Source organism: Delphinus delphis, chromosome 12, assembly GCF_949987515.2.
Source record: "Delphinus delphis chromosome 12, mDelDel1.2, whole genome shotgun sequence".
Taxonomy (NCBI): Eukaryota; Metazoa; Chordata; class Mammalia; order Artiodactyla; family Delphinidae; genus Delphinus; species Delphinus delphis.
The window spans coordinates 86,231,823-86,376,001 of NC_082694.2; the positions used below are offsets into that span (position 1 = coordinate 86,231,823).

The following is a 144,179-nucleotide window of genomic DNA, read 5'->3' on the forward strand; positions in this document are numbered from 1 at the left end:
GTTGTTACAAAAGGCAGAATTCCCCTCTTTTTTTAGGACTAGGACTTCCCTGGCGGTGCAGTGGTTAAGACTCTAGGCTTCCGCTGCAGGGGGCGAGGGTTCTATCCCTGGTAGGGGAACTAGGATACCACATGCCGTGCGGCACAAAAAAAAAATAAAGAGGCAGGATTTCTCTCTTTTTAAGTTTGAATAATGTTCCATTGCATGTGTGTGTATACACACACACACACACACACACACACACACACACATAAACTATGCATATATATTCATTCTTTATCTATCCGTCAGTGGACACATAGGCTGTTTCTATGTCTTGGCTCTAGTGACTAATGTAGCAATAAATATGGGACTGCAGATATTTCTTTGAGAGCATGACTTCATTTTCTTTGGATGTATATTCAGACATGGCACTGCTGGATCACACAGTAGTTCTATTCTTTTAATTTTTTGAGGAAGCCCCATACTGTTCTCATTAGTGGCTACTCCAAGTTACACACTCACCAAATGTGAACAAGGCTTTCCTTTTCTCCATATCCTCACAAACATTTGTTATCTTTTGTCTTTTTTTTTTCATAATTGACACTCTAACAGATATGCATTGACATCTCACTGCAGTTTTGATTTTCATTTCCCTGATAATTAATGATGTTGAACATCTTTCCATATACCTGTTGGCCATCTGTATGTCTTCTTTAGAGAAATGTCTGTTCAGATCCTTTGCTCATTTTTTAATGAGGTTATATATTAATTATAGATATATATGTGTAGAAAAGATTTTTAAAGGATGGACTATGTATATTACTAATCTAAGAGAGACAATCTTAGAAGATAGGAAGGAAGGATGGAAGGGAATGAGACTAAGAAGAGAAAGGACTGCATCAACTTTAATCTGCAGGTTTGAGTAATTAGTAAGTGAGAGATAGGTTTGTTTAAGTGGTGCAGGTGGAGCACAGGCACTGTCCTCACTCATCCCTGCGGGCTTATTAAGATGAAAGCAAAGGTAGTAAAAGGATGGAAGCTGTATGATCTATCAAGGACAAGGAGAATTGGAGAAAAGGCAATGGCAACACATACTGGGGAGAAAGGGATGTTGGAAAACTGATGGGCAAGAGATGATGGATATAGAAGACTCAAGATGGCAGAATCAAGTCAAGAAGTAGGATAGACCACAGAGCAGGTCGCCAGGAAAATCTCAGGACTTTGGAGGTGCAAGGAACCTGGAAGTACGAGGGAGCTTTGGGCAGGTTGAAAGGACAGGACAAATAGACTGAGAGAGGACTTGAAGTGGCTCCATGTGCTGGTGTCCTCCAGCAGGCCTGCCCCTCTCCAACCTCAGAAGAAAGAAAGGTTAATGCATATTCTCGACACAGAGATGTAGGGGACAGGTAAGGGCAGGGTCAGTACCAAAATGAGGATGATCAAGTGAAAATCAAAATACCAACCTGTGAGATCTAATCCTTGTCTCCTTCCTGGAGCTGCAAAACTACTGGCATCCAGCATTATATACTCAGAGTATAATCTTCCTCAGGGAGAAGTGGACCTTTTGTCCAACAGAGACCTTACTGTTGATAGCTGCTTGGAGAAATGGACCCCCCAGGGCAGAGCAGAGTCTGACATTCATCACCCAACAATCTCAACCATATTACAGAGCTTCCAGTCACCATCTTAGTGCCTTGTTCTTATAAATTTGCAGCTAACATTTCTCTTAACATTTGAAGATAACAAGTCCTTTGCACAGAATCATAAGTTGCAAAAATGTTGGACTTTCTTAAAAACAACACAGAAGCTGGAAGACAATCAATAGATGCCTTTAAAATTGGGGAGAAATAATTTCCAGCATAGAAGTCTTTACTAACCAACTCTCAAATCAATTGTGAATCATAATGCAAATTAAGAAAGTGAACCAATGAGGAGGACAACACAGGCTCCAGTAGCGGATCTGGGAGAGCAGAGGTTAGGGACACTGGTCCAGCTTGATGCTTGCCAAGGTCAGCTGAGCAGCCATCCGAGTGTGCGATCATGTCTACATAGTATCAGGAAGGGAAAGCCCCCAGTAAGAAGAGAACAATGATAGAATCCTGATGGGGTTAAATTATTACAGAGATGTACATTCTGGGAAAAGTTAGAAGCTGAATTAGTAACTGGTACATAAACAACCAAGCAAAAGAAAGAAGAAAGGGAAATTATTCATTCTGGGAAGTGGGGGAACATCATAAAAATGTGATCACTACAACACATAAATCAGCTATAAATAATATAGACATCGTAATGTAAACACTGAATACTGATATAAGTAAAAATTGACATTTGCCATTTTAAGTGCATTGAGGAAAGGAAATTAGGTGGGAATGTGAGAAAGGAAGATGCCAGAGCTTTCACTTTGAGTTCCGTAGTCCAGACACTCAGTGATACTTAAAATAGAACAGAAGGCTGATGTAAGCATGAAATTCTAGAAATATTGAGTGGAAATAATGACATACAAAACTTAAAATGTGGGACTCTTTGGGAAGCTGAAACAAGAAGCTGGCTGGACCTGAAAATGGTGTTTGGTTTCTCTACCTGCGTAATTTTGAGAAACTAAAAATTAACCACCCACCTAAAAAAATTAATTAATCACAAATAAATAAAATCAGGGGTTAGAGTAAGAAAAAGAAAAGAAAAAGGTGAGATATCATTGGGTTTTAATTACGACATTAAACATGTAATAACGGAGGCTGGCTGAGTGGGCAGGCAGATACACAGGAGGAAACGTTCATGTACACCTACCTCTGCTTCAAGCTTCCTGTCTGGTGCTTTCCTGAAACAAGCTTTATAGTATTAGATGCCATTGGTGCAGGCTGGTCTGACTGCTCCATCATCTACCCTCAGACCCAGAGCTCTACACCACCCCACAGAAGCGCAGGAAGCTGGCTGTGCAATGTGAAGGTGAACAGGAGTTTCTAGAAGGCCCACAAAAGGAGCTACTCAAAGAAACATCTGTTGGAATATTGTTTAAAGAAGCAAGATGCTAGGTAATCAAGTGATGGAGATAACCTACCAGGCATGTTAAGAGCCCTCATAAAAGACTATTTATAGAATTGTAACTCTGAAGGGGGCTCCCTCCTCCTGTGGGTGAGAAAACCAGCCCCAGCAGGCTTAGGGCACTTCCCAAGGGCACAGCACGACTCAGCAGCACAGGCTAAAGGAGAGAGAAACCAGACTTTCGGAGCCCTGGGCTGACTGCTATAAAGTGTCTTAAACTTCTCCTCAGCAGAAACTAAGTACATAAGGAAAAACTCTAAGGAGTGACATTTAGGTATTTATAGGGCCATGGAAAATGAGAAAAACGGTCAGATGTGAGGCAGAGGGAAGTAGGGACTCATGGCAGGCTTATTTAAAGGCACTCTAATTAAACAAAGAATTATTATCTTAGAAATCCTGCTGACTGCTCTGGAAACCTCATGGTTACTCATCTCTGGGACCATGTGATTCCCCCTCACTTAGAGCCACTACAGGAAAGGAAACAGATTAAATACAACCTGTTGCAAAATGTTCTACATTGAATGAATAATATATGAATACAGCTTGACATTTTTAGAGAATTATTTTGTGAATTAGGCTATATCCTTTATGTAATGAAATGCAACATATTTTTTTTTAATTTAGGATATAAATATTTTAATATCACTAATAAATGTCATTCAAACTTATCTAAAAACAAAACTTTGGGCAGGAAATTTACCAGATTTTCTTCTTCCATGGAACCAAGAGTCAAAGATCTCTCTAAGCAATGCAGTTGCTTGCCTCTTCAACCTACGTGTTCACTCCAGACCTGTTTGTCAAAGAAAGGGTTTCATGGCCTCAATAGTGTATCTGGCCATAAATTCTAACTGTTGTGTCTTGTGGTCAGCTGCAGTGGTCACAGTGGGCATACTGAGCTGGACCATAGTCCTGCATTGGTCTGTGGTTTCACCTCCCTCCTGGAATCCTTTTCCCTGCCCAGTTTCTGAACCTGGTTGTCCCAGCTTCCTTGGCCTTTCCATGAGCTCCCAGAATACATTCACTACATATTCTGTCTAATTAAGTCAAACATTATCAGTTTCTCTTGGATGCCATCAAGTGTTTTGCTAGATACAGAAATTTGTACCAAGAGAGCTTATAAATAATAGACTCAAGGAAATCATAGAAACTAGGAATTGGTACTTGGGACTGTTGTGGTTACCTAACAAATATTCAACTGGTGTTAAGAAAGGACTCTGTTGGGACATTATAAAGCCCTTGATGAAATGGTTAACTGTAGGCACCAAGAATGAGATGCACATTCCCGCCAAGGCTTTGGGAGGAACAGCAGTCATTGTCACAGACGTATTAGAGAGCATGAGGGGTTCAAGTCCTCTCAGGCTGCCTGGCCACTTAAAATGGTGCCGGTTATTCTCACTTGAGAAAAGAAAGTGAAAATTCCAAAGGAGTGAATACTTTGGTCAAGATGTGGGCTGAGCACCGGGGAATTCAATAACCATGTGAAAGAACAATTGTCCAGTGCAGCTGCAGGGATGTGTCAGGTAAAAACCAACAGACTTTAATCTTCAGGTGACTGGTTTATTTTACACTGAATTTATATGGTTGTGAAGTCTCTTACCTGAAAGTTAGGGCATTAACTAGGAAACTATGAGACTCCAAGAGCTGGTTGAGGGCATACAAGAGAATATGGAAAACTCTGAATATCTTTACCCTTTGACCTCTCCTAAGCCTCTCTTGCCAACAAAGGCAAGTCCTCCTGCTCATTGTGGGGGACTATTACCCCCTAAATTGAGGACCCTGAGAGAGATTTCTTTGCAAAGACATGCTCTGTCTCATGTTGCAACCTTGCCTGTACTATTTGTCTACAAATCTACAGCAAGAGTCAGACTCCGACATTCTCCAGGGCAGGGTTGCTATAAACACAAGTTCTAGAGGAGAATCTTTAAAACTAACATGATTGCAAGTCCCTGCTAATTTACTCTGATGACAATTGAAGCAAAGCTTGCCGGAATATCATCTGAGGAGCTTAGACTACAAGACATCAAATAATGATCATTGGCCAACACTGACCAAGTACCTGGTAATGTAAATAAAGTTTTATTGGAACACAGCTGTGATCATGTCATTCACAAGTTTTCTATGGCCACTACTTCATACTAAAATAGCAGAGTTCAGTGGTTGTGATAGAGCTCACATGGCCTGCAGAACCTAAAATATGTCCTATCTAGCCCTTTAGCAAGAGTTTGCCAGCCCCTTGCTTATACTAGGCTGTGGTTATCACATGGGTGTAATAATAATAATAACAACAGCAACAATAAATTTCTACTTTCAATGTGCTATCTGGAGCAACTGGAAGTAGCTCTAATTGGTTGACCAGTTGTTTTATAAGTCTGGGGTATAATTCTAGCCCATCTAAAATAAAACTGAGAAGCCAGAAATTTCTTAGAAAACTGTAGAAGAGGAAATCAAAGATTTAGGGTGGCAGGATTGTTGACAAGTATATGTCATAGACAACCTGCCCATCTGCCACCAAACTATGCCTTTTTGGAAGGCCTAAAACTCTTTCCTACACAAAGGCTTTGCAGAAGTCATCAGTTACCATAGCCCCAGCATCTTTGAAAATCGCTTAATGACTGCTCTCCGTAGTGTGCATTACCCCTGGACAAGGGACCAGATTGGGTCTCATCTAAGTGGTCACCAAAATCTCCCATTGTAGATGAGGCTTTTAATAACTGTGGGGGCAATTTGATCTCCTCTGTAAATATCAGGCAATTTACTTTTCCAGCCAACCAGTGCTGGCCCAATAGGCTGAAGGTAAAGGTGACTACTTGGGCACTGATTGACAGGAACATGGACTCGGCAACATGAACATCCTTCACTAAAGCTGACCCAAATACGGCTACTTCTCAGTGCGTAGTTGGCCAACAGCAAAGATGAGTTATGAACTCTCAGAGGTTAGCTAACCACATTCAACGCTTCCTTACAGAAAGGTTGTGACTTGTCGTGAGTGGAAGAATACCTCATCTGGAGAAGCATGTGCTTGCTTTCTCATCATTATCCATGACTTCCTGAACCTTCAGTATATCATCCAGATCCACTGAAGTTTCGTTCTTCAGCACTTCTAACAATGTGTAAGGATAACTCTCTCATGGCTTCTATTTTTTTTCTTAAGATCTCCCAAAGAACAAAGAGAAATTTTACACATTTTTGAAAGATAGAATAAAACATTCTACCTTGCAATTATCATCTGGGTCCATTGGATCCATTTATAAATCTAAAATACAATATGTGATCTTAGTTATCTTATTTTTCTTAGTTTGTGAAACATTTTAATGTTTTATTGTCCTAGGAATTATTTCATCACTTATCAATTATTTGCAGCTCGGCCAAAAAACACTATAGTGATAAGAAATCATTAGAAAGACAGAATCGCTTAGAAAGATGATACAATGCTGAAATAAATTGTCACCCTTCAGGAACTGCACCATCTTTCAAGAAGTAATAAAATAAAGCTGGAGATACCATCTATGTAGTCTGCTTATAGCTTTCATTGAACATAGGCAATAATTCAAAATTGTTCATTTTGCCACTAATGACTATCAAAAATCATAAAGGGTCTAAGATTCTACCACAGTTGTGAGCTACCAAGTTGGCCGACCACAGTTTCATGGTCGCTTGCAGAAGACATGGGACCCTAGATCCCAGACAAAAGACTATTCCTCAATGGAGAGAACACAGCATAGGTCATGATTGTACAGACTCCCCTTGCCCCCTCACCCCACAGGCATTGTGGAAGACCTCAGTAGGAGTATCAGAGCTTGGGAACCCCAAGCTCTGGGAAAACAAAGTCTTTATAATAATATAAGCAAACCCAGCTTTGGCCACAAAGAGAAACCTTACCTTTATCATCTTGAACAGTAAAGAAACTTGGCATTTTCTTTGGCGAAAGAACTCTTTCTGTCTTTCAGGGTTGTTCACTAAAAATTATCCCTGAGGGATATATGTATATATATAGCTGATTCACTTTGCTGTACAGCAGAAACTAACACAACATTATAAAGCAACTATACTCCAGCAAAGATTAATTTTAAAAAAAAATCCTTGAAAAGTTAGACTTGGGGAACACAACCGATGCCTTGGTTCACAAGCCTTGAAGAGGTCCAATAGATCCATGGAAATTTTCTTCCATCAATGGCAAAGAAAAAAAAAAACAAATTCACAATTTTTAAACGAAGCAGAAAATACGTGCAAAACACAGGTAGCAGCATTCCTCAGCACTGATGTCCAATAGGGCTTTTGCTGTGAGAAAAAACGTTCCATACCTGCACTGGCCATAAAGAATCCACGGGCCATTTAGAGCTATCGGCACTTAAAATTTGACTAGTGTGACCAAGGAACTGAATTTTTATTTGTATTTAAATAGTTTCAAATAATGTAAATTTCAATAGCCATATGTAATTAGTAGCACAGCTTTAGAATCTAATGTTGATTGTGAAATGGATTGTATAAGTGAAAGCTCATACTACGGACCCTTGAGTGGAAATACAATATCATAATTGAGTTATTCATAAACAGGGAAGACTTCATCACCTAGATTTTGTGCAAAAGCCTGGACCATCTCACTTTGTTAAAAGACGGATGACAGTATTCTTTCATCTTGTATGATATTCTTGGGCCCAATTCACTTAAACAAAAAGGCGGGCTATGTTTAAATTCTTACAAAGATGTCTAGTAAAATTGTTTTCCCTTGTCCCTTTACTCTTACTTCTAACAATTCTTTCTTCTGACTTAAATCTATATATATATCTTATATGTAACACATACATACATATGTATGTGTATATATACACACACAATATATGTATGTGTGCGTGTATATATATATATATATACACACGCACACATATATAAACTGTCATTACTGTTTGCTACCTGAGCACAGTGGAACTTCAAAAAAATATATGTAAATATTTATATACATATATACATATAAACATACATGTATATGACTGCTTTTCTTGGTGTACACAGGGTTTAACACCATCCTGTTAGGACTCCTAACGTTTCTTCAGCCCAACAATATACTCCATGGTGAGATAGAAACAACCAAGTTAATGCTCATGAGATTGACTAGTGTTATCAAATACCCCATTCCCAGTAGCAGTTGCTTTTCGAAGCTGGAATGAACTGTTGCAGTTGCAAACCTTGTGAGGGCAGCAGGTGTCTCCTACATAACCAGTACAGCTGTTTCCCCACGGCCAGGACACCTGATTCTAGGAATCAAGGTGGAAACAGGAATGAAGACTTCATTAGCACATTCAGTGATGCACCGAAAAAAACGTGATTCGTCACTCTGGGACTCTGGGTTCTGCTTAGTTCAAGGTTTTAGTACCCAAAGAAGGAAGGTTCCCATAAGGAGAAGCAATGATATTTGAAATGAACTTTTAGCTAGGTCATTTAGTGGTCCTTGTAACCCTGGATGAGTCAGCCAAAGCTCGAGGGTACTGTGTTGGCTGACTGTTCAATTCAGACAATCCTTCTAGAGACCTCTCCATAGATTCCTTCTCTGCTCACACCAGATAGAGTCGCTCTCTGCTGCTTTTGACTAAGCAGCATGACTGATGTAATCTTCCAAAATTAAACTCTGAGTCTTTTCCACTGCCCAGCACTGCCTGGTAGTAAACCACAAGCAACTAGAAACGACAATGAAAATGTATGCTTTTACAACATATTATACCCTAAATGTCGATGGAAAGCATGTTTTTAAAAACTGAACTCGACTCTTAGTTTTGCATTTTCCATATTTATTTTATGCCAAACATCCCAAGCCACATTTACCTCTTTCTTCACTAAAGGATGTGAACTGTTTTTCTCCTCCTTCTTTACTTCTAAGTCCTTTCCTCCTGCTTGTATCTTTCAAATCAATTCCCCTAATCAATTGATTATATAAACAGAGTTTTAAATTCTCCCCATGTATATTGATTTCTTTCTTTCAGTCTTCAGCCTATTGATCAAACCATTTGATCAATTGAATAAAGGAACAGTGTCATGTGGCATATTCCACACTTGGGCACTTTTACTTGAAAGAGAAGAATGCAGATGTTTGTTTTTATTTTCTAAATGATTACAACCTTAAATGCCACATTGGATATGCACATCGATAAACCTTACAAAGGTCTCTTTTCCAGGCTGTCTTCAGAGCCCCGAGGACCAACCAGCCTGAAAACTAAATGGAAATAATTTGCTATTTATACAGAGAATTTCATTTTGTAAGTAGCAAGCTCAATCCTTAACCTTTTCTCTGCCCCCTTTACAGCATTCACCACATGGTACTGTGTACCTGTCTTTCTATCCCATTATTCTGTGAGCCCTTTAAGATGCTCAACATATGTTATAGAGTGAATGATGCATAAAAAAGAATGAAGGAAGTAATGGAGAGAGGGAGCAATGGAAAGAGGACGGAAGAATTTATTGTAAGAAACATATGGCATCTGGAACTTCCCTGGAGGTCCAGTGGTTAGGACTCTGCCCTTCTACTGTAGGGGGCACAGGTTCGATGCCTGGTGGGTGAACTAAGATCTCGTGTGTTGTGACACAGTCTGAACAAACAAACAAACAAACAAACAAATAAATAAATAATACAACTCTCCTTTAAAAAAAAAAGAAATATATGGCATCTATCCTGATCAGTGACATTTGAGCGTGTGAGAACTCTAAAACACTCTTTAATTATGATTTCTTAAATATTTTTATTCTAATGTTTTTATTAATACTATTGTGCCTTTCTTTCAAATAACACTCCTCTAAACAAAGCTTGGACAAATATTAAGAGAATATTGGTTGAAGGGGATTCATATTACTGGCATGTGTCTCATTCTAGTTCTGGCCCTGGTTTCTCTAAAGAATGCGGTGAGGACTGTGCCAGAAACGGCCACCACTCATGCCTAAGGAATTACATTTCCCCTCGGAAGGCAGAGCTGTTTGGGACCCACAAAGGTCTCCTCACTGTGTGCTCCAGGGTGGATTATTCCAGGAGGACTGGCCCTGGATCCCGAGCCACTTCTATATTACCCAGAGATTCCTGTGTTGCATTTCAAATGCCCAACAGTCAGCAAAAGCCTAGGAGTCAACAACCTCTGTTACAGAAAAATATTGATTCTTTCTTTTGCTCACTCACCCAGCAAATGTTACCTGAGCCCCTAGTATACTCAGGTACTGTTGAGCGGTGAGTAAAAGACTAAAAACTCCTGACTTCTCAAAGCTTATATTCTATGGAGGAAGACAATAAACAAAATAGTAAGTAATATATACATATTGTTAGACGTCAATCATTTCTAAAGTGGAAAACAAAGCAGGGAAGGGAGTAGGGAAGAGTGTGGGTTAGCGTGGATGCAGCAAGGGCGGTGCTTTAAATGGAGTGTGGGACAGGCTCCCCTCCCGTGTGGCTTTCTTTGTGAAAGACCCCCCCAACTCCCACGCACAACAGGCAGTCCCCAGGGGAGGCCCCATGCTCATTCGTTCAGCACAGGTGTATTGAGTTCCTAGTATGTTCCACACCCGGGCCAGGTATAGGATGCAGTCACATGAATAAAGTCCAGGCTCTGTTCTCAAGGAAGTGACGGTCCAATGGGAGGAGGGACATGCAGACAGATAAAAACGTTGTAACGCGCATCCTGCAGAGAGGGGCACAGGGTGGGGGAGGGCTAGGAGGAGGACCCCTAAGTCGGCCCCCCCTGCTCTCCTTCAGGTGCACAGGGATGGATCTAGGCTGCAGGTAGGGGCCAGGGATCCCGAGTTCTTCTAGAGCAGTATTCTCCAAACTTCAGGCCTTGATCCAGTGGGCCATGAAGTCAGTTTACTGAGTCACGACTAGGATTCCCTAAAAATTAAATAAAGTAGTGTATGAGAGAAGAGAGTAGAATAAAAGAAAATATTAGAGTGCATCACAAGATGGTGCGGTTGTGAAACATTTGTTTGCGTTTGTGTACAATGGGTTCAAAGGTAGAATTTTTCTTGCCCTGGATCCCCATCAAAATGAGTGTATAGTCCAACGTTCTAGAGAACTTAGTGGTTGACCAGGAACCTAGAACATGGCAAAGAGGCCGTCTGAACCTCAGAGATCAGCTCATTCTGCTATGAGGGCTGCTCTGGAGCCTCAGAACCGGTGGGAAAGCAGCAGATGCGGCTGGAGCTGCCTGGGAGGCTCCTCTTCCCCCCTCTCTTCCCACTGCTCTAGGTGTCTCCAGGCTCCCATTCCAGCAGTGATGCAGACCAACGCACAGCATACAGCTTCACCCCTGCAGAAGCCCGTCGAGGCCTGCCAGGTCAGTGTGCCCCACCCCAGGGGGCAGCTCCTGGCCACTAAGGACAACACATTTGGGACAAAGCTTATCTGTCAGAATAACCTTAGGGTTTTTCAGCTGTAAATGACTTAAAAAGCAAGAAAGCGATCAGTTCTGGCATCCAGGAGGATAGCATCATTTAATTTGTTAAATCTAATTTGTTAAATCTATCAATGCTCCCTGAAGTTGGGAGGCCCTATGTACAATAGAGAAAACACTGGGTATTAACTAGTTAACTAGGGATTGAACCTCCGTGGCCCCCTTTACGAGTTTATGGCTCTGAGAAAAGTATTCCAGTACTCCAGGCCACACGGTTTGATCTTGTAATGTGGTTGTTAATAACCAGCTCATAGGATCTTTATGAAAATTAGAAAAAAAAGTCTACAAATCTCCAGGTATAGTGTCTGGCAAGCAGCAGTCATAGTAATTTAAGTTCTACTGAGTCATTCAGGGTGCACTATCTTACCGAACCTATAATAGTTAGAGTCTTGCAAAAACTCAGATTCAAGATTAAAAGGGGGCCAGGAACACCAACTGTTCAGGACAAAGACCCGTGATATTATTTAACACAACGCTGACATTGGAAAGAGAACTTCTCAGCTGGACTTAATTGATTTGAACAATTCAAGTCCACCAGACAAATCAGCCCAGGATGGCTGACCACACTGGCAGAGTTCATTTTTCAACATGGTTTTCACACGGCTGTGATGTTAGGAGGAGAGCAGAGGCTCTGGGGTGAGCAGAGCCCACGCAATCTCACTGCGAACGTTCTGTGCTGAGGTAATTGCCTTTCCTGGTACCAGGGTCTAAGCAGCATGATGCATTTAGGTCACATCTGGGCAACGGCATCGCCCCCCCTGTGGTCATTGTCGCTAGAAGTCGGCATGTGCACATCTCGGCAAAGACTGGACCAGCATCCCCTCACGCCGCTGTGACACTCGTCCCTGTCCTTTGCTCTGTGTCTGTTCTCCCGCTGCCACCCCAGTTCTTACCTTCCTTGGAGCCAGACCCTGTGTGGATGCTGAGAGGATGACCAGGAGAGGGAATTCTGTGACGTTCAAGGACTTGCTCAAGGACACGCAGTGGGCAGCTGACAGGGCAGAATGGGGATAGTCTCCTGAGTGTTAGCCACAGGTTCCTGAGGTGACTCCCAGATACCCAGACACAGAATAAAAGTCAGAAGTCCTTCTGGGCTCTCCCTCGTAGTTATTATTTGGCAAACATACCTACTTGGAAGTTTGCTCCACAGCACTTTGCTTTTAAGAAAGACTTACACTAGTAACTGCTTTAACTAACCGAAAGAAATCCGAAGAGCATTTCCATTTTTACGAAAAAAGGAGAAAAGGGAAAATAGCATCGTGTGTGTTTTGCAGGGAGTGCTGCAGAGGCATGCCGCCCAGCAGGGAGCGAGGCGACGCTAAGCGCCAAGCTCCTTCCCGTGCGCCACACTCAGCACCCAGCCACCAGAGCTGCGAACTGTGTCCGTGAGCATCTGTGCTTCATCTCAATTTGTTCTGTGCCTCCCTTAGCAAGACGCGTCTTGAGGTAACTGCTTCTTGGCTTTATGCCATTTCGGCACAAAAGGTCTCATAGGAAAGCTCTACTTTCAGAGAGCAGAGGAAACCTGTAATACGTCTCCATCCAAATCCGAATCCTGGAGACTCCTTGCCCTGTTATGCTCTGGCCTCATTTCCCTTTGTGATCTCACCCTTTTCCTCGCACCCACCTTCTCCTGGAGGGTTTCTCCTCCTTTTTCCCTCCTTCAAGACCTGGCTCATGGGAAAAGAAGAAGAAATATTTTAATGCTAATTTAGAAGTTTGGAAATTAGATATGTGTTCTTTAATTATGAGTTTTTTTGTCATTTTTTGCTGGGGGACTATTTGTTTATTATAATGATAGAAAGGTCCTTATAAAATAAAGACTTTTGAGACTTACTGTAAAAAAAAAAATAAATAAAGACCTGGCTCATAACTTCTCTTCTCTGGAAAGTATTCCTTTATCTTCCCACGTTTGACCCTGTGCTCCCAGAGACACTTGTATCATTTCATTCACCAAACGGGGCTGTCAGATTCCCACAGCATGGCCTACCTTCCCCACAGCATAGTGACCTCCTTGAAGACTGGGACCGAATCTCATTTCTCTCCCTGATTGCCTAAGTGCCATGCTGAGCACATAGTAGGGACTGAGTCATGACTGCTGTTTAAGAGAATGAAGTTCACATGTGTTCATTCATCTTTGAACGTATTTAATATAGAAATAAAATAAGATCAAATCACAAGAGTTGCATTAAAAGTAAAAAGAAATAGAGCTATTGCTCCAGTATGTCATGTCAGCTTGGCCTAGATGAACTCAGATTTGTTCTGAATCTGCGGTTCTATGCTTCTCAGCACAGGGCGAGGTTTTCCTTATTCTTTAATGTGATGGAATTGGTTTTCTCATTATTTTCAACAGCACCAAAGACTCGGCCTACTTTAACAGCTTACTGAGTTGGTAGAACATTTCAAATTATGGAAAACAACGCCTGACAATTTATTCTCCTGTGGCATAAAAATGGCAATATTATCTGTAGTATACACTTCTGAAATTACAAAATATGTTTGTAGTTAATGTTTAACTTTTAAAATATCACATGGACAAAAAAGTACATAGAACTTATCTCATTTAAGAATACTAGTAAAAAATGAACACCTGAGCTCGAGAAACAGCCCAGAGTTGGAAAGAAGTCTGGCCAATGGTTTGAAGCATCCTGTTGCCCCTTTCCAGTCACAAATACCATCTTCCCCTCAGAGAAGGGATGATATATCATCAATTATATTTGAAAGTCCTTGCTTTCTTGCCTAATTTTATTATGTGTCTGCTATCTGTCTCCATGATTGATACATTATTTTGTCATCTGCTTAAGTGGGAACTATACTATTATACCTTTTTTCACTCGGCAGTATAGTTTTGAGTGCCACCCACGCTGACATGCATAGCTGAGGTCCACACAGCTTTACTGATGGACACAGCACTCCCAGTGTGTCACGTGCTTCTGTGAACATCTTTGTTCCTGTTTCCTTGGACATGTGCACCAGTCTCTGGGCAGGTACCCAGAAAGGAGTTGCTCGTCAGCTTTCTAGACAATTCCAGAAAGCCCCCCAGTGATCGTGCCAACGTGCACCCAGACAGCTGGTAAGATAGACATCACTGCTCCACGAGGTCTGAGGTACTGGATTTTGTTAGAAGTGTTTTCTTTCCACTCTGGTGCTTTCACTGTGGTTTTAATTTGCACGTGGTCACTGACGGATGAGGCTGAGCACACGGCCCTGTGATGGGACAGGATTGGGGCCCTGTTAAGTCAGTGTCCTGGGCCTGAGGCCCTGTGTCCTTCCACCACTCACCTTTACAGGTGGGAGGATCTAAATTAAATGCAGTGGATGTGAGTGAACACCGGCTCTGCCTCTCACTGGAAACATAATCTTGGCAAAGTCCCGCATTCTTCTTAAGCCTGAGGAACTATAAAATGAGAGTAATAATCCCTCATCTTTCATGAGGAGGAAATGAGATGACATACATAAAGCCCATGGTGGTTACTATTTCCGGTTGTCACAACACTTTGTACGTCCCTCACTTTTTATCCCACACTCCTAACTCAGGACCAGTCTTATTTGATGGACAATGGTTGGATGTCCAAGATACATGTCTAAAATATTTTAATATCTACTCAATGATGTTGGAAATTTCACCGTTTGCAGCATCAGCAGCTCTGCCTCAAGCCGGGAACTTTTTCTAAGTTAACTTTCTTGGCCAAGGGAATCTTAAGCTGCTGTCCATCTCTCTACCTCTCAGGTTACAGATCAGAGAGAAATGGCAAGAAGGAAACGCTACTAACCCAGGAGGAGGAGTGGTACCCAAGGCCTTACCTAGCTCAGACACACGTGAGGTCCCCACACGTAGGAGCAAAGCAAAGATGAAGACAGGGCTGGGAAGCCCAAGCATCGTGGAGAGTGTGGACAGGTGGTTAAACCCAGGAAGTTAAACTAAGGTGAAGGCAGAGGTCCAGAGGGGTCAGATGCTGAGTCAACACAACAAAGAAGAAGATCCTCCCAGGGGCTGGCTGGAGAATCTGTCACAGAGTCAGCAGGGGCTGACAAGGGGTAAGGCAGAAAACCAGTCAGGAAGTATTCCTTGAATCCCAACTTTGTGTCAAGTGTCTTTCTAGGTCCTAGGAATCTAAAAACATTCTTGATCCCCACCTCCTGGGACTTAGAGGATGGCAGTGAAATTGAATGCTAAGCAAACAATGACAAATAGTATAGAATCAGTTTACAACTGTGTAAAGTGACAAAAGAAACTAGAGGGTTCTAGAAGAATGTGGGAGAGAGATACTTGACCTAGTGAAGGCCTTTCTAAGAGTGAGCAGGAGGAAGTCAAGTATGGAGGAACATTCCAGGAAGCAGCTGACAGCAGGCTTCATAGGGGAACTGAAAACAGTCCAGGTGGCTTAGAGAGAAGGGAGCATAATATTTGGTGAGGCCGAGAGGTAGCCAAGGCCAGATTATACAGAGCCTCTTAGGCAGGTACAAAGATTTGGGGCTTTATTCTAAGAGAGATGGAAAACCACTGGTGATTCTGACATAGAGACATCTCTTGCTGTGGCCTGTATGTTTAAGAGAATCCCTCTGCTGAAGTACAGGGACACCCTTTTAAAGGTGACTCTCTCTATATCTCTATATATCTATATATAGATGTATCTATCTATCTATATCTCCGATGTAGATAGATATAGATATAGGTAGAGGTAGAGGTATAGTTATAGATAGTGATGTAGATATATAGATAGGGCTTTACATGCTATAAAACATGATAGACCTGTAAAGTACTGTGCTTGAATTCCCCTTAAAAAAAGAGCATATTTCCTCCTCCTGAATTGAATTAAGTCATTACCAAAAGCATCATGCACATTCATATTTGCAGTTGAAACTGCATGTGTCTTTGAATCCAATCACACCTGGACAAAGTGTAAAGGCTCTGTTAGCAATAAAGACAACTGCCTGGGGAAGAACTCATTTCAACTGAAGATGAGTTTATAATCCTAATACGAGAAAGACACCCCAGAATGGAAGAGAGGAGCGATTCTGAGTCAAACTCACTAGCTACCCTTCATTCTTCTCAGGTCCATATGCCATGAACTCACATCTGGATCCTTGGAAAAGGAGCTGTGTGCTAAAAACTGAAAGAACGGAGTAAAATCTCTGTGGTTAAAGATTGAGACATTAAGGACACTAGGCAGGCCTGCTTGTAGACTGTGTGGTGGGACAAAAATAGGTGATGCCCACCCCACCCCAGGGCCACTGGGGAATCTTGATGGGGCACAGAAGGACCACAGCTGCTTGAGTGTTGGGCCAGCAGAAATCTGAAAGGCAGAGGAAATGTAATAGGGAAGAACAAATCTGACTCCATATTAGATCTGTTTCTTTTATTTTAACCTTTGTATTCTACTTCTTTGAGTTAAGAAAGTTGCCTATAGCCTGAAATATAAAGGACAGCCCATTCAAAAGCCTCTGACCTTTAAGGGTATAACACTTTTCCATTCATTTAGAGATTAAAAAGTTGCAGAACAGAGAATAACATTTGTCTTGCTGGAGTTTACAAGAACATTGTGATTTGACCCGCATGGACAGCTTCAAGAACAAAGGATTCTGACACCATGACATTGGCAACCAGCAACCACACCACCTCCCCTTTTCGTATAAAAGAAGGCTGAATCCTGATGGGTGAGATGGCTCCTTGGGACAGTGGTCCACCACCTTCTCCGTCTCTGGCTTTCTGAATAAAGTCATTAGTCCTTGCGCCAACACTTCGTCTCCTGATTTATTTTCCTACCGTGAGCAGAATGAATTTGGACTCGGTAACAGAAAGGGCAACTGAGAGGTCAGCCAGCAGGCACCAGCAATGGAAGCAGCATCAGCTGTCTCATCCCTGACCTGTTGGTACCTTTGGCCAGCATGGACAGTGGTCCCATAGAACAGGAGGCAGACCTGGGAGGAGGAAAGGATGGATGTCCTGTGAGGACAAGGCTTCCTGTGTCTGTGTGAGCAGGATAGCATGCTGGGTTTCTCAGCCTTTTTTGAGGGCAGTTCTGAGGGTGAACTGGACTTCCAGCCCATCCCAGAGGGTGCCAGGGAAGTTGGCTTTCTGACTCTTGTTTTGACTGCCCAGGCTGAAACGGGTATTAAATACTTATGCGTATTTGGCACCAAGTTCTGTCTTGATTTTATAAGCCTGAGGCCTGTCCTTCTTTCTACCCATTCATATTTATCCATTCACACTAATCACATTAGCTCAGTTACAACTCCCCTGCTTGCTTCAGTGCCGGTCTTGGCCCCATTCTCAGCTCAGTCTAATCTCTGTTTTGATCTAACACCCAGGAGCTCAGAGCTCAGATGTGTGTCATCCATACACAGAGGAGGTTACTGCTGCCCGTTTCCTTTCTGACTCATCCTTGCTATTGTCAGACCTTCTCATGGAGGATTAATTTTCATTTCTTCTGGGTCCTCCTTGGAGCAGGCTCGTAGACACCTTCCCTTTCTCACACCCTCCTCCCTGACCAAGCGGGGGTGTTCAGGATCCCCCATGTCTCCTTTGTTCTTGTCTCCTCTTCTCTTTGTTGGTGTGCTCCAGGCACCGGCTGATCTGTTAGCCTCACCTCTGGGGAGGCATCCTGCTGGCCTTCCCCTCTCCTCTCAGCTGGGTCGCTTCCCTACGTGGCCCAACGTTGTCTTTACCAAAGCATTCCATTCTTTCACTTAATCGTTCCCTCATTCATCCACTTAAGCACATATTTACTGAGCACCTAACTGTGCTGGGCTGTGGATACAGTGAAAGAAGTAAGCTCAGCCCTACCTCTCGTGGATGTTACAGTCCATGCACTCATGGCATAAATATTTATTGAGTGCTTAATTTGTGTTAGCCTCTGTCCTCACCTCTAGGAATATAACGGTGAATAAAACATTCTGCCTCCATTGACTGGTGAGAGAGGTTAATCAAATACTGATAGTAGGAAATAGGTGATTATCTTTCATATAGATAAATGCTCTGAAGAAAAATAAATTTTCTAGGACATCTTATGACAAGCATAGGAAGTCTAGGAAGTATTTTTCTGAGAAAATGACACTTGAGCTGCTGTCTGAAGATGAAATAGAGTTAATTAGACAAAGTAGCAGGTCAAGATCTTTCCAAAAAGTCGAAATGGTGTGTTCAGAGACCCTGTGGTGAGAAGGACCCAGCACATTAGCATAACTAAAAGGAGCCCAGAGCAGCAAAGAGGGAAGAAAGTGGAAAATAAGACTCAGAAGGATGGGCAGCAACAGAGTCAGCAGGGCCATACCGGCTGTTAAGAAATTTGGTTTCTTTCTTAAAAGCAGTGGAAAAACACAGAAGTGTTTTTATGCTGCAACACAGAAAATGAATTAGAGGGTACCATGGTAAGATGCTGGTACACTCGTTCTAATAGAAATACAGGTGAGATGGGAAGATTTTATCAGGGCATTGGCAATAGACAAAAACAATTAATGAATAGATTTTGAGTATGATTTGGAATTAAATTTGGACTCTTTTTATAATTAGATATGAGTAAATAATAAATCAAAATATTTCAAGGTTAATTCCTAGATTCCTAGCTTTTACAACTGGGAGGTAGTGCCTGTATCATGAAGACAGGAAAGGTATAAGGGGACCAGGTCTAGAAGAGATTATAAATGTGCTATCTGGTATGTTGTGTTTGAGATGTCCTTGAGAGATCCAGCCGTGAGTAGGGAGTTGGCTATGTAGAGGGGGAGCTTTCCTTTTAGAGGAAAGATCTAGGCTGAATATATAAATGTGAAAGAAGTTAGTGGCCTATAGATAGCACCGTAAGTTGTTAGTAGAGATAAGCTTCCCAGAAACTATTACAATGAGCTATTTCTACTCCATCTCGTCCACAAGCTTCTCCACCTGCTTGAAATTAGTATAATTTTTCTTCGAATACTCAGCTTCTATCACCTTACCCATCATACATCGAATAATAAATTACTAGAAGAATAAATACAAATAATATTATTATAAAGCAGGGTATTATACCAAGCACTTTGCAAAACACTTAATCCTCAAAACAAGCCCATGTATAAAATAATGCTAACTTGACCATTTTTTTCTGATGAGGAAATAAATAAAGAGAAGAAGGCCAATAATTTGCTCAAGGTTAATTCCTTGGAAACAGTCAAATAGGAACTCGAAATAAGCCCTATCCAATGGCAGACTCCGTACTACAACTCTTACACTCCAGGGTTTTTGTCCTGAATGGCAGCGAGTCAGGAAACCAAAGGAAAAACAAGAGTACGTTTTCCATGGACTGAGGTAACTTTGTTAACACTCAGTAAAGAAAGCCTAAGTTGAATTCTGTTCTTCACTGAATCAGACCAAGTGGTGCTCACGTCGGCCACAGTCTGTTAAATATAAAGTTCATTTGCTCCCAGTGAAGTAATCAGCAGGTACTGATTTCATCCTCAGGAGCTTCGGGGAAAGTCAACCTGTTTTATGGATGTTTAAAAACAACTGGTTTTAAGAGCTTTCTCTTCAAAGTTCATCTGTCACTGAAGAACTTTAATTCCGTGCTGGCTCTAGGTTAGGTTTAATATAACAGAACTAGAAAGGTACTCTCTTTCTGGGCACAGATGGAAGACATCATCACCCTTTTTCTTCATTCTGGTCATGGCTTTGTTCCAGTTACATCCTCAATCAGTTACTTATTTGATGTCATCTTTCTCTTATCGCTCCTCTTAATACACTGTTTTATTATTATTTATTTATTTATTTATTTTTGGCTGCATTGGGTCTTCGTTGCTGTGCGCGGGCTTTCTCTAGTTGCGGTGAGCGGGGGCTACTCTCTGTTGCGGTGTGCGGGCTTCTCATTGCGGTGGCTTCTCTTGTTGTAGGGCACAGGCTCTAGGCACTCGGGCTTCAGTAGTTGTGGTGTGCAGGCTCAGTAGTTGTGGCCCGCGGGCTCTAGAGTTCAGGCTCAGTAGTTGTGGTGCACAGGCTTAGTTGCTCCATGGCATTTGGGATCTTCCCAGACCAGGGCTCGAACCCATGTCCTCTGCATTGGCAGGAGGATTCTTAACCACTGCACCACCAGAGAAACCCAAATGCACTGTTTTATTTAGTTACCTATATGATACATCCATTAACACATGGAAAAGTCAGATGGAATCCAAGGAGAAGTCTTTGAATCGAGTTCTGGATATCAACCCAACTCACTTCTCACCAACTGAGTGTCCTGGGTGAATTTTGTTAAATGCTCTTCCTTCCTGATCCTTCATCTGCAATGGAAAAACCAAAACAAATTTAAAAACCTGAACATCCAGGGGACTGCATACAATATGTGTAAGTCAGCTAAGATAGCATTGGACTTATCACGGTAATTCAATAACTGATAGCTGTTTCTATTCTGCTGTCCTAGGATTGGCCTTCTTGGAAATTGCTACAGTGGAGTACATTATTTTTCTCCCCCAAAACCTTCACAGCTGAAGATGTTTTAAGCAGATGTTATCATTGCTCTTAGAATAAGAAATTAGATAAAAGACACTCATAAAAATGATTATTTCTTGTAAGTAAAAATTGTGAGTTGAACATATGCATATCTATTTCTGCCTTTTCCCATTCCTCATCTAAAACTACATTTAGTTTTATATATATTAAGAGACATAAACCTGCAAAATTGGGGAGAATAGGAGAGAAGTCCACGTTTTGATAGCGGGAAAGCCAACAGATGAGAAACAACTGACTTAGCAGATCCAAGAAAGCCAAATCTTGAGATTGCAGCCAGGAAAGATAAAACCTAAATTAATCTACACCAAGAATCCTCCGAAGGTTCAATAATTCACTGGACCCTGTACCCGCCTCCGCATGCCCCTGAGCAACTGCTCTATTTCCCCCGTGGAAGGTTGGAGGATTTTACTCTCTGAAGATGGTGAAAGAGAGGATCCTGGGATGGCAGAGGCACCTTTACAAAACAAGAAATCTGTGTGGAGAGAAGCCTACTGAGCATGACCCTCCGAGACCCCAGCTCTCCCTCAAGATTGTGTGTCTGTGAGAGCTGGACCTCCCTTTCCAGCCAGGAGATTCTAAGTCTTCTCAAAAACATCCAGCCAGCCTAAGAAGAAACACCTAGAAGTACTGACACCAAGGGTTCTCCAAGAAATGCCCAGCCACACTAGTTGACAAACCCTGCCCAAGCACCCAGTGTTTGCACCCAGGTGCAAAGCAGAATGGCTTCAGATTTCCCAAAAGGAAAAGGGAACCCCAAACAACAATGAATAATGCCTTCGAATTTCTGAAGGAAAACTATTTCCAACCTAGACTTTATATAATCAAAGTCATTTCCAGGCATGCTAGGTCTCAAAAAATGTACCCACCATAGCTGCTTCCTCTGGAAACTGTTGAAGAAAGTGAAACAAGGGAATGAAGTAAGAAAAAGGAAAACATGCGATACAGAAAAGAGGAAATCCAACCTGAGAGAAGAAAAATGGTTCTCCAGAATGGTGGTGAAGGGAGATCCCAAGCTAACACCTGTTCACAGACATAGAGGGCAGCCATACTTTTAACCTGATGAAGCAGCTGGAAAATATACCCAAAAAAGTAAAGGAGACAGAAAAAAAGACATGAGATTCAGAACTCAAGAATCCTCCTCAAGAGAAGGGGGTTCTGAGGATGACTACGACGGGAAGTCCAGGACAAGAGTCGTGCAGCTTTTCTAGAGAGCCATCTGACAAAAAGAGAATGCAGTTCTTCCGGAGGGACCCCTAGAGAGAAAATATGAACTGATAACTTCCTTGATATGACTGACCTTGCAGGAATGGTATAAAGAGGAAGATATGGAAACAGTGAGCAAAGCATATAACAATCTAAAGAAATGATAAACAGTTGTTAACTTCAGGAAAAACATAAAGGAAATGTAACCATGATACACTACGGTGCTCAGGTATGAGTAATATTTGCATAGCCCAATAAGAACACTGCATATTGATTTAAACAAAATTTTCAAAATTGCAATTTGAGATGATTGGGGAGAGAACGGGAGGGAATGATATAAGAAAATAAAATGGTATAAGAGAATTAAATTTTCATCTGCCATAACAGGAATTAGATAGATAACATCAAAGACTGATTAATCAAAAGATAGTAGGCGTATAAAAATTTGCTGAAGTTTCAGAAAAAGCAAAAAAATGGAAAACAATTTTCTCTAAATATGAGATGAGATGACATAAGGAGTAAGCTATATTTTATCATAAAACTTTTAGTTATATTCAGTAAAATGTAAGTTAATTATAAACTTTTTTTTTAAGTTGCAAACATTCCAGTTCTGTAATTCAAAGTGACATATGACATAGTGTAATGAATCAATATTCAGTCCAGAAATGTTACTTAGGTTGTGGCTGCTGAGTTAGTCGTGGAGTTTGTGAGTTTTGTGTTTTAATTTGGCAATCATCTCACAGCTAAGGAAGCAGTGGAATCAGTACTAGAATCTTCTCATTCTCCACAGCACAGGCCGGGTCCCGCCATGCTGTTGTAGCACAGGCTTGATTGAAATGAATGGCCCTGATTCCGGCCTCAGAGTGGGCACGCTCTCTGTTGTTTTTGGAATGGTTAGCAAGGACACGCAGTCGTGTTTTTCACCTGTGGATTGAGCCCTGCAGCTTCATGGGGCCCCAGAAATTCCCACTAATCCCAAACAGCTGCTTTGCAAATGTATCATGAGCTCTTTATGAATTCTCTCATGCAGCAAGCAGTGATTTAGCACCTGCTACTCTTCAGGCCCTTTACTATGAATTGGGAATTTCAAAAAAAAATAATTTGGTTGCAGAGAAAAGAGAACGGTTCTCTGTGAGAGTAAGGGAAAATATCTTGAAATTGATATCCTATGTTCAATTAACAAAATGCTTTTAAATTTACTATTTCATCTGATTCTCACCAAAATAAAAAGACTGTATAATACATACAGTATGTATTTGCTACCCTCCTTTGACAGATGAGATAACTAAATCTCGGGAAGGTAAAGTAACAGTTAAGTTCGCAGAGCTCACATAGGGTAGATCTGAGGCTTTGAATTCATCTTTTCTGAGGCCAAGTCCAGTAGTCTTTATGATACCAAACTGCCTTTAAAAATGATTTACTCACCCTTCTCATTCAGCAGATCAGGAAACAGAACTGATGTAGCCTGGCCACACGATAGCCTCAGAAATCTGAGTCCAGCTGTTGAGTGACTACAACGACAACTCCCTTGATTCCTATTAGCTGTGCCCCTTGATAACTTCAGTGACCCCCCCCCAAGATTAAGCATGAGTGGCGTACAGGCTCTAGAATGCCATCACAGTACACTGTGGTCAGCTCCCTGGCCATCGTTTCTTACGCTGGGATAATGATGGCAGTATTGGCTTTCACTGGACACAGCCCTGTGCTTTTCCAAGGAACTTAACATGACTAAATGGGCAAATCTGTGACCCAAGATGGTAAATTAATGTTGTGATTAGATGCATGCTTGCTCTATGGACGGTTGGGCATACTTATTTCAATACTCCCCTAAACTTTTAAGTTTCAGTCCATTGAATTGGGCAGCTCTGCCTGCCGGCCCTATAAGACTCGCTGAATTCAAGATGAGTACAACCCATTCCTTATCTTGGCTCTAGGAGTTCATGATCTAGAAGGAAGGACAGGCAGGTGACCTGAATACAAGGTGATGGGGTCTGTGCTGGAGACGTGAAAAGGGTTTCATGCATACATGGAACTGACAACACGGAGATGACAGAGCAAAAGGGAAGGAACATCCTTTTGCCCAGTTCTTTCCTACTTACCTGAAATCTGCTCCTGGATACTTTCACATTCGTTTTTAGTGTCTACCATTCTGAGTACATATACTTTCCCTTCATAGCATTTTTATCACAAATTTTATTTATATAGTCATTTGTGTTTTATTTAATGTCTTTCTTTTATACTAAATAGCTACACAAGGGCAAGAATTATGCCTGTTTTATTATCCACTGTACCTAATTCAAAGACTTGCACAGTGCCTGGCACGATGCTTGATACATGTTTGTTGAATGAGCGAGTGAATGATTAAGAGTGACTGTGTGTTTATTCTTTCTTGTGAAAAAGTACCTTTTCAAGCCACAGGATTATGAGTTAAATATAAGTTACTTTGTCAGAAGACAATCATGACAAAGTGATTCATGAGGCTATAAACATTGCAAGCCTCAAAACTTCATCTTCAATTAAGCAAAAGTCTAATTCCTTCTCTAAATGTTGTAAATCATTATGTGCAGAGTTAGGTATGTGCCAGTTGACACTGGATCTGTCTGCACTGCTGACATGCCTCTGATGTTGAATTGTAAAAGTTGGTGAAAACAATAAAATGGCATCTCCAAAATTAGTTTTTACCTCCCTTGTATATAGGTTGGTTTTTATTTAATGATCATGACTATTTCAAGGGAATACATTGCTTTCCCAAATTCAAGGGGGACACTAACTTAATAACCCCAAAGTTCCCTTGCTCACCGACTCAACAGTCCTCACAAATCAATAAGAAAATTACAAACTGGTCTCAGCTCCATCCCCATTTTCACAAAATAACAAAGGAGTGACACAATGCCTCAGGAAGCTCTGGTGAACCTGATCAGAGTCTACTTGGATATCTCAGAGTAAAATCTAGGTTGCTGTGAGATGGACAATTCCCCTTTAGAAGGAAGGCATGCTGGGAACTCCACTGAGGCCTGTTCCCCACCAGCCACGCCTCTGCACCAAGACTGAAGTGACAAGAAGGGAGTGAGGGCCATTGGTGATGAGATGTGCTGGACCACCATTGCCCTAAGTCTCTGCCCCAGGGAAATGCCCATCCTTCCCAGGGTAGCCTGTTAACCCTTTTGAGGCCTCGGTCTGACGCTGTGGAGAGAGGGGAAGGTGGGGCTGTGGCTGCATTAGGAAAGTGGTTGAGGCTAAGCCTCCATTCCAGGACACGGAAAAACCAGAAGGAAAAGATACTAAAAAGGAAAGGGTTTTCAAGGGACTGGGGAGACTAATTTGGACTCTGAGAGATCATCTATTGAACCTAACCCTTTGGACTTTTGGTTCACCAAAACTCAATAGCAAATACTTGAGATGCCGACTATGAAGAAGGAAACTTCTGGAGGAAGGGGACACAGACTCTAATAAGAGCAGCTCTGGCTCCCCAGGAGCTCCAATCCAGCAGAGGGTGTCAGACAACAGATAACCACAAAACCCAGTGATCCCCGAGAGGTAGAGAAACAGGCCACGCTGATGACACAGAGGGACAAATGGTGACGAGTGTGTGGGTCGGGGAGGGGTGGTCAGAGGAAGCAGCACCAAGAAAGCTCTAGTCTTTTCTTATTCAAACCGAAACAGCTGCTAAGCACTCTCCTGTGCCCTGACTGAGACGGTGCAGAGGAGAAGTGGAGAAAAGGGACCACAGGGCTTCCCTGGTAGCACAGTGGTTGAGAGTCCACCTGCCGACGCAGGGGACATGGGTTCGTGCCCCAGTCCGGGAGGATCCCACATGCCGCGGAGCGGCTGGGCCCGTAAGCCATGGCCGCTGAGCCTGCGCGTCCGGAGTCTGTGCTCCGCAACGGGAGAGGCCACAGCAGTGAGAGGCCCATGTACCGCAAATAAAAAAAAGGGACCACAGTTCCTGCTCATAGTGGGGTCATTCGTCATCAAATGTTGAATGAGGTAGAAAGGAAAACTTTCCAAGCAATGAAAGAGCAGGTGTCAGCAGAAGGACACAGATACTAGCTCCCAGAAGAGTCATAAGGAATCTACTGCTGCCTCAGACACACCAAATTCCCAGGGCTCCCACCTCAAGGGATCCCTTACCATTTCTACAGGAATTAAAGAAGGGTACTCAACTTGTCAAAAGCCTGAAAGAGTCTGTGGCCATTCCCCATGTTCAAGGCCCATGGAGAGAGGTTGCCCAGGGGCTGCCCTGTCCATCTCTCGGCCACCTGGCCCTTCGCATCCCCCAGTGTTGGTTCCTGCAGCACCAGAGACCAATTTGCTCCATCACATCTAACCCCTTGTAACATATTCACAAAACTTTCTTCCCACAGACAAAATTGAGACTCAGGGTCATTAAGGAAAAGTTCCAAAATCACACACATATTTAGTGGCAGAATCAGAATTCAAATCCAGGAGTGCATAATTCCAAATCTTATGTTTTTTAACTCATTTTGTCCCACTAAGACCATCCAGCTAACACCTACTAGCACATCAGTCTTTGAAATTTTACTGACCCTAAGAATTGTTAAAAAGCATTCCCTGGGCTTCCCTGGTGGGGCAGTGGTTGAGAGTCCGCCTGCCGATGCAGGGGATGCGGGTTCATGCCCTGGTCCGGGAGGATCCCACATGCTGTGGAGCGGCTGGGCCCGTGATCCATGGCCGCTGAGCCTGCGTGTCCGGAGCCTGTGCTCCGCAACGGGAGAGGCCACAACAGTGAGAGGCCCACGTACTGCAAAAAAAAAAAAAAAAGCATTCCCCTTTTCTGTCATTGAAATTTTGTTCTTTTATGTTATCAATGTTTTAACTCTGGAATAAACAATGATGAAAATGAGGATCAAAATATATTCCCTCTCAGCTGTTCTGCTATTACTACAGACAGTAATTATTTATAAACCCAAATCTAGAAACCAAGTTACAGGTTATTTGAACACTGTGAAACTGAGTACTTGAAGTCAACGAACGTGAGTGCTTCCAATCAATGAAACAGACATGGGATAAAGGAAAAAATGATAATAGGAAAATCAGGTTTCACCACTTTTAGAATCTGAAGATTAGGCAGACTCGCTGCGGTTGTGAGAATGTTTGGCTAGTATGTCTCTGCATGGAGTCTTGACTTTCTTTTCAATTTTTGCATGCAGAAAAAAGGGACACTACTCCCCAGTAACCCCTGGTCAACCAAAAGAGCAAATATTGATTATGCTGGTTCACTTTAATGGTTTAATGCAGAAATTACTGGCATCATTAACTTTATTTTTTTTTAAATTCGCACAAGGCTTAAAAATCTACAATTCCCTCCTCGATGTAATGGTATACAATATATTAGGTGCAATTAAGCATTCCAGTCTAGGACAATGAAGTGGCATTTGGCAAATTACTCCTACATGTGGATAAAAATACCTTAGCATATCAAAAAGGTAAATTTATCTCAGCAGTGCAAAAACAACTTCCTGCTTTCCTCAACAGGCAATGCTTCCAGGGAAGCAGCAGTTCTTGCCACGGTTGCTTTTTATGAATTGGTTGCCAATCTTTGAAATTGGGATCCTCTTAAAAGGTAAAATGATCTGGCAACCTTTGTCTGACATCCCCCCTTGGCAGCAATCGGCTGCCCCTGTAGAAGGAACTTAGGCTCTTTGGTTGTCCTCAACCTCAGCTCTTCTCCTTTGCCTTATACTTGGCCCACTTATCCGTTTATCTTACCTACCCGGCCCTGGGAAGCATTCGTGTTTGTCCTCCATGGTGCAGGGTCTACTGAAGAAGAAAAAGACTACGCTGTCGGGGTGTCTGGGGCAGCAGCAGTCAGGAGGCAGAAGGAGCCCAGGAGAGAAGACAGGTTCCCAAGTATATGACGCAAATCCCAGAAGACTTCCCATTGAAAGAGTGATCATGGGATCAACAGTGTGGGCAAAGGGCGCAGAGGAGCAGGTAGGATGAAAAAGCCCACGACACGTACATCACACAAATATTCCCTGAGTGCCGACCACATGACCAGCTCTGCACTGGGTGTGCCCCGGGAAGGAATGATCTATCGTCTACTTGAATACTTCCAGCAACAAGGGGCCCATTCCCCATCAAACTCCCTCTTCCACTTATAGACATTTAACCTTGTGAAAAAAGAAAAATGCACCCCATTCCTTAGCACTTATAAGACAATGCTAAGAGTTTTGCATACTACCTGATTTAAATATTCAGGGTTGTCATATAAGGTAAATGTTTTTTTTCTTCATCTTATAAGGAAAGCTGGGGAGGCTTAGAGAGGTTAAGTGATGCGGCAAAAAAACACAGCAAATAAGTATCAGAATGAGCACTTCCTAACTGACTGCAAAGCCTGTAAGTTATGGGTCTGAAACCCATGGCCCCATAATTTCCTCAGAGATGGACTAGGTAACGGGTGTGTTAATTCCTAACAGGCCAATTCACATTAGATCAGTAACGATTGGAAATGGTTTATTGGGTTACTCACTGAGGTATGGACCCTGAAAGAGGAGGGCTCCTGGATTCACGGGACTTTACACACAAAGGGCTGTGTCTCTGTGGCAGGGTTTTGGGCAATGGGACTCTGCTTAGCCTGCATCAGTAGGTCAGATCTCACCCTCTAGAATTCCACTCTCTCTGACCACTAACTGTACCCACGTCCTTGTACAAATGACACCCCCAACGCAGGTTCAGGTTTCCGTTTGTTTTAAATGAGGAAACTGCATAAGATTTTCCCCAGGAAGACTTGCAGGTCAGAATCTATACAACTGCAAGTGTGGGAGGAGAAGAAGCCTAAGGCATAAAGAATATGGCAGCATGCGTGCTCGTACCGTGGCATTAGTGAGCGTGTGGGGAAGGGCATGTAAAGATTTAGTATGGGATGGGAGAAGAAGCCAAAAATGGAGATTTGGGCTAGAAATGCAAAGGTCTAGTCCAAATGGAGTTTTACATCTCAACACCTGTTTTGTATGGCTCCCCAGGGAGAAATCCATCCCCATTCCCATCCCCAAAGCACAAAGAAAATATGCACACACACCCTCCTGTCCTTTCTATCATTTAGACATCAGGTGGTGGCATCTGAGTAGGAGCAGATGTGCTATGCTTGATGGAGGTACATACGCACAGAGAAACACAAACATGCACACGCTACACAAACCCCAGCCTGCAGCTCAGTATCCGCAGGGCCATTTATGGGACTTTTACAGAGTGAGCAGTAGATGAAATGGCAGAGTCTATACCGGTGATCTGCACAGAAATAACAGGGACCAGATCTGGCCTTTGGGAAGCCAAGTTTATGATTTCACTAGGCTCTGCCCACCTCAAACTCCTGGTGGACCCCATTTCTATCCAGTACCCAGGCTGCCCTGCGAATATCGGCAGAGAGCCAGCTCTGCTCAGAGCGGGAGCCCAAGGAAATGTTAGAGCCTGATGGTCCCTGATGTTCTGCTGGTGCTGGCAGTCAGAGCTGGCTGTCAGACAACAGGGTTATTGCAAATATTTAAGGAGCCCACTTACACTTCCTGAGGAGGGTCTGCAGGGCGGCCTTGAATTCCAACAGCCTGGCTAGTTAAGTACTTGTGTACTGGTCCCTCACAGACAGGATTGTAAAGATGTTTCCACTTTAATTTTTCTTTCAATATATGAGTTCTCTTATTTAAAATCAATTTTTGGAGAAAGATGCTAGGTTACTTGCTCTCCTTCCTTTTCCCAAAGTCTCTTTCCTGACTTTTGTTTTTGTGTGTGTGTGTGTGTGTGTTTGTTTTTTGCTTTTTTTAAGTCTAAAACTTTAATGAGATTGTTTTTTTGTTTGTTTGTTTATTAATTTTTACTGGAGTAGAGTTGCTTTACAATGTTGTGTTAGTTCCTACTGTACAGCAAGCTGAATCAGCTATATGTATACATATATCCCCTCCTTTTTGGATTTCCTTCCCATTTAGGTCACCGACTTTTGTTTGAAAGATCACTAGTCATTTATTAAGAACTATTTCAAATATGGTACAAGTAGAAAATGTACTATTATGGACACCTCTGTGTCCTACTCTCAGACTGAGACTTAAAACACTGCAGATGAAGCTGAGGGCTGTTGAAGGATTCTGTTTCTCTCTCTGACTTCCAGCCACAAGTCACCCCTGTAGTGCATTTGATGTTTGCCTTTGCAGTGTATCCTACTCTATTTTAACTATGCATATGCATGCAAATATGCACACACATTTTATGGGCTGAATCGGGCCCTCCTCAAAATTCCTTACTGAATCCCTACCCCACAGTCCGCTAGAATGTGACTATTTGGAGATGCGGGCCTTTAAATTAAGGTGATTAAATTCAGATGAGGCCGTTAGGGTGGCCCTAAATCCAGTATGACTGGTGTCCTTGTACAAAGGGGAAGAGACACCAGGAGTGTGCGCACACAGAAGACGCAGGAGAAGATGACTGTCTGCAAGCTGAAGAGGGAGACCTCGGAAGGAACAGACTTCACTGACACCTTGATCTAGACTTCTATCCTCCAGAACCATGAGAAAATGCATGTCTGTTTTTTAAGCCACCCATTCCATGGTATTTCTGTTATGGGAGCCTGAGCATACCAACACAGCCCACAAATTAGAAACAGTATTATTTTCATGGTTTCTGTAGGTGAAAGTTTAAACAAAAGCACGCTATTTACATAGATTCCCTCAAAATAAACATTTATTATTTAAAAGGGAAAAATGTAACCTTACCATGGAGCAACCTGGGAGACAGCCCCTTAACGCTATGACGAAGGTTAAGAACCCTAGTGGTCAGTCACATGGACACCGTGTACCCAGAGGCAGTGCGCGATCTCAGTCTGATCCCGAGAAAACATCGGGCAAACCTAAACTGACAGATGTTCTACAAAATACCTGACCAGAACTCTCCTAAAGTGTTAGTGAAGCTCACGAAAGACAGGGAGAGAGAGGGGCTGCCACAGGGTGGAGGAGACTGAAGGTGACCTGGGATCCTGCATCGGATCTTGGAACAGAAAAACATTAGTGAAAACACTGGTGAAATGCAAATCAAGCCTGTGGTTTAGTGAATGCTCTTGTACCAGTATGCATTTCTTAGTACGAGCATTGTGCTGTGACAATGCAAGATGCTAACGTTAGGGAAAGCTGGGTGAAGGGTGTATTGGATCTCTCTGTACTGTTTTTGCAACACTTCTCTATGTGTGTAGTTATCTCAATATAAAGAGTCAGAAAACCCCAAACAAACCTAATTCATGGGCACTTGCCACCTCACCTTTGAGTTTTCCGAGAGCTATGGACAGAGCAGCCCACAGGCTTTGCAGTCAGAGAGAAGTGGCCTCTCTTCCTGGCTTCTCCCCCACCAGTTCCTGGGTGACCTAGGGGCCAGCTCCAGTGTGAAATAGATACCTCTGATACTGGCCTCTCAGGTTAATACGTGGATTAAATAAGTGAGCGTGTTCTGTGCGAGTACAATATGTGAGAGGCTCCAAAAAATGTCCATTTCATTCCCCACCCATATCCTTTTGTGTTTACATTCAAGTGAGTAAATAATTGATCAAACTTCATCGTTAAAACAAGAGGGGATGATTACATAAGACGAGACTTCAGTAGAACCATGGTAAATGGTGTCAATACAACAAAAGCAATAGAGATGAAAGAACTACCAAATGTAGCACACTGGACAGCCCTCAGTGCCCTTCCCAGCCTGCTCAGGGCCTCCAGAGCTGTTCTCAGTAACCTGTCCCACCAGGGCTCCCCTCGGGCTTCAGGGCTCAGCCAATGCGAGGCACTGGCAGAAACTCAAAAGAGAGAGAATGAGGGTATTTTCACTGTCCTCTCCCTCTGGGTCCCACACTTGTTGGGCAGCCCTCTCTCCAGGGCATTCGAGAGGCTGACAGCTGGGTTCTGAGAAACACTCTTTCTCCTTTCCCTTTAGGTGGTGAAGGGTTCCTCTTGTCACAGGCAGGGCTGCTTCTCTGAGCCTTGCTGCTCTCTTTAATCCCAACAAACACAATCAAGACCTAAGAGAGGTCTTGCCAAAAGGGTCGATTTACCCTGGATTAGTGCAATGTTTTCAGCATTTTCCAACAACTTCTGATTACCTTTTCTCCTCCTGGTGAACTTGACAATGGATGGAATTCAGGTGAAAAATAAATATTAATCTAGCAGATATGTCTGGCATCAACCTCAAACCTCTGCAGTCTTATTATTCCAATGTTGGCAACAGTGAAGAAAGGAGAGGCGGGATGGTGGCTGTAGAAAGCATGTGCTCAGGAGAAGGTAGAAATCTCTAGATGTCACATCTGTGTCCAATTAGTCATTGGTTGAAAGCAGCAACCATTAAAAAACACTTCAGCATGTCCATCTGTTGGGGGGCCCGATGTCTGTGTTCTTAGGTGACATCCTGAAAATAATTGTTCATCTTGTCTGAAGATGCTTTTTCTAGTGGAAGAAGAGGCATTTATATCCCTCTTAGCTGTTGAACAATTGTGCTCAGGTTTATGTAGTTTAACTACCATTTATTTAACAGAGATTTTGTATGGGGAAACCTAGATGCTTTGAATATATTATGCCTCTCACCACCACCCAGGAAAGTAGAGATGAATGTATTTTTTTTGATTCCAAGACACGCTTTTATTTAACATTTCTGAATTTGGGCTATGTTTTATAACTAAATTATTATAAATTTATAATAAATATAAAAATATTCTATCTGGTCACCAACAAAGTGATAAAATATATTCTAATAAGAGTTGTCATTGCCTTCACACATGAATTTTGCCAACTTTAAAAGGGAACTATTCAACCAATTATTATTTCAGTTCTGATATTTCCATTTATAGAAATAAGACTCAATTTTGCCTTAAACTTTAACCCTTAGAAGTTATTAAAATATCATTGAAATATAACACCTTATTCTAGTACTGGCATTAAAAAGGCTTGTACATATGGAAGATTGCATGTCATGTACTAAGCAATGTAATTAAAGATGGAAAAAGTGGCCAAATATCTCAGAATAAGTCATAGAATTTTCAATGCTGGAAGAACTTGATGAGACACTCAGGGACCAGATATCCAGGTTTGAAAAGTTTCCCCATAACTATTTATTTTCTGCATTAGAAGGAGTGTGGACATAATTGTCTTGAAAATTTCTACTGTTTTTCATTGAAGTTCTCAATCAATATTTTTTTTTAATTTCCTGAGACATCATTAGTTGACTAATTTTGGTAAAGTTTTATACATGCCTGATTAATGTTCAGAAAGAATAAATATACCCTGTTTATGGAATATTTATTTCTCCATCTTTTATCTGTGTCCTTATCCATTTCATATCAGATTGACATCCATATAAACTCAACTTCAACATATATATCCACATATATATAATTCATATATATGCATCTACATATATATGCATATACATGATTCAAATATTAATATACATTAAAAAGTCAAGTTGTTAAATGTATTAATCAAATCTCCTGTAGCTGTAGTGAATTATTACCTACTTTGTTGGTCTTTGTGCTAAATTGTACCTCTAGTAACTTGCTTTATATATTTTGATGCTATATTGCTAGTAATATAAAGTTCATACCTATTTTAACTTTCCAAATAAATATTCTTCTTTGTTCCAGTTAATGACTTTTACATTGAATTCTCTTTTGGCTACACCACCTATGCTGGTTGCATTTTTATTAGCATTTGTCTAGTATGTCTTTTTCCCTATTCTTCAATTTTAAACCTTTCAGAAATTTTGTTTTAGATATTTCTTTCTGACTTTCACATGACTTTAATCCTTTCAAATTTATCATGGTTCTTAAATCAGGACTTATTTCTGAAAATTTTGTGTTTTCTATTTACCATGCTTATTAATTTTTTTTTTCTCCTTTGGTTAGATTGTTTTCTTTTCTTCCCATCTTTTTCTTCCTTTACAGGTTTGAATTAATAACCTTTATTTCTATGTTTTTCTAGTTGTTACTCAAACATTTGCAATAAGCACTTAACTGAGACCTTAAAATCTATTTGCAGTCTGCCTCACCACTGCTGCCAGGTGCTGCCAGCGTAGCAGCATCAATTTGTTTTAAGTCCAGTATGATTTACTCTCCTCTAATAGTAACTATTCCCCTCTAATACTTCTCAAGTGGGATTTTTTCTTGTGGTGCCTATTCTTGTTTTATAAGCTCCAGTTTTTCTTTCATGGATATCTCTCTATTTCTCCAGTGATATCAAATTCACTTGTTTTCAACCACATTCAATATTTCCCTTTTGTTTGAGGTTTCTTGTTTCTTTGTTTGCTGAGTGTGCTTCCTTTCTCTCATGGTGTTGGCTTTCCTCATATATTCCTGTGGATTTGGGTCGGAGGAGGGCAATTTCAGCTCCTGCTCATTCTACAACTTGAGGCTGAAAATCCCCTCTAGCTGACACTTCAGAGCAGTTGTTTGACTGTCAGTCATACATAATCTCATTAAGAGAAACATTAGAACTGTAAATGTAAAAAAAATGTAGGCAAAATGCTGGTATTATTCATTTTGCCTCAAATTAAGTTAGCAACACAAAAGTGTTGAAAAAAAGATTATTAGTATGGGTTATAAACATGTATCATGATATGATGTACAACTTCCTATAAGAAAAATAATTCTGAAGCAACTTATCACCTAATAAGAGGAACGTTTAGATTCATCATATTTTGATTATGATGTTGTAGAAGAAAGTGGCATGGAACGTTATAAATGTGTTATCATTGGTTGAATGTGTGTGTGTATTATGACATATTCTATTATTTGACAAGATACAATATTAAATCTACAATATCCCTTACAATTAGTGGCTTTTTCTAATCAAGGAAATGTGATATCATCCCAATTTTAAAGATGCAACACTCAAGTACAAAGAGGTTAATACATTGGGTCAAGGTCACACAGAAAGATCCAGAATTTGAAATTAAGATGTCCAACCACAAAGTCCTTTTCTTTTCTCCATGTGGGAGGTCATTTGACCTTTGCAAGGAAGGTTAACATGCTTAATTTCTTTGCAGAGAAGGAGAAAATATCTTGGGATGTGAGTGCTAATTTTCACTTCACTTTACTGACCGCCCCAAGACTGAGCTAACCATCTCTTCTAAAGCTTTCAAAACACCCCATTGTCCACTCTAGTAGGTCTTCCTAAAAAAAAAAAAAAACTATATAATTCTTGCCATTTATTTGTTTTCCTTTGATGTTGCTCAAACTCTGGAGAATGAGTTCATTATTGCATTTTTAGTATCAAGCAGTGTCTAATATATAACAGGATATCAACAAATATCTTAATGAATTAATACCACAATTAACACAATGCAAAATACACATATTAACAAAACATTAGGAAATAAAATAACAGAATTATGGGTGCCGTTTTTTTCCCTAGTTTCTAAAAAAATTAGGATGAGATTTCAATATGTTGTGGGATGGGAGTTAGGGAAGCAAAAATACGGAGATGGCTAGAGTCGGGTAATCTGGGTCCGTGTACTAGATCTTCTACAAACTTAGCATCTGGGGACTTAAGTAAAAATTAAATTTAGGAGATTGTATTAAATGCTGTCTAAGACCCCTTTCAGCTATCATAGTTAGTAATATTAAAAATCAGATCCTTTTTCATCGGTAAAATTAAAAATCTCTCTTCTCCCTAAGTATGTCTTATAATATTCTGATTGATAGGGAGAAAACAGCGGCCAGAAAGACATGAAATTACAAATTTCATCATCATCTACTTTGTTCTCTTCATGAACATTAATCAAGCCTATAGATGAGATTGAAACCACTATTGCACTTACGCATGTCAATAGAATACCACAAGAATAACTGTCAAAGGATATCTAAGGGCACGACTGGCACACGCTTGGCAGGTAATTTGGTCCTCAAGGACCCATTTAGGGTGGAACTGAGTGTATTCACAACATGATGGTTCTCACACTGACGGGACAAGATCTAAAACGCTTACCTTCCTCATCCTTTCTTGACACATCCAGTGAAGGGAACTTCTGAAATCATTCAATACACTTGCTGGCTTCCCGGCACTATTTCCAAGGATGATTAATCTTCTCCTTAAGTATTTACAGGACTCTTTCTTCTGCTCTGCCTAATACACATAATTGTTACCTTACAGAACATAATATGCCTCTTAGGGACTAACATACTATAGGAAAAATGCTTAAGTACTCATATTTCAGACTTTTTTAATGACTGGAAAGATTAAAAAGGGAAAATGAAGTCATGTAAGAGAATAAAGAACACTCAAAGAAAGATCAGACTCTGTTCTTACAGAGAAAAATGATCCAAACGATTGAAACAGGATCCCCCGTAACTGTAGTAGTTTTGTACTCGGGTTGGAATCTCATGTGTGTGAATGCTACTTTGCCTGGAAGGTAAAAGTTATAAAACAGGAAAATCTTGCTTAACCAGAAATGTAGCTAATTGGAAACCCCAAATAAGCTATTAGGGGCAGCTCTCTGTTCTAGAAGGAAGTAAGTCATAAGAAAAAGTCCACTTATATAGTACGGGTGGGCTCAGTAGAGTACAAGTCCATTTGCACCCCGTTCCACATACACAGGTCTATGTTCTTATACTGTTCTTTATAAAGATGTCCTGAGACCTTTTAAATTCTGTCTCTGTCCAAAGATTTGCTGTGTTCCTTAGAGTCAAAGTATTTCTGGAGGAACGTAGACTTGGCAGAAAACTTTTCTTTCAGGTTTAAGCACTTAATGATTTCTTGTGAATCCTTAATTAATTCAAAAAACAGTGTCCCAGAATCCTTTCCTGCCCCCCACCCCCTCCAGGGACCTTTGTTTTAACCCCAGATGTACTGAAAATAAGGAGAAATGAGGATAAAAGTAATGACAACAGTGACAGGGGAAGGATGCTTTAATTATGGATCATATAAAAAATTGGTATTTGGAACTAGTACAACTCAGTAGCAAAAAACCAAAACAATAACCAGATTAAAAAATGAACTAAGGGCTTAAATAAACATTTCTCAAAAGAAGACATACAGATGGCCAACATGTATATGAAAAAATGTTCAACATCACTAATCATCAGGAAATGCAAATTAGAACCACAATGAGATACCATCTCACACCTGTCGGGATGGCTGTTATGAAAAAAACAAAAGACAGCAAGTGTCGGGGAGGAGGGAGAGAACCCGGAGCCCTTGTGCTCTGTCACTGGGAAGAGGCAATGGCGCAGTCGCTATGGAAACCAGTATAGAGGGCCCTACGAAAATGAAAATAGAGCCAACATGTGACCCAGCAATCCCACTGCTGGATATTTACCCAAGAAGAATTGAAATCAGGACCTCCAAGAAATATTAGCAGCCCCATGTTCATTACAACACTGTTTATAAATCCCCCTAAGATGTGGAAACAGCCTAAGTGTGTTTAGCTGCATACAAATAAATGGATAAAGAAAATGTGATATGTGTATATGTGAGAGATATATATTTCTTTTCTTTATCCATTTATCTATAGATAGACACACGTATAAAGAAAATGTGATATGTATATATAATATATATATATATATATAAATATACATTTTTCTTTATCCATTTATCTGTAGATGGATACACACACACACACACACACACACACACACACACACACAATGGAATAGCATTCAACCTTCACAAAGAAGGAAGTTCTGCAATATACAGCATAGATGAACCTGGAGCACATTGAGAATATTAGGCCAAGTGAAATAAGCAAGTCACAGAAAGATAAATACTTATCTGAGATATCTGAAATTGTCCAATTCGTAGAATCAAAGAGTAGCATGGTGGTGGCTGGGAGCAGGCTTGGGGGTGGAGGGGGAAGTGGAGTGTTACCACTCAACCGGCGTAAAGTTTCAGCTAAGCAAGAGGAAGAAACACTAGAGCTCTACTGCACAGCACTGAACCTACAGGTCACAGAACTGCATTGCCCACTTACATTTTCATGAACAAAGTAGATCTTAGAGTCGATGGTCACTCAGAAACTACAACAGAAGTCAAGAAACGAAGCAGCTGTGGTAGGATATTGCGTCTTAGAAGATGTAGTACCAACACGCAAAGACAGACTTCACGTTTGTATTCAGTTAGAGAAAAAGAAAGGAAGAAGAAGAAAAAAAACAAAACAAAACAAACAAAAAAAAAACAGGACACTAAAAGATTAACGTTGGTTCTCTATGAATAGGGAGATTATTTTTCTTCATTCATTGTGTATTTTTAACAATTTTCCTTAATGAGCTTTGTAGTACTTTCTAACCTGAGAAAACACATTGTAAATTTTTTCTGAGTAAACAGAAAGCTTCTGAGAAGACCAAAAAAAAAAAAAATGAGGTGCTAATACTCAAATCTGAAACTTGAAAACCAAAATCTTTGAAATATGATTCTGACTCAGAGACTCATGAAATCTTCCGTTCTGAAGTCTTCCTCCTACTTCCTACAGAGACATGTCCCCTCCCCATAGCTGCCTGTCTTCCCGAGTAGGTAAGATGTACTGTCAGGTTGGGGGAAGGAAGGAAAAACGTTAGGAGATATTGATTGCAATTCACTTTGCCACTGATTAGTGGGTGACTCCAGGTGAGCCCCGCTATTTAGTAAATGGAGCTTGTCAATAAGGCAGTGGGCTCAGGTCCAGAGGGTCACATAACTCCATTTTTCCCACTTTGAAAGTGAAATTGTCAGGGAAACAGGGAGAGACGTTGTGGGAGCAAGGAGAATGATCAATGCCACTGATCATATTCCCATTCTTAATCACTGCGGCTGAGCTCAGAGAAACAAGGCTCGTTTTGTTGACATTCTGAAGTGCAGGGCCTGGATGCCTTTTGCAATTAAATATAAATTGCAAGACTCAGTTTGCTTCCTGCCCGATGCTCTCATTTCTGGCTCCTGTCGATGGAGGCATGGGCCACACTCTGTCACTGTCATCTATTCACTAAATGCTTTTGTGTGAATGTCATGGAGCTGACGAAATAACTGCCCCAATCAGAGGGACAGGGTACCTGAGGAGTATGCTCCCGCATCCCCTTACGTCACATCCTGAGTGTCCCCGCAAGGAAGGGAGCTTAGTCCCACTGGAATCGATCAGATGGAAGTCATCTCTCCTGAGACTCAGAATAGAATCAGGAGATAACTTATGTGCTTCTGCTCAACATTTCTCCAGCACTTGGTAACACACGTCTCCTGATTGATTAACTCATGTGAAAGGCCACTGAGATAAAGGCCTTAATTCTCTGAGCTGATTCAAGAATAAGGGAAATCAGAATAGCGATCGTGGTGATGAAATTAAAACGCATAGATTCCAAAGATGGAACTCGTGCAAAGTAACAGAGCAGCAGAAAAATCTCAGGAAATAAGAGTTTGGGGCAGGTTGATGAATTCAAATTAATTTTAGTCTCATCATCCAGGCCTCCCATAACAGGCCTTTGTAACAGAGATGCCAGTTTCCCTAAATCAATATGTTTTCTCAGGGACTATGGTGCCCTCATAAATCATCATTTGCACGATGTATTTGTGCTGATAAATCTACCTCAAAGGGAGAGAGAGAAAGGAAGGTGGTTAGCAATGCACCACCCTTCTAAGCCATAGGGAGAATGACACAAAACCTGGGTTTCTATGGACACACAGATTCGTGTGGTTACAGGCCAGTTAAATGTGCTGGATGGCTGTGGACCCAGGCCAGCACAGAATGAGCTGGTGCAACGTCTCTTCCCTTTGGGGCCAGGGGACTGAGGGATATTCATGTGAGGGAAGAAGACCAAAGAGCAGAGCCATGAGAAAGCCAGTTGTAAGTTCGTTTGCCTTGGATGTGTCTCAATTGCTTTTCCTAAAAGGACAAAAATGGAGCAAGTTTATTTAGTGGTTTGGATAGAAAAGGAAGAGATGGATTACTCAACAAACTAAAAATTTCCTCTTGAACCTCCAGTGAAGGTTCAATGACCAGGAACAGTCCTACCAAGTCTGCACTCAGTTAACAAGAAACCAAAATGGACGAATGACTTAATGATGATTAAAACATCTTCATAGTTTGCCCATCTTATTTGTTGTTTTGTGAAATGATAGTTTTATCCTTTCCTGAAAACTGTTTCTTGTCGAATGCAGAGAATTACTGAAAATGATGGTGAAAAAAATGTGGGCTATGGAGCCCGACAGACTTGAATTGGAATTCTTATTCCATCCTTTATTAAATGTGTGTGTTAGTTTCCTAACCTCTATCGTAGGGATAGTAATGATCGCTTTGCATGAGTTATTATGAGGATGAATTGAGATAATATACGTTAATTAAAAAAATACAAGAAACAATGACAATACATAGCTCAGAACCAGACACATACTATATGTTCAAAAATGTTTATTTTCCTTTCCATTTTTTAATGAAATAATTTCATTTTCTTTATCAGGAATCATAGACCTAAAGGAGACTTGAGAATTCCCTATTCCTTCACACGTTATTTTGTGAATGGCTACAAAGCTTTCTCAAGACTTAAGAGAATTGCTTAAGGATAGAGCAGCATAAAGAACTCTGAATTTCTAATTCAAGTTCTGCCCACAGCAACTCTTTTTTTTTTTTTTTTGGCCGGGCCACACGGCATGTGGGATCTTAGTTCTCTGGATCAGGGATCAAACCCATGCCCCCTGTGGTGGAAGCATGGAGTCTTAACCACTGGACCAACAGGAAAGTCCACCAAGTCTTTCTTTTAAAGAAGAGTTGATATTTTTTCTGTCTACCCAAATAAAACTTGTTCATAGTTAAACATTTGAAAAATTGAAAAATAGAAGTACATAAAAATAACAAAAATCACCATAACACCTGCTTCCAAAGATAAATGCTGTTTCTGCTTTAGTATGGGAAATTTAGGATCACCCAGCACAAGTTCTAACAGTATCCACGGGAAAGAAATGGTCTTCTTCACATGCAAAAAATGAACCAAACCAAAGTCTTTTTTTCCTTTTTGGAAGACGGGCATTCTGCCTTATATCTCATCCCTTTTTGACAACGTGTCTCTTAAAAATCGTTACCTGTTTTCATATGTGAAAGCAAAAGCAGCTGTTTCTACCATCTTCTTTTCCCTCCATCCAGACAGAGGGCAAAGGCCACTGTTGGCCCAAATGCACCACCAGCCAGACTCTGCTCAATTTGGAATTAATAATGTTTTCAACCAAACTGTTATTTTATTACATGGTGGAAAATATGCATTGATTCAATTGCCCAAATGTTTAAATTGTTTGGCCCCGTGAAAAGCCAAGTTTAAAATGGGAATTTTTGGCAAGAAGGACTCTCCTGATAAAAAGCATGTGTTGAAAAGAAAACAAAAATATAGCAGGAGTACATGCTTTCACTCTGGGTTGGTAGACCAATAATTCATCCTGATCTATGTTATAAATCAAGCCCCTCAATTGCAATGCTTACATAAAGAATAATTTGGCCCGTTTTTTAGAAAATTATAGGATTAGATCATACAATTGCACATAATCCTATGTGTATGTGTATATTTTCAAGGAGGCGTGTGCAAACACTTAACTTGCATACATGAGTGTGTATGTATAGGTATAGGTATAAATGTGTATTGAGAGTGAGACAAGGTCATTGACGTTCGTTTCTAAACCCAAAGATGACATTGAAAACTAAGGCACTGTCGGTAGCTAAAAGTGACCAAGGCAGATCCAATGACATGACACCCACGTCATTGATCATGTGCTAGATAGATACAGCCCTATGAAATATCCCTAACCTTCACAAAAACTCAGACAGGGTGGTCTCATTCCTTTAGTTGCACAAATGGGGAAACAAGTTTAAAGAGAAATTTTAACAGTGTCAGGCGGGCAACTAGAATTTAAGCCCAGGTCCATGTAAATTCAAATATACTCATTCTCCTTCATTTTTCCCCTTCACTGCTCTACTTCTTGCAGTTGTGGGAAGACTTTGAGTAGGAGGGAAAGGGAGCTGCCTCACACAGGTGAAGAATAAGCAAAATAATTTTGTCCAGATGGGACTTGGGCATGGAGAGAAGTCCTGAATCTGCAGGAGGTGCAGTGAGAATCCTGTATTTATAGGTGCTTCTCAGAATAATCAACAGTTTCAGAAGAGAGTTGGATGGATCATGACTTGGAACTTTCCCTCTACCCAGCAGTGATAAACTTGGTGTCTTCGACTCCCAGGGCAGATCACTTTTAACTCCTCTCTCCTCAACAGGACAGAATTATCTTCAGTGTGAATCATGTAACAATCAGTAATAATCATTATTTCCTTGCCTCATTCTTTGTTTCTAAAACAAACAATTTAAAAAGAAAAATAATTTTAATTTTAAATAGACACAAATTCAGTAAATGATTATATGTATGGACTACAATCTGCATTTGCCAAATAAAAATACTCCACCTCAGGGTTTGCACCGTCTCACCGTTTTAAATGGTTTATACAAATAGGGACCCTAATGCTCGCATGGAAGGAAAGAATTGGAGAAATTCAAGTTCCATTTCTTCCTCTTTCCAGTCACTGTGATGGATCTAGATTTAAATCTAAATATACTGTTGCGATAGGAATGTACAGGACCCCATCTTGGGAAGGAGCAGCCACGCCTAGGGTGAGCCTGCTCTATTCTAAAGCACCCTGAGCCTGCTCAGACGGCAGCACGCAGCTGAATCCACGTGCGGGGACAGAGCCAAGGGCAGGTCCTGAGGCTCCAGCCCAGGCTGACAGCCCATAGCTGTCATAATCCCTCACTCCCAACTCAGCTTTATTATTATTATTATTACTATCATCTTATTTTTCTTGCCATCTATAGGCACACAAGGAGGGAAAAGTAAGTCTTTGCACATCTCAGCACCTGGCCAGTTTCCACATCTGGGGAGATGACAGGTCTCCTTTTTTTTTTTTTTTTTTTCTTGAAGTATAGTTGATTTACAATGTTGTGTTAGTTTCAGGTGTACAGCAAAGTGATTCAGTTATACATACATATATATACTGTTCTTCAGATCCTTTTCCATTATAGGCTATTACAATGTATTGAATATAGTTTCCTGTGATATACAGTAGACCCTGGTTCATCCATTTTCTATATAGTAATGTGTATCTGCTAATCCCAAACTCCTAATTTATCCTCCTCTGCCTGCTCTCCCCTTTGGTAACCATAAGTTTGTTTTCTATGTCTGCGAGTTTATTTCTGTTTTGCAAATAAGTTCGTTTGTATCATTTTTTTAGATTCTACATATAAATGATATCACATGATATTTGTCTTTCTCTGTCTGACTTACTTCACTTAGTATGATAATCTCTAGTTACATCCATGTTGCTGCAAATGTCCTTATTTCATTCTTTTTTATGGCTGAGTAATATTCCATTGGATATATGTACCACATCTTCTTTATCCATTCCTCTGTCGATGGACATTTAGGTTGCTTCCATGTCTTGGCTATTGTAAATAGTGCTGCTATGAACACTGAGGTACATGTATCTTTTTGAATTAGAGTTTTCATCTTTTCCAGATATATGCCCAGGAGTAGGATTGCTGGGTCCTATGGTAGCTCTATTTTTAGTTTTTTTTTTTTTTTTTTTTTAAAGGCACCTTCAGTTTATTAATTTATTTATTTATTTTTGCTGTGTTGGGTCTTCGTTTCTGTGTGAGGGCTTTCTCTAGTTGTAGCAAGCGGGGGCCACTCTTCATCGCAGTGCACAGGCCTCTCACTATTGCGGCCTTTCTTGTTGCAGAGCACAGGCTCCAGACGCGCAGGCTCGGTAGTTGTGGCTCACGGGCCCAGCCGCTCTGCGGCATGGGGGATCCTCCCAGATCAGGGCTCGAACCCGTGTCCCCTGCATCAGCAGGCAGATTCTCAACCACTGCGCCACCAGGGAAGCCCGTCTATTTTTAGTTTTTAAGGAATCTCTATACTGTTCTCCATAGTGGCAGCACCAATTTGCATTCCCACCAATGACGCAGGACGGTTCGATTTTCTCCACACCCTCTCCAGCATTTCTTATTTGTAGACCTTTTGTTCGTGGACATTCTGACCTTGTGAGGTGATACCTCATTGTAGTTTGATTTGCATTTCTCTAATAATTAGTGATGTTGAGCATCCTTTTATTAGCTTGTTGTCGGGTCTCCTGATATCCAACTTAGCACTCCTAGTGAAGGTGGTCACCTGACATGCCCAAGGAGCTCTGGCCAGTGTATACGGGAGACAAAATGGTAACCGGGACTGCCTGACTCAAGATCCATGCACTTGCCCTGTAGACCCCCTGCAGGTGCATATGAGACACAGAGTAGAACATACAGAACATGACCAAGCTGTAAGGGGTTGACTGTCCTCTTCTGCGGGACTTTATCCCAAGCAGGTAATGGGGTGGCAGGGTGGGAAGCAGGAGACAGCTGTAGGTTTCTGAATAAGGACAAGGCTTAAAAAGATGCGACTGATGGATGGCCTTGGCGGCTGCACAGCACTTCAAGTGTACTTAATTCTGCTGAACTGTACACTTGAAAACAGTTAAAATAGTAAATTTTATGTTAGGTATATTTTACCACAGTTTTTTAAACAAAACAAGATTAGGCCAACTGTGGGACAAGTATGAACTGAAGGGAAAAAACACTATGGGAGAGACCAGATATTTAACAAGAATTTCTAGAAAAAATGTAGTTCTACTCTAGAAAAAAGGTGAATATGACTTCAATAGTCAGGCATTACTTTGGCCAACCAAACCCATTATTAGCTGCCTTCCACTCTAGGCTGGGTTTTTACTCATGCCTGACTTTCTGTGATTCACTGGGCCTTCCAGGGAAAGCAGTAAAGTCAATTAGATGCTTGTTTACTGAAAAATAAATGCCTATCAGTTGCACGGAATGTTTTTGTCTTAATTGACATTCCTAGAGCCCTCTTGCTGGCTGGACGGGCATCCTCCCAGCTTTGCCAGAAAGATGAACCCATGCGTGCATCACAGGTCCTTTGGGGGCAGCTCTATCCCATGTAGCCAAGTGTACCCCACATTTGGAGTGGTGTTTCCTACACTGTTTTTTGCTGATTATTTTTCATCTCTACATACTCTGTATCTGCCAAAAGGCTTCTTCGCTTAATTAGGAAAACAGGTTTGGGAAACAGAATTGCACGAACCAACAGAAAATAATTGCATCTTGGATGCAGGATTTGTGGAAAATTTTCTACTCATCCCTCTCTCTGGCTCTGTACCTCCAGCATCTCCCAGCCAATATGTGTCCACTGGAAAGAATATTTTAAAAGACAGCAGGTAATTAAGACATTTTTGGCATTGAGTAAGAGTTCCAAATCATTTTTCATAGTACAATGGGCTTGAATGCATCCCCATGTGCCATAAGGACCATCCATAACTGTCAAGTAAACATGAAGATCCAGTTAAAATTGATCTTAAAGAATAACATTTTAAACTAGGAAACCACCTTAACAATTTACCTTACTTAATCTCCTCATTTTACAGATGAGCAAACTGAGGCGTGCAGGGGTTAACTGACCTTCCACAGAACTAGCCAGTGCCAGAGAGGAGAATAAAACCCAGATGCCTGGCATTCTGAGGTCAGCTATTTTTCTATTTGTGGAAGAGGAATAAAATCTGCTTGTCTTGTATTTCACATTGTAAAAAGGTACGTATGCAAAATGAACTTTAACTTGTTTAAGAAAAAACATTTAAATAATGAGCATAATTATACTTATAAAATCACTACACAACGTCAACATAATAGATTTATACAATAGTAAACTACTTCAACAATAAATAAAAAACAACAAAAAATTGAGGAACTCAAAGGGAGAGGAGAAGCTATGAAGAATGTGGAAGCATGTCTTTCATTCATTCTTTCTTTCTTCTTTTTAAAATTTTATTGAGGTATAGTTGATTTACAATGTTATGTTCTTTTCTACTGTACAGCAAAGTGATTCAGCTATACATATATATATACTTTTATATATTATTTTCCATCATGGTTGATCACAGGATATTGAATGGAGCTCCCTATGTTCTACAGTAGGACCTTGTTGTTCATCCAGCCTATATACACTAGTTTACGTCTGCTAATCCAAACACTTAATCCATCACTCCTCCACCCCACTTCCCCTTTGGTAACCATAAGCTTGTTCTCTATGTCTGTGAGTATGATTCTGTTTTGTCAATAAGTTCATTTGTATCATTTTTTTAGATTCCACATATAAGTGACATCATATGTTATTTGTCTTTGTCTGACTTCACTTAGGATGATAATCTCTAGATCTATCCATGTTGCTGCAAATGACATTATTTCATTCTTTTCTACAGCTGAGTAGTATTCCATTGTGTATATGTACCACGTCTTCTTTATCCATTCATCTGTCCATGGACATTTAAGTTGTTTCCATGTCTTGGCTATTGTAAACAGTGCTACTATGAACATAAGGGTCATTCATTATTTATTTATTCAGCTACAGGAACCTTCGGTTTGTTGACAATGATGTGAGGATGGACGGCCCTGTTTTCAACAGGGAAACATAACCCAAAGCAGAAATGTAATGTGGACCCTCACGACAAAGTTCTACAGAAACCAAGAAGACTCCATCCTGGAAAGCCTCTCTGGAAAAGAGTGATCTGGGCTGGGCTTCAGAGGTTTAATCCATGGCTCCAGGGTCCCATGGGGCACCTATACTTGGGAGGTGAAAAAAATCTCATCTCTGCTCTCAAGGAGTCTGCAGTCTAGAGGGGGAGGTAGTGATTTGAAGATAAAATGTATATCACGCCTCTCCCCTGAAGAGGCCACATGCAAGGCAGCCTGAGGAGAGTTCCAGAACTACTTCCTGGAAAAGGAGCAGCTCCCAGGGGTTCTTGAAGAGCAGGGTGTGAATTAGGGCACATGTGCTTCTTCTGGAGAGAGGCTGAAAGGGCAAAGGGAGCCGCAAGTCTTTCTGGAACTCTGGGAACTGACATGAGAGGCTAGAACCCAGGGCGGGGACTGGGTAACAGAGGGTTTCCTGAGAACGAGGTGCAACTGAGGTTTGGGGAAGACAAATAAGATTTATACCCCAATACAGCCCCTTAGGTGAGTGAGAGGTCTGCTGGGGATGACAAGGCAGCTCCTGAGAAGGGAGGCTTGGGGACCAGTGGACAAGGAAAACGTTCAAGCATGATATGGTGAAACCATGAGAGAGAGTAGTGGCAATGAAGATGGAAAGGAAAGAAGAGATTTTAATTAAAAAAATAATAATAAGGGTGGTATTTGATAGGATATCAAGGAAGTAGGATTGAAGAGCCTCTGTATATTTCCCACCTGAGTGATTAGCTGAATATGGGGTCATCAACTGAGATGATTAAAAAAAGATATATTTTGAAATAAGATAAAGGCTTTTAGTGATTAAATCAAGTACAGGGCAATATTTGTGATTTAATATGACATTTAACAAGGTTTGCAATGTAAAAGGTAATGTTCGTGTACTATAAGGAATTGCTATTACCAATAAGAATAAGGTTAATAATTAATTTCAATAAGTATTACATGAAATAAAACAGTTTACTGAGCATCTCCTTTAGGTTCTCAGACACACAGGACAGCGGTCTGATCCTAGCTCAAGAAGTATCTTCAAATAGATGGCCAATGTTTGAATGAGAAGACTCAAAATCCTGAATCCCAAGTTCTTTCCACACGTTCTAACATTGTGTGTTTTAGTGTCATATGTGTCTTTGGAATCTGTCACACCTGTGTGATGTGACTCATGGAAGCCCCTTTAAAGACCTAGTCCCATACCCCATTTTTCATGGGGTTCCACTATCAGGAAGGGTAAAGCTGGCCCCGGCTGCCCCACCAGCCCTCGGATCTCCAGATTCCAAATTCGGCATCATCCCCATGGGCTCTGGATGTCACCAGGGTTTGTGTCCCATGGGCTCACAGTCTGCTCTATCTGTTTGGTGAGGTCCAGAGAATCCCAGCCTGGTGCTGCTGTTCTCCAGAGAAACCTCTTCCCCAACCTCAGCCAGGTTCACTAGAACAGGTCATGATCACACCTGCCTCCCCCTTCACTTAGAAGGCACTCTGTCCCACATGCATCCTGGGTCTGGGTCTGCAAGCAGCACCTGCAAGCTGGCTCCTGCTTCTCTCACCTCCTACCCGGATTCTAAATCGGTGCAGCTCCGCGGGACTCCCACAGGTCTATGCTTACTGACCGCCCTTGACAATCACCAGCTCCACCCCCCAGCCTTGTCCCTGTTCCTCTGCAGCTTTCCCAGTGCTTTGTTTCCCATATCCCTTTGCTCCCTCTAGCATTTCTCTCTACATTGTATTTGTTGTGTGTCTTTTCCTCTTAGAGTGTAAGCTCCATGCAGGCAGGGCTTTATGTTTTCTCCAATACGGAATCCCCAGTGCCTACTGAGTGCATCAGACAATAGATGCTCAATAAATATGTGTAGATGCTCAATAGATATTCCATCACACTGACGATGATGGAATTGAGCCCTACAGGTGATCAATATGTGAAATTGATATAAAGAGTCACAGAGCTCCCAGTTGGTTGACCTTCAAGTACAGTCAACCCTTGAACAACTCAGGGGTTACGGAAGCTCAACCCCCATGCTGTCCAAAACCCAAGTATATATACATATATTTTAATAAACTTATTTATGTTATTTTTGGCTGCGTTGGGTCTTTGTTGTTGCATGCAGGCTTTCTCTAGTTGCGGTGAGCATGGGCTACTTCTTCGTTGCTGTGCGTGGGCTTTTCATTGTGGTGGCTTCTCTTGTTGCGGAGCACGGGCTCTAGGCGCACAGGCTTCAGTAGTTGTGGCTCATGGGCTTAGTTGCTCCATGGCATGTGGCATCTTCCCGGACCAGGGCTGGAACCTGTGTCCCCTGCATTGGCAGGCGGATTCTTAACCACTGCACCACCAGGGAAGCCCCCAAGTATAACTTTTGACTCCCCCAAAACTTAACTACTAATAGCCTGCTGTTGACAAGAAGCCTTGCAAATAACATAAAAAGTCGATTAACACATAGTTTGTATGTTACATGTATATCTACATATATTTTATGCATTTATGACATACCTAACTTTTTCTCTTTTGATGATATTTCTAGGCTATGCAGCTTATTTGCAAGTGTTTTTCAAATTGTAGCAAATCTCAAAAATATTTTCCAATGTATTTATTGAAAGAACCACATATATATGTGGAGCCACACACTTCAAACCTGTGCTGTTCAAGGGTCAAGTCTACGCCGTTCTGTGAGACCCTTAAGAGCCCTGTTAGGGAGGTGGTTATCTTGGACGCCCCAGCAGTCACGAGGATTAGACATTTGCACTAACTTACCCCAGCTTCCCAGCCCTCAATGGGCCCCTGGCACATCCACTACTGAATTCAGGTCTTCTGGAGCCAGGGTTCTGGATTCAGGAATTATTTTGTTGCAACCATCCTGCCCTAAATGATGTTGCACAGGTCACACAGCTAATTAATCAGTGGCAGAGCTCCAATGCTGTCCTTCTCATGGTGGCCTTCGTTCCACTACCCCAGACTGCTTCCCAAGAGGATTCAGCCCAAAACCACTGGGAATAAGTAAAATTTTCCAGAAAATACCCAACCAAACACTCAGGCAACAGGAGAGAAAAGGACATGTTATTTGAAATAATGAATTGCTTGTGATGCCCGCCCGCAGTTGTATGCATATCACCATCTTAAACATCATTTATTACTAACAGGCAATAACAAAATCTGAGGCTGAGGAGGGTGGTGCCCCACACAGAGGCTGAGATGTGTTTCTGCTTGTGTATATTTGCCGTCTCCTAAATAAAGCCTCAGCTGTAGGATCTGACTTTCCTGAGTGATTCTGCCTGGCCTGGGGCAGCTCCCTTGAGCTGCTCTTCGAAATGTCTTCCAAAACCAGGTCTCCATCTCAGGGAGGGTAGGTGGCGAGTTACTAGAAAAAGTCTTCACTGTGTCGGTTTTTCCCTTTGCTGACTTCACATAAATTGCCTCTCTCCTCTGCCTCTAATCTTTTGAACAAGCAAGATAAGAGGACTTAATATAGATTATTTTGCATTTGAATTTATAGGGTGATTGATGAGGATGCAAGGATGTGCATTTCCTTGTCTGGGCTTCTCTCCTCTTTGGACACCTTCAGATACAAGACGTTACATCTCAATGGGATTCTTTTCCTAAAACCCGTTAATAAATTTTTGTAAAAAGTCACGTTATATAGGCTTGCACGGTCTTTTTATAGTTCGCTGTAAAAGATTTTAGCTGTCTCTTCAATCTTTTCCCTGGTCTTTCCATTTCTAATTTCAAGGTTTAAAAGTTACTTTTGAGAGCCAAAAGAAAACACAGTTAAGTCGAGGATGAAAGAGATGGAGAGATATGGTCCCGTAAATGTAAGTGACGGCCAGATTAGGTCTGACAGAGCTGTTTTCTCTTGTAGCGGCGTTTTACAGCCTTGCTGAAGAAAAAGACACGGCAGCGTCCCCAGCGCATGCTGCTTGCGCTTGTGTTTTTATGGGGCGCTTGCATCGAGAGCACGTAAACCTCACATGCTTTCTCGGGAAGCCTTGCCTGGGCCTCTCCTAAGCTGCACTGAGCAGTCAAGGGGAGTCTGCCCAGAGGAAAGGGCGGGGGTGACTTGGATAAAGCCGCCCCAGGCTGGTGTCCCTCTGCAACCCAGCCCAGAAGGGGGAGCAGACAAGGCCTCAGGAAGATGGCTTCCAAAGCAGTGCCAGCAGACCCCTCAGGTCCACCAGCCTCAGCCTCTGCAGAGGGAGAGCCCCAAAGAAGCAATTCAGGGGCGTGGAGACAGGAGAGCCCGCCATCCTCGTGGAATGTGTAGGTGACCTGTCTGTAGGCTTCCCCAGGCTGGCCCCTTCTTCTCTCTGGGAGCCTGTGCAGAGCCCCTGCCTCATTTATCTTCCATGACCGGGGCTCACCCAGGTGGATGCCCTCTGGGGGCATTTCATGCTGATGCTTACCACACGCTTCACCTGCCCACTTCACAGATGTGAAAGCAGAGGTGCAGAGTCACTACACACCTTCCAAACAGACAGGCAGAAAAAACGCAAAGGTGACATCTGAGCCGGGCTGGCCATGGCCAAAACTGGATCCTGTGAATTCCAGTTGTGGTGTGTATGGAGAATGGAAGGTCGCTGACAAGCTCTTAGTGAACTTGGAGGCAATCTTCTCTTTCCCGGATAAAGAACTTGACTCTGGAGCTTCCCTGGTGGCGCAGTGTCTGAGAGTCCGCCTGCCGATGCAGGGGACACGGGTTCGTGCCCCGGTCCGGGAAGATCCCACATGCCGCGGAGTGGCTGGGCCCGTGAGCCATGGCCGCTGAGCCTGCGCGTCCGGAGCCTGTGCGCCGCAACGGGAGAGGCCACAGCAGTGAGAGGCCCGCGTACCGCAAAAAAAAAAAAAAAAGAACTTGACTCTGAAGTTGACTGAGTTGGCAGTTAATGGGGAAAGCTGGGCAGAGCCCAGACCCCCGACTCCCAGCTCACCACCCTTCCTGCCTCACCGCTGCTGCTAGAAGGTGGCAGCCTGCCTCGCACCTCGGGAACTACCTTAGACATCCCCATGTGCACCACACACCAGATCCTGTATACAGCAGGTGCTCAGTAAACGCTTAGCACGTAAATGAATACGTCAATAGGTGGATGGGCGGATGAACGCACGATGACTATAAATGCAAATGAAGGGATCCTAAGACGTACAGAAGCTTATCCTTCACCAAAATCACTTCTCAGATAAAATAGAACTTAGCCAAAATATGTCCCTCTCCTCCCTCACAATCCACCTGGAGCAAGCAGGTAGCCAGAACACAGATTGCCTCCCCCTCATCACCCTGGTCCTTCCCACACCTGCACGTTAAACACACAGAGAAGCAGCAGCAGTGGGTGAAGAGCCGTAAAACGAGCGGAGCGTGCGATTCCACGCGCCTCTGCGGGACGCACGCTCACGGCAGCAGCAGGCTCCGCGGGCTCTGTTCATTACAGGAACGTAAATGGGAAGCAGAATGTGTGCGCTCTGGGGCGCCGCCAGCTCCACCTTTCCCAGCCAGACTGCAAGTGCGTTCAAACTCTGATACAAGCGAGTGGAATCCCTGGACATCGGCGCATCTTCCCCAACGGTGCACCCTTGGGTTTCCCACCTCGGAGAGTTTCCTTGAATCTTGGTCTCCTTTGTTCCCCTCGGCCAATGCCTTCTTGAAGCTGGTGTCTTCCTTATAGAGAACATGGCAACATCTGTAACCTGTCCTCGGAAAGCTTCCTGTCTCTGCCGCATCCGTCTTCAGCACTGCTTCCAGAAGATCCTTCTAGAACACCATTTCATCCCGCCACTCTCTTATTCAAAATTCTTCTACAGGTGCCCACAAGAGCACTGCAGAACATGTGCAGAGAGTAAGAATTAGCAGAAATGCTCCGGTTGTGTTCGTTCCTATTCAAGAGGTAACAAATCCAAGACCAGTATCTAGATGGTGAGGCCAGCCCACCTGATTTCTAGTCTCAGTTCTGCTGCTTGCAGCTGTGTGGCCTCGGGAACATCTGTCTGCACCTGGAGGATGGGGAAGTAGCAGAACCTACCTGCTGGGTCATGGGCAGGAGGAACTGCGTCCATGCCCCGCAGGGACCCAGCACCGTATTAGCATTAGCGTGAGAGCCTCTGTAGTCGTCCTAGTAAAGAAAATTTCATTTCTCTGAGTCCCATCCATCAGCCAGGCTAACAGAATTTTCCATCCCAGCAATTGCCGGGGCTCCCTGCCACAGTCTAGGGCTCTGTGAACATGCTGGGATTGTGCATCTAACAGAATGATAGGCTCCCTGGCTCAGGGCTACAGATGCCCTTGTGCTCAGAGATCCATCCTGCCCGGCCACCTGAGGCCTGGCCACCAGCTCCACTGCCCCTTGGCCTGGCTGTGAGCCTCCCCTGCCTGACACCGGCATCGTCTTTCCCTCGATCTCTAGTGCACACTGTCACTCCAGTCAAGTTCAGCCTCCTCCCTGGGAGGCTGGGAGGGGACAAGACTGACCTCTCTATTTGTACAAGATACACAGGACCTAGGGCCTGGAGTTGATACTCGATTTTGCCTAAAGCCTATTTGACCCAAAGACCTATGGGTCCTTGTGAGAAACTCTGTTGCAAATTGAGAGAAGAAGAAAGAGTTCTTTCATTATTTCAGATTATTCTACGGCAACAAAAAGAAAATACAAGTTGGTATCTCTGGTCCTATAAAAATATCTGGGTTAGATCCCAGCCCCATCCTCCAGTGCACACCCACCACACCACTTACCTGCCCTTCCTGAACACCAGGGACTTGTACCATCACACTTGTGATGCTCCCTGCCTCCCCTTCTCTAACCAGTGAACTCCTGACCATCCTTCAAAACTCTTAGCAAATGGCCCATCTTCTGAAATTTCTTCCCAAAGAATGATTTCCTTTCTTTCCCTAGACTTTCCTCCAAGATTACTGGTAGCCAAAGCCAAGGACAAGTTCCACAGCTTACACAACTGTCTTGTCCAAACAAAACCAGTGAGCCCCTGAGAGCAACACCCTCCTAACTGCAGGGAGCCAAGCTTCCCAGACAACTCTGCACCCAGCACTGACTAGGGCAAGAGGCAGTATCTCTATTCCCTTTGTTCTCAGTTTCTACCTGACTAATTATATTCCTGACCTCACAATGCAACTAAAATTGCTGAGGAATCCGCTCTTTTTATTACTGGAGATAGCCAGTTCCAAACATTCAATTTTCACAGGGGTGATATGTGTATTCTAAGAAATGTGGCTTCTTCCCCTGGTGTCGTTGGTGGGTCCTGAGGCCTGGAGTGACTCCCTTTGCCCCTCCCAGCCTTTGCCCCACCCCCATCGGATGCTCTGAGCCAGGCTACCTGAGACAGTTTAGGGAAGGCAGGTAGGAAGCCCTCTGTAAATGTTAATGTCCCTTCCCTCCCTCTAGCCAAACAGCATGGCTACCCCTCACCTCCCACCATCCCCAGATTGTGCCATTATTTCTGTGTTCAGGGCCAGGGCGGCTTTGTCTGTTAACAACCGTAATAAAGAAGACCAGGTCCAGGCAGGATAGATGGGGGGATATTGGCCCTGCGAAGAGGCCCTGATGCTCCTTTCCCAAGCCGGCTGGTTCTGGCTGCACTCACGCTGCCTTGAATTGACAGGTACTTGATGACTTGACGGCTTTTTCTCACCCGGAGGCTCTGGAGCAGCCAGTCTTCAGGAAAACAATAACAGGGCAAACCAAAAGGATCTTCCTTTTTGAATATTTGTTTCCGACAGTCTAATAAATAAATGATGTTCCTGCTAATAGACTAAGAACAATCGCCCCCTATTTTCATGCCGCTCATAACAGTTTACACCAGGCTCTGGCCCCCAGGTTCTCAGTTAATTCCCACCACAACCCTGAGAGTCAGGCAAGGGAACTGTGTCTGTCCTCATTTCAGAGAGAAGGAAACTGAGGCACCTAGCGGTCAGGTGACTTGTTCAGGGTGACAGCATTCATGGAAAAGCCGGCAGGGAAAAGTAGGTCCTCTAGTAGTTCCTGACTTTTTTTCTAAGTATGCCATGCTGAAATGAAAATAGCTGTCTTCTAATCTATACAAAACTATTTTTCTGAAAAATGTGTTATAATGGTAATAGTGACCTATACTATAAGGGCCTGCTACACACCAGGTACGTCTTTTACATGATGTCTCTTCCTCAGGAACGTTCTAGAAAGTGGATATTAAAATCTTGTAATAACCTATAATGGAAGAGAATGTAAAAAACAAAACAAAAAATATATATATATGTATAACTGAATCACTTTGCTGTACAGTTGAAACTAACCCAACATGATAAATCAACTGTATTTCAATAATAAAATAAAATAAAATAAATTCTGCAGGACTCTGAATCTCAGAGAAGTAAGGTGACCTGTTGAAAGTCACAGGCCAGCAGAGGGAGAGGAGCTGAGCTTCTAGATGAGCGCCTGCAGCCCCCCCGCTGCTCCCCTCGCAGTCCCACCCGGCCCCATACGTCCTCAGCCCCAGGCAGGCCTGCTCACCTGGGAGTAGAGGCGGTGAGACCCAGGATACACATCTGGTGACAGCTCGGGCCCTGGCACTGGCCACGTGAGCCCAGCAGGTTTAGGGCTCCGGGACCCCAGGGGTGGACAAAGCCATCAGCAGCCCCTGCCCTCCCAGAGTTTCTGTTCTAGTAGATCAGACCTTGGTGAGGGCCGTATTCTTTACAATAGCCGTAGGTGGATGGATAAACAAAATGTGGTCAATAGACGCGATGGAATGTTATTTGACCTTGGAAACGAGAGAAGTGCTGGTACACACCGCAGCATGGATATACCTGGAGGACATTATGCTGCATGGACTAAGCCAGACACAAAAGACAAACACTGCCTGATTCCACTCATGTGAGGTCCCTAGAGCCATCAGATTCATAGGGACAGAAAGCAGGATGGTGATGGCCAGGGTCTGGGAGGGCGGAAATGGGGACTTTTTGTCTAATGAGTACAGAGTTTCCATTCTGCAAGAAGACAGAAGTTCAGGACATGGACGGAGTGGTGGTTGCAGAACCATGTGAATGCACTTCATGCCACGGAACGCTTCAAAATGGTTGAAATGGTAAATTTTATATTATAGATATTTGAACACGATAAAAAGTATTGACCTTTTAAAGCATTTAAGACCAACTCTTCTACCCCCTGAGCCTTTTCACATTGTCTTTGCTGCTGGAAAACCCCTTTCTCTGTCACTGACCTCTTCTTTGACACCCAGCTGAAACTCTGCCTCTTTTCTAAACCTTTCCTGATGCCTCAGGAAAAGCAGCCTCTTCCGAACCTGAACTTGTGTTACTCGATGCAATATTCCTGCACCTGTTCCATCCTATGTCCCTCATTTTCTAAGGCCACTTTCTTGAGGGTAAAACCAATCTGTTACAGTTTCTAACCTGCAGCACCCAGCAGGAGACCTGGCGTACGGAAGGTTCTGGATGTCCCAATGGGCAAGGGACCCACGAGCAATTGTTAGCTCGTCTTCATGTCCTTTTCCACCATGAGCCCTCGGAGCATCCCAGCTGGAGAGCCCAGGTCCGAAAGACCTTTCCACCTGACCTCCCCACCAGAGACAGAGGCGGCCAGACCAGGAAGAGCCATCCTCTGAGCAGCTACTTGCAGAACGTCATGAGGCCTGATTTCCCTCATTGCGGCATTGCACCTGCTTCCTGAAGCTGTAAGCTCATTCCTGGCCTGCAGCTGTGCAAAGGCCAACGGTATCCCATGTCTCATCCAAAGTCCAAGCCCAAGCAAGCAGCAGAGCCAGGATTCGAATCAAGTGGACGGGACCCCCTGTGTCTGTAGCTCCTCTCCCGCATCACCTGCCCCGCGTGTGGACTTGGCCAATCAAACGAAGTTGGCCGCATGACCTCACCTGGGTGGCCTCCTCTGGGATGTGGGATCAGCCTTGGGGCTGAGACACACGTGGCTTGAGTTCGAGAACGTTTGCCTTCAGGGTGACAGCAGCCCCCGGCTAAGTCAGGCTGGCATCTCTTCCTGGGGGTGGGGAGTACATGGGGGAAATTACTTCTCCAGTCAACTGGTGTTGGGCCCTCATACTGTGAAAACGGCAGCTACTTTTTATCACGTTCCTTGCAATTTGTATACAATGATTTGTAAATGCCAAGAAGTCTCAAAATGACCTTTCCTTGTGGCAAAAGTGTCTAAAGTTAAAGCGTAAGAAATGTTTGGTTTGACGCCTGGCAGCCAACCTTGAGAGTCAAAGCGAAGAGAATTGATGATATCTGCAGAGCAACTTCGAACCCTGTGTGCGAGGGAGGGGCTGCCCCAAGCAAAGAGCGTTGATGGTGCCAGCGTGTGAAGGGACGAAAGGAAGTGCCCCAGAGCCAGTGGAAGCAGCAGCGTCCGACAGGCCGACTGGGGAAGAGCCAGCCTCCCCTCCCGGCAAGAGCCAAGGCCCTGCTTTGCTGCGTACCTGAAGGATGAGGTCTGATGAGGGCCCAATGCAGCAGGAGAGCTTTCCTGACTCTGAGCAGCCACTGGTACAAGACCTGGTCTCTGCAAACGTCCAGGGCCTGGGGCCTGCCCCTGGATGGGTTGTCGTCAAGGAGCCTGCAGTTACGCTTGGCAAGGAAGGTGGCTTCAGCCCGTTGCAGGTACTGAGGTCACTCCTGGAGCAGAGGAAAAGGGCCCACCTTCACCTGGTGGGAGGTGGGCTCTGGTCACCTTCCTCTCCTGAGACTAGACCAAATGCTGTGATTCTGTTGGAAAACCTTCAGGGTATTCAGCATCTGAGCTTTGCTACTGGTCCAGGCCCATGATGGGAGCTGCTCACCACTGGGCCCCTTTAGATTCCACAGAAACGCCTTCATGAATCTATCCCACAAATATTAAACACCCAATAGGCATCAGGCCCTAATCTGGGCTCTGTGAACAAAACACATAGAAATCCACACAAACAAGTAGGAGAGAGAATAAAAAAGCAAATCAGAGAGGAAACTGGAGTGGGAAATGCTGGTGAAAATAAGGCAAAGAGAGCAGAGTCCAAGTAGGGAGGGTGCAGCTTTAAATAGAGTGGTCGGGGCCTCCCTCCGGGTGGAATGTGGTCAGACCTGAAGAAGGGGCTGGGGGGCATTTGAGATGCCTGGAGAATGTGTCCCAGGGGAAGCGGTGGAGAGGACGGCCGCCCCGGAGGTGTCCCTGTGGCCAGCGCATTCAGTGAGCGCACAGCAAGGAGGTCCGTGAGGCCTTTGCCACCAAAGCAAAGGCAGCATCACAAGACCTGAGGTTGAGATTAACAGGCACAGAGGGTGGGGGGCTGAGGGCCCTGTGTGGGCTCTGAGGGCCTTTCGGGAAGGGAAGGCGTTTCAAACAGAAGGGTGGCTTGAGGCAACTTTGGTTTTTACAGATCACTTTAGCTGCCTGCCTTGTAGGGCCTAGTCAGGAGGCGTCAGGGATAATCCAGGCAGGAGAGAACTGTGACTTGGACTAAATAATGGTGGTGGAAATTTCAAAATACATACTGAATACACAGCCAATGGGACTTGCCCACAGACGGCTTGAGAAAATGAGAACGCAAGCATTCAGTTTTAACTTGACCAGCTCCATAGAGGGAGCTGCTGTTCCATGAGCTGGAAAAGCTGCCACCGACGCAGGCCTGAACAGTGGAAGGGGAGGAATTCAAGTTTGGATGTGTTAAGTATGAGATGTTTGCCAGAAGTTCACGGGGGGTGGGGGGGGCGCGGAGATCAAGTCTGCGGATGAACATATAGAGCTGGATTCCAGGGGAGGGTGGAGCTGGAGATGGAAATCTGGGTGTTGTCAATAGATGGATGGGATTTAAACAGGTGGAGAGAGATGAGATGGCTAAGGGCAGGGCCATGAAACAGGAGAGAGAGGTCTGAGGCTGAGCCCAGGGTCACTCCAAGACTAGGGGGTTGAGACGATGAGAGAAGACAGCCAGGACCCTGAGAAAAAGTGAACATGGGGTCCTGGAAACCAGGGGACCAACGTGTTCCTGGGACAGAGAGTGACCGGCTGTGTCATTTTCCCACGGGAACATCAAGGTACAACTGGTGAGCCAACTGCTGGATCTGCCACGAAGAGGCCGTTGTGGCCGGGAGTGGTTCCAGCGGGCGACAGCGATGATGAAGCCGAGGGGCTAGAAGGAGGGGCTGGCACTGGAGCAGAGGAAGGACAGGAGATGGTTGTCTGGAAGAGCAGGGCAACTGGCCAAGGCTCACCCTGGGCAGCTGGGGGGTGCCCACTGGAGGTTAAAGGTCATAAACGTAACTGGAGCCAATCCAAGCCAGCTGCCCAGGCAATGAGAGTATCCAAGGAAAACCTAGAAGCCTGTAAGTTTCATAAAGTCAAGAATGGATAGAAAAGGATGAAGATGGGTAGAGCTTTTAAAACAAGGAATCTTGATTCCGGGCTTAGCTGTTCGTGCACATTGAATGTGAGTTCATTTTACATGCAGCTGACATTGATATGTGTGGCCATCTCATAATTCTTGCCTCATAATTGACACCCAAAATAGTCTGTCAAATGTACAATTGCTAGGATGGAAACTCATGGACAAAATATCAAGCCGACTGCATGAAGACTGTGGCTTCCGTTGCAGGACTGTTCCTCCAGAGCAGTGTTTGCCCAAACAATCCATCCGGCATCTCTGAGTTCCACCGCCTTATCTGAAAATGAGAATCGTAATGTAAGGTGACCAGACCAGCCATTTCCGTCTACCGGGGACCATCCTGGGTTTATCAAGGGAGATCCCTGGGAGACTGGCCAGCCAGGCCAGCCTGGGATGGCGGGTCACCCTTCTCCAAGAGTTCTGACTGAGAGCAAAACTAGGGCTAGTGAGCAGGTAGGGGTCCACAAACCCCAAAAAGGTGTTCCTCCAGTTATACCATGGTTACTGTGTGCCAAACCTACATGCCCTTCAATGTTTCCTCCCGAACACCTTGAAGGAAGTTACCAAAGAGCATCATCTCCTTGCTGTGGTTCTCAAACATTCAATGAACTATAGAAAGAATAGTGAGTTGTTCTCAAAGTGAAATGCATTCCATTTGACATGACAATGCTCTGCTCTAAGATTATAACCTTCCTCTTACCAGTGTAAAGGCTCCCTTCTCTTATGAAAAGGTGATGGGCCGTTTCTTTACTGTCCCTTACGTGACAAAAGAAGGAGCGGCTACGTCTGAGCCCTGACTTCTTTTGGACATTTTACTGTCCCATGAGAACCAGAGGCTGAAGCCCTGCCCTGAGGACAGTCAGGCAGCTTGGAATTTGTACTGCCTACCTGCCAGCTCCTGGGGCAGCCCCGCCAGCCCTTCAAAGCCCTAAATCGGTTCAGGTTTTCTCCCTTAAGGAGCTCCCTGTGGCTCCGGCCTGGGCTTTTGAAACTTCAGGAGGGTGAGGTCAGGTCACTTTCCATAAAAATACTTATTTCTTTGAAATTCTCTTTCCTTACGGGCCTAACAAGGGCGCCTTCACTGGCATTCATCAGAAGCTTTCAGACCTGACCCTTTGTCCTTTGCCTTTATGTTTGTTTTATTGTTGTTGTTGTTTTTCAGGTGTGTTAGAAAAGTTTGTTAAGTTAGTCAAAAAAATATGTTAATTTTCTGCCTATAAATAACTTTAAGGTTAACCTAAGGTAAGGAGAGCTCAGAATTCCTCGAGGATAGTCTTGGGAAGCCAAAATCCTCCCTCTACAGCAAAACCTTCAAGGAAAGGAGAAAAGAAAAAGAACCCCCCCAAGCCTTGGAGCGCTGACCAGATGCCAGGATGAGCCGCACCTCTTACACTGAATCTTCCCCTTGATCTTCAGGTTCAAAGTGCAAGCCAGGCATCTTCACTCTTATTGTCCAGACGGAGGTCAGGAAGTTTCAGTAAGGTACTCAAGGTCACACAGCTAGTAAATGGCTGAGATGCGAAACCAATTAAATAAAGCCCTGCTCAAGCATGGGCCTCTCCTGTGACCCGAGACACGGCTTTACCTGATGGGCTTTCCTGTTCCCTGAGCATTTGGGTTTATTTCGGTTATTTGTTCTTCTCTCAAAGCGAATGGGATTGCCAAGCACTAGCAATATAGTAGCGAGGGATCTCGGAGAACACCTTTTCCATTTTAAAATGTTCTCTGGATTCTGATGTGTTCAACATCCCTGGAGAAGGTATTTCACATCCAGCCAGTGTTTAGGTAACACTCACCCTAGGCCTAGCATTCCGCTGAGTGGAGTGGCGTCTACAAAAGCAGGGCTTGAGGAGGTTTGGATAAGTCGCTTTTGTAGACAACATAGCCTACTGACTCTAGAACACCAAACAAACTGTAGAAAATCTCATGGATTAAAAGCCCGCCTGGGCAGGGTCCATCCCCAGTCTATAAAACAAATTAGCCCAAACAGACCATAAAGAAGGAATGGAGTCTATGTTCTCTGCTTTTCCTTAACCCTCATGCTAACCCAGCCCCTGTTACAATCTGGTTGCTGAACCTGTCATGTCCCGGAAGCAGCTGTGTGTCACAGATCACCTCCTGCCGGCAAATACCATAGGTGTCATCCTAGCAACCCACAGTGACCAGCGTTTGCCAAAGGCCCGCTCCATGCCCCATGCTGTTCCCGGTACCTCAAGAGAGCCCTGGCCTGGGTCACCCTCACTCTAACCCTGAGAGTTAGGCACACATATGCGGCACATTTTACAGAAAAGGAAATTAAGTCTCAGGAAGCTTTGTTAAAGTGCCCAGAGCTCATGGTGGGAAGTGCAGAGTGGCTTCCTCCCCAAAGCCCACTGCTCCGTCCACAATCAGCCTCTGCTCCCCTCCGTGGAGACCCTTCTTCCTCAGGGCCTTTGATGGCCACAGTCCTCCGAGTCAACACCTCCATCAGGTGTGAGCCCCGGACAGCCCCTGGGTCTCCTGGGTGCTGATGGGCTTCCCGCATCCCCCTCGTGCTGGCCGGGCCTCCATCCCCGGCTCCGGCCTCTGCACGACTCACGCGTCTCTTTCCAGCTCAAGCTCTCTTCAGGTTACAGAGCCACACTCCTCCCGGGGCCTCCCCACCCACAGCGCCGCTGCAGCCTCCTTGGCTACCCTCTCTTGAAGCTTCTTCTTTTCTCCTGCTGCAGTGATGAGACACGGTAGAGAAACAAGGTTAGAGAAAGGGGCCCCAGTGAGAGGCGGTTGCATCCCCATCGCAGGTCAGGGAGCAGGATAGGCAGCCTCGCCCATCTGCACCAGAGCAATTTAAGGTCGCCTGTGGGTTGGTTCCTACCGGGGCTGTAGGACAGGGGCCGGGCAGCAGCGTGGGGTCTTGACACCCTCCCCACATCGGGGCCCTCGGGCCAAGAAGCTCCAGCTTAATAAGCAGATCAGGTGACGCGGGGGGCACAGCACACTGTCTGAAATACCCAGGCCCAGGTACCCGAGAATCCTGCAAACAGCAGATCAGAGGGAGCGGGTACCAGGGCAGGCGGCTCTTAGGCAGGCTGAGCGCGGGAGGGCTGCTTAGGGGGCAGAAGGTACCATCAGGCTGTCTCAGGGGCCCGGGGCTGGGAGTCAGGTCCTGGAGCCCGAGTTCCTCATCCGTGCAGCCCATTTCATATCCCCTGAGAAAGTGAGTCATGAACATGAGAGACTTTGCAAACCCCCTTGCACCAGACCTGCCATAAAGAAGGCCTTTTTAAACCTTCATCAAACGAATGAAGACATATCTAGCGCTCCCTACATGGTACCCTTGTGAGTCAGATTTAACATGATTAATGAATTTTATCATTAGCAATGGGAGGTGACATTCAAGCGTGTGTTTGGATTTGAGAAATAAAACAGGAGAGTCTGTTAGAGGAAAGAAAGAAAGCTTTGCGTTAGAGTGACGATGAGAGAAACGAAAAAAGCAACATTTTGCCAAAATCTCGCCCATGGGAGAAGCTGGGGAAAAGGCACACATTCCCGTAAAGAACGGGCTTCTCTGGGCGTGTTCGCATACCAAGGGTCTAACTGCGAGAGGAGTTTTGTCCTGTCAGAGAAGAAGGAGAAAAATCCCTCCTCTTGTTTTGGCTTGTGCAACCAGGCAGGGTTGGGATTTTGGAAAGAAAGTCTGTATTTATGGACGACCTTCACTTGATTTACTGCCACTGACAAGCCAGCCTGAAGCCAGGAGCTCCGTCTACGCAGGATCCACACCCCTTCCCTCCTGCTTCGCAGGGACTAGAAAGTGTTGCCCGTCAGATGGATTCCAAACGCAGTCTCACGGCCTCTCACCCTGCCCTGGAGCAAGCGGGAACCTAGCCCGGTGGCTTCAGAACGTTTCCTGGACACGGGCAGAAGAATGGGCTCCCGTGTCAGAGGAGGTGACACAAGGCACAGCCAGAGCAACCACAGACACCGGCTGCGGCTCTGGGAGCTTTGCTTCCGAGAAGCTGCTTTCCAGGCACAGCCACGTGAGTTACCCTCCCTCTGGGGAAGATGCGAAACCGGGGAGAGGAACATCTCTGTCCCCTCCCACCCCTTCAGGCTCGCAGTACCAGAACCTGCCCTGGGACCTGTCACTGAAACAGAGATGGAATTTCAGACGTTTGCCTCTCCGTTTCCTGTCGTTTCAGCTGCCTTCGTGGTCCTCTGGAAAAATGAGTCTTGTATTCACTTATTCATGCGTTTAAGCAGACGTGGGTCTGTTCGCACACTCATCCGTTTAAGTAAACTGGGCCAGGTCTGTGCTGGGCGCAGAGAGCACATAGTGGTAAGGAGGAGTGGGTCTCCTTCTCCAGGCTCACCCTTTGCCACGGCCGTGGAGCTGCTGGACGAGCAGTTCACCTCAAGTTGACACGGGAACTCACAGAAGTAAGCGCAGGTGCCACCCAAAACCACAGCGGCCAGGCCAGCACGGGGACAGGGCAGCCTGGGGTATTTCTGGACCGATAACGTAAGACTTGGAGGACAAGTATGCATTAGGCATTAGCCAGACAGAAAAAAGAGTAAATTCTCATCTTCAGCTTTTGCATAACTAAAAAGGTTCACCCTGGTGGGAGCAAGGCTGCCTTATGGACATAAAGCTGGAAAGGAGGCTTACTACAAGGATGCAGACTCATCAGTCTCAGGAGGGAGCTTGGACCCAGGGGAACGGAGGACCTGTGAAAGGTGACCAGCTGGAGAGTGGCCTGATGAGATGTGCCTTGGACACGTCACGCTGCAGAGCGGGAGGAAAGCAGGGGCAGGATGGAGGGCGGTGGTTACAGTGCTGCTGGTGGTTGGGACCTGAATGAGGATGAGGGTGATGGTACAGAGAGAAAGAGGAGGAAGGGGGAGGGGAAAGGGAGCGGGAGGCCGGCTGACGGGGGTCTGCCATGTGCGGAAGGAGACAGCGACGAGGGAGGCTGTTTTTTTGTGTTTTTTTTTCATTGGAGTATATAGTTGTTTTACAATGTTGTATTAGTTTCTACTGTACGGTAAAGTGAATCAGCCACGCTATACATATATCCCCTCTTCTTGGATTTTTCTAAGGAGTCTTAGCCAGGCTGATGGAGAGACCAGGAACACAGGTAGCCCCTTAGAGGAGCCCTGCCTGGGACCCGCACGCTGGGCACCACCAGGGAGAGCGTGGCCGGCACGAGCACCAGTGTGGACCCCAAGGCCTGGCAGCTGGGGTGACCGATAAACACGTTCTGGGCAGAGGATGTTCTTCAAGGGAGGCCCGAACAGTAAGCTTTCTTCCAAGGCCATCCTCATGACTCAGGTCCCTACCGTGGGCATCGAGGGAAGAAAGGGTGGCATTTGGGAGGTCTGGAACAGTAAAGAAAAGGCAGGTTTTTCAGGGGACAGAGAATTTGGTGATGAGCTCAAAGTTGAGTATGATGGGCTTGAGGATGCCTTTGAGGGATCCAGGAGGAGAGGCCGTTAGAACCTCCTGGAACCCAGAGGACAGAGAAGTCCAGGCTGGGAAGAGATCTGGGGAGTGGTACCAGCACTGTGGTACTAGGATGGCATCACACTGGGGGAAGGGGCAAAATGAGAAGAGAAGAGAGTCCTGTGGGGTGGGGAGGGCAGGAGGGAGGCTCAAGAGGGAGGGGACGTGGGGACTTCTGTGTGCACATGGCTGATGCACTTCGCTGTACAACAGAAACTAAGACAGAATTGTGAAGCCGTTATACTCCAATAAAGATCTATTAAAAATAAAAGTGAGCAGAAAACAGAGAAGCAATAAAGAGGGCTTGAGGAGAAAGTACTAGATACGAAAATATAACCACTAAAAGGCACTATCAAAGGAGGCAAAAGAAAGTCTAAACATTGAGAAATTGGTCCAATGTTCACAGCAGCCAAGAAAAATGAAGGTTTAAAAGTCCCTGTTGGGTTTAGATACACAGAGAAACCTCCACCACTTTGGCAAGAACAGAGTCAGTGTGTGGACAGAAGGGAAACCCTGTGAGTAAGGGCTGGTGGGGAAAGCGAAAGCAGAGTGTAGGACACGGTAAAAATGCGTCAACAGGGGATGAGACAGACGGTGGTACCCAGAAAGGGAATGAGGTCGAGGGAGTTTTTGAGGTTTTTTTGTTTTTTTTTTTTTCAAGTTTGCAGATGCTTGAGATATTTGTTTAAAAGCAGGAAGGAGCCTGTGTATGCGAAAAGTTGAAGATTTTGGAAAAGGAGCATCAGGTAGAGTAAGGCCACGGAGGCATCTGGAAGGGTAGGATGGAGACCCCAGATGGGAGAAGCCACTCCAGCTAGGAGGAGACAGGAAAGACGGGTACCTGCGGGGATCATACCTTTGCAGTTCTGGGGACAAGAGGTGGACAGATGTTTACTTTATGGTCCCCAAGTTCTGTGAAGTAAGTGAAGTGGTCTCTTGACAGTGTAGGTTACAGGTGGCCAGCTCTGCCAGTAGATGAAATTGGAGACATTTTTGCACAGTTCTGGGGGAGCACAGGAGTGGGGGCCATCCAGGCCAGCCTGGAGGATCCAGACAGCTGTGGAAACTAGGTGGAAAGCAACCATGCCTCCATCTACACTGCAGGCAGCAACCATGCCTTTGACTGTATCTGGGTTCTGTGAGCGGGTGTCTTTTAATGGTCATGAAAACTTCAAAAATGCTGAACTCTGCAGGTTATCATAAAACCCAGTATTCAAGGTTGTTACCCTCTTTTCCCTTTGAAAGGAGAATGCCACCATGCCTGTGAACTTGTAGTATGAGTTGGTGTTGAAACTGGCTAAAGTTCCTCTCAGCTCTTTTAAGGAAATATCAGTGAAGTTTTTGAGACCCTTTGATGATACACATTGAAAAGTCCTACCCCTGAATCATCCCAGCCCCCAAAACACCCACTTGGTTGACTCCCTGTAAGCGCCCTGCACGGCAAGTACACCGCTACCATTCGTTTTGGTCAATCAGTCAACCTAACTCATGTGCATCCCCTATAAGACGAGGCATGGCCTCTGAGCCCCAGAGGAAGGGAGCAGTGCTGAGATAGGGTAACTTCCGCGTGAGGAGATGCTGTAGATTAAGAGATCTTGCTTATAAGAATCAAGCCCCAAATTCTGTCTATTTTGTGTTTCCATTTGTGAAGCATTCCACGTGATTTATCATGGGTTCTGGACTCTCAGAATCGATTCTTTGTTCTGACTAATATATTCCTGAACACAAATTTTCTCCAAGTTTTTAAAAATGATACAAAGTCTTCATATTTCTCCTTAAATATTGAACCGTAGATTATGTTGGAATGCTACTCAAGAGGCCCTCAATAGTAGAATTTGTTTTCTAATGCAGTAAAAGCAACATTCCAAAGGTAGCTAACGCTCACACTCGGTGCTGTCCATTAAAGAAGGAAAGCTGCCCGTTTTAGAAAATAGTCGAGTCCAGTCACTTACAAGTGTCGTCGTCTTAAATGACATTGCAACATTTGCCTTCTTTTCTTGGTCATTTTCTTGTCATCTACTAAGGCACTGCAAGTGTGTAATCAGTGCGACGGGTGAGGTGAAGAGCACTTTTGTTTGTTTGGTTTGGTTTTTGTTTTTTCAAGACTCAGGAATTTATCAGAAAGGTTAGAGAAAGGAATAGAAAGAAAAGGAAAGAAATATTGATTGATTCACGTAGAATGTTCCACAAAGAGTCAACAGCCACCCTTGGATACGTGCATGTCGTATAAATAGACTTCCGTGTGTCCACTCCCATTCCAGTCTGTGCCACAACCGTGGGAGCTGGGCTGCTCCCCGTTTACAGATGAGGAGACCAAGGCTCACCCAGCTCATAGGTACAGAACCCAGATTCTGTCTGACCCCACGGACCGTGATTTTTCTGGAATATCTTGCTGCCTCCTGCTAGTTTTTTTTTAGCTCATTTAATCCTCCAAATAGCCTTGCTGATTAGGAATGACTCTCCCCGTATTTGCAGAAGTGGCCTGAATGCATTCCTTCTCAATCTTTGATATTCAGTTAAATCACAGCCTTCTCTGGAAGCCCTCCTTGATTACCTCTGCCTTTCCAGGTTGGGTGGACTTTATCTTGTACATAATATACCTCTGTTATCACTTTATCCACACGGTGTTGAAATTACTTGGTTTATGTGTTAGTCTGTTTTCTACTGCAGCCTGGGTGCTTCTTGTGGGCACTTGCATACTTAAAGGTTGATGAATGAATGAATATATTTATTTTGAACATAAAATACACAAAATTCAGTAAGAGTAAGAATTTGATAAAATTTCTTTACAGATGAATTACTGGAGCCCACCCTGAGAATGGTTTGTCTAATTACGGTTGAATCGCACCATGAGAATGACTCTTGGGGTGTCATTCATTCATAAATTCTTCCTCAGGCAAATCCTAAGTACTCTGGCAGCTTCAGTAATGAGCCTAGTGTTCTGATTGCCTCCAGCAGTTTACTTTAGGAGCCTGGCTGGTTCTATAACGTGGAATTGAGTAAGCAATGTACCCACTTCTCATCCCCGAATCAAGCTGATAATTTTATTCAGATACAGCTTTCTCTTTTTCCTGGAAATCCGTATTGTTTTCCGAATGTCAGCCAATTGTGCGATGCAGTCTTATGCTCTGAGAAAACCGGGGTCATCACTTTGAGTAAATCTTAAAAACTCCAGATACGTCTATAGAAGGCAAAAAAATGACATGCTCAATTTTTAGGACAATATTCAAAAGATGTCTCATCTTCCTTTATCTCTCACAATTAGCCAACAGGACAATAAAATGCCCTACCTACCACATTTGTGTTAAATTGATGAAGTCACCTCAAGGGAAGGACCTGGTGAACTTTCCTCTGGTCTTGGTTTAGTGCATGTTACAGGCTCCTCATTGCCTCCCAGATCAAGCCATTCCTGAAGGTGCCCTCATTTCTGGCTCATCTACTTCTCTCCTCCATGCCTCTTTCACTGGCCCTAGTTAAGTGCATGTTATAGGGATACAATATTGAGCCTTTAAAGGTCTGAGGAAAGGACTCTGGATTCTCCCGTGCAAGGTTCATGGGCCCTTGGGCTCTGATTTTTCTGTAGTTTATAATGTACATGTGCGGACACACCATAAAACCCTGTTGGTGTTTACCTACTCCTGGAAACAAATGTCCCTTTCACAGAACACTCTTAGTTTTAATGTCAAGCACCGCAGTGATACCTACAAAGGAGCAGTAATTGCTAGTCATCCTGACATGATAGCTCTTCAACAAAGATTGAGACAGCAGGTCGGGGTTCCTCTCTCTCCCTCTCTCTCTCTCTGTCTCGGTCTGTCTGTCTTTCTCAGTCTTTTTAATCATGATGATGTTTCACAGTTTCCACAAGAAGCCAACAGATGCCTCCTCTGTTTTTGCAAAGCAGTCACATTAGCATGCACAGAAGAAAGGAAATAAGTTGATTCACTTTACACCCCCTAGAAGTTCACCACCGAGATGGACATCAACACGGGTAAGAGAAATAGCTTTGTAAGTAGTCTTGTTAAACACACACACACATGGGCTTCCCCGGTGGCGCAGTGGTTGAGAGTCCGCCTGCCGATGCAGGGGACGCGGGTTCGTGCCCCGGTCCGGGAGGATCCCACGTGCCGCGGAGCGGCTGGGCCCGTGAGCCATGGCCGCTGAGCCTGCGCGTCCGGAGCCTGTGCTCCGCAGCGGGAGAGGCCACGACAATGAGAGGCCCGCGTACCACACACACACCCAAAAAAAACACAGACACACAAGAAATGAAAAGTACTCACGCTCAGAGGTAGGCATTTTAATCTAAAATCTGCAGTAAAACATCACCACTCTGGTTGTCCTGGCAAAGGCTTTGGAGAATCCTGACTAAAATTCCTCTGAGGCTCAGTCCTGGATTTTCATGGAGAGAGTAGACGGCCTGCTGGGAGCCTCACCACACACAGGAAGACAGCAGCGAGCTTGGTAACAGGATTTTAGCTGCTCCAACTTCCCAGGACAACAGCCCGAGCCTTCCAGTGGCTGTGTCAATTTCCAAAGTATTCACCTCAGTTATGAAATCACTAGGACTCCATGAAGATGTACTGAGTCAAATCAAACCTCTTATTTTATGATATTTCCCATTCACCAGTGGAGAAGAAATTTTTAAAAAGTGAATAAAAGAAAATAAAAATGACACAAGAAGGTGGAGGGTGCCTAAGACAACACCTCCTAGGTCGCCGGTCTAGGGCACCTGGACATTCCTTCATAGGGTCCCACTTTGTGGGATCACCAGGGAGCTTGGCATGTGCTTCTCATGGGTAGTGAGCTCTCAGTTTCTCCCCCACCCTCTTGGAGCCCCCTGCTCTCTGGGATTGGTGGTATTGGGGTTGTATTTATAACTGAGTCAAGAGACTAAAATGAAGCAAATATAAAATACAGAGCTATTTGCACCTCTGTTAGAAACCAAGACATCAGCATACATCACCTGCCCTTAATGAGGAAGAGCCATGCAGGGCAGCAAAGCCAAATAACCACACAGCAACGCTGAAGGCGCTGCCGTAATAACTGGAGGAAGCGTAGACTCCCGTCCAGGGTACGGATCATTGCAAACTTGTTATACAATTGATTTCCAGTGTAACACGGTCTGGGTCCCTTCCAGCAGACCCTCGGCTAACAGCTAGTCCCAGAGCCTGGGTCCCTGCTGCAGCTGCCAGGCCACACCGACCTTTGTAAGAGCCAGGATGAAGCAGAGCCGTCCCTCCTCCAGGGCTGGCAGGAGGTGCAGACCTTGCTAGGCCCCCAAGCCCACAGCAGAGCATTCTGAAGCCCCAGGGGTCTCAGGCTGGGAGTGGGAGTGGGAAGGTTGGTGGAAGAATGATCCCCCTTGGGTCATTACAGAAGCAGTAGCATTCCGTATTCTCATGGACCTGCCTGTTGCTTAGACTGCATCGCCCCTTCCCGGTCCCTACACCTGCCTCCCAGATCAAGCCATTCCTGAAGGTGCTTCAGTTCTGGCCCACCTTCCGGGCTCATCTGCTTCTCTCCTTCATGCCAGAGCCACGCTGAGCCTACAGCCTCTCACCTTGTCCACCTGCCCTTTCTACCAGCTGAGGGCACGGAGCGCCTTCTGCTGGGAGTATTCTTTCCCCTTCATCTCCCTGGAAAATGCCCTCTGTTTCTAGATGGGATCCAGTGTTCTCTAGGTCAGTTTGCTAAGGCTGCAGAGGCAAAGCACCACAGCCTGGGAGGCTTCATCGACAGAAAAGTGCTCTCATGGTTTTGAGACTGAAAGTGTGAGATCAGGTGTGGGCAGGTTGGCTCCTTCTGAGGCTGGGAGGGAGGTTTGCCCCATATCCCTCTTCTGGCTTCTGTCAGTTTGCTGCCCATCTTTGATGTCCCTTGACTTGTAGAAGCATCGTCCAATCTCTGTCTTCATCTTTACCTTCTCCCCATGTGTTTGTATCCAAATTCCCCTCTTTGTATAAGGACACAGCCATACTGGATTGAGGCCCACCCTAGTGATCTCATTCTAACCTGATTACCTGTGAAGACCCTGCTTCCAAATAAAATCACAGTCGCAGGTACTGGGGGTGGGATAGGAATTTAACACATCTTGTGGGGACACGATCAACCCATAAATCCCCTCTTCACATTGCATGTCCCACTCCCATCCCAGCCAGGCCCCCCTTGATGTGGCCCACAGACCCCCATACATATACCCCGGCTACACCTAGGCTCCCAGGAGATGGGCTATTTCACTTCCTGATTCCTGCCCCACTTCTCTGAGCTCCTTGAGGGCAGAAGCAGTGAAGACATCTTTAGACTGGGTCCCGTCCACCATGGCCCCAGAGTAGGGACAGAAAAGAAAAATGGCTGTCAGCTTAACAAGTTGTCCCACGTCCTCCTAATCTTCAAATCGATGAGGGTTATCTCTTCTTTGAGACTGTAAATTCCTTTGGGCAGGGCTGCCCGTTGTCCCTTGCACCTTTCCCACAGTGGGTTCTGGAGGAAGCCAGAAAGTACTGGATTTGTCCCATCAACATACCCACGAGGATGCTGGATCTACCTGGGTGCTTGTGGTGAAAAGTCTACAGAGGAAACAGGCTTGGTTGCTTCAGGACCGCATCTGCGTCTTTCACAGGAAGAGACAGAGAGGCCCAATTTCTCCCTAAATTCATCCACCCCTGAGAATAGAATTTTCATTTCTGGAACTTCTCATTAAGTGTTATTTGAGAGCACGCAGTTGGTATTTCTCTGAATATATTTGGGTTGCTAATCTCTTGACCCTTGAAGGGAATCTCTTAGTAAGTATTTTTAGCATTCAAATAAAAGTAGGAAGTATCACTAACTAATTTTAGGCCAACCCTCAAGAATAAAACACATGCCTCTTTGGAGAAAAGTTTCCTGACTGTCATGAACCAGTTGTTCCTTTTCAACAACCTCTGGTTTCAAGTTTCAAGGTGTGCTTAAGAGTTCTACAGAGCAAACATCCTGTATTTTATCCTATGGCTACACCTTCTAATTGACCTAGACACGACACAAAGGAAGCAATAGCTCTCCTTATCGGCCAAGGGAGATGCAACAAATGTGCACTTCCTGATGCTGCAGTTGATGTGGGTCAGGCATCTTCCCTCCTGGCCACAGAAGCCTCCGCTTTCCTATCCACTGTGCCTGCATCCTTCGTTGGATTGAACACGCCTGGGAGGAGACAAAACGGGCAGCTGGGGAAAAATGGTGGAGGTTTCCTCTACTATGGTTGTTGTTTTTAAATAACGGCTTTATTGAGGTACAATTAACATACCGTAACATTCTGAAATATACAAGTCAGTGGTTTTCACAGAGTTGTGCAAACAACACCACTGCCTAATTCCAGAACATATTCAACACCCCAAAAAGAAATCCCATTCCCATTAGCAGTCACCCCCATCCCCGTCCCTGGCAACCACTAATCTACTTTCTGTTTCCGTGGATAAAGAGGAAGATTAGCTTCAGGGATCGGCTTGTATATTTAATGCTTTGCTCAGTAAACAAGGACAAAATACAAAGACTCAACAGTAATTCAGTTTAATTTTCTAGGGAACTCATTCTGTTTTATTAAAAGAAAAACAGTGACTTTTCATTAGGACTGATGGATTTATTTAGCTCCTGTCCTTGCGGGACAGACGGGAGAGACCGAGGTGTCAGGAAGCTTGGACTCACCCGTCCTAGTCTCTTAGGGTGTGATCTGGCCTCGTGAAGCTGGGAGCTCGTAAACGTTGGGTGAATCCATGACGGACCAGAAGCGGGCACTCAGGACAGCACGGCGGGGCTCATCCTCAGAGCGCTGTCAAGTTACGACAGACTATGCAGGTGGGCGGCTCTGGGTCCACAGCCCCTCCATCAAGCCTGATTCACAGCTCAGTGATAACAGAGCTTGAGTGGACCAGTCCCCTAAGGGGTGAGCTGGAGGCAAGACTTGAATTTCTAGTTTCCTTGGGCATCCCTGCCCTGTTCTGTGCTGAACAAAGTCAGTAACTGAATAAATACTTTCTGATGATGGACTTGGCAGGTAAAAATCATAACTCAGACAGCACAAACACTCACATATCCATGTGTTTACTCAACAGACATTGACGATTGTCGTGGAAAGCACGCCCACACCGCTCTCTCGAGAACAGAAGACTAGCATGGATCTGGACACTGTCCTCAGGAGCTCACAGCCACTTTGGAACACGTGCAAAGGGGCAGAAAGAGAGGGCACACTTACCAACAGCCACGTTAGGAGTGAAAACTGACCAAGTCTAGGAACCAACGCCGGGAGGAATGACAGGTTTGGAGTAGGAAGAAATTGCTTCCACCAGGCTGGCGAGCCCTGTGACCATCTACCCCTCGCTGTACGTGGGCGCGCAAGCTTACACACACGTGTGCACACACACACAGACACCCGTAATGAGAAAACTCCCTGATCACTGAGCACTCACTCTTGGTCTGATGCACTGCTCATAGCTTTATGTGCGTAGTTTCCCTTTGCCTTTTAATAACCCCCAAAGATAGAAATGTTATCCCCTTCTGTCCTCAAGGAAATGGAGAAATTTCAAATATCATAAATCTCGGACAGTTGGAATCCAGGGCCATCTGACGTTTAACTTGTGCTCTCATCCAGGAAGCCGAGTTGCCCCTCTGACTCTGGAGGGAAGGGACGCTGGAGCCAGTTCTCAGTACAGGTGGCAGTTGGACAGGTTACCGTGAGGCGGATGTCCAGCCACGTGGGAGGAACAGAGGGCGCAGAGCCGGGGGCATGGGGTTGGGATGCAGGAAGGGTAAGCAGAGTGTGGCAGGACAGGGACTCTGGCTCAGATCTGTCCACACAAAGGTCTCCAGGCTTACATCCCACAGCGCTTCCACTAAGCTGTAGAAACTGTGTACAATTCTCATCTATCAGAGGCCTTTATAGGATTTGGGTACATGAAAGACTTTGAAAACCCAGCAACCCCCGGGGCAAGGGACACGAACAGAGCTCCCCTGTGGTAGCCAGGAGCTAATCCTCCTGTGGAACGAGCACATCCCAGGCCCATGCCCTGTGCAGCTCCGTGCCCAGGACCGTGGGGTGAAGGGGGAAACACGGGCTGGGCCAGAGAACCTGGAGCTGAGACTTGGGGGGAACGTGGGTCAGCCTGCAGAGCTCAGGCCAGAGGAAAGCAAAATGAGAGTCTTCAAGGAACAAAACGGCACTTGCTGGGGGATTTCAGCCGCATCAAGTAATTTCCAAAGAAGAATAAAAATTGGTAGATTGCAGGGGCTTCCCTGGTGGCGCAGTGGTTGAGAATCTGCCTGCTAATGCAGGGGACACGGGTTCGAGCCCGGTCTGGGAGGACCCCACATGCCGCGGAGCAACTAGGCCCGTGAGCCACAATTACTGAGCCTGCGCATCTGGAGCCTGTGCTCCACAACAAGAGAGGCCGCGATAGTGAAAGGCCTGCGCACCACGATGAAGAGTGGCCCCTGCTTGCCGCAACTAGAGAAAGCCCTCGCACAGAAACGAAGACCCAACACAGCCAAAAAGATAAATTAATTATTAAATAAATAAATAATTTTTAAAAAATTGGTAGATTGCAGCACTTTCAAATCACCCAACTTTGTAGCTTCAACCAGTATCCTTAGGTGAGGGCAACTAAAAGCAGGGACTCTAGACCCAAAAGGATGGGTTTGAGTTTTCAAGCTGCTGCTCATGAGCTGTGTGACTTTAGAAAAGTTCATAAACCTCTCTGTGCTTCAGTTTTCTCATCTGTACAGCATGGCTAACGTGACAGGCTCGTGAGGATTCAAAACCTTACACATGTGAAGTGAGGATAGTGGTCCCAGGCTCACGGGGAGCCCCAGCAGATACCAGTTTTCTTTCCATGGCCATGGTCGCTTCCCAGGGTGCCTGGCAAAGCCCTGGACACGTGTGCTTTCCCTGGTTGCCCAAATAACCAGGGTTCTTAGAATAGGAGACGATTCTTCAAAGGGAACATGAAAGCTTATCGGGAAACATCAGAAAACTGGGTAGGTTTTAACAGCTGTCAAGTATGAATGTATGGGACAGTTCAGGAAGAGGAGAGTAGACTCTGGAGACCCCTTTCTGGAACACTGATTCTCCTGAACCCACTTCAGATGAGCAGTAGCAAACCGCACCGTTAAAGGGAGAATGGAGGGCAGGGTGAGCGCACCAACGCACAGGTTGCTGGGACCCGTACCAGCCCTCTGACTAGTCTGTGTCCCTCGTCATCCACTCACTGATTTTATAAATATTGCTGAAGCCAGTAGTCACCTGTGCCTGACACTGTGGGTTATAAAAGAAGGATAATCAGGAAGACTTTTTTTTCAGCCACATGCAGTCTTATAGGAGAGATTCTACATCCCTGTTAACGTTAAGAGACTTCACATAATTTCCAAGAGAATGAAATCACCACCTTTGTGTATTCTTCTCCAAAATGTTTAACTTGAATCCATTCAAGCTTTTAGTTAGAGGTAGTTAAGCAATGCCCAACCTGAACATCGTCTCTCCCACCAGGCCGTGCATGAGAAGAAGAACTGTTCTATATTCAAGAAGACATGGGGCTTCACTGTTGATTTGGACGGGGTGTGGCTTTGCTCACACAGAGACAAACGGGGAAAATGCAGGACCTGGGTACTCAGTTTAGGTCTACTCCCTACAACCGTGTGTGTGCATTTCACGTCAGTAAAAGGGAGACTGAATTTTAAAATGTGACCTGAGCAGTGTGGGTAGTCGGCGCTACGAGTTTAGAGGAGAGAGCGGGGATTGCAAGTGAAGGGGTCAGGGAGGTGACGGAACAGGCAGGACTTCTACCGTTCCTGAGATGGCCGGCAGAATCCAGTGTGTGATCAGGACTTGTGGGGTGCGGTGGGTCTCATCTGGATGAGGGTCTGACTTAATTGGAATGCAGCTCGGTGAAGATGTCCTGTGCCCGGCACTGATGCGCGGTAGTATGTGTGTGGGAAACGCTGAGTACAGTGGCCTGCCAGTAAGAGTAATAAAATATTAATAGTCATTCATGATCAAATCTACTTTTTCTCCTCACCAAAAACACTTCTCCAGAGAGAAATGAAGCCACATAGCCTAGTGGATGAGAGCACATTTTCTGGTTTCAGGATGCCCGGTTTTGAGTCTCTATTCTGTCATCCACTGCTGAGTAATCTTAGAGGAGTTACTTAACCTCTCTGTGCCTTTGTTTACTTGAGTAAAAATGCAGGTGATAATAGCCATACTCGAGTCATTAGGTTGCTGTACTACACGCCTTACTCTGGGTAAAGCTTAGAACAGTCCCTGACACATGTAAATTCTAAAGCAATCTGTCAATGCCTTGGATTTAAAATAATAATAATAATAATAATAAATTCACACACAGTCTAACATCAAATTCATTGAAGTACCGAAAGGAGATAAACAATATATTTACAATGGACTGTGGAATTACACGCTACTTTCATTGCTTTTTTTATGCTTATTTATGTTTTCTTTCATTTGCCGCAATTAATAAGTGGGATTTTTACAACAGAAGCAAAGCAATGCAAATTATATTAGATCTTTAGCTATGAGGAATAATATAGTCTTTGTTTATATGGTATTTAAAGACAGAAAAGATTTGCATATATTCTTGGATCTGAATCCCATATTATCCTCATTATGACAGTGGAAACAGTGAGCCAAGGGTCTGAAGGGTTAAACTTCTTTCCAAGGTCTCAGCATTAGAGCTGGCCTTCTGCACCACAGCCAAAGTTTTCCCCTTTGCTTCTTATCTGCAATGAAAAATATAGGAATGCAATTGACAGGCCTCCTTAGTGATATTTCAGAGCCCCTTGTCGGTACCTGCAATACACTCTTGTGTCCAGGAGCACTTGGAATTCCTAAGCCCCTAAACAAGGAGTGTTTTTGAGGAAGCCAGCACAAGTCTGCCGCTTTCTTATGCATGCTTCCGCACTAATTCTGAAAGCCATGACAAAGGGAGCAGGGCGTTGGCAGGCAGGGGTCCTGTGGGCCCATTCAAATGCCTCCGACCCAGTTTTCAATCTGAGAAGGTCGGCAAGGTGTGGAGAAAATGCCCACGCCACGCGCTGGCAAAAGCTCCCAGTTGAACTCGGCCAAATCCCACAGCCAGCTCCTGAGAAGCCACTCTTTCTTTCTCTCCCCTGAGGCCCTTTCCACTTCCAAAGCTACTTTATTGTTCTGAGACTGTGTCTCCCTCCGGCCCGTGGTCCTTAGGAGAGAGGCGAGAAAAGGACGTGTTAATGAATGATTGCTGGCTGATCCATCAGGGGCTCTGACACCCACCTTTGGTGAGCTGGAGGCAGGATCTCTGCCGGCGGTGATGCAACCCAGCACTGCTCAGAGGAGCGTTTAAGACCCATTGGTCCCCTCGATTCTTGCAGGGCGACCCTGCTGCCCTCCATTTCCCTTAAAGTTTTGCTGATTTGATATTCTTTTTCCCCCTAAATTGTTGCTTTACTTTTCTGCATTCCCTGACTTGACTGTTCCATGTTGCTATGGTGGGATTTCTCTGGTTGTTTGGGGCAGGGGTGGGGAAGCTATAAAAACCTAAAAGGATTGAAGACTCCTGGGGGGAAAAGTGATTTGTAAGACTTAAAACAATATCATCAACACAAAAGACATTGTTAAAATGGAGAGGGGGGAGGAGTGATGAAGTGTACGCCTCATGTACACATTAGTCCCCAACGAGTCCCGGGACAGAGCAGCGAGAGAAAAATGGAACTTGGGAAAAGTTTATCGTGTCCCAGGCGTGGACTCAGTAAGCTCTTTGCGTCAGTCATCTTCTTTAACCCCCATTAGAACTTTTGAGATGGGGACTACTATTCTCTTCTCACAGATAAGGAGATTGAGTCCGAGGAAAGCTAAGTGACTTGCCCAAGGCCTAAGTAGCACAGCCAGAACTCAAGCCCAGATTCAGTTTCCTCAACATCAGAGCCTTTAGTCCCGACACGACACACAACCACGTCGGAAGGCAGAGCCCAGAGCAGTTCGGTGATTAGCCAGGGACCACGCAGCAGGTGAGTGGTTGAATAAGGAACCGAACTCAGGCTTCCCAGAATTCCATAGAACACGTTTCACACGTGCACATGCACACGCACGCACACTCACTGACCAAATCAGCTCTTTCACTGCACTCAGTGGGTAAACACCACTTGCTCAAAATGAGTTGGTATCATTTGTTAATAACTTTTTGACTAGCGCCTACACAAGTTCAGACAGATGGGCTGACGGGCTAAACAAAGCAGGAGGGACACAGGAATCCCCTGCTGAGCGTCAGTCCTCTGAGAGGCCTGATGCGAAGTGAATGACACAGCCATAAACGGAGAGGACACGAACCCGTAATCAATGGGCGCCGTTGTATAAACACACAAGCACCAGTGATAAATGCCGTTTGGAGGGGCAAAGTCCAAGGGTTAACACTCGCTCCAGAGGGCAAGCGGGTTGACCACAGGGGCAGCAGGGAGCCCTCCGGGTGGAGCAGTCACTGCAGGGCTCCTGAGGGCTGGGTGGCCTGTCCAGCAGGCCAGGGTGCAGCCCCTGCAGTGCAGGAGCCCAGAGGCATGGGCCTCACCTGGTGCCTGGACACAGTGCACGCAGAACAGGACCGGCGGGGGCTCTGAGGGACCCGAGACAGTGGCAACTGATGTCACGGCCAAGCTGGGCAGCCTTTAGAGTCAGCACTCACACCAACCATACGTCACACTTCCCCGTAACAAACAGCACCGAAACCTGATTTTAAGCGGTTATTCTCAGTGTTGACCTAATTGGATGACCTCATTCATAAATTCTTATTTAAGGCTGAGGTCTAGGTGTTTAATGAACAGCTGTGTTGGCTCAGGCAGAAGGCATAGTGGAAGAATCAAGACCAGAGACAGCTGGCCAAAAAGAGTCATTTACTAGCTGAATTTCCTCAAGTTAGCTACTTAACCCTTCTGCTCCTTGGTTTACTGACTTACTTTAGATGAGAATATCCCCATTACACCCACAAAAGAACACTGTAGAGTGGTGTGAGATGGTGTATATCTTATAGAGTGACTAGCCCATAATAGGTATTCAAGATCTATTCTAATATACTAAATTAGATATATTCTAATAAAAAAGCTAACAAAAATATGTATTTAATTACAACTCTAATAAATATATACCTATTTAATAATTATATATTTCTGAAATTTATTAGACTTTAAAAAACAAATTATTTTAAAATGGCAACTGTCTTGCATTTTATCTAATAAAGTTCCCTTTAAGTTATTTTTTCCCTTTTCGGATCTTCAAATTCCATGTGAATTTCATAAGACATCCCCATTCTAGCAAGGGAGAATTAAAGAGGTAATGTTTTGTAAAAGTGATTTGATTCAAAATACCCATAAGCATAAAATCCCCTTGTCTATTTGCCTTCAAACATGTGTACCAGTGATCAAAAAATATGTAATAGAAAATTTCCAACATACAGAAAAATAAATGCAATGAACCTCACGTTTATATTATCCCTCTTCAATAATCAATAATTCATGGCCATTCCCTTCATTAATAACTCATCTACTAGATTTTTTTATTGAATTATAGTTGATTTACAATGTTGTGTTAGTTTCTGGTGTACAGGAAAGTGATCCAGTAATATATATACATATAGTTACATATATATGTATATAAACATTCTTTTTCAGATTATCCATTATAGTTTATTACAAGATATTGAATATAGTTCCCTGTGCTACAGAGTAGGACCTTGTTGTTATCTACTAGATTATTTTGAAGCAAATCCCAACATCATATCGATCCTGTGATTTTTAAATAGTTCTTTTTATATGTTTATAATGATACAGAAGAACTTAGTAGCCAGTGATTTTCTTGAATTAATTTATGTTACGCTATATTGTAAAGCACAGATTAGATACGACTTGATTTCCCGTTCTTCCACAAGCTGGATCACTAGCAGCCCTCCTACCATTAATCATTCATGAATTAGGAGTATATTAATAGCAGTAATGAGGACTGTTATTTATTGATTATCCACTCTGTGCCAGCACTGATCCACACCACGTATTTTCCAGGAAAACAAAGCCCAGACGGATGAACTATTTTGCCCAATCTTAAGCAACGGGTAAGTGTCTGAATGGAGATTTGATCTTAAGCCTTTAGAAATCCAAGAGCTTTCAGTTGTATCATTGGGAAAACTACTATTGAGATTGCACATTTCCTTGGATATGTCCCCATGTGTGTCCTGATAACACTTAAAAATGTCCATCAGTGCAGTGGTACCAATGCCTTTTGACTTCATCATCGTTTCCATTCAAATGAAATATTAACTTTCACGGTCTTTAGACGTGAGTTGCTATTAACAGAAACGTGAAAAAAGAGCGCGAGCAGTGACTCCTGGGCTTCTGGGTGTAAAGCCAGAGATTTGTAAGAACACTTGCAGGGTTAATGCGCACCTTTGCGGGGAAATCTAAGCCACTCACCTGCTCACGCCCCCAGGTCACAGCCCTTGGTTGATCCTGGGCTGGACGTGAGCAAGGTGCAAAATTCCTCTGTAACCTCCGGGGAGGCGTGAGCCCCCGCAGAAGTGGAGCTGAGCAGAGAGGTTCCCGTCACCTCCAGTTCATCAGAAGAAGAGGCCAATGTCTCCTTTCACGTAGCAAGAACAATGCGTGACACGGAAGCCTGGACCCAGGTGAAGGCTCCTACCTTCCAGTGATTTCCAATGTCACAGGCACTCAGGACCTCCAGCCCAAGTGTATAATTTACATTTCGGAAAATGCCCACATGGTCAGATGTAGATTACTGAGGAAATCTTATCCCTTTGCCACAGAAGCCAGTCCTTCATTGTAATTTATACAAAACACTGAACTAAATAAACATCTATTTGACTAAATTGACCCTAATTGTCTAATAGTAAGTTTCTGCCTTTGGGCCAAGTAGAGGCTTGATAGAAAAAATTGTGTTCAGTGGCAGAAAACAAAGAAAATGATAATGTTTGCATAAAACAATTGCCCTATATAATCTTACCTGCTTATTAGTAATACATCATGTAGGCTTTAATCACAATCTTTCACTGTATGAAATAGCCATTATCTAAGTAACATATTAATCATGAATGTTGTTTCTCAGTCCATATGTGCAGCTTTGGACCTTCTGATCACAGAGATGCACTTCTTGGACCGGAGTGGTTGGGCGGGGCCATGTGACTAGTTTTAGCCAATGACACGTGAGAAGACTTGACACATGGAATTTCTGGGCCAAGCGAATTTGCTGCTGCTGCAGACTTTCTGGCGTGACCAGAGACATTTCTAGCAGTGGCCTGGGTTCTGGAGTGACGTGTGGAATAGTGGCCCTGGCTGATGTGAATCGTGCAAGATGGGAGCCGGAAATAAACCTCCTTGTTTTTAGCCACTGAGGATCCAGAGGGCTTTTCTTGTTGGTTGGTTGGTTGCTTTTGGCTCTTTCTTTCTTTTTTTTTTTTTTTAATCACCACACCATAGCTTATCCTGACTAATTCAGGTAAATTTTCCCAGTAGAAGAAATTTAGAAAGCCTCTACCCTTTCCTGAAAAGTCTGTGCTACAAATTTGGAAACAACCAAAAGAAACCACGGACTGCTTCTTTCATTTTATTTCACTTAATATTTAAATGTAACCATAAATGTTTTAAATAAACTTCAATAAGACTAGTATGTTTTAAAAATTGCTGCCTTCATTTCCACAAGAAAGAAAAATACCCTCTGGCAATGCTGACTCAGGTAATATGGTAAATACTGCATCATAAGAAATGGTATTCCTGTTGCCACTTTTTCACTTTGTGAAATGATTTATTTGTGGTACGAACCCTGCTTCTCTTCTGGATGACGTCAGGTTTCTCACAGGCTTCATTTGAGGGGAGGCAGTAACAGGATCCCGTTCAGGTCCTGTCTCATTTCCGTGCTGCCTCTCATCCCCACGGTATACACAAATACAGTAGGGCTGTCACTGCAGAGGCAGCATCTTTGGGGGATGCTGCACTGAAAGTGGCAGAAAAGGTGGCTTTCTGACTCCCGTTCCAGTTGTCATTCAGCCTCTGTGTCTTAACCCACTTCCCGGGTATGACAAGCATGACAACTTGATATCATTCACACATGACTCCTCTCTTCCTAGTAGACTGCTACAACTTTCCCAAGACCAGGCTCTGTTCACAGGAACATAGTAGCTCTGTGGTGAGCAGGGGTCTCTTGCACAGCAGACCCCTGTCATGCGTATCCTGGATGCTGCTCTCTCCACACGGCTTCATCTTGCCGTAGGTCCTTTTTGGTTTCCCAAACATATGATAAAGTCTCCGACCCACCAGTGCATCTTCCTCCAATGTTCTTAGCATAATTATAGCTGTACTTCCTAGGTACATATTAACTGTCATTTCTGCGGGATTTGGGAGAAAGGGGAGGTGAGAAGCTGAACATACCGAGCCGAAAGCACTCTGTTATTAAAGCAAATGACAGGTAAAATGGTAAATATACTGTATTAGTTTGCTTGGGCTGCCAGAACAAAGTACCAAAAACTAGGCAGCTTAAATAACAGAAAATTCTCATCTCCCAGTTCTGGAGGTCAGAAGACTGAGATCAAGGTGTCAGCACATATGGGTCCTTCTGAGGCTGTGAGGGAGTGTCTGTTCCAGGCTCTCTCCTACCTTCGGGGGCTTTGCTGACAATCTTCGGCGTTTCTTGTCTTAGAGATGCTTCACCCCAAGCATCTAGATTTCTATCTTTATCTTCACACGACATTCATTCTGTGCGCGTGTCTGTGTTCAAATTTCCCCTTTTATAAGCACACCAGTCATATTGGATTAGGGGTTCACCCTACTCTGGTATGACCTCACCTTAACTAATGACGTCTGCAATGACCCTATTTCACAGTAAGGGCATATCCTGAGGTACTTCAGGTTAGAATTTCAATGTATGAACTTGGGGGAGGACACAATTCTACCCATAATACATACCAATTGCTTACACCAGAAAATTATTATTTGCGTACGGCTTAGAGGGGTTTTATAAATCGGTATGCCATCGAATTAAGTCAGCTTTGGTGGGAAAATGATAAAATTTACTCTTTTCCATTTTTTTTTCCTTTCCATCCCCAAACTGAAACTTAACCCAACCTAGGGATGTAGCTTCAAGCCAGTGATGTAAAAAGAAGGAGTTCATGGGCAGATTTCTTGGAAACAGGAAATGATACTAATTTGGAGGGGGATGGAGCAGCATAGATGTAAGTGGGGCAACAACAAGGACAGAAGGAAATCTAGCCAGTAACACACACATCTTGGCAAACTCGCCAGCAGGAAGCAGGAGAGTGAACGGCATGAAGCCCTCTGAGTATCTGAAAAGGAGGGATATAGATTCTAGCCCTGTTCCGCCTCCCAATTATGTTTTATTTAAAATAAAAGAACTTACAAGAAAATGCTGCATCAGCCGCAGCATGTGACGCACTGTTCTCCAACCTCAGGGAAGAGACCAAAACTCTCTGGTTCAGTCTGCTTCACTAAGCACCCATTCAGGTGTTCAGATGGTGAAAAATAAGTGAATCAATATTTTTGAAATAATCATTGAGGTAGTCTTAGGGATGAGATGTACACGCCTATTGGTTTCTTTGTGCCAATTTTTATTTTCTGCAAGTTTACATCTGAGTGTACACTTATGTTATCCCTCTTATCCGGCATCACTTTCTCTAGCACACACGTGGATCGAGGTATGCACATGGGTGTATTTCTGCACAGAGGCTGCATCAGTAAGCTTTTCTTGCATAAAGACCACTCTAAAACTTGTTGGCCTCAGCCAACCACCTTACAGTTCAGGGTGGGCTCAGCTGGATGGTTCTTCTGTCCCCTGTGGACTCCTTCACAGGTCAGACTTGAGTCAGGCCCGATGACTTTAGGTGGGCTTTCCCTTCTGTCTGGGACCTCAGCTGGGATCACTGAGCTGGCTGGACTCTGGTTTTGTAGCCTCATGAGCTCCAGGCTCGCTTACAGGGTGACCAACCAAGGTTCCAAAAGGGCAAGCAGAGACATACATGGCTCCCCCAGGCCAGATGGTATCCGGCACAGCATCATCTCCACTGCATTCTACAGGCCAAAGCTAGTCGTGGGACAGCCCAGCTCCAGGGTTGAGAAAATGGACTCCATCTCTTGGAGGGAGGAGCTGCTAGGTCAAACACTAAGGACCTTGATGTAAGGGCAAGGGGTCACCAACATCCTTAACTTTAAAACTGCCACGTCCTTCTCCTCAGGGAAACAAAGGGGGCGCCGGGTACAGGAGCAGAGCCAGGCCACCTAACCCTCGGGGGGACGCAGCCGTGCTCCAAAGGTAGATCTGCTTGTCAAAGCTGGAGCTTTGAGAAGAAGCTTCAAGAAACCCATTCTTAGTAGTAGGGCAGAAGCAGACTCATGCTGTTGATTGTTAGAATACATTTCATCAGTTTGGAGACATTGTCTAGAAAGTATTGCAGTGTTATATACTTATTGGTTCATGTGTATAATTGTATGTATGTATGTACAAGTACACCTAGGCTGGCATTGTTAGGAGTAAGGATTTCCATGTCAATGAATTTTTCAGCAATTTAAGATTATCCTTTTAGCATTAAGTAGTTTAAATAAAAGTGAAACCATGTTGGGTAGAGAGCCTTCTAAGACACATGCAGCATCTCCCTGTTTCTTTTCTTTTTTTAATTTATTTTTTATTGAAGTATAGTTGTTTTATAATGTTGTGTTAATTACTGCTGTACAGCAAAGTGACTCGGCCATGCATATGCAAACATTCTTTTTCATATTCTCTTCTATTATGGTTTAATCGCAGTATATTGAATATAGTTCCCCTGTGCTGTACAGTAGGACCTTGATTTTTATCCATTCTCTATAAACCACTTTGCATCTGCTAATCCCAAACTCCCAATCCAACCCTCTCCCACCCCCCCTCCACCTTGGCAACGATCAGTCTATTCTTTATGTCCCTGATTCTGTTTCTGCTTCATAGATGGGTTAATTTGTGTCAAATTTTAGATTCCACATATAGGTGATATCATATAATATTTGTCTTTCTCTTTCTGACTTACTTCACTTAGTATGATCATGTCTAGCTGCATCCATGTTGCTGCAAATGGCATTGTTTCATTCTTTTTTGTGGCTGAGAAGTATTCCATTGTATACACGTACCACATCTTCTTCGTCTATTCATCTGTCCGCATCTCCCTGTTTCTTAATCAAGGTACAGAGTTACACCTTTCATCTGTAGCAAGATGGTGAACCCTGGGAGGTGATGACACTAAATTATTCATCATTTTATTCCCAAAGCCTGGCATAGTGTCTCGCATGTAGTAAGGGCTGAAGAGATGCTTTTGGAATTGAAACAAATTGAGTGCTGAAAACAAATAGAAACTCAGAGTAATAAGTCAGCTTTATCATACGGATAGCAACTATACTGTACTCTGTACAATAATGTAACCCCTTCAGAGGGACAGGAGGGGCATGGGACAGTTTAGACCAACACTAAGTGGCTCTAAATAGCTATTCTTGCTAGGTTCTGATGTCTCTATTTGACAGTTCTTCTGTTTCCTACTGTAAAGGCTTTTTTTTGTTCGTCTCCCTTCACAGCCACATCCTACCCCCAAATGTGTTATTTCCAGTCTGGAGAGCTGTCCTCACTACCCCTCACATATGTCAAGTGCATTTCCACCTCAGGGCCCTTGCACTCACTATCCCCCCGCCTGGCTCTTTCATCAACTATCTTCATGGCTTGGACCCACTCTCCACTCAGGTCTCTGCTCCAGTGCCACCTAGACAAAAGGACTTTCCCTGGCTGTCCTGTAGCCCTGTGTCTTACATCAAAGCCCATCTTTTTTTGCACAAACCCGCTCCATTCTCACACCCCTTTTAAATTTTCTTCACTGATTGAAATACGTGTATCTGTTTATCTAGTGTTTCCTCCACTAGTTCCATGAGAAGAAGGACTTTATTTTGCTCCTGCTGCTTCCCGAACCCAAGACGCCACTTGTCACAAGGAGGTCCGCAATAAAAACGTGTTGGCTGAATGAGACACGCGAGACTGTGAGACTTTTCCCAAGATTAGAGTAAATATCAATGGGAACTGAAGAAGTCTTCCAGAAGCCATGGTAATTAACGAGGGACAGGCTTTGCATTATCTGTTTCAACTTGCCAGAGGCTTGGGCAAGTAGGGAGCCGCACCTAACAATTCCCTCTGCAGGTTCTGGGTGGCGCTCCAGTAGCTGAGGTTAGAGAAATAACTTCCCAGGGAGAGGAGCATTAGTGCTTGTATTTATCAGTATAAACCCACCTTCCAGGCTGATCTTGTTTTGTCGTTTATAAGCTCTTCAGTCCTGACAAAATTGAAAAATACGTGTTTTTGACTAAAAGGTGTGCAGACAATGGTTTTCTAGGTCTACAAAAGTCAAATTTGTGGTTTCTGATTCTTCATATGCTGGTATGCCTGGAGGATGGTGTCCCGACCAAGCAGCCTAAAGGCTTCCGTCCTGCGCCACTGTTTGGAGCCAGCCCCCAGCACCGAACAGTCAAGCTCCTCAAACCTAGTAGGCGTTCCTCAAGGTCACTACCGCTGCACACAGTAGCTTTCTCAGCGCCTTCTTTTTAAAGAGGAGACAGCAAAGTCTCAGTGATGTTCAGGGTCTTATTGGGGCTACTGGGGCAGAACTGGAATTTGAGACAAATTTGAACAAATGTAGGGTGGATTGCACCCTGGGGGAGCCTTTCCTGGCACCTGGATGGAGTAAAGCTCAGTTTCACCTGTGCGCTCCTCCAGTTTTCTCAACATAAATGTAGCCCATAAATTATTTTCAGAGCTGCATAGTGAATACTGTCTTCCCAGAATAAACTGCACATTTTAGTCATCCCTTTTTATTGCTGTACTCCTCCTGATTTTGTTAATGAATTAAATAAATGATTTGATACGTTAAAAAGAATCCATTGGGTCAACTAGAAAAGTCTGAGTGAGCTAAAGGAAGCTTTACTGTCATTGGCAGGCTACATAGTGCCTTCAGGGTCTGGTGGGTGCAGACGCCCCTACGATTAGCATCCCTAAACCATTCTGGTAGAATCTCATGGAGGAGAAACATTAAAAAAGACCTCTTTGTCAAAACTATTGCCTAGCAATAGGGGAAAGGTTAACTAGATCGAAGTGTAAACATATTATGTTAACGTTTTGAAATCCTTCTTGAAGAAGTTAGCAATATCAAAAGCCTACTCTACAATATTAGGTGATTAAAAGCAAGGACAAAAGACATCAAAATAAATCTGTTTTACTTCTATTTTTCTTTCAAGGCACCTCAAATAGTAAAGGAGTTTCATGGGAGAATTCTGGTGCTAGTTAAACTCTACCAGACTATACAGAAAGAGCGCCCAAGTTCTTTTTACAGATAGAGAACACACTGATTTAAGAAACCTGACTCATGATAGTATAAATCATATACCTGTAATCACCTGAATCTGTGTGCTTGTATACGTGCAGTCGAACACACACACACAAGTGTATATACGTGACATCTGTTTACTTCTCCCAGCACTGAAGTCCTCTTACTGTCTTTGGGAAATTTCCTACATTAAGTATTGCTGCCTCTCGTTGTAGAAGCTGAAAAAGACCAAGACACATTCCCAGCCAACTAGATGCACCTCTTCTGAACTTGGAATTACAAATGTGGAGCTATGCCCTGGGCGGCTGCAATGGAACATGTCAGGGGGAGTCACAGCTGCAGGGACAGTGGAAGTGTCCCCTGCAGAGTGCTGACACAGAAACCACTGGATGGCTTTTGGGGCCTGGTTTTTTGGGCTTGGTGCTAGCTGCTACCCAGCCTTCCTTGTGTCTCTGTTTCCACACTGGGCTCTGCAGCCTTCCAGAAGATTCTACTGTTCAGTACGTTTGTCTATTTGCATTCGTGACCAGAGTTGATTTCTACTGCTCGCGCCTAAGAGCCTCGGCTACTTGCTGCATGTGCTCCACAACAGGGCCTTGGGTTCAGTGCCAAATGGGACCTTGAAAAGCACGTGAGAAAACAGTTCAGAAAATATTGCAGACATCATATAGGATGCCAGGGTCCTGGCTTAGATGCTAAAGAAATATAACTTTCCATTTAGGAAGCCTGAGTCCATTAGTGAACTCCACTAATAGGTCATGAAAATTAATAGCTAGTAAATATATTATTAGCGTTTTCTGAATCTTCCTAATGGGAAAATCAACTATTTCAAAAGCAGCAAGAGTCACATTTGGCACCAGGACATTACTCAATGCTTAGTGTCTGCTCTTTCTTCTGACTTCTTGTGAAATAATTAGAGAAGTTCAAACAGAAATATGTGAGCCATCATGATTTTTTTTTTTTTGTATTGTAAACCATCATTATTTTCTTACTTACATTATGTATTCAATACTAATTTTCTATCTATGGCATAGTAAATTTATGGCTATGTAAATATGTTACTATTTCTCCATCTAGAAAATGAATGATTTTTATATGTTTTGTTTGTGAAATATTAACTGCAAAAGTTCATTAAGTATAATGATAAGACTCATTACATAGTATCTTTCATCCTGAAGATTATTAGAAGGCTTTACAAACTAAAAGAAAAATAACCAAAAAAAAAAAAATCCCAAAGCTAATAGAACCACCATCCGTCACTGAAATAGAGCTATGCAGTTGTTTGCTTAGCCTATTTGAAGTCTTACCTCTCAGTGAAAAAAAAATATATCAAGCTTAAACTACTAAAAAATTACCAAATATTTTTTTCCTAATAATTAATATGATTTCCTGATTGTCTTTCAATTAATGTGTTTTACCTAGTTTGGGTTTTCAGGAATGGAATTAGTTGGAAGAAGGAGAAAATATTGATGGGTATTAGGATTTGGAAATAGGACCGGGGATCTACGTTAGCCAGGACTCTCTAGTAGGATACATAGAGATGTGTAAGAGGAGATCCAATATGGGAATTGACCCCCTGGGGTCATGGAGGCTGAGAACGCCTTGATCTGCCATTTGCAAGATGGAGACCCAGGAAAGTGGGTGACTTAATTCATTCTGAGACCAAAGACCCGAGAAACAGGGAAGCTGCTGGTGTCAGTCCCCAAGTCCAAAGGCTCAAGAACAAGGGGCTCCGACGTCTGAGGGTAGGAGGAGATGGACGTCCCAGCAGAAAGTCAGGCGGACAACACTCCCAGCCTTCCTGTGTCTTTTTCTTCTATTGGGGTTCTCAGACAATTGGTGAGGGTGGTTCTTTTTCACTCTGTCAACTGATGCAAATGCTAATTTCTTCCCATAAACCTCTTGCATGCACACCAAAAAATAATGTTTTATCAGCTATTTGGGCATTCCTTAGCCCAGTCAAGTATTCATGAAAATTAAACATCCCATGGTCCACTCTGGGCACCCCAATATTTTTTCCAAAGTTTTATTGTTTGTTTGTTTGTTTTGCTGTATGCGGGCCTCTCACTGTTGTGGCCTCTCCCGTTGCAGAGCACAGGCTCCGGACACGCAGGCTCAGCGGCCACAGCTCACGGGCCCAGCTGCTCCGCGGCATGTGGGATCCTCCCGAACCGGGACACGAACCCGTGTCCCCTGCATCGGCAGGCGGACTCTCAACCACTGTGCCACCAGTGAAGCCCTCCGAAGGTTTTTGATTGGCTTTTCCTATTAAATAAAGTGCTGTGGTCGATGGTTGTCAGCATAGTGAATAATCACAATCACCCAGGCACACATCCTTCAGCAGTTCGGTAAGTCATTCATCACCCTCTCAGTTATAAACCAAACTCCACCCTCTCTTTTCCCTGGGGATTTAACTCTATGTAATAAAAGAGAGACATGGTATTCCTCAGCTCATTCATTCATGCCACAAATGCTTGTTAAGAACTTCAAAGTCACAAGGGCAACAAAAAATATAACAGCCATAGAAAGTGTAAAAGAAGTAACACAGGGCTTCCCTGGTGGCGCAGTGGTTGAGAGTCCACCTGCCGATTCAGGGGACACGGGTTCGTGCCCCGGTCCGGGAAGATCCCACATGCCGCGGAGCGGCTGGGCCCGTGAGCCATGGCCGCTGAGCCTGCGCGTCCGGAGCCTGTGCTCCGCAACGGGAGAGGCCACAACAGTGAGAGGCCCGCGTACCGCAAAAAAAAAAAAGAAGTAACACAGTCACAAGAGCTAGATTACTGATTAGGGCATGGGGACTGCTGGAGTGCCCTAACGCACAGGCTCTTGACCTGAGAAGTCAGAGAGTTAGATGCTGGTCCTGACCCCTTGATTACCTGTGCTGCCTGGTTGTTTCTGGGAGCGTGTTTTAGGACACGACAAACATTTAAATTGTTGACTTTTCTTTAAGGAGATTGCTCTCCACAATATGGGTGGGTTTTATCTAATTAGGTGAAAGCCTTGAGAAAACAAAAAGATGGTTTACCCCCACGTGAGGGGAGTTCTGCCCCAGAGCGTCCTCAGGCTTCAGCTGCAGCCTAGCTCTTCGCTGTCTCCAGCCTGCTGGTCTAACCCCTCAGGTGTTTTTGGACTTGCCAAGACCCCACAACGACCTGAACCGATACCTCAGGATACATTTCTTTATACACACACATTCCATTCGTTCTGTTTCTCTGGAGAATCCTGACTAATGCACCTTCTAATCCAGATGCTTGGTAAGAGTAATTCTGTAAGGGAAATTTGATCAAGGGAACAGTGGCCAAAGCAGTACTAAGATGCATCCACGGCATCCCTGTAATTCTTTGAGGTGTCCAGTTTGTTACTCTCCCAGACCACTGTCTGGGCCAGCTGAGCAACTTCCTCTGGCACAGGTTCCACACAGGAACCACCTCTGGCCAGGCTGAGTCCTGGAAGGGCTCTGACTGTCACTCAGTGGGTTTCCTGGGCCTGGACAATTTTTCAGGTGCTTTCTACTTTCAGAGTTCCCACCAACCTTGGACTTGAGCATGAACCATCTGTCCTTGGTTCTTCTTTAGCCACCTTCCTCCCTGGTTCAGGTCTGGTCTAGCCAATGGGTAGCAGCCTCCCATTGCAACTAAACTTGGTTTCCATTCTTCTTTCTCTCTGAAGTATACAAACCCCACCTCTCAGCATCGAATTAGCACGATAAGTCATTCAAGTGTACAGTACCATATCCTCCTGTTCTTCCCAACGCATTTATGTATCTCCATCAACGTTTCAACTCTGTGAAGTCTTTCATCAACAGTCTCCTGTAACCGGGAGATAATCATTCCCCTTACATTACACAGGGGCTAGTTGCTTGTTTTTTCTTTTAATTTTTACATCTGTTCCCTGCAATTATGTGGGAAATGTCCTGTTTTTGTTTTATCCTTTGTTATCTCTTGCAGAACACCTCCACCTTCTGTTTTATTTTGTATGTTAAAACATACAACAAACCGTGGGTCCCAACCTGGACTTTTTTCCTTTTCTTCTCTCTCCTTTGGTACCCAGTCCCAAGGCTTTGTATCTTTGGAGGCCAGTTTTAGTGCCAGTTAATTTACGTCAGCAGGCCTCACAGAGCTCTGCAAATGTTCGTGAAGCAAGTGAACACCCTTATGAAGGGAGGATTTTGGTCCTCATGTCACAGGTAAAAATCCAAACCCACAAAGTCTGAGTGACATTGACACCTGCCCACCATTTGAGAACCGCCATCGTTCTCATTGCTGTGCATCACTTTCCAGAAGACAAAACGGACTGAGAGGTTAGGACAGTGTTGAACTATGTAAATACTCAGTCTGCTCATTATTAACAGGCCTATAAGGTTTCCCATTTTTCTTTTTTTCTTTTTTTTTGTTAGAGAAGATATTCGCCATGTGTTTCTTCTTTAGGTCTTTTTTTTTTTTTAATTTACTTAGTTATTTTTATATTTATTTTTGGCTGTGTTGGGTCTTCATTTCTGTGCGAGGGCTTCCTCCACTTGCGGCAAGTGAGGGCCACTCTTCGTCGCGGTGCACGGGCCTCTCACTATCTCGGCCTCTCTTGTTGCGGAGCACAGGCTCCAGACGCGCAGGCTCAGTAGTTGTGGCTCACGGGCTTAGTTGCTCTGTGGCACGTGGGATCCTCCCAGACCAGGGCTCGAACCCGTGTCCCCTGCATTGGCAGGCAGGTTTTCTTTATTTTCTCACCACACGCCTCCCCACGGCATAGTCACTCAATGAGCAAGCGATGAAAAATCAAGGTGTGGCAAGACAAGGGTGTGTTTATTCTCCTTATTTGGTCCTCAGACACTGACTTGGGGCAAAGTAATTTTTGTTTTGTGTGATTCTCTCTCTGATTTAGGGCCATGGGTCTCAGAACCTGGTCTATGGCCCCTCAGCCTTGGAATCAGCTGGATACAGTGATTAAAAATATAGTTTCTAGGTCTCATTTCAAGAACACTGAATGGATATTTTGGGCAGTGGGCCCAGAAGTCTGTAATTTTGATTGTGTGACTTTGACATTTGTTTGGAATGTTTGAAAATCAGGTTTGTGTTTCATAAAATGTTATGTTATCTGTATTAGTGCTATAATATGTTTATGTTTCCGCAGTTAAAGAAGTTTGTCAACTGAAATAACAATAAAAATGTTTTAAAGAATTATATCAAACTTGAATTTGACTAATTATTAGAGAAATGCAAATCAAAACTACGATGAGGTATCACCTCATACTGGTCAGAATGGCTGTTATCAAATACTCTACAAATAATAAATGCTGGAGAGGGTGTGGAGAAAAGGGAACCCTCCTACACTGTTGATGCTAATGTAAATTGGTACAGCTGCTATGGAGAACAGTATGGAGGTTCCTTAAAAAACTAAAAATAGAGCTACCATATAATCCAGCAATCCCACTCCTGGGCATATATGAGGAAAAGACAAAATATCTTATTCAAAAAGATACATGTACCCCAATGTTCACAGCAGCACTATTTACAATAGCCAAGACATGGAAGCAACCTGTGTCCAGCGACAGGTGAATGGATAAAGAAGATGTGGTACATATATACAATGGAATATTACTCAGCCATAAAAAGGAACAAAATAATGCCATTTGCAGCAACAGGGGTGGACCTAGAGATTATCATACTAAGTGAAGTAAAACTTAGTATGAGATACAGAAAGACAAGTATCATAAGATATCACATGTGGAATCTAAAAAACTGATACAAATGAACTTATTGACAAAATAGAAATAGACTCACAGACGTAGAAAACAAACTTATGGTTACCAAAGAGGAAAAGAGGGGAAGGGACAAATTGGGAATTGGGGGTTAACAGACACTCACTACTAGATATAAAATAAATAAACAACAAAGACCTACTACATATCAGTGGGGACTATACTCAATACATGTAATAACCTATAATGGAAAATGATCTAAAAAAGTACATATATATATCTGAATCACTCTGCTGTACACCTGAAACTAACACAACATTGTAAATCAACTATACTTCAATTTAAAAAAAGACAAAAAACAAAAAAACCTTGAGTTTGGGGATTGACAAATCTGTAAACTATTTGCTTCTCCCCTTCCCCATTATGAAGTGCAACACAGACCATCCCCCAAACAACAGAACAAAACACTGAGCTGAGGCCCCTTTAGTTTGGACCACTGGGTGTTTAAAGTGTCAGGTAGGCCTTGTTTCTCCAGCTTCCAAGGGTCACAGATTATCTAGCTGGATTCCTTATTCCTTCCTTTATAGGACCTGCAGGCTCTGAAAGCATGAGTCTATACCAACGCCTCCAAACAGGCCCTCTGAGGGTAAATAAATAGTGGCTGTTTGTATTATTTGTTAGACCCAAAGGGAACCTCAAATATGATCTAGTTCATCCACCAGTTTATGTGTGAAAAAACAGAGAAGCAAAGCAAGTTACCTAAGACTGCACAGCTGAACTGGGGACTGGACAGAACTGGAAGCCAGTTCCCTGCTTCTTCATCCAGTGACCCTAGTAGTAGAGCATGCCATCTCTTCTCTATTCCAGAACAGAAGCCTCTAATCTTGTCACATCCTACAATCCTAGCCATTACATTTTTTGAGCATCATCCCCAATATATGTATTATTTCCAAATTATATATGTGTGCCACTGTCAGTCCAATCAGTAAATGCTATGAAAGGATAACCTCTTCATTTTTGTAAGCTAGAAAATAAATATAAATAAAGCATGACTATTTTTCCCCATCATCCCTCAGAGGATGCTGCGCGATTCCAAGGATGCTAAGCAACCACTCTTGGAGACCACTGCATCAGGACCAGAACACAACTTCTCAAGGCAACGTGGCACATGCAGTCCTTCAAGAGCTCGCATGAGTGATTTCTAACTGATCATGGCTGGTCTACTAGAGTTCGGAGACCATGGGACTATTTAAAAAATACAGTATATCAAAGAATCATTTCTAACTCTTATTCTTTGCCTTCTTATGTGATTCTTGGATGAACACAAAGCTGAGAACTGCTTTTTACATGTAGCCCGTGTCACCCACAGAGCAATCCAAGGTGACCACCGGTTCCCAGCACGGCCCTGCTAGTTGGCTAATTATGAATTACTGTGATAACAATGAGATTTAGTCTCACTATTTAAATGGCTTCTTTACTGTGTTTTTAAGAGGTCTCATCTATTACACGTGGGAATGACGTCCTTCAAGTGTGTCGTAGCAGGAAGCTCTGGCTGAGAACACAGCTCCAGAAGGCCTCTCCCGAAATATCGGTAAACTGCCCTACGTCATCTTCTCCGTGGAGGAGAACAGGGAGAAAGTCATGGTGGCCAATCTCCTTTCTCCCCTAGAGCCGAGCAGGCTTCTGTTCTGATACCTGCTGACTCACACAGGGGACTCTTCTCCACTCACAAGGGTTTGCCACCCGCCATGTTCCCCCCAGAACCCTGGCACAGAGCTTTCCAATCCAGCTTTCACTTCTGAGTGGTTCCTTCAGCCCACATTTTAGGAAGCTTCCTTCAGGCTTCAGTGCCAGGGTCTGGGGACACGGGCCCCAACAAGGCAGAAGGGTCCCTGTCTTGGCAGGATGACAGCCTGAGGCAGTCCCTGTGATTTACTGAGCTTTCTCTGAGCCTACGACCCCATTTAGTCCTGACAACCACGTGTACGCTTGAGCTCAGCTGTAGCACCCAGACGAAAGGGAAGCACAGGACGCTTTGGTACCCGCTCCAGGGATGCACAGCGGAAAGACTGGAAACTGGGCTCTCCAGGCTGCACAGCGGGGGCTCCTGTGGACGCACTTAGTCCCTTCCACCCCCGGTTCTACTTTGAAGGGGGGTGAGCATGTGGAACTTACCTTCCAGATGGAACATTGAGGGAAAGGGCTGCAGACGCTCGGCCAGGCCCTTCACCCCGGGCCAACTCTTCACTTCAAGGACCTTTCTCTAGATGTTTCTCCAACAACTAAAATATTAAATGTCCCCAAGAGTGTCCCTGATCTCCCCCTTTCCACTTCCATTAAAGTCACACCAACCAAGCGAAAAATCAGATTTACAGACTCTACCATTTCTTTTTTCCTGGCTCCTTTTTCTTTCCCTTAATCCAAACGCAACAAAGTTCCTTTGATTCCTCTCGCTCGTGTCCATCCTCCAGCTCCCTCCCCCTCGGAGGTCACCTCCACTCCGCTAGCTGCTCCCCCTCAACTCAGGGTCCCCGGCCGCTGCGGCATCCCCGGGTCGTCGCCAGCTTTGCAGAGGTGACTGGCCATCTTGTCCGCCCAGCATCCTTCACCCCGAGGTCTCTCCTGTGCACCTTGCTTTGCTTCTGGCTACACTTACTCGGAAAGGCTTTCTCTCTACCCCTCACCCAAGCCCCTCAGCTCCCGTGAGACGCAGCCCAAAGGCCCTTCTTAACGAGTGTTTGCAGCCAGTGTCATCTGTTCACGTCTCTGGATTATACAGACTTGCACTGAAAGGCAGGCTCGTAGCCGCTTCTTCCCAGGCCTCTCCTCTTGGTCTCACGGCAGTGTTCTATTTTGCCTCCGGCTCGTGTGCTCCCCCAAAGCAAAAGCCCTTTATTTGTACTGACTTCTGCTAGCTCTTGGACCAAAAGTACTTTTTTTTTTTTTTTTTTTGCGGTACGCGGGCCTCTCACTGACGTGGCCTCTCCCGTTGCGGAGCAGTCTCCGGACGCGCAGGCTCAGTGGCCACGGCTCACGGGACCAGCCGCTCCGCGGCATGGGGGATCTTCCCGGACCGGGGCACGAACCCGCGTGCCCTGCATCGGCAGGCAGACTCTCAACCACTGCGCCACCAGGGAACCCCAAAAGTACTTTTTGATTTATAAAACACTAGCAAGTGAAAAGGGTTTAGGCAAAAGTGATTCTTCTAGAACATTCTGGTCTGATTTAAAATGATGTTGAGTATAGAGATATTTAAGACAAGATTTCATACTTCCCAGCTTTATTAAATAGGTCATAAATGGACGCAATTTAAACATTTTTAATGACTCAGCAACACTATGATAAACACTGATTTTTGTAATGTGATAGAACAGTGACACAGTCAGAATCACCTGAGTCAAGCTGTTTAACCTCACACAAAATGACCCCAGAGTTTTGAGCTATTTGTTTTTTATAGATTCCTTATTAATCTGTCTTCTCCTTCTCTCCCTCCCCCTCCCCCCTCCTTATCCCCCTCCCTCACCGCTGCTTCTTTAGGTCCTGCATTCACTCCTCTAAACTTGTGGCTTTTGACATTCTATGAATTAGAAAATAAAAAATTTACCTATGAGGGACAAAGTAGGAATGAATAGTGTTTGAGGACCCCTTTTCTGAGATGCCATCAACTAAGTCAAATGAACCCTAATCTAATGTGACAGTGAGGAAGATTGTGCCTGAGGGACCAGGCACCTAGAAGAGCTGTTTCCTGGCAAATGGGTCACTACACACTTGAGAGATGAAGATGAATGAGGGACATTGTGTCATCCTGAAACTCTACAAATGTGAGGCAGTTCTCAAACACATCTTTGATATAAATGTTTCTTAAAAATGAATTTAAACTTTTGGTGGGTAAATCCAATGTCCTGTATGACTGTGGAAATGCTTGACATTTCTGTCTTTCCCTCGTTACCATTTTTTAAAACTTTTTTTTCCCACTTTTATGCATTTTACTAAACTCTATTTTCCAGTGTTTAACACACTATCCTCATTCTTTGGCTATTTAAGCTGTTCTCAGTTGTTCTCCCTGGGTTAAAAGAAACACAGATCTACTCAAATAATGCCAAGGAAATGGGGTCCAGTGCGGTTTGGGTTTGGCCACATTTAGGATAAAATCTGAGGAACAGCCTCTCACTCCAGCATGAGCTGTGGTTGGCAATGATTGGCTGCTGGTCAAGGACTCCGGAATTCCTTTCCCCTCTGCTTCAGACTCACACCTGTGGCTCCAGCCATCACGTCTATATCCCAAATGCAAGGAAGGAGCATTTGCAGAGGGGCACGTGTCCACTCTGTGTGCTTCCCTGCAGAGGCGTTTTCCTGGAGGTCTCACTGAGCAAGGCTGACTAACAGCTCCCTGCTCAGGACCGTGTCACAGGTCACCTCTCTGCAAGGGAAGCCACCTTTCTGACTGGTCATATTGTGGTTCAGGCCAAAGTGAGTTTTTTAGGAAAGAAAAAATGGCCAAACAACTATTGGGTAGGCTGCCAGTGGCTGCTGATTTACTTGGTAAATCCCACTGAACTGGGGCCAGAAAGCCACCAGGGATCCCCCCTCCACGGACACTGGGACTCCCTCGTTCAGAAGTCCCAAGATTCTACCTCATGATTTCTCTGCTTCCCATTTCTGTTTCCCAGGTTTTCCATTTGTTTTTGACCTCCTTTCAGCCTGTAATACCTACTCCAGCTCTAAGAGCCCCTCACGACCTCCCTACCCAAATCCTGCAGAGAACTAGGCCAATCTGTATGTTTTTCAAGTCCAAATCTGGGAAGGAGGAGTCTGATTATTAGTTCAGCTTAGCTCTTCATAGAGACCAAATGAATTCCGGGTTCGAAGCATGCCTGTCATCCATGAGCTATCCTTTCTTTTGTTGGTTTTGTTTGTTTGTTTTTGGGCCACACCGCCATGTGGCTTGTGGGATCTTAGTTCCCTGACCAGGGATCAAACCTGGGCCCTCGGCAGTGGAAGTGGAGTCCTAACCATTGGACCGCCAGGGAAGTCCCCATGAACTGTCCTTTAGTTTGGGGGCCGCTAGGCCTAATTAGCCCCAGTCAGGGGCACCAGGCAGAATGCAGTCCTTTAGTCCAGCTGAAAAAGGGAGTATGCTAAACCTGGCAGAATGGGCCACAAATGATTGGCACCTATGGTATGCAAACTCAAGCTAAATACACTGGTGATTATTTCACAGAAAGAGAAATCGAAAGGGTCAATCTTATCTCTCCTAATTTTTTTCAGACCTACTCAATGTGCTACCTATTATGATGAGGTCCATCTCTCTGTCTGATCATAGAAGAAACAGTCTGTAGCTCTGCAATTCAGTCCTAGCAGAGGACAAAACAGAAAGTGGTAGAGAGCTCTCCTGCCGTGGCCTTCTTCCATGCCCACTATTCTCAAAAGGTCAAAGTGCGTCCCATTTTTAATGAAGTCATAAGTGCTTTACCCAGTGTCAAAATCAGGATTTTGTCACCAGCTACACATATCGTAAAAGTATTTACTTTCAGGTAGAACCAGTCTATCTTCCAACAAGAATATTATCATCCATCCTTTTGTCCAGGTATACTATTTTCACTGCCCTTTATAGATAAGCCAGCACTGGGGTAGGGTACATCACCTCTTCCTTTCACTCCCAGATTTCCTGGGAGAAAAGCAAAGTCAAACTTTTCACATTTTATGTTTTCTTACCAGTGATATTTTAGCCATAGATGTCTCTTCAATAAATTTAACCACTGAATTAAAAAAATGTTTTTCTGTTTTTCTGAAGCCCACATCATTGAAAGGCAAGGAGTATATAACAAACAGCACAGGGAGTCCCAATGAGGAGTTTGAAACACATTCAGGGTCCTTTAGTGTTAATTGCAAGGAATGTTTTATGCCAGGTGTAATTTACTCAGGGTCTATTTTTTGTTTCTTTTAAAATATAAATCAAAATAAAATTCTACTGAAGTGAAAGACATCCTAAGATATTCATGAATGAAGCAAAAACATAGACTATATTGTATCGAGATAATGTGTTGCCATAGATAGATAGCTCTGTTACTTGTCCTTTGGTTCATAGTGAAAATTCGTACAACTAAGAGCCTATGGGTGGTTGTGTTAATTGTGCGCTTGGAGATTTGTTACAACACAAACGTTTCTACAAAAGCAAATTTAATATACAACAAACACTCACCATGTAAACACATCGTTTTAAAAATCTGATAATAATTCCAAGGATCACTTACAGGCTTCCATAAAAGTATTTTATATCAAGAATCTCAATACAGAACGATTTCTATGTCAAAATACATTTACACTGTAAATTGTTATAGAAAAAAAAAAAAAGACACAGAGAAATGGAGTTTGCTGGTATTGAATTCAACAGCAGCAACTGCCCCTGATATTTTTCCTTCATTTTCTACTTCAAGCATTTCTGACAATACATGTTCATCTACCCTTCTATACTTCGTCTATGCTTTGACTCACTCAGTTAAAACTCTCGAGACATTATTACCATGCTTATTCCAACTGTCAGCAGCTCTCACACCAGAGCACTTTTAGGCGGCCTACTCCTCTCCAGGCTGACACCCAGTATTTTCCAAAACCTGTCCATAGTATCAGTATGGAGGGCAACACTTTAGGAACTGGACAGTAGTTATCAAAATGCAAAACTGGAAAAAAGTCACATGAAAACCACAAGTGCAGATCGATCACACAATTTTATTAGAGTCTTTTGAAGAAATGTATTCCTCTGTGAAAAACTCTTGCAAAAGAGACATTGGGGTAATACTATTTCCAACCCTGAGCAATAGTACTGCATACCAAGGGGGTGAGGCAAGAAGCTGGTTCCATTGAAACACAAGCACAGCCACTGATATGCTCTATGTGATCAGGTTTTTACAAAAAAATACATAGTTTTCAATAAATAATGCTTAATTTTACAACTTTGATACAGCAATGTCATACACTGTTTTAACACACGAAACTCTGCATGCTAGACAGGGTACAGAAGACGAAACTTTGCCATGCATTTTTTTCCCCTTAGTGCTATCAGACACACGTCATCCTCCAGCGCATGGCCTCGGGGAGCGGTCCCCTCTGTTTCACAGCCTTCAGGCATGCGCTGGCATGCAAACTCTAAAAAACGGTCCCCCCACAAACCACTCAGACTTCTAAACAAAAGGGCTTTTCAGCTTTCCTGCTCCCAAACCTGGAGTGGCTCTGAAAATACAGACGTGGACAGTGTCATGCTGGAAACATCAGGTGGCTCTGTCCTGGTGGCCTTCAGGAAGCACCGTGGAATGCCATCACCACTAGGAGTCCCAAACCGGAAAAGCAGGCCTCCCTCCTAAAACAGTCCATTCAAAAAAAGGTGTCACGGAACAAATGCCAAAGACTCTTAAACCCACCACATATGTACAAGAGTAAAAATAGACAAAATGGGAAATGAAGGGTAATGGCGTAAAATGTTTCGCCCGATGAGATTCAAGGGCATTGTTTCTGAACAGAAACTGGATGAAGAAAAATGTGTGAGGGTGCCCTTTGTCAATATATATTTGATCAAAATTCTTTACGTCGTATATTATCAGTATTTCCAGTTGTTCTTTTTTCTTTTTTCAAAGAGGGAATGTAATAGGTCTAATAAAATAAGGTAAGCATCAAAATCACTTCAAGGACCCTAGAGTACATTTTTTTTAACACATTTTCACTTTTCATCATATTGCTTTATTGTGTCATTTTCACAGCAGAGAAAATCCACGTCTATGTGACTACGTAAAAGAAGTTTGATCAAACATTGAGAAGGAAGCCTCCATGGCTGCCCATCCAGGTTGTCTCAATTCATCGATTGCTCATGTCAAAACACATCTCGGCTCGACCATATTGCTCTTAGTGTTTCGTTTTCTCTACAGAGAAGTGATCCGTTTGCAACAGAAGTTCCCAAGTCATGTAAAACAGTCCTATCTGTGCACTGGCAGAGGTATTGAATCTTTTCAGAGTATCTCCACCCAATAAAATTATTACTTTTATACATGGAACACTATGAACTTATGTTTCCCTTTGTAAGCCATTGTATACTTTCTGCACTTTTGTGCTTTTATTGAGTATAAAAATAGGTCTCCTTTAAAATTCTGTTTAAGTTCACTAAAAAACTACTTGTTTGTGAAATTCTCTTAAAAACTCACTGCATCCACATGGAAGAGATAAAACTAATCAGGCAGCTAATTGATATAGGTAGTGTTAAAAAAATAACTACAGTGAAAAAAAAAAAAAAAAGAACCTATGTTAGGATTCAAGAAAAAAGCCAGTAGCAAAGTAAAATGGAAGAGAGCTGAGTTTAATAAATTGTGTTTAATCTTTATTGTGATTGAAAATGTGGGCTCCACAGAAAGGGGGAGAAAAACGAGATGTTATCAAAGAGCAGTATTTGCCAGATCATCAAATAAAAGGGGATGTGGTAGAATAAATCCAATAAATGAACAGTGAGAAAGAACTAACGATTAAAATAAGCCAGATCTCTGAAAAGCACGTGTAAGAGTCATTACATGGAGACGTTACTTTGGGAGCTTGTGAATTCCCGTGTTGGATATATAAGGCTCAGTCTTGGTATCCTCACAGGCCTAGGCTATACAAAGGGTATTTGAAACTGACATTCCTAATGGAAATTTTATAAAATTTGGCCCTTACAATAACTGAGAAATATCCTGAAAAATCTTCCCTGAAGCTATAATAAAGAAAGTTTCTTATCTACTGATAAAATCGACAACTCAGTAAACTATTTTTGCTGGTCATCCTACATAAGAAAAAAGCACAAATATATTGGCCTCAGAAATCTGTTAAAAGCAGGGGACCACACAGTAAAAGAGTATAAAGATTCTATAAACGGGAGAGTCCAAGAAAACCTCTCCAAAGTGTTCACAAGGATACATATGCCCATCAGAAGAAAAAGTAAGAATATACATATTATTAATCATATCAGAGAATAAAAAAGTTAAGACTGATATAATATATTCATATTGAATGACTACTTTGAAAGAGAGCAACTTATTCGCTTTATTTCTCAGATTCCTTGGGCAAGTCATTTAAATTCTGAAGAGAAAAACAAATGTAAGTTTCTCGAACTATACCAATATCAAGTGATTCTGGTTTCAACTCCCAGAGATGGGAAAAACAAGTCTTGCTTTTTGAGTCTTTTTCTTTCTCAAAACAAACAAACAAACAACAAAAACCAACTAAATCATCCTGACTGCTATAGGCATGCATATTCAAATCACTTCCCCTCCATTAACATTAAAAAGAAACATCTCTGCCCAAAATGGTTTTAATGACTTTTTTTTTCCAGCTAAAGGATATTCTTTCTACAAATAATTTGCCCTGTGACTGTAGTCATTCATAACATACATAACATTTGCAAAGCACAGTTTAAATACACTGCCTTCATTAGCATTAGATTTTTTTAATAAAAGGGATGCATATCAGAGTGTAAGGACTGGAAGATTATTTCCACAGTTTAAAGAATTAATAAGAGAATGCTGGTTCAAGTTCTTAAAGATGGAAATTTTAGCAAAATGCCATCATAAGTCTGGGAACTACTTAGAAACAGCAGGGTACCCGCTGGCTAGGCTGCAGTGCACTCAGCGCCTCCCCGCCCCCGCCCCGTGTTACTATTTAAAAATATTCTGTCAATGCTTAGTTCAAAATAAGACTTACTTAAGAGACCAAAAAAATGCAATTAAACTTTTATTGAAGACTATCCAGTGGCAAGAATATACCTTGTGTATTATATTATGTTTCAGACATTCAATAAAGAATTCATTACGAATGACTTTCACAATGCATTCATCAAAACAGCCTTAAATATTGTTAAAAGCGCATTCAAGCGCCTGTCCTGAGTTCTAACAGGTTTTTAATTTTAGATCGCCGATCATCTGTTTTTCTCTTCTTTTACTATCAAGAACTTAGGCTACATAGCTTTTTAAAATTTTCTTCCAGACTATGTGTTTCCATTCTGAAGCCAAATCATTACATGTTACTAATTTACTTAAAGTTTCTACCTCACCACAGAAAATGTCCGATTCATCTATGATTGAAACATAAAATACATGCAACGTTTTCAGATTTTCAAAGTACATAGACTCAGTCTTATAAACGGGTTTGTGTTTTCAACAAGTTTTAGAACTGCAGCAGAGGGTCGCCACGTAAAATCCCCAGCACAGAGAAGTGTCAATTGTAAACCGCTGGTTCAATTATTCGTGGCTAAAATGAATGTCCCACCAACGACTACATCAGTCTATCATTTGTGGGGGGGGGGGGGAAGAAAAAAAGGTAAACAATTCCAGAAATCCAGTTCTAATATTGAGAACCTTGTTAACACCCTCAGCACTTTCTCCTCCCAAGCGGTGTTCTACTGAAATCTGATGGTTCCTAGAAAGGAAAACAGCGACAGAAAAAAAATCTGTCCGTCTACTGCCAAAGCTTGCTGGCTTCGCATCGCAGGGGTGGGGTCTGGGGTGGAGGCTCGCGGCGAAGAGGAGCGAGGCTGCGGGAGGCCGAGCTGGGGGAGCAGGGGCCAAAGAGGCAGGGGAGAGGGGGAGCGAGGCCCGAAGGGCGCCGGGGACCCTCTGGCCTAACAGCTAGCGGTGGTGTGTGGCCGCTTCCCTTTGGTCTTGCCAAACCTCGGCAGAAATGGAGACCAAACCTTGGTAAATCAATTCAGTAGGTTACGAAGAGAGTCGTGATGATTTTGCACCGAGTTTTTCAATTAGCCGCGGCAAGCGCCTGCGCTCGGAGAGGCAGAGCCGGAGGGCTGGCTCTCGGGGCCCTGCGCGGCCTCCCCGCAGCCTCCCTGCCTCCCTCGGCGCGGCCCCCAGGGCAAAGAGGGGCGGAAGGCACGGAAAGTGAGCCAGAGCCAGGGGCGCGCCAGCCGGGGCCCGGAGATACAGGCCGGGTCTGGGAAAACGAGAGTGGGGGGAGAAGCGGGTGGACTGGCCAGGCAAACAGTCCCCAGCGAGCCCCAAGGCGGCAGCTACAGGAGGAGAACAACCAAAAAGCCGAACCACCTTCCCCGAGGCGCCCTCCGCCCCAGGCACGTTCCAGGGCGGCCCTCGAGCCGGCGCGCAGCGAGGGAGCCGGGGACCCGGGGTTGGCTTTCTCGCTCCCGCCCCGCAGCCCGGCGGCTCTCCCTCCCCACCCGGCGGCTTCGGGGCATCGGAGCGGCTGTCCCCGCGTGCCTCCAGGCCCCAGGGCGCGGTGCGCCGAGGCGCACGCGGCGGCCGGGCGGGGAGACCCAGGCGCCCGGGACCCGGGCTCGGTCCCCTGTGTCCCCGGCCGCCACGCAGGCGCCCTCGGCCCCCCTTCCCCCGGCCCATTCCAGCGGCTCTTGCGCGCACAGACACCCCAGCAGCCGCGGCTCCGGTCGCAGAGGGCCTGGCCGTGCCACGTTCCTCCGCCGCCCTGGGCCAACCCTCTGCGCCCTCCTTCCCCAGCCTTGGACCCGCCGCGCCCCGCGCTCCCACCGACAAGGGGGCGCCGGAAAGAGACGGACACCGACCACCTCTCCCCTGCGCCGGTCACCGCTCGAGGTCAAGAACGGTAGCGGCGCCTCCCACCAGCGTCTACCTCTGCGCACAGGCGGAGATGCAGCGTCAAAAAAAAAAAAAAATTCAAAACTGGAAACGGCTGTCCCCACCCTCTAAGGAGGGAGAGCGGCAGGGATCCAAGCGTTCTCAGCGCTGGCCACCCACGGGCGGCTGTCACCGCGACGCGCAGCGCCGACGCGGCCCCTCGCAGAGAACGCAGACCCCCGCAGGCGCAGGACGCCGACCGCGCGCTGGCACCGCGGTCCTCGCCCAGCCCGCCCCGCCCGGCCCGCTCCCCGCGCCTGCCCGCGCCGCCCGCCCGCGGCCCGGATGGGTAAGGAGAGGAGGGCGACAGCCAGGGAGGAGGAGGAGGTGAGAAAGGAAATGGGGGTGGGTGGGGTGGGGAGGAAAGGGCAGGCGGAGAGAAAGCGTCCCCGGATTTTCCTAACCGGCCACCGAGTAAGAGAAAAAAGAAATCGGCCTGCCCATTGACCACTTTCAGCCTAAGCCCCCGAGTGTGGGATCCTCTTCTGCCACCTCCCACCTGAGCACACACCGGCCTTGTCTCTGTGCTGCGACTACAGAACGGCCAGGATGAGTTCCATAGAGACTATGGGCGATGCGAGTTTCTATCAGGTCCAGCTGATTTATTAAAATTGTCAAGATACAGACTTCCAGCACCAAAAAAGAAAAAAAAAAAAAAAAAAAAAAAACAGGCAATGATGTCGACAGTGCATTGAGTCTGCTTTGCCACCATTTGCTACAAAATATGCAGATGGTCTGTACTTTATTTAGATTATATTGCACAAAATGAGAAACTTTTTAAACTATGTGCCTTTTTTTCTTTTTGCTAAAAATCGAGAATCCAGTTTCAAACCTTCCATCTGGGGCCCCATCCACATATCACAGCGTATGAGATACATAAAGTCCTACTATAGTACAGTACATATACAATCTTTAAACTAAGATAACAGCTCTGAGGTCTATATCACCATTTTCAATAAATCTTTACCTACAAATATTGAACAAATCTCTACTATAGCTGTACAAAAAAAAGTTTGCTTTTTTTTAAACCACAAGGCCTTTAGATGCAAGGATTATTTTAAAATTTTAATCCTTTTTAAACCAGGACGTAACGTACCAACATACTTGCATGCTAAAAAAAACAGAGGAAAAAAAGAAATCAAAAGGGAAGAAGTGCCTGAAAGTCTTACTGAAAAAACACAGCAAGAATGTTCCCTTTTCACTGTACAAAAATACGCCTGAAAATATATTAATTTTTAAAAAAGACTGAGGTCTGTTATGTATCAAAAATGTTTCAATACCTTTTGTACTGAGGTCTAGGCTGTCTGGTATTCAATCAAGGAGGTATAGGGAACAAGTTACAAAAAAAAAGTTGGCAAGTAGAAATCACATTTGTAAAACCATAAACAATTTGATCTGAAAAGTAAACTCTGATCTTAAGTCAGTTCACAGTTTTTTTTTTCTTTTTTTTTTTTTGTAAGCGTTTGTACAGTCTGCATTTTTTCAAGCTCCCTGCAGTTTTGTTAAGAATCGGATGCATAGAAGACATCAGTTTTCTCCCTCCAAAAAAATAAAATAAAATAAAAAATTTGCCATGGTCCCTTTTTTTGTGTTTGTTTAAAAAAAAAAAAAAAAACACCAGTTCTTTAAGATCTCTTAAGGAAAAAAAAAAAAAAAAAAAAACACATCTCCAACCAACTCCCTAGCGTTAACAGTCGCGCTGCCAAAGGGTCCTCCGCAGGCGTCTTCCAGACTTCAAAGCCCGACCAGCTTCACACAGCGCCTTCCGGAGCGGGTCCTCCCTCCCCTCCCCCGCCCCGCCCCTCCGCCTTTGTTGCAATCGCGAATTTCAGAAAAAAAGAAATAGTAATTACAAAAACACATTTGAGGGGGAAAAAATCACAACTCCAGACTAGGTATGCAACTACCTTGAGACACGATCAAGGAAGGGGGGGGGACAAAAAAAGGACAGGAAAAATGTTTCAAAACTACTCATTTCACTTTAACTCCACCAAAATTTTCATCATCTTTTCCAATTTCTTTGTGTCACGACATCATATCAATACCAGCATCTTCTTCTCTCCCCTCCACCCTACCGCCACCACCATCGACACCTCCTCCCCCCCCCGCCCTCCTCCTTACGACCACCATGACCTCCTCCCAAGGAACCCTGCTCTGCACCCGCCGAGAGAAAGAGCGAGAAGCGGGCGCCCCTCTCAATACGTGAACACCAGGTCGGAGAAGTTCGCCTCCAGCCAGTCCCCCGCGATCATCTCGCTCAGCTCGGGCGTGCAGTAATCGGGGAACTCGAAGTGGGAGCCCAGGCTGCCCTCGCTGAACGAATCCAAATCCTTATCCACCAGAGACAGGGACAGGTTCCCGGCCGCCGCGCCGCCCCCCAGCTGCTGCTCGCTGGCGCTGTGCGCGCTCTGGGAGAAATTCAAGCTCAGGTCGAACATCAGGTCGTCGGCGTCCTCGCCGCCGCTGCTGCTGCTGCTGCTGCCGCTGCTGCTGCTGGACGAGGAGGACGAGGACGAGGAGGTGGAGACGGAGCGCGAGGACGCGGGCGACAGCGCGGGCTGCGCCAGCGGCGGCGGGTGCTGCTTGGTGATGTTCTTGAAGCTGTAGTAGAGGCGGCTGCCGCCCCCGGCGCCCGCGGTCGCGCCGGCCCGCACCTCGTCGTAGAGGCTCGCGCCCTCGGGGGACTCGGCCGCGCTACTCAGCGTGGGGCTGGCGGGCACTTTGGCGACGTTGTAGCGTCTCAGCAGCTGCGGCGGCTGCTGCCCGGGCGGCTGCAGGAGCTGCGGGTGCGGCGGCTCCTCGTCCTCGTCGTCCGCCTCCTGCTTGATCCGAAGCTGCAGCTCGTCGTCGTCCTCGTCGTCCTCGTCATCCTCGTCCAGGAACACGCACTTGACCGTCTTGCCCGCGCCGCCGCCGCCCGCGCCGCTCCCGCGCAGGCTGCCGAGCACGTAGTCGTCGCCCGCGCCGCCGTAGTCCCCGGGCTGGGCCGCCTTGCCCGCGCCGGCCTTGGCGCCGCCGGCCGCGGGGGCCGTAGGGGCCTTGAGCTTGCCGCATTTCTTGCTCGAGCCCTTGGAGGTCTTGGCGCCGCCCGCGCCGCCGCCGCCGCCCGCCGCGCTCTTCTCGGGGCTCTGGCTGGCGCTGGGCTTGGCCGAGGGGTCCATTTTGGGCTTTTTCCGGGGCCGGTACTTGTAGTCGGGGTAGTCGGCCATGTGCTTGAGCCGCAGCCGCTCCGCCTCCCGGATGAACGGGATCTTCTCGCTGTCCTTCAGCATTTTCCACCGCTTCCCCAGCCTCTTGGAGATCTCGGCGTTATGCATGTCCGGAGACTGCTCCATGATCTTCCTGCGCTCGATCTTGGACCACACCATGAAGGCGTTCATCGGCCTCTTGATGTGGCCCGACGCCGTTTTGCACCAGTCCGGGTCGCTCTCGTCCAGGGCCACCGGGCTGCAAGCCATGAATTCGCCCTCCTCCGTGTCCAGCGCCTCCCGGGGCAGGTTGCTCTCCGCTTCCAAGCTCTCGGCCTGCTGCACCATGATCCGCTGCGGGGCTGGGCGCTCCAACCCGGGCCGCTCGGTCTCGTGCGGAGCTCCCCCTCCCCCTCTCGCCCCTCCACCTTCCCGGGCAAGTTGCAAAGTCCTCGGCACCCCGCGTCCGCGGCTCCCCCCCTCCCCCCCGCCCCCCCTTCCAGGCTGCACACAGCGGCTGCGGCGGCTTCGGCGGCGACGGCCGCCCGCTCGCGGGGAGCTGCGGCCGCGACGGGAGAGGCGGCGGCGGCGGCGGCGGTCGAAGCAGCCCGGGACCCCTCTCTCCGGCTCGTGGCTCCCGCCGCGAGCGCCGGACCCCGAGCACTCCCAGGCGCGCGCGCTCCTTCTGCAAAAAGTTGAGGGCTCTCTCCCAACTAGTTATCAGGGTGTCATATGGGTGACATCACTCCCCGGGCCAGCCAATGGCTGGGGGCCGGCTCCGCCCATCTGCCTTTATTAACTCCGCGGCCCCTCCCCCTCCCCCGCCCTCGGGGCTGCTTTGCAAAGATGGGGGGTGGGGGAGGAGGAGGCCTGTCTGGAAATATGTTATTTTTAAAAAATCCGCGTGTGTGCACAGATGCGCCTCTCCCCAGGATGCTCCGGAGCCGCGCACGGCCCCGCGGCGGGCCGGCACTCCCGGGGCGAACCGGGCTAGTCCCGGCGTCGGAGCGAACCGAGGACCAGGTCCCCGGAGAGGCCCGGCGCCCTTTTGTGCCGGGTCCGGGGGAGGCCGGTCAGAGTGAGCAGACGAGGCGCGCGCTCGCTCGCCGCGGGCGCACGCTCGGGCACGCGCACAGCCCGAGACGGCGGGTGCGGCCCGGCCCGCCCGGTGGACGCAGCTGCTCCCCGGCGCGTCCCCGGGGGCTCGGCCGCTCCCCGGCGCCGCGCGCCGTCAGAGTCCGCCCGCGGCTCCCGCCGCAGCCCGGCCGACGGAAGGTGGCGCTTTAACACAACAACCTTCCCGGGGCACGTGGGCTCTCTCCTCCTTTTCCCTTTCTCCTTTTCTCTAAAGCAGAGACATCCGTTTAAAGCCCGAGAGGCTGGATTCCCCCTCCTCCGTTTGCGTTTTCCGTTTTGTCCTTTTTCCTCGTCTGTTCTTCCTCCTCCGCGGTGTTTGGAGACGCCGCGGTGCGGGTTTGGCGGCGCCGGGCCCCCGCGCGCCCCGCCCCGGGCGGGGGCCGGAGTAACGGTCCGTGGGACTCAGCGGGGGCCGGGTCCTCGCCTTCGATCCGGCCACTCCCCGGGCTGGTGCTAAACCGGGTCCGGGACCCTAGAGCTTCGGCACAGCCCCGCCCCTGCGTCGCTCGTCCCCCCTCCCCTCTCCCGCTCCTTCCCCATCCCCTCCCCCAAGACCCCCTCCCCCTCCTTCTCAGTCCTCCCCTTCCTCTTTGTCCCCTCCCCCTGTCTCGGTCACCAGCGCCCTCCAGAGCAGCCTCGTCCTGAAATCTCGCCCCGAGCTAGCACGCCTTATGGGTCACTCGCTATTGTAGCTGAACAACCCAGACCAAAGAGAAAACCAGGAGCACCCCAAGTTTCCAGTCGAAATATTCCCTATGTCTGTGGCAAGGTGGGACCGACTGCCCGTAGAACAGAGACACGGTGAGCAGGCTAGCTGATGTCAAGCCCGTGCCCCTTCCGTCTCACTCTGATTATTTCCAAACGCGTTTTTCTTTGTGTGTCCCTGTTACCGTCTCTGGATATTCTGGGGGCAATTTAGAGAAAACCGCCGCTTCCTGTGCATTCTCTGTTGTCATCATCACCGTCTTCACACCCTCCGGCGTTGGGGAGCTGGCAACTTTGAGTAGTTCCTAAGATGCTGCCCTGAGAATTTCACAAGAAATGTCAGCTGCTCAGGACTAGTGAAATTAGCCAAACCTGCTTCCTTTCAGGTGCTCTCTCTGCGAAAAAAATGCTGCATTACCTAAGCATTGCAGTTTTTTTGGCGTCTTTAATGACAGAAAATGGTACCATGTTTTCACAGATCCGTATTATTATTATTTTTTTAATCTTCATGGCCATACCCTCCCCCACCGACGTTCATCCTAAAGAAAAAACACTGCATCAAATACTTGTAGTACTCAGGCCAATAAGGCAGGCGGTTTGTTTTTTTAAGGGCCAGAGGAACCGTAAGAATTTTCAGTTGTTCTTAGGGGGTAACCTGAAATCTGGAGACGTATGAAACCCAAGGCAGTGTGTGGAAATTCATCTTCTCCCCGCAAGGCCAGCCCTGCATCTTGTTTTTCTCCTGCCTCACAGGCTTCCCAGCTCTTCCAGCTGTTGGGAACACCACAGGAGGGTAGGGATGGCCTGGGTAGTGACCCTACCCGTGCTGCACCCCACACTCCGGCTAGAGGGCTTGAAATAATTTAGCTCAGTTGCAATATTTTCACGCAAACTACGAGGGTGCCTAGCATTTTAGACTCTGAAAGAGGATGCATTTGAAAATCTTTGGCGAATTCAGTATTTATGCGCCTTCACTCGACAGCAAAAATCAGGTTTAACTTCTTACTTATTTAATATTTTATGCAAACACATTTAGATCTTTTAGTTTTCCTTTTCTCTTGACCTTTGTTGCAGAGAGTCCAAAAATATAGTCTTTGGAATACATAAGTAAGCCACATTCCTATTCTTCTTAAAGCATCTATTTTTTTTTTCAACTTTGTTTTTAGAAATTAGGTTTAACCTCAGAATGAGAATTATGTGAGGGCTGAAAAATAATGGGCTTTATTCTTAACAGTGCTGGGATCTTCTTAGAGGAAGTATAAGGTAAAATTTACTCTTTCAAATAAGAAGTGTAATTTCTGTTCAAAGAAAGATGGCCATTTGTTAGGGAAGTTAAAGGTGGAAGAAGGAGGTTGTTTATTAGTCGGAGAGGACCGGAAATGATGAGAAGAGGTGAGTGGGTGAGGGTAAACCCTGTGATGTGATGAGTCTTTCAATAAACAGAGACTGGAGGGGGGAAAGCAGGCATTGCCGGTGTGCCCAGGAATGTGGTAGAGCGGATTTCTCCCTCTGTGCCATGGGCAAAGGTAAAGCACAATTTTCAGGAGGGATTAACCGGATTGCTATTGTGTATCATGTATCCACCCCACAAATTTAATGTTAGCTCATTTAGTGAGGGGACTAAGAGTGAGGAAAGGAAAAGAAAACTAAATAACTCCTCTCTATACTTTTTTTTTTTTTGGTTTCCTAAGGAAAAATGTTTTAAGTAGTATAACATTAAAAAAAAAAAAGAAAAGAAATGGGCACGTGTTTGAGACTTGCACGTTTCTTACAGGAAGAGTATTTATGTGTGGGAAACACATGTTTTCAACACCAGCAGTAACCGACTATTTAAAAGAATTTTAGGCTAACAAAAAATGCGGGCTTCTCTAATGATACACCTCTTGGAAGTCTAATTTGGTAAAACGGAAATTTATCTGCTATTTTTTAAACCACTGAATGTACCTCAGGATTAGACACATCTTCCATCTTTTAATAGTGAATATACATGTTCTATTTGTGTGTATATCCACCTATGTACTTGTTTAGAAGCAAGATATGCAATCTTCTTATTAACAGTAAACATTGTTGGATATGTAATTAATGTTCAGAGTCTTAAGATTTACTTTGGATTATCAGAGCTACAAAAGACTATTTTATGGTTATTATTATCTTTTTTACAATTGCATCTTTAGCAAAAAAAAATTATAAGGACTGTTATATAAGAGGGTAAGATATTCTACAAAATCTCTCAAAATTACAAAAACGCAATTAGAACAAATATGCAATGTACCTTTTTCCTTTGAAGAAGAAACATTTTGCTAAGTAAATAATACACTAAAAATATCACTGGGTGAATATCTGACTCACTGAATGGAACATGCCATTTTTAGAAGTATTCTGACTCCATGCGTGTCCCCATTGCTGAAAGGATGCCGTGCAAGGCCGCTCTTCCTTTTTCTTCTCCTTGGACCTACTCTCCCAAGGTGAGTTCTCAGCTCTTCGGCATTCAGCTATATCAGACCTCAATCCTGAGTTTGGACCTGAGTATCTTCCATCTACGGGACCTCCCCCTTTCATGTCCCTCCCACAGGGTAGTGGGTATAAACTGAACTCTACCTATTTTCTAGGCACACACACACACACACACACACACACACACACACACACACACACACACACTACCCTTCACTGCTGCTCTTCATACATTTCCTACCTTGGTGAAACTTACCAAAGCATGCATGTTCACTAAAATAGAATGTGGGCACCATCTCAGCGTCATTACCCCAGACACATATACTTAAACACTGAAGTTTTCATAAGGGGAATATTTCTGTCTCAAAGAATTCCACGAGGTCAGCATGATCAGACACCCGCCTAACTCTCCAAATCCCAGCTTGCCCCAGTCTTCTCACGAGGCACTGCCTTTTGCATTTATTCCACCCACTGGAACTTTCCTTTCACCGGACCTTTGCATTTAGAGCCCATTCACTGCATTCAGACCTCAGGTGCAATGCCCCTCTCCCAACGAAGCAGGCTGCCAAGGACTGTCAATACCTTGCTTGGTCCATCACACGTCCGAAGCGAAAATAATCTTCTTGTAATCTCACTTGTTTATTCTCTGAATCACCCAGCCGGAGAGTAGGCTCCATGAAAGCGCGAGCCGTAGGGCAGTATGGCGCAGGGCAGGAACTCTTACAGCACACACCCTACAGAAACCAAAGTGTCACAGATTAATATCTCTCCTTATTAAGTAAAATTGTTGGCTAAAACCCACTGAATTCACCTATTAAGGAAGTGCTATTGTAGTTTGTGAAACACTGACTTAGGGTTTGAGAGCTAAAACTCGGAATATTCTACCTTGGATTGAAAATTCTGGTTCTGGTGTCTTTTTTTTTTTTTTAATTGGGGACCTTATGTACTCTTCGAATTTTATTTAATAATAACAAAAGCATTACACAAACTGCCTGTGCATTTAATGTCTTGTCTTTTTTATTACTAATATGAGCTGTGTATTCTTTTTTAAATAAATAGACTTATTTTTAGGAGTAGTTTTAAGTTCACAGCAAAATTGAGTGGAAAGTACAGAGAATTCCCATATGTCCCCTGTCCTCACACGTGCACAGCCTCCCCTCTATGGACGTCCCCGCCCCCTGGAGTGGTTCATTTCTTAAAAGTGATGAACCTGTATTGACACATCATAATCACCCAAAGTCATAGTTTGTTTACATTTGGGTTCACTCTTGGTGGTGTATGTTCTCTAGGTTTTGACAAAAGCATAATGACATGTATCCATCATCATAGCATCACATGGAATAATTTCATCGCCCTAAATATATCCTTTGTGCTCTCCCGCAAAAAGCATCCCTCCCTCCTCCCTCCAACCCCTGGCAACTGCTGCCTTTTTTTGTCTCCATAGTTTTTGATTTTTCCAGAATGTCTTATAGTTGGAGTCATATAATATGTAGCCTTTTCCTACTGGCTTCTTTCACTTAGTAATATGCATAGAAAGTTCCTCTATGTCTTTCCATGGCTTGATAGCTTCTTCTTTTTCAGCAGTGAATAATATTCCCCTGCATGGATATACCTCAGTGTAATTTATTCATTCATCTACTCAAGGACACCTTGGTTGCTTCCAAGTTTTGGCAATTAGGAATAAAGCTGATATAAACATTCATGGCGGAGGGTTGTGTTGGCATAAGTTTTGTTATTCTTTTGGGTAAATGCTGAGGATCATGGCTGGATCATATGGTAAGAATATGTTTAATTCTGGACGACATTGCCAAACTATCTTCCAAAGTGACTGCACCATTTTGCATTTCCATGAACAATGAGTGAGAGTTCCTGTTGCTCCACAACCTCGCCAGCATTTGGTGTTGTTTTGGATTTTAGTCCTTCTAATAGATGTGTAGTGGTATCTCGCCACTGTTTTAATTTGCGTTTCCCTGGTGACATATGATATGGAGCACATTTTCATATGCTTCGTTGTCTTCAGTGTGTCTTCTTTGATGAGATGTCTGTTCGGGTCCTGTACCCATTTTTGAATCAGGTTGTTCATTTTCTTACTGTGGAGTTTTAAGAATTCTTTGTATATTTTGGACAACAGTCCTTTATCAGATGTGCCTTTTGCAGAGATTTTCACCCAGTCTGTGGCTCGTCTTCTCATTCACTTGAGGGACACCAAACCCCTGGCCTCCCTGTTCCCACACTGCCACCAGACTCTTCCTTCCGGCATGAAACTTGGACACAGGGCTCTCCAAATTCATGTTCAGTGAAGCCCTTCACCCTTGAACAAAGCCCACACCCCTTTGCAATTTGAGTAAGGGCATGTGTGTTTTCTCTTTCTGCCTCTCCAGCTTCATCTGTTTCACAATTAACAAAATCACAGAGGAGCGCTAGGGCAGCCAGCACAGGGCAGTGGCTTCCAAACATATATCTGGACGGTGACCTGCCATACGAAATACATTTTACATCACAGCCTGGCACACACACCCTCTGCACAAATACAAGTGAAGCTAACTACGGGGTGAATGTTTGTGGTTCCAGATAAAGCATTTTCACATATTCACACTGGTCCTAGTAACCAGCCATTTGCTAGAACTTGATTTCTTTTGCAATTTAAACAAACTTTACTTTCATTAAAAATATATTACTCCAACTTTTTTTTTTCTTTTTTTTTTTGAGAACCTGCTCTGGAAAAGGCATTCAACTGGGCACCCCAGGGATTATATATATATAAGAAGGTGAATAACTGTTCCCTCAAAGCATGTGTTTTTAGTGTCAACAAAGCTGCCCTCTTACACGGCCGGCTCCCAGGGGTTGTCCTTCTCCAGCAGCCGGCATGTTGCTCCGGGAAAGGAAGGACAGAAATGGGGGCAGGGAGGATGGCTTCTGCACATGATGCTAATCCTTTACCATCTGAACAAAAGAGAGACACAAGCGCTGCAAACATGCCTGAGTGCACTGCCTAGAGTTGCTGTCTGTAAGGGAAGGAGAGAAGACAATTGTCTGCCCTCCCCAGGATGGAGAAGCCTATTCTCCTAGACTGACTTCACTCCCTTTTGTATCAACATCCTTGTCTTACATACCAAAGAAGACAATGTGTATGGTTGTGTGTGTGTGTGTGTGTTTATAGGAGTGTAAAATAAAAAGGAATGGATAGACAATTTTGCAAGTACAATTTTAAAATCCACCAAATCTGATTTCTTCACACATGGCTACTATCTTGGTGGTTGTGTCTTAATCTCATCTTAGATAAAACATCCAGGTCCAGAGCTATGACTGTGTCATTATTTTTGGTGATGTCTCCCAAGGGAGACACAAGAGAACTAGTGACTGTCTTTCAGGTGAGCATCCTGTCTATTTCTGGGATGCAGTTGGCATAGCTACAGGAGGGAGATGGCTATAGAGGGGCCTGACCAGGAAGGTGAGATCATCAGTTATGTCAGATGCAACACCTCTGTTCTCCCCGCTAGATGTGATGAGGTAAAGTCCTAGCAATGCCTTTTTCTGACTAAGCAACTTAGCTGTGGCCTGTGCTGCATCCCTCCTCTCCCCATGAGTCCTGTAATCAACTAAATCTTTCCTTAATTGACTCCTGAACTCAGGTGTCTACTGCTGTTTTCTTTTCTGGCCCTTGCTGAATCAATCACTCTCTCCGTCTCACCGTCTCTCCGGGCGCTGGTTCCCTTTCTCTCTCTCTCTCTCTCTCTCTCTCTCTCATCTTTTTTTCTTTGGTATAGCTGAGATTCTTTTTTTTTTTTTTTTTTGCCTTGAATTTTTGTATTATTCGTGTTATCCCCATGCTATAGGCCGAGCTGCGTGCAGTACAAATAATTATTAAATTCTAAGTAATCATAACACAAACAAGGAATGGAGTGAGATAAAGCAAACCTGTCAAGAGGATGGCTTTTGTCACTCTCCTTGAAGAGGGCATTCATGAACCTACCTACCTGTGGTCTCCATCACAGTAGCTGTTAGCTGTTGTGCAAAAGTAGAATAAAGGGCGTCTCCTGCCAGAGGTGGCGGAGGATGGGCAGCAAGAGGCCTCTCGTGTACACCTGTGCGGACAGCAGAGCGAGAAGGCTGCATCCCGGGTCGGGAGGACCTGCCTCTCCGAGGCTAACAGTAACGAGCTGTGTAACCTCTGTGCCGATGGGTAACCACTTTGGGTGTTTTTTTCTTCACGTCCAGGACAAGTTCAGACCAGATGGCTTCCAAGGTCTTGTCTGCTTCTTACCACTTTCTAATGTTTACATGACTAAACTCATCATTCTTGCAGAAATCATAAACTGAGGGACGTCATTTTGGTTTCATTCTCTTAAATCATACTTCTGGCGTCTACAGCTTCATTATATTTTAAATGTGTTCGCTTCATAGTGACCCCAGTGCTTTATGGCTGTTACTGTTTTCTCTTTTTCATTTAAAGGAAGCACATACAGGAACACCTCGTCCTATTGTGCTTCACAGATACTGCGTCTTTTACGAATTGAAGTTTTGCAGCAACCCTGCATGGAGCAAGTCTATCAGTGCCATTTTCCCAACGGCATTATTTTTAAATTAAGGTCCGCACATTATCTTTTTAGACATAATGCTATTGCACACTTAATAGACTACAATATAGTGTAAGCATAAGTTTTTTATCAATTTTTACTTGCTTTATTTTTTGTTTTTTTTAAATATGGGATATACATATAGTGGAGAAACTATCCAGCCAATAAAGATAATGTAGATATACATTTATTGACATGGAAGACTGTCAGTGTAAATAAATACATTCATGTTTACATATATACTTGCACATCTGTACACATATAAAGGGGAAAAAACTCTAGCAATGAAAAAATGTGTAATATATTTTTTTTTATTTTTAATTTAATTTTTATTTTATATTGGAGTGTAGTTGATTTACAATGTTGTGTTAGTGTCAGGTGTACAGCAAAGTGATTCAGTTATCCATGTACATATATCCATTCTTTTTTTCATTATTTTCCCATATATGTTACCAAAGGGGAAAGATGTGGGGGGGGGGATAAATTACAGGTTTGGGATTAACATCTACACACTACTATGTACAAAATAATTAATTAACCATGACCTACTGTACAGCAGAGGGAACTCTACTCCATATTCTGTAATAACCTGTAAACATAACTTTTATATGCACTGGGAAACCAAATAGTTGTGTGATTCTCTTCTTTGTGATATTTGCTTTATTCTGATGGTCTGGAAACAAACACACAATATCTTCGAGGTGTGCCTGTATTCACTGCAGAAATGTGGAATCAAAGAAAAGCAAGTACAGAAATCAGAGTTGCCTGCACATCCCCAGGGCTAGCATGTTGGTGCCTCTCCTTCCGCCTCGATAATGTTCTCTCTACTTCCTTTAGTTTCTGTTCCTGAGGACTCTGCAGAGACCACATCCTCTTCCTCTGCAGCCTGGCGCCCTTCTCTGTTGTAGGGATGCCCTCTCCTGACCCTGGGGCTCCTTCTCAGCTGCTGCTCTCCGCTGAGAAAACCCCATCACTCTCAAGAGTGAGCACAGCCCTCTATGACTGGGTCCTTCCGGGGCAGCCCCCATCCAGCCTCCTTCCTCCACGGCCCCTTGGTTCATAGAAGCACCCAAAGCGCTTGCCCCACCGGATACTGGGAGGCCACCAGTTCCGACACACCTCAGTCTCCCCTGAGCTCCCTCCCAGGATGGGGACCTCACGGGGTGGTGTTGGCCCGCCTTTGCTCTCAGACATGGTCCCCATAGGTTGGCAAAGGGAAGAGGAAGGCCCTGTCTAGTTGGGCTAAGGACAGAGAATCCGGGCAAAGAGGATTCTTCTCAAACCTCAAAACTGAATGGAATTGTCCCTGCTGGGCTTTCGACTTGGTTGGAGCCCACGGCCTCTATTTTCCTTCCGGTTTCTCCCATCTGGAATGGAGATGTCTATTCTATGCCGGTCCCATCACTGTATTTTGGAAGCAGATAACTTGTCTGCTGTCACAGGTTCACAGCTGGAAAGGAATTTGCCTCAGGATGAATCATACCTCCGGTGTCAACCATACCTGATTTACATGATATTTAGACGAGATTTGGAGCTTAGAGTTCATGCAGGAATGGGCTAAGATTTGGGGGGTGTTAAGATGGAATGAATGTATTTCACACGTGAAAGGACATGAATTTTTAGCAGCCAGAGAATTGATGGTTAGGAGTGCAGTGTTGTTTCCCCAAAATTCATGTGTTGAGGTCCTAATCTTCAGGACCTCAGAATGTGACTATAATTAGAGATAGGGTGATCACAGGTGATCAAGTTAAAATGAGGCCATGAGGGTGGGCCCTAACCCAGTATGACTGGTGCTCATAGAAAAAGGGGAAACTTAGACACAGAGCCACACACAGAGGGAAGAAGATGTGAAGACACAGGAAGAAGACCACCATTTACAAGCCAGTGGAGAGGCTGGAACAGACCACCCCGCCAGTCCTCAGAAGGAACCAACCCTGCACACACCTTGACCTTGACCTTCCAGCCTGCAGAACTGGGAGTCCACACGTGTCCATGGCTTTCAGCCACCCTGTGTATGTGGTGCTTTCTTAGGGCAACCCCAGGAAACTAAGACGGGGGGGGGGGCGAGGGAACAGAAAAACACAGAGCTCACTTCTGTTACATGTTCCATTGAAAGAATTTTCCCCTTTAGTGAATCTGTAGTAATTAACTTAAGTCAGTTTGGGACTGTAAACTGTGTTGCAGAGGTGATGGCTTCCGTTTTCTCCTCTGAGAACCACAGGAAGGAAATACCGGTGAGACACAGCACGTTTTTAATCACACTTCCTGCCCATGCCTCAGCATGGCATGACCTCTGCCCTCAGCAGAATCGTTCCTTCATCATTGCCGGCCCTGTAGCACCTCGTGCACACTTTTATTACAGGATTTATCACATTTACACCCCAATCTTCCCTGTGACAATGGGTTCTGTAAGGGCAGAGACAAATCTATTCACTTGGCCACCAGGCTGCCCGTAGAGGACATGTGAGGGACCGACCGAGGTCTACCATAAAGGAAATCCTTCAGGGTTATTTATAAAAACCTGTTTCAGTGCTGAGATGCTGCTGTACAATGAAGTTCCTCCATCCAGTTTCCCGGGTACATCTTGGAGACAGGAACAGCTGACAAATACAAGAATATTACTGAGCATTTCAGTTTAGAAATCTCACCATCACGGTGGGTGTTACAGGTAGAATAATACAAACAATACCAAGGCTCAAAGAGAAGGCTTTCCTATATGACCATAAGTTCCCTTAAAAGTGAGCCCATTTATTTCCCCTTGTGTGTTCCCTGAGGTTAACAAGACGCCTGCTGCAGAGTGAGGGTCAACGTGCCCCCTTAAATGAACAAACAAGTAAAAGAGGAAGGAAACCCAGAGGTCACGGTGGCTTTGAGAGGATGGCAAGAGAAAGAAAAAGAAAAACCAAGAACAAGAAAGGGGACACATGATCCCCCTTCTGTAGATCATTGTTTCTGCCTCACAGGGTGACCCTGCTCGTGGCCACTGCACCTGGCGTTCATTCCAATGATATTCTTCACCTTGAACTTGTCTCTTATCTTCCCATCCATGCAGCTTGGTGCTGTCAATAGCTTACCAGCATGTTAGTGAATTTGCTCTCTTAGTTCTTTGTGGTTGTTTTTTTCCCCTCTTGCATGAATCTACAGGGGGTGGCCTAGAGGAAAATCCAGGGTCGCCCAAAGTGCACAGTGTTTAGACACATTTCTCGTGCATTTTCCAACAAAGTTTTCATGCAGAAACTTCAGCTCTTTGATTCTCTTTCCCTGAGGATGACTTTTCCAGGCAGATTTCTCCCTCTTTCATGAAACAAGATTCCTGGGGAACCTTGCAAGTTGTAAAGATCCGTACAACCCATTTACGTATTACACGTCACTCTAGAATTTTCAAGTTCATTCTTGAACTTGAAAAGTGGGCCATTAGGGGACATCTCACAGAAGTGGGTGGACGTGCCCAGGATGAATCTGAAATAAGTCCAGCAAAGTACGAAGCCCTAATGCCCACCCATCCTCTCCCGCACTGTGCTCCATCGAGCCAGGGGACACAGAGACCACTGATCTGATTCAGGCTGGAATTATTAACTTACAGAGGTAATAGCGATAATTCCACAGTGTCTTGTCCTTCATTCCCCTCACTCCATTTCTTGGAGCAATGACATAGTTGATCCTGCGTCTTTGGTATTTTTCTCAGGACTTAGTTCTGTTATGTCTACACCGATGCCAGGCCTCTGTCTACCCTCTTATAAGCACAGAGCAAGGGGATAGTTAATAGTATTCCAGGCGAATACATGGCAGTATGAGTGAGATACTGCTGTGTGTATTTTTGGTTCTGGCAGTGAAGAATAGGATCTGAGGCATAAAAGGAAAGATATTTATAGTATTTCCTGGTCGTGCATTTACTTGCCCAGCTACCTCAGCTGTAGCTTGTTTATTGTATTAATGCTAATTACAGCCATGTGACAAAATCCTATTACGCCCTGTACAAAAATGGTTAGCTGTTCTATATGACATATTCAAGACCAAATGCATGATTGACATAAAAAGCCCTATTCCACAGACATAAATCAAGTCTAAGCTTGGCCATATTTTCCGTGAAATATGAGAATCGTGCACGCTGCCCCCACTCCCCATACACACACAGAAGTGATCTGCCTTAAATCCAAAGACAATGTATGGTATCCAGGTTGCCTATTTAAGAAAGAAGCAGACTACATATTCCCTTTACAACAATATTCTTTATTAACTGGTTGGAACTACTGATTGCCTATTTCAGCACTGCATGTTCTGCAGTGTCTAGAGGGGTCACTGTGTCTCTGGGTGTGATATCAATAGGATTACAGGCACATTTTCATGCACACCTCACGCTGAGCATGTAACACACACAATTTTGAATCACAAGTTCTGACTTTATGGCTTAGAATCTCCATTTACTAAATGATTCCACTTACCCTATCTGAACCTCAGTTTCCTCCTGGAGAAAATGGCTCAGTACCTCTGACCTATCTCTAAGGTTATTGAGAGGTTGAGAGGTACTTTCTGAAGCTCCTGTATGATTATAAAGCATTTTTACAAAAATGGGCCAAGACACTCGGGAAATTGAGATAGCAACCGGGAAGGAAGGCAACCACATCTTCTGGAAATGTGTTTATTCTGTGTTCGTCATGTAGGCACTGTTTGCCAGAATGTTCTCTGGATAGAAGGGATGGAAAGCAAAGAGAGCAACATTTAAATCCACCTCATTAGCATCACTTAGACAAAGTTTTCTCGCTGCTAGGTTAGGGGCCTAGTTGAAATTAAGACATGGAATTTCAAGAGTGTGGAATCCGGTAGTCATCACTGCAAAGCTGCAGGGTCCTTGTCAAGCTGGGAAGAACAGGGGTAGATGCAGTGTTGGCAGGGAACAGCAGGGCAGTGCTGAAGTTCAACTGCAATGGTGCACTTAAGCCAGGCCAACTTGGTTCTTCCTGTTGTTCATGCTATGTAGGAAGTTCTGCAATTCCAGCTCTATTAGGAGTTGACAGAATATAGGAGATCATCAATAAGTGGTAGAGTAAATTATAACATACCTTGATGCTGATTAATTTTGTCTCCAGGGTCTCAGAGTCAGAAGAGAAGCAGCATGATGCCAAGCTACACAGTAACCATCTCAATCTCAGAAAATACGAGTCTCTCTTTTTCACCCGCACATGCACTGAGAGAATCCTACTGCAAAAAACGTTTTCCAGGCAGCACAGTCAGGATACTTGATTTGTTATGTTTTTTTCTGCCCATAAAGCATGTAACCATGTGAAGACCAAACTAAAGCTCAGGACTTTCCATCATTTCCTCAATCTCACCTTGGATTAACTGTTGTTAAAGTTCATGTCAATTAACTGTTGCCACCATGATGAAATTACAGCTTCTGCTTAAAGGACACAGTCCCCACCGATTTGTACAATTCCATCAAGAGCCGGTCGTGTTTGGAATGACTGAGGTCACTGATCAAAGCCGGTGGTATTTGCTCAAGGCTCTGGGTTATTCTGGCTATGGAAAGCATATTTCACATTTAACGAGCAAAGAGGACAACTTATCTGTCTGATCTATTACAAAAAAGATCATTTCGGGTCACTTTATGTCTCAAGCTTTTCTGTTAGTATCACTATTCTTTAATTATTCATACACATATTTATCTATTTAATAACGATTTATGAAGCATCAGTTCTGTCCCAGCCACCACGTTCAGATTATTAATGAAGAAGACACCTTTTTACTTCAGCTGAACATGTATTTAATGAGTGTGTGTAACGTTCCAGACACTGGTTCGAGTGCCGGAGATGTAAAGGGAAACCCCTAGTCCTGTGAGGGAAACACATACACACTCAGGATTTTAGTGCCATTCGTTAAACAAGGAGATGCCTGTTAGAAAGAAATATTAGGTAGATGTTTTTGGATAACAACTTTCTTCTAAGAATCACTTTAGGATATTTTCCACTGTGGTGAGGCAAAGAGGTTTTACTCATTTTGAAAGGGAATGTGCTTGATTCTCTTTCCTTTACGGAAATACAGTCATTAAGGAGAGTGGGCAGTTTGTTTGAAAGAGCACAAGCCTTGAATTCTGGGAAACACGGTGCAACTCCAGGAGCTGTTTGTCCTTAACGTCTGTCCTGAAAGTCTGAGTCCAAGAATCACAAAGAAGTCACAAGCGTACTGGAAGTAGCCTTCTTACCTGTCGTTACCTCTTGCTGGAGGTATGACCTTGGGAAGGTCATATCATTGCCTTGAGACTCCTTATCCACAGGATGGAAGTGATACAATCTTCCTTGTCTATCTTCAGATTTGTTTACAGACCAAGGTGACAACTGCTTGTAACAGGATCGTAAAGTATAACGTGACATGGAAAATGGAAAGTATTTTCTTCTTCTTCTTTCATCGTCAAACGACCTTCATTTATGCCAAGGTGTATAATCAGCACGCACATGTCTGTGTGTCTTCAAATGGGCGCCAGGAGAGCTAAGACCTATGATGACAGGCCTGTGTGTGTGTATGTAAGTTCTATCTTTATTCAAAAAAAATACTTTTTTAAAAATTGAAGTAGAGTTGATTTACAATGTTGTGTTGGTTTCTGGTGTACAGCAAAGTGACTCCGTTATATATATATTTATATAATATATATTCTTTCTCAGATTTTTTTCCATTATAATTTATTATAAGATACTGAATATAATTCTTTGCACTATACAGTAGGACTTCGTTGTCTATTTTATATATAGTAGTTTGTATCCGCTAATCCCAAACTCCTAATTTATACCCCCCTTCCCCTTTGGTAACGATAAGCTTGTTCTCTTTGTCTGTGAGTATGATAGTGTTTTGTAAATAAGTCCATTTGTATCATTTTTTTTTTTTTTAGATTCCACATGTAAGTGACATCGTATGGTATTTGTCTCTGTCTGACTTACTTCACTTAGTATGATAATCTCTAGGTCCATCCATGTTGCTGCAAATGGCATTATTTTATTCTTTTTTTATGGCTGAGTAGTGTGCCATTGTGTATACGTACCACATCTTCTTTATCCATTCATCTGTCGATGGACTTTTAGGTTGCTTCCATGTCTTGGCTACTGTAAATAGTGCTGCTATATTCAGGTGATTTTTAAAAAGTTGGACTAATTTCTCAATGCATCTGAGTGCATCAACAACAAGCAAAGTTAAAAAGAAAAAGTGTTAATATACCGAGAATTTGCAAGTGTGTTTCTTCCTTTGGTACAAGTGTCCCCAGGCTGTTGAGGCCTTCTGCTCTCTCCTGAAGCTTTTAACAGAAGCCTCAGAGAAGACCCAGCAGAGTTGTCCCAGGTTCCCTGAGGTGGGGCAGTGAAGCAGGGCTCAGGTCAGCGACTTGAGTGCTCCTCTGTCACGTAAGTCACTGGACATACACTGTGTCCAGCTCTGTCAGATTCGCCTTTCAACTTTGCTCCTTTTTTTTTTTTTTTTTTTTTTTTTGCAGTACGCGGACCTCTTATTGCTGTGGCCTCTCCCGTTGCGGAGCACAGGCTCTGGATGCGCAGGCTCAGCGGCCATGGCTCACGGGCCCAGCCGCTCCGCAGCATGTGGGATCTTCCCGGACCGGGGCATGAACCCGTGTCCCCTGCATCGGCAGGCGGACTCTCAACCACTGCGCCACCAGGGAAGCCCCAGATTTTTTTTTTTAATGTCAGAAAATAGTGCTGAATAAGAAGATAATTAATTGTACCTGATTAAACTTGGAGCATATGCCCATACAGGTATATAAATTACCTACCACTGTGCCTTACCACTTGTGTATAGATTTTATGTGAATAATCCCACACGTCATTCAGGATGACTCATTCTGAATGAATGGCTTTAAAAATCACACAAAAAAATTCAGTGGCTTAAATGAATACAGGGGGGAAAAAAAGCATCTAAGTAAGACTTTCATTGAAATGAGAAAAACTCGGCTTTTTAACAGCTCTTAAAACATAAACAAACAAACCAACCCTAAAATACAATCCTTTTCTCTATCTGCTGTAAAGAAGAACTGATTCCATTTCAGTTTAACTGTTAGGGTGCTTGTTTTAGATGAAGGTCAGGGTGCCTTTTTGGAGACATTCATTCCAGGAAGCTTTCTTTGCAAGCCTGGCCGCCCTTCTGCGCAGCGTCTGGCTCCAGGCCGGGCGGTGAAGATTGCCTGCCCCCCTCGACTGCTCCTTCACACGGCGCCTCCCTCTTCTCCGAAAGGACTCCCCGCTCCCCAGACACCTGCCTGAACCACATCTCTCGGGAGGCCCCCCTTTATAAAACCGCTGCCGCCACCGTAGGCTTTTCCTTCTGCCAGCTGCCTCATCCCCAGTCTCCCCGAGCGACGATTCCCTCCGCAGCATCCCAGGGCCACTGCGGTGCCACCTCCCGCCCAGAGCCTGAGTCCCCAGCTGGGCAGGTGTTCAGCTGCAGGACCTGGTGATGCAGGCGGAGAGGGGCCAGGAGCTTTGCGAGCATCGGTGCCTCGAGCTGCGGGAGGAGCTGGTGGGGGGACACTGGGCGACAGAGCTGGCCGCCCGCCAGGACTCCCCGGGGGCCCTGGGCACAGACCCCCGGCCCGGCCACCGTGGACCATTTATCAAGGATGCCCAGGGTCCTGAATGCTCCATTTCCCTCCACCACCCTGCTCTCTCACTCCCACGATTTACCGCTTCTGTCTGGTCTCTTCCTCACCAGGCTAAGCCCTTGCTATTAAAACCTGGTCCCCGCCAGCAAGGTTGACATCATCTGGAGGCTGCTTAGGAATGCAGGCTTTGGGTTCACCTCATCCCTGAATCGGAAGTTGCCTTTTCATGAGCTCCCCTGGTGAAAGCTGGAGTGCACCAGGAGGTCAGTGGACCTCACCAGCCACCTTCCTCAGACGACGATCTGGGGTTGCTGACCAGATCACTGTCCTGTCATTCCCTTGCTCAAAACCTTTCCAAGATTCCCATAGTTCTTTGAAATGAGGACAGAATCCTCTGTCCAACACAGGCATCCTCAGGAAGGCCTAACCGTTCCTTTTCCCGCCAGCCCTTCACTGCCCCCTAACTAAACCCTGATCTCCAGGTGGACATGCCACCAACAGCGGTGCTGGAGCGAAAGACATGTGGATGTCTAAATTTTTTTTCAAAATGGAGTTCAGGCAATTTACAAAAATGTGTATAAAGCAATAGCGTAAAACCAAATATGAGAATTCCAGACAAAGGAAAATCAAGGTTAGAAAAAGCCAGTGAAACAGTGGTGAAGCTTGATGCCTCCAGTGCATCCCACAGGGATCAGGATTCCTGGGGGCTAAATATTCAGCTTCAATATAGCAAGTAACCAAAATGAAAAGGGAAACAGGATCTGTCACCTGATTCCTGGGGTCCTTTATGTAAAGACAAACCAGATGCTTTTTCAGAATACATTATTCTTAGCACTGAAACATGGACGAATTGTCTTCCCGTGAACTCTCACTGTGAGAGGACATTTTTGTGAAGAGCAGCTTCCGTGATAGTTTTACAAACTAAATGCAACACTGAGAGTCCTCTTGTACTTCCACTGCCCTTCAGTGTGAGGTGTGAGCCTGGGACAATCCTCATACCTAAGAGTTCAACCAAAACCCCAGAGGTCAACCAGTAGGATTGAGAGGGCTGCCCCCAGGGACGAAGCAATGGAGCCGTGGGCCAAGCTCTGCAGGTGTCCCATCTCCCAGAATGCTCATATCATCAGAGGATTTCGGCTGAACTCTCTAGAAAGGGCCAGGACTGCAGAGATCGAAAATTGGTGATTAAGGGCAGATCCCATCAATTGGTACAAACATGGCTCAATTTTCAAACTATGCTTGCCAGTCCAATCTTCTCTTCTTGTTAAAATTAGGACGAGTCACGTATTTGGGTAGATCATTTTCTCTATGGAGAAGTCAAATATTCTAGAGGTAGCCCTCACTGGCCCCTGAAAAGCAATTCTGTGTTTTTGTCCACTATGCCAACAGTCATGGTCAGGAATCACAGGAGCCATGGAACCAGTAACTCCTTAAAATGGGCCAATACATTTATCCTGTTGTCACTTAATGCTCTTTCTAACCTTCCTGTTGTTAGAGAAGAAGAATTGTTTCCAGTAAGAAATCAAAATGCCATCCCTTCAGAAGATTGATGCTTTGATTTCTTTATGAGGTCAATTGATATTTAGACCTTCCTGAACCGTACAATATTGGAATGACCGTAAAGAAAAAGGAAATTAGCTAAGATACAGAAACAACCTAAGTGTCCTTCAATGGATGAATGGATAAGGAAGATGAAAAAATATATATAATGGAATATTATTCAGCCACGAGAAAGAAGGGAATTCTGTCATTTACAACAGCATGGATGGACCTCAAGGGTGTTATAACAAGTGAAATAAACCAGACATGGAAAGACAAATGCTGCATGGTATCACTTATGTTTGGAAACAAACAAACAAATAAATAAATACATTAAAGAATAATAAAAAATATAAAATCTCACAGAAAGAGAGAGTAGAAATGTGGTTACCAGGTCTGGGGGTTGGGAAAATAGATAGAGGTTGGTGAAAGTGTACCAATTTTCAGGTATAAGGTAAATAAGATCTGAGGATCTAACATAAAACATGGTGACTGTACTTAATAACATTGCACTGTACAGTTGAAATTTGCTAAGAGAGTGGAGCCTAAATGTTCCCCCCTGCCAAAAAAAAACCAAGATACATGTGTGAGGTGTTGGATGTGCTAATTAACTAAATGGGGGAATCCTTTCCCAATATATATGCAGAGCAAAACTCCAAGACATGCACTTTAGATATCATGCAATTTTATATGAGAATTAAGACCTCAATAAAGCTGAAGTTTAAAAAAGTGAAATAAAAAGGAGGAAGTTTAGACTTACTGCATATTAGGCTCTTTTCATTTACCTCAGTAAATGCTCAGGATTAGAAATTCTGTTTTAAAGATAAAGAAGCTTAGACTCAGAGAGGGTAAGTCACTTTACCCTTGTCACAGAGTTAGCAAGTAATAGAGCCTGATTCTAATTCAAATTGGCCTGATGCAGAGACCATTTCAAAATCCACTTCCACAGAAGTTTATTGGAAGTCTGTGAAGTACCTGGCCCCTTCTCATACACCACACCTTTTTTAAAAAAGCTTGGTTTCTATCCTCAAAGATTTTATGATCTAGAAGAAAAGTCAGGAGTGCAAACAACTAAGCAAAACATGTTGTGAAGCAGAGAAACAAAGTTGTGTGGGAAGACCAGACCGAGAGGGGAGCGATCCAGAAAAGCCTCAAAAAGCAAATGATATTTGATCAATGCCTTGAAGAATGAGTAGGATTTCATCAGATAGAGAAGGAGGGAAGAGTATTGTTTTCAATTTACAGGGACCCCTGGCCATTGTTTATTCAGAAGTAGGGAAGGAACATCTGAGTTCATTATATCATGTTGTCAAATATGGGTGAAAATTTACATTGAAGCCTTTTGTCTAGAAGGAATTCTTGGAGACCAGGAGCTCTGGCCTGTTTTTCTTGTATCAACAATGACTGGTGGGTGCAGGCTCTCTCTCTTCTCTGGATCATCTTACGTTTCTGGAATGCAGTCCGGCTACTGCCACAGTGAGTGAGTGTAAATTCCAATAGACCTAAAAGTTGGCGACACCTGAGCCATCTTTCCATTACATACACTTTAGAGGCTGAGTGGTTCGTGTGTTTTCTGCTTAATAATTGTAGTGCAGTGAGCGTAAGTACACGTTATTTTTGTTCTCAGTGATTGAGTGCAGGTCAGTGTCCTAAGGGTGCGGAGTTCTGTTTCAACTGCACATCCAGAATTTTAGTGTTGAAGGCAGTTGTCCTGCTGCCCTCAGAGTAACTCCAGGTGAGCTTTGGTGGTGTTCTTTTCTATCTTTATTTTCTAAAATTTTTAAATTTTTAAAAATTGAAGTAGAGTTGATTTACAATGTTGTGTTAGTTTCAGGTGTACGGCAAAGTGATTCAGCTATACACACACACACACACACACACACACACACACACACACACGCATATATATTCTTTTTCCGATTCTTTTCCATTATAGGTTATTACAAGATATTGTTCCCTGTGCTACACAGTGGGTCCTTGTTGTTTATTTTATATATAGTAGTGTGAATATGTTAATCCCAAACTCCTAATTTATTCCTCCCCCCACTTTTCCCCTTTGGTAACCATAAGTTTGTTTTCTGTGTCTGTGAGTCTATTTCTGTTTTGTAGATCAGTGCATTGGTATCATTTTTTAAGATTCCACATGTAAGAGACAGCATATCTTTGTCTTTCTCCGTCTGACTTACTTCACTTAGTATGATCATTTCCAGGTCGATCCGTGTTGCTGCAGTGATGTTCTTTTATAAAATCAGTTATTTCCTTTCCTTACTGTGCCCTAGCATGTGTTTGTTTGTTGTCCTTCTCCTGTTCTGTCACTTAAAGAGCAGTGTTTGCAGCCTTTTTCTCCTTATAAACGGAAGGTCATAGTAACAAGTGTCTTCATTCATTGAGATTATGGAATAGCAAACTATGGAGCGGGGCTACGTTCCCAATCATATGTCAGGGGATGCAGATGTGTGGTATTCTTTAGCACTTTCATCTTTGAATGTGAATGGTCAGAGTTTTGCTTACATAAAATTGCAGTGGCTTGTGGACTCAGGAGCTCGTGCCCTGCGACCCTGCAGATGGAGATTCACGTTCGACTTATAACTGAAGGGAACCCATTCCCATGTAAATATCCACATGGTTAAACCGTGAGGCCTACCCTTCAGGTGTGCACAGGACTCTTATGGGGAGCTGAATGCTGTGTAAAGAGAAACACAAACTGAATATTTGCACCCATCTTTGCACACACATCTCAGCTAAGTTCACGTGTGAAAAGAGACTACCAGTTGATGATATCTTCAGAGCAGAAGGGTGGATCCATACCTGCCTCCTTCCTTCCTTCTTTCCTCCTTTCTGTCCACTCCTCTCCCTCCCTACTTCCCTCCCTCTCTTTTCTCTTAGAGTCCTGCTTCCTTAGGGCTCATTCGGCCCTCTGTTCACCAGCAGACTTTCTCCTGAATCTCTGGGGTGTCTGCTCTGTCCAGAACAGGGTTCTTAGAATTCCCCGCTTCCCCACAGCCCAGGGTAGCCCCGTGGCAAACCCAAATTTCCAACAGCCTGTCGGGAGGCAGTTTAATGATATTCAGGCCATAGAGAACAGAGCAGCTGCCCTGCAGGTGGTCTTCCGGAAACGCTCCCCAGAGCCCAGCAGGAAGCTGGGTAACTTTAATTTGGTGAAGCAAATTTAATCATTTGCCTCTTTGTAAATGGAGACACAGGAAGAAACAAAAAAAGATTTTCTTGGTAGAGTTCTAACAAAGTGGCTGTTTCTGATAGCACAAGTGTCTACATTTCTCTTTCGTGGGATTTGCAGAATTGCAAGATTTTCCAGGAGCCGTCAAGTATGCAAGCACGTGTCATGCCAGGGAGATTCGAGATCTCCCATCTAAACCTTTGATATTGCCCCTTGCACGCGGTTCTAAAAGTACGATCCATGCTTATTTAAAGGAAATAAAATGAATTCAGATCTTTTTGCCCAAGCCAAAGAAGTCCTCCACTTTCTGCCATTTTCCCCCTTTGCTAATTAGGAGCAGCCCAATTCATTACATATGAATGCATTTATAGATTTTCAATGTATGTCTGCCTTTTGTCTCAGCAAACCATCTGTAAATTACAACAGAAAACCTGCCAACTCTGAAAACCTTTTAGTCCTAATTATTACGTGAGGGGAGAAGATGTGGAGCAATCTTTCATAATCACTATCAAAATTTATCTCGGGTTTTATGACAACACCGTCCAGAAAATCATGCTGATCTGCAGCTATCTTTATGACTGCTCTGTACTTGCCCTGCGTTGTTACACATCTGTCAGGGCTTCCTTTGTAAAGAAACATTTTTCTTTAAGAAAGTTAAAATTGTCAGGTAAAATTCTCAGCAAGTAAAAATCATGACCTCCAGAAAGAGGTCAAGATCATTTTTAACTTTTTCTATTGCAATTAATAATTGATTTTCCTCTTTCGGTGGATAAACTGGAGCTAAATATGAGCTACCTAGGTTTATCTGGTAAATTGGATTTAACTTAAATAATTTAATTCATTCAAAGAGAAGGGGTGACCTTCTGTGTCCAGGCTTCAGTGTGTTTATTCTTGTTAATTCTTGAATTTTAGGGGCAAATAGAGCTGAATAGGAAGTAACTTGCATCGTTCTTCTTCATCACCCTGACCATCACTGTGGTCATCACTATCGCTATTATTGTCATGTATGATTAAATTTTTGTAAGCATGATGCAGACGGTGGCAGGCAGGCTGCAGGTGCTTATGTTCAACGGGGAGGCCCAGGGGACACGTCACTTGCCAAGGGAGAGTGGCAGAAGCATCGCCCAAAGTTTGGGGGTCTCTCCTCTGCAGGCAGGGCTGGTGTCGAAGCAGCTCCAGCAGAGCTGGCTCACAGCTGCTACATGGCAGGGCCGGGGGTCCCCTGGGCGCCTCTTGGGGCTCTTTCACCCCTGGAGTCGTAAACACACAAGAAGAGTGACTGCATGAGATGGCATGTTGACTAGTGTCTCAAGCAGGAGGATCTGGATTCCCCCATCGGTGAGTCACTGAGTCCAGAAGCATGGCTGACGAGGGGCATCAAGAGTCGAAGTGTAGGGAGGAAAGAATGAGCTCCAGCTGTGATGATGCTGTGGCTGCTAGACCAACAGCAGCATTGGGACCCCAGCTCCCAGCTTCTGGGTTGTGACAGTGCATTTCATGCACCAACGTGGCTGAACTATGGTGCCCAGATGTCGGGTCAAGCACTAGTCTGGATGTCGCTGTGAAGGTATTTTCTAGATGAGATTGGCATTTACAGTCGGTAGACTTTGTGTGAAGCAGGCGACACTCCATAATGTGGGTGGGCCTCGTCCAAGCAGGGGAAGGGCGTAAGAGAAATAGACTGAGATCCCCTGAGGAAGGGGGAATTCTGCCTCCAAATGGCCTTCGGACTTGAGCTGCAGTATCGACCCTTCCCTGGGTCTCCAGCCTGCTGGCCTGCCCTGCAGGTTTCAGACTTGCAAGCCTCCACAATCGTGCTAGTCAGTTATTGAAAATCAACCTTTCTCTCTCCTATATACATATATGCTCCAGGGTTCCCCAGTTCCCTGTCTGCCTGCCTCGCCGGTTACCCACTACACCTGCCAAGCCTTGTTTCCTCCCTTTTTTTTCCTGGGGTGTTGATTGCTAATACACTTCCTGCACCCCAACTCCATCCCAGCAGCTGCTTGTGGCAATGCCCCCAAGATACCTGAAATGCTTTCTCCCCATCTTCTCTAGTGCCTTACGCCACATGGAAAAAACAAGTAACCACCAGTTTTTCAGTAGTGAAGTGTTATCTCTTTTGTGAAGGATTTTGACCCCCCCAAAGAAGAATTCACTGATCCCCCTTAGTTCCTTACACGAGCTGCCTGTGTGTGTATGTATGTGTACACACACACACACGCACTAACAGGCATGTGTGTACAAGTACATATCATATATATGCTGCATGCATAGAATACACACAGATGTATGTATCTATGATGTATTCTGTGCATATGCTCCTATCATCGTAAGGCTACCCTTTATTACACTGACTGTGTACATTTACTACATCCTTAGGCTGAAAACGACAGAAGCATCAGCACTGTCTCACTTGCTTTTGTTACTGTAGTGGGTCACCCAGTACGTGAAAGAGGAAGGAAGGAAGGAACTGGGGTGGAGGTGAGGGAGTAGAGACAGGAGGAGACAGAAAAAGGAGCCTGGGAGGTTTGCTCAAATCAGTGCAGAGGCTGAGAAGAGGCTTCGGAAAGATGAGAAATGCTGGTAGTCCGAGAAGGCTTTGAGATGCAGTTTGAGGAAGGGTCTTAAGCTTGCTTCTTACCAGGGGTCATTAGTTTGGGGAGTAAAACGTACATAATTAAAATGATAAATGAAGTAGAATCTCCTGTACAATATGCTTTAAATACCTGGTCTCACGTGACCCACACCAAAATCCCAGAGTATGGATGCATCCAATCCGACGTCCTTTTTCCCACCGACAAAGACCAAAGCAGCTGACAGCTTAAGTTACACAGCTGGTAAGCGAAGGGGCAGTAGCTGACCCCATGCCCTTTCTCTGGCACCAGGATACTTCCTGCACATCAGCGGTGCCTGCAAAGCAAAGTGGCTCAGAATGATCCCCCCTTTGAAGACTCTATAATTCTATCCAGAGTCGTTTCCATTGTTTCTTACCTTTTGTGAGCTGTTTCAAGGGATAATAGGACACATGACATCAGAAGCATTCATGAGTTTTAAAATTATATCATTTAAAAAAAAATTCAGGGATAGAGAAAGGATGTACAACTTTAAATGTTTTGAATTCTTTAACATTTTCCAATCAGGGGTAATAGCTCTATATCTCAGTCCGTCACTCAGATGTTAACAGAAATGTCATTTTCTTTTCGTTCTCCTGTAATTCAGCTTAATTTGTGTCTTGAGTCTCCAGTCGACCAGGGTGGCAGAGACTGGCTCTTAGGTAGTTAGGGACAGTTCTATCCTGTGATGAGCTAAATGTCGGAGGGCTTATATTATAAGACTTTGGCGAGGGGAGGGGATACCTCTGCTCTGAAGTCATCTGTGCTCAGTTTCATCTGCTGAGATGCCCGCTGCCAGGTGCGTGGAGCCCGTCACCGTGTCTCCGTGAGGCATCACTGGGTATCACCTTGCCCTCCTGGCTGGTCACTCTCTCCAGTGCTGGGCGTCATGCAGGGTCTTCCTGCCTCTGTGTGTCACCCAGGGGCAGAAGCTTCTTGTCAACCCCGTGCAAAGTCCTGTCTCCCCAGATCCACTTTCTCACCTGTCTTGTTTTTCTGCCTCCTTGGGGTTCCTGCTCAGAATCAGGGAACAGGACCCTCTGCCATCTGGAACTTCCCCAGCAAGCTTTTTCTTTCCTTTCTGAGAATCTTCATAACAATGAGGGTATGACGGTGGCCAGGAGAAAAGGGAACGTTCCCCTTAATCCCCCATTTCCTTAAACATTTTGTCTGGAAGCTGCTGTGTCCTCCTAAGACAGAGACTTTTAGATCTCAGAGGCAGGAGGCAGACAAGCTAGTTCCTCCTCCTGATGCCTTCTACTAAGAAGCCAAGCTCCCAGGGCATTCCATCTGCAACGGGATTAGAAGCAGGGGCTGGGAGTAGAGAGTGTGAACCATGGTGATCATATTTTATATCAGTGAATACATGTAATGCCTAATACCACCACACAGGCAAGAGAAACTCACATGCCAGTGGTGACTGGGAGCTCTAATGGTTTAGAGCATCCCTTTGTTATGTTGTGTTCAATCTATTAATATAATCTGACAGTTTTATCCCATGCGTGTTGGAGCCACATCTTATTTTTCTCTCTGCTTCCCTTGTCTCCTGACCTTTCTTCCCTGAGCCCAGCACAGTGCTTGATACACTGCAAGTGCACATGTTTATTTGTTAAATAAGTGAGTGAATGAGTTTCAGAATTCATACAAAAAAAATAATAAACCCTCTCCCTTGAATGGTCTCCTGCGTATGTCTCTTTGTTTGGGTTTAACGATATAAAGCATAGACTTCGATTGCTCTGACACATTACCATGGGTATCTGCGTTATAAAGATGCAGTCAAACAGATGCTAGCATGCGTGCCGTAAATGGTTGTCTGCAAGTAGTGTGTATAAATCAGACTGTTCAGTCTGGAATCAGCTCAGTACACGCATATCACACTATTGAAGATTTGCTGATTAAATCACCCAACCCGAAAACAGTTATACTAATTCCTGACTCCAATTGGATTCCAATGTCAAGGCAAATCATTCGCAAGCGCTGAGCTCATTTAAGCCTGGGAAGTAAACATCACAGGAGAGCTGTTTGTTCCTTGGTCCTGCATTCATCACTGTGCCTAGCAGATCACACATCAAAATGCCATTAAATAATGTTGTTGAATACGTTTTCTTCTTCTGCACAATTGACTATAATATGACCTAATAGATTGTGTAAATACTTCCATGGAAATTTACAGTCTCTAAAGAGAGGTCTCCGAATCCTCTTTATTTTTCTTTTATTTCAGGACAGGTGGTTGCTGAGGAGGGATGGGAATATTATTTCCAATTGTGGACCTAAATGACAGTTGAAACTTCACTGGGCAGCGGATGGTAAATCTGAAAGACAACGGGGAGTCCTGATGTCTCTGTGTCGTGGGCCATGTCTCTGGCGGGCCCATTGCTCAAGGCAAAATGACAAATTTGGTGTTAAGGAAATTGGGCTCCAGTCCTAATGTTTCTGGATTTTCTCATAATTGTGAAGCGAGAAATTTGCTTTCTAGTGTCTATGGCTTTATGAACAAGAAATGCTAGATTATGGTCTTTTCCCTATATTTTTGCTCAATGGCTTCTTAACTGGGAATACAAGAAAGTAATCCAGGATAAAAACTTTGAAAGGCACCTGACCCTTGAAGTTAGTCAAAGATATTGGGAAGGTTTTGTAATCAGACAGAGTTGGCCTTGATTTCCGGAATTGCCCTCCACTAGCAATGCACCTGGGCAAGTTCTCTTTAGCTCAGTTTCCCAAACTGCAAAATGGGGGTGATATTATCTAACTTGAAGCATCATTGTAAGAATTAGAGAAAACGTGTAGATCACCTGGCAGTCTTTGGCACATAATAGATTTTCTATACATTTTGGATAATTTTATTATCAGCAGTTAGATCAAATTACAGTAAAGGAAATGAGTGGGACATTATGGAAGACCCTGAAGTTTTCAGAAGTAAAGTGTAGTTAGAAGGAAGCAGCAGCCTCACAGCAGCTTTTCCAGTTTCCCTTGATCCCAAGTGTCCTGGTAGGTGTATAGTTTGTGAATCACTAACCATGAGGAGGGACAGAATGATTGGCATCCAGCTGTAAAAAAGAGTAACATATATGAATCTCTTGGAATATTAACTCAAAAGACCCCTTTTCAAAATTAATAGATTTTATTGTTTAGTCCAGTTGTAAGTTTATAGAAAAACTGAGCAATAATAGAGAGTCCCCATGTCCGTCTCCTCATGACAGGTTCCCCTATTATTTACATCTTGCGTTCATGTCATGTCTTTGTTACAACTGGTGAACCAATACTGATACCTGGTCTCAGCCAAAGTCCATAGGTTATGTTAGGATTCACTCTTCGTGTTGTACATTCCATGGGTTTGGTCAAAGGCAAAATGTCATGGATCCACCATGACAGTGTCACACAGAATGGTTTCCCTAACCTAAAACTCTGCTGTGCCCCATCTCATCATCACTTCTCTGTTTCTACCCAAAAAAGTTGAATCTTTATGTTCATAAAGCCTGAATAGGAATGTTTATAGCATATCTTATACTTACTCATAACTGTCAAAAATTGGAAGCAACCAAGATGTCCTTCAGTAAGTGCATAAACTGTGGCACATCTATGCCGTTGCCTATTCTTCAGTGATAAAAAGAAATGCCACAAAGCCCCCCATCATAAATAATAATGCCATAAAAACCAAGCCACAGAAAGATGTGGAGGAGACTTCAATGCATATTGCTAAGTAAAAGAAGCCAATCTGAAAAAGCTACATGCTCTACAATTCCAATTACATAACATTCTGGAAAAGGCAAAACTAGAGCTTATAAAGAGATCAGTTATTGCGAGGGGTTAGGAAGGGGGGGAGGGATGAGTGGGTGGAACAGAGGATTTTTCGGGCAGTGAGACCATTCTGTGTGATATCGTCATGGTGGACTCATGTCATCATACGTTTGTCAAGATCCATTGAATGTATAAAACAAAGAGCACACGCTAATGTAAACTATGGATTTTAATTAATAACAATATATCGATATTGGTTCACCATTGTAATAAATATACCCCACTAGTGTATGAGGTTAATAATACTGTTAACAAAAGAAGAAACGTGCAGGTAGGGGAGGATACAGGAACTTTCTGTGCAATTTTTCTATAAATCTAAACCTGCTCTAAAAAATAAAGTGTATTTTTTAAAAAGGCTAAAACCACTGTAAAGGTACTGTTATGCAAGATTGTGAATATTGATACATAGATGAGAAGTCAGTATGCAGAACAGTATGTAGTATATTCTATAATTTGAATTTTTTATAATATACATAGGCTTCGAGGTACAAAAAATATCTGTGGAAGAATATGCATGAAACTGATAACTTGGTCAATGGAAGACAAGATTAAAAGCCAGATTTACATTTACTCCATGCCTTTTGCACCTTTTGGATTTTGTAACATGTGTACTATTACCTATTCAAAATTCATAAAATAAATGTATGAAGTTAGCTAACAACACAAGAAAGAGAGAGAGAATGGCAATGAAGTGGTATAAAATAATAAAATATAATGGCAATAAAGAGGCAGAACTAAATAATCATGTCGGCTAGACAATTTAGAAAGATAAAAAGATAAAAAATATAAACATAAGATGATCTAAGAAATTGCACAATATAAGAAAACAATTATAGGAATAAATGGTAATGTAAACACAAAAAAGGCAAAATAAAATGGCAAATAAAGATATATTTTGATATATATGTGCTACTAAATAAGAAAGAGTAGCAAGAGAATTAGTCAATTAGGATAATATTTGTAAAGGAAGAGGCAAGCTCTATACAGATTGAAGCACAAATATATAATAGTATTGCCTCACAAATGTAAGATGCAGATATCTTTAAAAACCCATATAGGTGTCATCTCAGAGCCTGTAGTTCACTAAAGGGAATCCCTAAATTTAGACATCTCCATGAGGAAATGTGAGACTTCAGCACCTAAAAATAAAAGATCTGTCTATATCTATCTACCTGTATCTATACCTATACCTATGCATATACCTAAACCATCTCTATCTGTATCTATATTTATCTCTATACCTACGTCATATTTAAGCCACTTCCCCGCCTCCCCACAGGCTTGAAACCCCACTCGCTATTCTCTTGCTGGTTCCCCATGATGAGATAGGTACCACCGACCATTTGGGTCCCAGCAAGTGATTGCCCTGGATTCTGCGGCCGTGGAGAATTTCGAGGACATGTGTGATGGAGTCAAAGCCATCACTTCAGTGGATGAATTCAAACCTTGTGAGGAGGACAGGAACAGTTGCCAGGAAAACAGGAGGCCACCGTGATATTCCAGTTGAGAGGTGATCAAGACCTGCCCCACCCCCGGGTGGGGAGGGACAGCAGACAGAAGGATGGAGCCCACTGACCTTGGTACAGATCGTATGGGAGGTGATGGGAAGGAAGGAGTCGGAGGGCACCTGGGGTTCTGAGTGATGGCCATGGAGAAAATGCTTCTGTGGTTTATGGAACTGGGGAGAAAAGAGGGAGCCGTGTGTTTGCATGAATGTTTTTAGCTTTAGAACAATATATCCACACATGATTGACATGAGTTTCACATCACAATAAGAAATGGGAAGCTGATTGGCCCATAATATCGTGAACTCCACAAAGGATGGAGTGCTTTTCTTATAGAGTGATATTCACAGAAAAGGTGTACAAGCACAAACAACTCATGTTTTAGCTTTGCGGCAAACAAGCTATATATTATACTGGTGGTTTATAATACAATTAGGAGAAACGACTTGTGCAAGGGAACGGGGGTAGCGTCAAAGCAGCGTTCCTAAGAGCCTGCAGTTTGACTGTAAGTCACAAGGAATTCCAAGGGTCTAGAAGTGCAGAATAGAGGGTTTCCTTTGGAGTAGAAAAGCAAGTTAAGATAAAATGCCCAATTTCAATCCAAGAAGGCTGCAGGTGCCTGTTTACTTGTTAACAGTCACAGGAAGAGGTGAGGGAAAGTCCTTATGTATTAGAAAGTCCTAGGCCCCCTGAAAGTCTGCCTCTTTAAGGCAAGAGCAGCCATGCCCTTCTCTCCTCTTTTCCTGCACAACTTGGGCTGTGATCTGAGGCTTCCTTCTCTGTCTTTTCCACGGTGATCCTCTTCAGGGGCTCATACCTTCAGCTCCTCTGGTGCTTGCACTTAAAGTCTGTCCCTGACTCTGCATGTAAGATGAATTCCTGCTCCAGAGAGGAAGCTTGGGAGAATCTGTGGGCAGAGCAGCATCAGGCAGGTGTGTTTAAGGCTGTGACGTCTCCTCAGGACTCCCTGACTTATAATAAGTAGAACTCATAACCCAAGCAGATATTTGTGTTCTTTTTGTCTGAGAAAGATATGCTCCCCCATCTGTGCAGCTCAGGGGTGGCTCCTCCCGTCTGGGACAGGCATCCTGCACGGAAGTCAGAGAGCTGATTGCTCTGCTCACAGCACAGACTATAGTACGCGACACAGTTAAACATTAAAGGTGGAAACAAGGACCGAAAAGATTGCACTTAATGGAATAATCTATAGGTTCTGAACAAGGGTTTGAGGCATTTTCCAAAGAGCAAACTATGAGGTTTAATACACTGATTTCATAATATTTTTCAAAGGTGCTTAGAAACTTCGCTGGCTTTAATTTTATTTTTAAAATTTATATGCCACACAAGTGAGCTCCATGAGATGTTGCTAATAAGTACCCAATATTATTGTAAGTCATGGCTATTTGGAACACTTGGCAGAGAAGGAGAGGAAGAAATTATTGATTCTGGTGGGTGCAGGGCCCAGGAAGATCTTCAAAGAGGCGAAGCCTGTGTGCTGGGACCAGAACAAGGGTAGGGAGGTAATAAAAAGGCTGCAGGAGCAGGTGGGCCAGGACCCAGTGATGCAGGCGATCACAGATGGCTCCACAGAACCGCCTGGGTCACAGCCTCATGGCTCCTGGGTTGCAATCTGCTTGGGACTGCAGGGAATCTCTGTCTCACTCCCAGGGACATCTCCCTGCAGTCTAACTTGGTTTTAAGAGGTTTTCTCCAATGGCTTGACTTTTGTATATGAACAAGAAATGGCTTTTTGGAATAAAGGATACCTGCCATTATTGCCAGTAATATCGAATGCATTTTTCCTGCAGACGTGCTGATATCTTTCCATCTTTAGAATGAGCATGGTTTTGGAGTTGTAGAGACATAATCTGGTTCCTTCTTTATGTGACCTTGGACTCATCCAGAGGCTTAGCTTCCTTGTCAGAAAAATAGGGATGTTAATTCTGGGCTCATAGAGTTGGCATAGGACCAAGTGAAATGCTACAGGCTGGGGAGTGCCCCATGGGGGCATGGGGTGTTCAGTTCCTGAGCTCTGGGGCTGCAGGAAGACCAAGCCTCTTCTGAGTCCCACCTGACTGGTCCTTATGGGGACAGTTACTTGTTTCAATGAGAGTGAACATTAGATTTGAATGTTGTCTTCACATTTACAGGACAGCCATTTTAAACTTCTATTTTCCATATTGGGCAGTCTCTTTTTTTTTTTAATTAATTAATTAATTTATTTTTGGCTGCGTTGGGTCTTCGTTGCTGCGCACAGGCTTTCTCTTGTTGCGGCGAGTGGGGGCTACTCTTTGTTGCAGTGCGCAGGCTTCTCATTTTGGTGGCTTCTCTGGTTGTGGAGCATGGGCTCTAGGCACACGGGCTTCAGTAGTTGTGGCTCGTGGACTCAGTAGTTGTGGCTCATGAGCTTCAGTAGTTGCGGCGCACGGGCTCTAAAGCACAGGCTCAGTAGTTGTGGCACATGGGCTTAGTTACTCCGTGGCATGTGGGATCTTCCCGGACCAGGGCTCAAACCTGTGTCCTCTGCATTGGCAGGCAGATTGTTAACAACTGCGACACCAGGGAAGCCCTGGACAGTCTCTCTTTTTCATGCGATCTTTAGTTCCAGAATTTTGGAGAGGGAAAGATATCTTGGAAGAGGCTCTTTGATTACATGTGGTGTGGTGCTTGGACATTTTTGAAACCCAATACACAAGCAATGAGGAATAACTCATATCTGAAATTCTTGTTGCAATGCAGTGTGGGCTCCGTGCTGGTGGAGAGGTTACAGATGAATGATATCTGGGTTCCTAAATACCACAGAGCTCACACCCATCCTCCCACAGAGAGGCATACAGCCCAGCGGTACCCAGGCCAGAAATAGCTCGAGGATCTAAATTCCTTCATGGTATTTAGAAACAACAGTTGTGGGAAAGAAGGAGGTCATAGCAATATTGTTTCATTGATATTTTATTTGTTCCTTCTATGACTGTCATTTAAAATATTTATTTTTATATTTTTCTTACTAAACAAGCAGTGGACTTTATACAGAAAAGCACAAAATTAAAATAAAAAACAAAATTTACCCATCTCCCCACTGCCCAGGGATAACCACTGTCAATATTTTAGTTCCATAAGGTCTCAATCTTTTTTTTCTTTCTACACATATAAATATATTAAACCCAAAGAAAATTGCAGCATCCGGGCAGAGCAACAAAGTATCGGTTCTCTTCATGTAACAGAACATTCTCTCTTATTCTTTGACTACAAAATCATCTTTATCTCTGTATAGTATTCCATCCAGTGGATGTGGAACCGTTGACTTTTCTGTCTTCTAATGTTGCATGCTTGGGTTGTTTCCAACTTCTGAGCATGACAACCAATTCTGTGACCAGGATTCCTGTAGCTAAAGGCTTCTGCGGTGTATCTGATTATTTCCTCAGGTCGCTGTCTCAGTGAGGGGGTCTGAGGAACGGGTGGAGGTACAACATGTACATGTCCAGGTACAGGTTTAGGTGTGGATCGCCAAATTGCCTTCCAAACTGTAAAATTATAAAATCAGTAAAGATTTTATAGAGAAGTGACCCTGTCCTCTTCTTGCTATAAATGAGTATGTCCTTGATTACCCTCCACTTCACAGATGAGTGAATGAATATTCAGTAACTTTGAATGAATTATCCATGGGGCATAGATGACAAATGTAGAAAGTGCCAGACCCCAGTTCATCAGCTGATTTGCTAAGTTTTTAATATTAAAGTCCTCTGTGGGCCGGGACAGGGAGAGGCTCTAGAAATTGGAAATCACGGATGACATGGTCCCTGCCTGTAGGAGCTCCCTGTTGGGAGGCCGAGATGCAGCCACGGGATGCCCGGGATGCTGAGGGAGCCTCGGACGGGTGTGGACGGAAGCCCTAGGAAGAGTCCCACCAAAGAAATTCTTGGAAGATAGGCAGGCGTCAGGCAAAGAACAGAGGCTGTGGAATGGAGGCAAGGGGTGCGGGGGGCTGGGAGGAGGGAGGACCCAGGGTTGGGGGGAATAGGCCCAGAATGTGCAGCAGCCGCCTTACAGGTCTGGAGATCTGTGAGCTCAGAGGGAAGCAACACCCAACACGTGAACATGAACCGTGCAAAAGTCAACTTGCCGTCAGCTAGGGAGAGGGGTGGGAGGGGTCGCAGGGGGAAGGCGGGTCGGGGGAGAGGTGGCAGGAAGGTAAACCTTGCTCTCCCCTGGCCTGGCAGCCGTGACCATGCGATGTTTGCCAACAGAGGGTGAGTCTTTGTGGAAGCTTCACACGGTTGCACCAACTTGACCTTCTGGTAACTGTACCAGAAAGTGTAGCAGCTGATGCAGAGCAGAAATCCTACGGGTTGGCAGGAAGTTAACTGGACTTGAACTTGGGTTTGGGTTAATGGAGCCGAAGGGCCTGGAATCTTTGGCTCATCTAGGCCTCCTCTGCAGCAGTGGACCCAGGCCCTGCTGGCCAGCTGTGCAGGTGAGCTTGCCCAGCGGGACATCAAGGTGCCCAGCTTTGGTCTGTGAGTGCTGTCTGCAGGGGACAGAGTGGCCGTGGGAGCTCAGAGCGCCCAGCAAAGGATGTGGGACCTTTCAGCACTGAGTCTTCCCCAAGGTCAACTAGGGCTGCCCCTGAGAGGGGACGAGCAGGGTCTGGGTGTGAGGGTAAAAGACAGGTAGTGCCACAAACCCCAGCACAAGGTGGCTGCCAGCCCAGGAGAGAGAGAGATGCTATTTCTCGAGCCTTCATGACACCACACTCCTCTCTCCAGCGGCTGCGGCTCTGTAACCTGTCTCTGCTGAGGTGAAATGCAGAGGGCTCCCCTGTGATGGTGGACCAGGGCTCCTGTCCCCAACTGTGCTCTTACCCGCTCTGAAACGGGGCCCCTTTCCAAGGTTGGAAACGTCTGTCCTCTTCTGAGGGGGAAATCTTTACGGAGCTAGAAAGAGAAGCTTGATGCCTTGGGGGAGAGTTTTGAACCACTTGCTTAAAAAAAAAAACCTATTGAAATATGCGGTGCATGTCTTGAATGTAACCCAGCCCTGCAGAGCTATTTCTCTCGTGGAGGGTCAGGACGGACTTCAGATCATCTTGACGTGTGCTGGTGTCTACACCCACACGGGGACCAGTGCTGACTGATGACGAGCTGTCCCTTCTAGGGCAAAAACTACTGGAATGGATTTCTGTGCTCAAAAATGTGTTTTATGAGGTGGAGGCATTCTCCTCTTGCTCCTTATTTTACCCCCAGCACTTAGCTGTGTCTAGGAATAACTGGTGGTCATTCAGTATCTGTGGATGTAATGAATGATACATTGGCACAGCTTCTACCATGGAAAGGCGTTACGCCTGCTCTTTGCTGTGAGTCTGATGGGAAACGTGCATCTCTCCACCCAGTGGGCTTCCCATCACAAACAGTGAAAAGGCAATGGCAGCTCCGTTTCCACCACAAAGGTGAGCTGCTCACCTGTAGCCATCAGCTGCCGGCTTAGGAACAGAGGAGGAAAGACTGTGGTGTCAGAATTTGCCCTGAAGTGAGAACTTTAAAGCATCCTGAAAGGATGCAGATGGGTGCTCCGGGTTAGGCGTACTTACACCTGTTTTTGTGAACTGTCCGTCTGGGGAGGGAAGAAAGGGAAGGAGACCTTTACAGACTCCTAGAGAAGCCAGGGGAGGTCCCTGGGGCCGACATTGGGAGAGGGAAAGCCATCTAAGGAGGGACTAAGGAATGTCCCCGGGGACTGTCACTCATTCTCTAAGAAATGTGGCAGCCGTGACCATGTGATGTCGGCCAGCAGAGGGTGAGTCTTGTAGAAGCTTCACAGGGTTGCACCAACTTGACCTTCCAGTAACTGTACCAGAAAAGTGTAGCAGCTGATGCAGAGCAGCAATGCTATGGGGTCAGCAGGCAGTTGACTGGACTTGAACTTGGGTTTGTGAAGGTGTAGAGGTGCACGTCTCTGGTCAGTGGACAGTGATGCTGAGACAGAGGACGTGAAGGCTCTTCTCTGAAGAGCTAGAAGAGTTTAATCCATTTCTAACTCCTTCCAGCCATGTTATTCTTTCTTTTTTCTTTTCTTTTTTTTTTTTTTTTGCGGTATGCGGGCCTCTCGCTGTTGTGGCCTCTCCCATTGTGGAGCACAGGCTCCGGATGCGCAGGCTCAGCGGCCATGGCTCACGGGCCCAGCCGCTCCGCGGCATGCGAGATCTTCCCGGACCGGGGCACGAACCCGTGTCCCCTGCATCAGCAGGCGGACTCTCAACCACCGTGCCACCAGGGAAGCCCCAACCATGTTATTCTTGACTTGTATTTTACATCTAGCTTCTTTCTCTTAAGTTTAAAGACTATTACTATTATTTTCACATGTTTATGACTTTCTTAATCTTCACCCTTCTTCTGACCTAATTACATCCTTTTCTGAGGATCTCTTCTTGACAAACTCTTAGTTTTGTTTATCTAAAAATGTCTCTATTCAACTCTATTCTTGAAAGCTATTTGCCTAGAAATTCTAGGTTGGTATTTATTTTATTTCAGCACATTGAGGTTGTGTGTGTGGTTGTTTGTTTTTTAAATTTGCTGTCTCAGATTCTTACAGTTTGCCATGACAAGTTTAAGTATAGGGTGTAGGTTTATTTTTGTTTATTCCTTATTATCGTCTGTGCTGCTTGATCCTTTTAGGAACATTATTTCCCTACC

General features: G+C 44.5%; 1 protein-coding gene across 1 annotated transcript; it reads right to left on the reverse strand.

Annotated features, from left to right (window-relative positions):
* Nucleotides 1-106,326: 106,326 nt before the first annotated feature.
* Nucleotides 106,327-107,760, reverse strand: SOX11 (SRY-box transcription factor 11). The gene has a single exon (XM_060027642.1). The coding sequence runs from the start codon at nt 107,738-107,740 to the stop codon at nt 106,400-106,402; it is 1,341 nt and encodes a 446-aa protein (XP_059883625.1). The 5' UTR covers nt 107,741-107,760; the 3' UTR covers nt 106,327-106,399.
* Nucleotides 107,761-144,179: the final 36,419 nt, after the last annotated feature.

What these genes read in the sequence shown, in the direction of transcription:
- SOX11 (XM_060027642.1), bottom strand. Translation starts at nt 107,740, where the DNA reads ATGGTGCAGCAGGCCGAGAGCTTGGAAGCGGAGAGCAACCTGCCCCGG.